General features: G+C 33.7%; 9 protein-coding genes and 1 long non-coding RNA gene across 10 annotated transcripts in view; 4 read left to right on the plus strand and 6 right to left on the minus strand.

Moving 5' to 3' along the window:
- LOC145331102 (uncharacterized) overlaps nt 1-348 on the minus strand; it is a 5,161-nt gene extending 4,813 nt beyond the window's left edge. Inside the window, exon 1 of the mRNA XM_080175733.1 lies at nt 221-348. Coding sequence (XP_080031859.1) covers nt 221-232 — 12 coding nt within the window. The 5' untranslated portion in view covers nt 233-348. The remainder of the gene's footprint in view (nt 1-220) is intronic.
- A 180-nt stretch (nt 349-528) lies between these two features.
- Nucleotides 529-11,859, minus strand: LOC145332474 (von Willebrand factor A domain-containing protein 5A-like). The gene is made up of 12 exons (XM_080177475.1): nt 11,703-11,859; nt 10,704-10,805; nt 9,470-9,586; nt 6,941-7,071; nt 5,563-5,678; nt 5,094-5,157; nt 4,573-4,665; nt 3,913-3,995; nt 3,035-3,069; nt 1,919-2,009; nt 1,342-1,435; nt 529-622 (listed from the first exon to the last, which is right to left on the minus strand). The coding sequence occupies exons 1-12, from the start codon at nt 11,787-11,789 to the stop codon at nt 529-531; spliced, it is 1,107 nt and encodes a 368-aa protein (XP_080033601.1). The 5' UTR covers nt 11,790-11,859.
- A 1,586-nt stretch (nt 11,860-13,445) lies between these two features.
- On the minus strand, nt 13,446-16,556 carry LOC145331426 (uncharacterized). Its single transcript, XR_013883726.1, has 4 exons — nt 16,430-16,556; nt 16,133-16,200; nt 15,588-15,704; nt 13,446-14,802 (listed from the first exon to the last, which is right to left on the minus strand). It is a non-coding gene; the product is annotated as an uncharacterized LOC145331426 (long non-coding RNA).
- Nucleotides 16,557-25,576: 9,020 nt separating this feature from the next.
- On the plus strand, nt 25,577-27,992 carry LOC145332093 (uncharacterized). Its single transcript, XM_080177026.1, has 4 exons — nt 25,577-25,846; nt 26,075-26,391; nt 26,620-26,843; nt 27,051-27,992. The coding sequence occupies exons 1-4, from the start codon at nt 25,757-25,759 to the stop codon at nt 27,191-27,193; spliced, it is 774 nt and encodes a 257-aa protein (XP_080033152.1). The 5' UTR covers nt 25,577-25,756; the 3' UTR covers nt 27,194-27,992.
- Nucleotides 27,993-27,996: 4 nt separating this feature from the next.
- Nucleotides 27,997-30,135, plus strand: LOC145332092 (uncharacterized). Its single transcript, XM_080177025.1, has 2 exons — nt 27,997-29,732; nt 29,986-30,135. The coding sequence occupies exons 1-2, from the start codon at nt 29,087-29,089 to the stop codon at nt 30,129-30,131; spliced, it is 792 nt and encodes a 263-aa protein (XP_080033151.1). The 5' UTR covers nt 27,997-29,086; the 3' UTR covers nt 30,132-30,135.
- A 5,305-nt stretch (nt 30,136-35,440) lies between these two features.
- On the plus strand, nt 35,441-37,947 carry LOC145332141 (uncharacterized). The gene is made up of 3 exons (XM_080177085.1): nt 35,441-35,635; nt 36,139-36,249; nt 36,444-37,947. The coding sequence occupies exons 1-3, from the start codon at nt 35,529-35,531 to the stop codon at nt 36,526-36,528; spliced, it is 303 nt and encodes a 100-aa protein (XP_080033211.1). The 5' UTR covers nt 35,441-35,528; the 3' UTR covers nt 36,529-37,947.
- Nucleotides 37,948-38,038: 91 nt separating this feature from the next.
- Nucleotides 38,039-40,413, plus strand: LOC145331828 (uncharacterized). The gene is made up of 3 exons (XM_080176674.1): nt 38,039-38,957; nt 39,191-39,258; nt 39,617-40,413. Exons 1-3 carry the CDS (start codon nt 38,941-38,943, stop codon nt 39,862-39,864), a joined length of 333 nt encoding a protein of 110 aa, XP_080032800.1. The 5' UTR covers nt 38,039-38,940; the 3' UTR covers nt 39,865-40,413.
- A 3,436-nt stretch (nt 40,414-43,849) lies between these two features.
- Nucleotides 43,850-68,070, minus strand: LOC145332753 (fibrocystin-L-like). Its single transcript, XM_080177803.1, has 7 exons — nt 67,997-68,070; nt 63,335-63,395; nt 62,311-62,353; nt 61,278-61,369; nt 58,403-58,553; nt 44,530-57,377; nt 43,850-44,439 (listed from the first exon to the last, which is right to left on the minus strand). Exons 2-7 carry the CDS (start codon nt 63,372-63,374, stop codon nt 44,099-44,101), a joined length of 13,515 nt encoding a protein of 4,504 aa, XP_080033929.1. The 5' UTR covers nt 63,375-63,395; nt 67,997-68,070; the 3' UTR covers nt 43,850-44,098.
- Nucleotides 68,071-79,953: 11,883 nt separating this feature from the next.
- LOC145331007 (2-iminobutanoate/2-iminopropanoate deaminase-like) lies at nt 79,954-88,446 on the minus strand. The gene is made up of 6 exons (XM_080175599.1): nt 88,150-88,446; nt 86,610-86,676; nt 84,961-85,016; nt 84,310-84,381; nt 83,444-83,503; nt 79,954-81,273 (listed from the first exon to the last, which is right to left on the minus strand). The coding sequence occupies exons 1-6, from the start codon at nt 88,228-88,230 to the stop codon at nt 81,199-81,201; spliced, it is 411 nt and encodes a 136-aa protein (XP_080031725.1). The 5' UTR covers nt 88,231-88,446; the 3' UTR covers nt 79,954-81,198.
- On the minus strand, nt 88,233-92,780 carry LOC145331006 (rutC family protein YoaB-like). The gene is made up of 5 exons (XM_080175598.1): nt 92,655-92,780; nt 92,194-92,284; nt 91,886-91,992; nt 90,327-90,387; nt 88,233-89,258 (listed from the first exon to the last, which is right to left on the minus strand). Exons 1-5 carry the CDS (start codon nt 92,747-92,749, stop codon nt 89,148-89,150), a joined length of 465 nt encoding a protein of 154 aa, XP_080031724.1. The 5' UTR covers nt 92,750-92,780; the 3' UTR covers nt 88,233-89,147.
- Nucleotides 92,781-140,920: the final 48,140 nt, after the last annotated feature.

Below are 140,920 nucleotides of genomic sequence, written 5' to 3' on the forward strand. Positions count from 1 at the left end.
TGTATGTTTGTCTGTATGTTTGTCTGCCTGTATGTTTGTCTGTCTGTATGTATGTCTGTTTGTCTGTCTGATTGTCTGTCTGTTTGTCTGTCTGTTTGTCTGTCTGTTTGTCTGTCTGTTTGTCTGTCTGTTTGTCTGTCTGTTTGTCTGTCTGTTTGTCTGCATATTTCTACTGTTTTTATGTTGATACTAAATATTTTTTTAGAATATTAACACCTGCCTCTAGTAACATTTTCAAAGGTGTCAGAATTTCAGTTCCACCCAGATTTGCCTCAATATTTTGTATAGCCTTTGATATAACGGTTTACAGTGATTACCAATACTCAGCCGTCGCAGCCATTTAAAAATCCGTTAATATATATTCTTAAGAGTCTGCAGCTTCGCCCAGGCGCCTGCCGCCGTATCTATAAATATTATTTATTCTAAAGCTGCAAAAATGACGACTGCTTTTATGAGCGTAACCGCAATTTTCCCCAAAAATTTGTAGCCGAGCTGCCCTAAAAATGAAATAGCTGCTGAGCAATTGTTCTATGAATGTAAGCCTTCCTGTTTTGCATAGGCCAGAGTGCATTCACAATAAGGAACACTTGTTGGAAATAGCTTCTGGTAGGAACATCCAAACCTAAAACATAGAAAAGTTTAGTTTGTCTACATGTCTTGCAGAGTGTAAATAAAAGAATAGTTATTTCTCGTATCGTATTATAAACGGCTTTCCGCGGATATAGAATGTACAATTATAAGATTAAAACTAGTTTTTTTAGCCCTGTGGTGCCGAAGGCACCGGCTAAAAAAACTAGTTTTAATCTTATGATTGTACATTTCTATATTAGTAGAAAACTGGATATAATACGATGCTAGACATAGTTTTTTCGTATGGATGAGAACCGGTTCCTATCCACCGGATTCGAATGAATACGAGATAAAATCTTACTCCCCACCGCCACAATAAAAATATTTTTTTTTTTTTTTGGGGGGGGGATGATTCAGTCCATCTTTGTATCTTCATCTTCAACTTTTAGTCTGTTGGAAATTATGTCTGTTTGTCTGTCTATGCCTCTATATATCTATTAACCTACCTGACTATGTTAAATGTATAAAATGAGGCAGAGAATGTAGAAGTTTGTTTGTCTGTCTGTCTGTCTGTCTGTCTGTCTGTCTGTCTATCTGTCTTTTTGTCTGTCTGTCTGTCTGTCTTTTTATCAACCTGACTATGTTAAAATGTATAGAACAAGGCAGGGAATGTAGAAGGATACTAATCTGTCTGTTTGTCTGTATGTCTGTCATTTTGTCTGCCTGTCTGTTTATCTGTCTGTCTGTCTATTCATCTATCTATCAACCTACCTGACTATATTAAAATGTGTAGAATGAGGCAGTGAATGTAGAAGAATACTTATAGCATCCCTTGCCATCTTTATACTGCTTCCCTGCATTGAACCTAACACCATCAGAATGTTGTCAAAAAATTTGAGAATTGGGGGGGGGGGAGAATTTTAATTTTTGCCATGAAAGCATCTTTCTTATCTTTAAATATTTTAAAAGCTCATTTTTTATATCAAAAATATAAATCAAATTTCCAAAACTGACTAAACACCTAGCTGAAAAAAGTCATTAAAGTTTTTGATAATTTCCAGCTTTCCACCCAGATATAAAATAACAGGGAAGGAGGAAACATTAGATTGCAAATTTCTTTAGTACCCAAAGTTTTATAAACACCTTTTCTCATTGGTTTGCTAAAAAACTTTGGATACTCTATTGAATTTTGATTGATTGGTTCCAAACTAGCTAATTTTGAACAGCTAATTTTAATATAAAAAAGGGACAATCTTGTTTATCATCATTGGGGATGTATATCACATAATAATCCATTGTCTTATCCCTTAATAATTATCCCTGATAAAAACTGACAACGTCCTGATGCCTGAACAGTCAACAAGGAAGACAATATCCAATTTAGGATCGGATTTTAACTCCAATTTTGGGACCAGCGAAACCATTAAAACTGTCGACTCCTGAAAAGTGAAGATAATTTTTGATAGTTTATTCTATTAAAAACAATATAATACAAAGTAGAACGATGTCTGTCTGTCCGTCTGTCTGTCTGTCCCTTAAGATCTCGGTAACCACTGAACCGATCGGATTCTTCTCTTCAGGGTATCTACCTATTGGTCCTGTGGTGGTTTTAAGCTATTTTCTTGGGGGGTGGGAGACCCCCAACCCCTCCAAAAACAAAAAATCCCCCCCCATTTTTTTTTTTTTTTTTTTTTTTTTTTTTTTTTTTTTTTTTTTTGCTGAAGATTTCCTTTGTCCGTTATTTTTTTGTAGAAGATTTCCTTGGTCCTTTTTTTATGAAGGAGATTTCCATGGTCCTTTACGACTTTTGCCTTAATTTTTTTTTATCACCTCTTAGGGCAAAGCCCCTAGAGGCTAGGGGCGAAGCCGCTAGTTCTATTAAAAACAACTAGTTGATACGCCGATAAAGGTTACTAGGAGAGGCTTTGAGAGGGTGGTGGCACACTCCCTTAATAGATCTAAGAGAAGCTACACATTGGCTCAGCGGTTAGCGATATCCTTCGTAACACACAGACAGACAGACTTACACACACACACACACACACACACACACACAGTTAAAGAGTAAGTGCTCAATGAACAATTCAAAAATGCTTTTTGTTATGGAGAATCTTCACAAAAAAAATCTTTAATAGTAGCCAAGAAATTGATGTTTCACCAAGCAAGTTTCTAACAGATGGACTAACATTTTAAATTAGATAGTAGCTTTGCTGAAAGCAAGGATAACTTTGTCCATAATGAAGTGCACTATGGGTTTTGGATAATTATTATATCTATTCCAGTAAAGCATCGTATTACAAACAATTTTCCACGAATATTTAAATAAAGATTGTCAAAATTAGTACCAGATTTCATAGCCAGGGCTTTCGGCCAATTTTCGGGGTTAACAAAATTGGTTTTAATCTTAATTTTTTTAAATTTAATACCCGCGGAAAGCTGTCTATAATACGATAAATAATAATACCTGGTCATCTTCTCTGAGGACAACAGATTTGTTGGCTGATTTTAAAAATAAGAATAAGGAATCTTTATAATAATTCATCAAACACGCATCATACAGGGAAATGTTATTAGATGACAAACAATATTCTTATCTAACGGTACGTTTAATAAAAAGTATGGACTAATTTAACCCACTCTTACCTATCAGAAATTATTTATTATTATCTTATTTTCTTCATTGATGTGGCGAGTTTTGTACCAAAATAAATTCATGGTTTTTAACAAATTATGCCTTAAAAATTGATTTTTCCAAGAGCTGGATCTTTAAATCATTTCAATGGTGCGACAAATCGGAGTGAGCCAACTTTCCACCAATGAGAGCAAAGCATTTTACGAAGTGCCGCGCTGTGATTGGCTGAAATTCGGCGCACCCCGATTTGGCGCACAATTGAAATGATTTAAAGGTCCAGCTAAGGTGATATGTTTTTGTAATATAAACTAATCATGACCAAATTACAAAGTGATTATTTCAAAAGGGATAGTTGCATGAAGTGCATTTAACGATTTTGATTGCACGCATAAGTTACAAGAAAACCTTCTAACATACATAATATTGTATTACAATAAATATCAATCAATTTGGCACCACCAAAATAGTCATCATGTTCTTTTTTTGAAAACAGGACAGCCATATAGGTTGCATATATCCAAAAATGTTATTTTCAAGTCTTGATATTTTTAAAACTAAATGGTAGAAAATGGAAATTCTTTCAAATAAATGTCCTATAGATGTAGTATAAACTATTAAACAGATAAAAATATGCAGTTCACAAAATTCAAGTTTAAGTGCACTTCGTGCAACTACCCCTTTATTAAAATTTAGATTCCTTATCCCCATTCCTGATTCACATTTAACTAGTATTACAATATCTCTGTCCAAGTCAGAAGTGGTGGAGGTCAATTTTGTCTTGCTGGTATATAGCCCTGTAGCACAGTATTCTGCTTAAAGTTTGAAAATTCTAACTGCGGCTACTCCCCTAGAATCAGCATGTGGTTGGGGGCGGCGGAGGCTGTATTCGACCCTCCCCGATTTTTATCAAAGTTTAAAAATTTAGGTTGGGGGTCTTTTTTTAGTGTCAGTTTAAAAAGAAAACTTTTACAAAATTGGGGGTGGGGTTACCCATACCCTCCCCAAAAATAGCAATAAACCTTCCCATGACCTATAAGAATATACACTGTAAAGGATAACTGTATCGGTTCAGCTGTTAGCAAGATTCTTCGCTACAGACAAAAAAAAACCTAGCATAATATACTTAAAAGGGTAGGTAATATTAATATTTCCCCCAAATTTTGATGTATACATTTCTGCCTTAAAAATAATGTGAATAGTTTATTTTGCTAATGGAGGATTTTTCTGACATTCAATAAAACTTTATTTAGAAGTTTAGCAAATATACGCCTGTTTAAAAGTCAAGCCAACCTCACTTTACCTAATACATGTCACGACTATGACATAGTAGAAGCAATAGGCACAAATTATATTTACTTTAAGACAATATTCCTTCATTTGCAGTGTTGTCCATTTCCACGCTTGAAAAACTATGACTTGGGCTTGTTATGCCTAAAATCTTAGTCTTCATTTCAGCTGTTAAACTAAAAAATTATAAAGGATTACAATTGGGTATATATGTTTGAAAAAAGGCCTTAAAGTGTACATATATTTTCCAGTGATATTCGATTCCCCTTCTTTCCTTTTTTAATAAATGGAAAATAAGGGGGTGAAATAGTTTTTTGCATTTGTTAACCCCTGCGGGAAGCTTCTCATCCCTAGGTGGCCTATTCCTGCGGTGACCTAACCATACGGGGCCACCCAGTACCAAATATAACCTAACCTGACCTAAATTAATCAGCAAACAAACAAAAATCTACCCTCATATTAAATTAAGTTGAATATAAGAGGGTTACATATGACCATAAAATCATTTGATCAAATTAAACCGCTTGGTGGCAAAATCCTCTTAAGGACATCAACATCAAGCGTAAACTTTCACATAGAAATTTCAAGTGAATCCTTTGTTTTCCTAAATGTCATGGGGGCAGGGGTGTTGAAATCATATTTGATGGATGCAATCTTTTTTGCCTCAACTAAGTATAACAAAATTTTCTATATATATTCGCCAAATAAAAAATAAGCTATTGCAAAAAAAGGTTTTCTAGCTCTTCATTTGTTGTTTTTATATCGTTTTGTGGTTTTACATTTTAAAATGCTGACTTTGGGGCTAGCATTGAGCCCCTATTTATTCGAAGGGGCAGAGGGGCTGGAAAAAAGCTCAATTCACCCCAAGACTTAGATATGAAGTAAAATGGCATGAAACAATCACAGGGCCTTTGTAAAACTTACATAAAATAAATAATCCAATAAGTTCAGTAATTCTTGAGATCTTAAGCTTCAGACAAAAAACCTTACGTCTTTATGTAATATGATTTGTGATAAAATGAGTGGAAGACAGTCTTACTGCAGATTACAAAATGGCGGATACATAGAAAGACCTGAAAAAGGACCAACGAATGGAGTATACTTTGGGGATATAGTGGTGGGAATTGTGAGTCGTATGCTGTCTCCCTCTAGGCAAGCTTCTGCAATGTAGGTCAACTTGATTGTACATCTGAAACAAGAAAAGAATAAGTGTTTTTTATAATTTTTTACTATGGATATGCTAAGCAAACATAGGTACCATTACTTTTGTTCTGGCAAGCAAAAGACTTAAGCCAACAACAAAAAGAATCTATCCTAGTGTAGATTTTTAGTAGCGAAGCTACTCTATAATTCACTTTGCCCGTCAGTCCGTCAGTCCGTCAGTCAGTCAGTCCGTAACGCTATGGGGGAAATGGGATTTACTCAGCTCCTATAAAAGATAGAACGCTGAAACTTTTTGACAATATTTCTATCAATAAGGAGCACAATTAACTATAAAACATCAATAGCGGTCAGACCGCTTTTTAGGATAGCCTGATATCTAGTTGCCGAATGTGTACGCAGTTTCCTGAGTGTTTCCTCATCCTAGCTCAATATTTACTACTAGCTACAAATCTTCAAACTTCCCTTAAAAAAATCAAAATTTGAATGTGTAAACGATTTATACAATATACATTATAAATTTGAATTTTTTAAATTTTGATTTTTTTTTTTTGAAGTTTGAAGCTTTTTTAGCTAGTAGTAAATATTGAGCTAGGATGAGGAAACACTCAGGAAACTGCGTACACATTCGGCAACTAGATATCAGGCTATCCTTTTTAGCAGGTTTTAGGCTATTTTTATATTTTTCACATTTTTCTCCTTATCTTTGGTGTTTATGGTCCGATTTTCAAATTTTTTCTGTTATAGATATTAAAATTAAATTTCCTGTCGTTTTAAGAAAACAAACATGGCGGTCAGACTGCCTATTAGCAGGTTTTTGGCTATTTTTATATGTTTTACATATTTCCCAGTATCTTTGATGTTTTTTATCCAATTTTTAAACTTTTTGGGATATCAGTATCAAAATAATTTTTCCCATTGTTGTGAGCATCTTTTATGTAATTTACTTTGACCGTCGTAATCTTACAAAATAAAACAAGGTTTCATGTTTATTTTTTTCGATAAATCTATTCTTGATTTTAAAAAATACACTTAAATCTACTTGTACATATTTCCATCTACGATTTTTTGTGCTTTCCTACTTATGGATGTTGTCATCCTTGTTATTTATGCTTTTCAAGACCATGCTTATTGTGAGACCATTAAAGAATTGGACAATACTTATTGTATAGAACCAGTTTGCCTACAGGTGGAAGCAAGGTTGGAAACCACTGAATATAAAAAAGGAGGGGTTAGAAGGATTGCAATGTACCAGATTCCTGTTTTTAATAAGATGAGATATTTTTCTACCTGGCTCCAGGAGAGAGATGTCCAACTTTTATCTGTAGAATATCTGGACGTACTGACTGGGCTATAAAACCGGTTCTCCCCTCAGAAACAGCTGTTTTATAGTCTGCTTCCGCCTGTTTGTTTGGCTTAACCTAAATACAAATACTCGTCGCATGTTTTGTTCTTTTAAACCAACAATGTGGCCGGATTGTTCCTCAGCTGTTTATCTATGGTCTGATTTGGAGAGTAGGTATTCTTCTATATTTAATAGTAAACAGTGCAAACTATGAATTAAAAGTTTTCCTTGACTGCAGACTTACCACATCCAGGGACAAGGGAAGGCTATTCTGGCAAACAATGCTTTAGAGCTGATTTCTTAGATTTCCAGTTTAAACTTGATGATGAGATAAAGCAACTTTAAGCAGAATTTGATAAGAAACTCAAGCATTATTTTAATACTTTTTGCTCTGTTTACTAAAAGCCATGCTAAAAGGATTGTCAGAGTTTGTCTGCACATTCAGTTTAAAGATGTATGAGCAGACTTAAAGCTTTTTTTACAACTTTTAGGTATTTTATCTAAATCATAAACTACTCGTAAATTATATGTTAAATAGTGAATAAATTTATTAAAAATTCTAAAGAGTGGATAGCTGTAATAGTTTTAAAAATATTTAATATTGTTTAAATATTTATCTCATTTACAAATTTAAATTCAAAAAAGGTTTTTACGACACCTAGCAATAAAATTCTGAACTACATAGCTATGTATTTTCACAATCATACATTTTATGATATTTGTTGTAGTTTAATTTTGACTTTCTTGGCAACTTCTTGTATCTAATGGCTAAACGCGTTGGAGGAAAGTGGCGAATTAGGGAAGTAAAATAAAAAAGCTTCCCTGAAATCATGATTTATTAAGTACTGCAATAATTAAACCTAAAAACTACTAATCTTCTCTAAATATTACAACTTACAAACTTTTTTAATCATTTAAAATATGGGTAATTTCCCCCAAAGTGCCTTGTAGAGCACAGAGCCCCACCATTTCCCTACCATTAATGTAAAACAAATTGAAAACGATCAAAGGGGAACTAATCCTTTTGGTATAGCAAAGGTAACCAAAAAAAAATTAAAAAGGGGGGGAACAGTGCTTGATAGGCAACTTTGTGGTAAAGCCCCAATATATGCTTTTTTATGCTTATTTTAGATTAAGTCTTATATCTTTAAATAGAATTTAGTATTTTATATTTTAGGGTTATATTTTTTCAAAGAGAAGCTTTTCTATAATTAGGATTGGTCAGTCCATAGGCATGTTAGAATTGTCCAATCATTTTAAAACTTTGCAGGTGATTCCTGTAGTAGGTATGATTTAGCAAGCGTAGCAACTCCATAATCGTTACCAGAATGTCCGTATGTGCATTTTAAACATGGACAAATTTTTATGTGATTCCTGTGACAACAAAGTACATTATTATAAGCGAAGCAACTCTATAATCATGTCCCAGAAATGTAAGTATGTCCATAAACATTATCCTTTATCAAGCAGTTTTTACTTACAATTTTGCTTCGACTCTTATACATTTATATTCTGATTATTCAGTTCTGACATACTACAAGTGTTAATGTCCATTTGTCCTACTGTTTCAGAGCTTTGTTCTCATAGATGGTGTCATCCTTGTTTAATAAGTAATGAACAATTAATTTAATTTTAAGCTTTATGCATAAATTAGATTATTTTCTAATTATTTTCAATTTTTCTGTAAAGATCCAATTCGTTAGGGTTGAATTTGTCCAATTTCTTTTTTTATAGATTTATATAGTGAGATATTTTTTAGTTATTGAATCATTTTGAAACTTTTGCTTTAACCTGCCTCGAGGGGTTAATCAAGGTGTTAATCAAAGTGCTTTTGATTAAAAATTTGTTGAAATATTTTGTTTTTGTTTGTAAACAGTTACAAATATCATGAATAAGAAAAAAATGTAAAGATTTTAATTTCAGGAAGTATTACAAAATATTTTTTAAATCTCCCTAATTCTAAATTGTTTAGTAAGAAGCCTTTGTTTTGATTCTAAAAACAGACGGCTAATGAGGTGAGGTTTGGTGATATGATTTATACCTTCTGAATTGAACAATACTACAAAATACAAGTATGTTGCACCTTCTCTTTTGCTCTGTACCCTATAAGGTTTTTAGAGTAGGTTTCGTGATTTTCCTAGAATTGTTACCCAGAAAGACTATCCTTTGTCCTTGACCACATCAAGTAATTGATAATAAGACTAAAGGTCAAAATGAATTTTCAAATATTTTTTTTTTTTTTTGGGGGGGGGGGCTTCTTTCAGTTACAGCAGTGCACGGTCTTTGTGGTATAAGTAGATAAGTAAAAAAATTGATAGCCTAAATTTATTCTTTAAATAAACCATTTGAACAAATTGCTAATATTTTATGAATATTCATAAGACAAAAGCCAAGTAAGAATAAGCATTAAACATTGTTAATTTAAAACAGCCATCTAGGTTATAAGATGTTCTTGAAAGAAAAGAGGGCAATACCGTAGATTCTAGAGTTTTCCCCTCCAATTGAGCAGTAAACTGTATGACAGCTGAATCTTCCTCTATGGGAAACATGTATTCACACTCAGTAGGTCTCTCTTCAACATTCTGATACTCCTGAATAATTACAAGCTGTTGAAAATTGCACTGCTAGCAGAAAATAGATTAGTCTTTTAGGTCGGTGATAATTCAGCTTGGATGTCCTCACTTCTTGCAAATAACTATCCCCTAAACTATCTAAGATTTAAGTGACTGCACAATAAAATAGTTTAAGAGTCATTGTTATAAAATCATAATGCAACAATACAAACAATACCTTAATTATCCTTCATGTAACTATCCCCTAAACTAAATGACTGCACTCACAGAGTCTAAAGTCAATACCCCTAAATATGTAACAATCCCTTACCTGTCAAATATGGACCTTAATCCCAAAGCTTAAATTATTAATTATCCTTCATGGAACTATTTCCTACCTAAGTGATTGCACCCACAGGGTTTAAAATAAAACAAGGATGACAACATCCATAAGTAGCGAAGCACAAAAGTTTGTAGATAGGACTGATCTTCATTGGTGTTTTCCTCAAACGACTTGAAATTTAATTTTGAAATCTTTAACAGAAAAAAATTTGGAAATCGGACCAAAAACACTAAAGATATGGGGGAAATGTAAAAATATAAAAATAGCCAAAAACCTGCAAAAAGGCAATCTGACCGTCATTGTTGATTTTTTCAAACGACGGGAAATTTAATTTTACTAAAAAAATTTGAAAATCGGACCAAAAAACCAAAGGTATAGGAGAAAATGTAAAAAAATATAAAAATAGCCAAAAACCTGCAAAAAGACAGTCTGACAGTCATTTTTGTTTTCTTCAAACGACGGGAAATTTAATTTTAATATCTTTAACCGAAAAAATTTTGAAAATCGGATAATAAGTGCCAAAGATATAGGGGAAAATGTGGAAAATAAAAAAATAGCCTAAAACCTGCTAAAAAGCTGTCCGTCCGCCATTGATGTTTTATAGTTAATTGTGCCCCTTAATGATGAAAATGTTGTCAAAAAATTTCAGCATTCTATCTTTTATAGGAGCTGAGTAAATCCCATTTCCCCATAGCGTTACGGACTGACGGACGGACGGACTGACGGACTTACTGACGGACAGACAAAGTGAATTATAGAGTAGCTTCGCTACTAAAAATAATAAAAAACCTTTTATAAGGAACAATCCCTCACCTGTTCAATAGTGACCTCTGTGACAAAGTTGATGAGCCTGCAGCTAATTTTTACCGCCTTCAATGGAACTGGAATAAATTTTTTTCCTACAAAACCAGTCGCCTAAAAATATTAGATTAGATTTGCAATAGCCAAAACCTTGGCAACAAACACAACACAGTGCCTTCGAAGGTGCTTTGACTTTAGTGTCAGAACCTAAATTGGGACATAGTGCATTTCATTACCCTAGGTTAGGTAACTTCATTTCACTTTTCAATAAAATCTAAAATGCAGCGGTTTTTGAGAAAATTAAATTTGAAAAATTCTTATTCAAGTTCAATTTTCACCCACTAGAAGTTACCGCATAATCATGACAAGAAAAGCAAAGATTATTTATTCAAAATTTTAAACAACTTTGCTTCTATAAAGTTCTTCATAAAACCACTCCTAAAGTGAGTTAATTAATGGCCATTTTTATCAATTGCTTTGCTAGGGTCACGGAAATTCAGCCTTAAATAAATCATATATAGAGAGGTTTTATGACTGACTTTATAAAAGCAAAGTTGTTCAAAATTTTAAATAAATAATCTTTGCTTTTCTTGTCATGATTATGCGGTAACTCCTGGTGGGTGAAAATTGAACTTGAAATTTTTAAATCTAATTTTCTCAAAAACCGCTGCATTTTAGATTTTATTGAAAAGTGAAATGAAGTAACCTAACCTAGGGTAATGAAATGCACTAAGTGCCAATTTAGGTTCTGACACTAAAGTCAAAGCACCTTCGAAGGCACTGTTACAAGAAAACAAATCTTATAGCCACGCAAGGACGTCTAATGGGGGGGGGGGTAAAGGGGTGATTACCCCCCCCCCTCAAAAAAAATTTGAAGTTTGAAATTTTATCCAACCCCTCCCAAAAAAAAAAATTTAAAGCTTGGACGTACTTGCCTATATGATATAAAGATTACCCCCTCCTCCCCCGGCCCCGTAACGTAAGTAGAGTAGCAGCGCTTCTAAAAATTACCATTATTATACTTTTGAGTCCACATTCAAACATTTTTATTCTAAACATAAAATTAACTTTAAGAAAAACAAAGATGACAACATCCATGATGTTGAAGCTTAACAAATCAGGCGGTTAAACGAACAATTTCAAATAAAGTAATAACGAAATTTAAACTAAAGACTATTGTTACAGGAATCATCATATAATACAAAGTAGCTTGATGTTTGTCTGTCCGTCTGAAGCTTAAGATCTCAGTAACCGCTGAACCGATTGGGCTCTACTCTTCAGGGAATATACCTACTGGTCCTGTGATGGTTTTAAGCTATTTTCCTGACCCCTCAAAAAATGAAAAATACCCCCCGCAAATTTTTCTTTTCTTTTTAAAACTAAAATTAAAATAGTGGGGTCGACTACCCCCCCCCCCCCCAAACAAAATTTTTTTTTTATTTTTTATTTAAATCTAAAATACGAAAAATTGGTTTGATTAAACCTCATGGGGCAAAGCCTCTAGAGGCTAGGGGCGAAGCCGCTAGTTTTCAAATAAAGTAATAACGAAATTTAAACTAAAGACTATTGTTACAGGAATCATCATGCCATATATGTACAAATCTGACATATTTAACTACTCGTGCTATCCGTTACACACCGACGGACCTTATAAAATTATAGAAAAGCTCACTTTTAATAACATATTTCTAATCACTTAAAATGTCAAATATTTCTATTTGACAAATTATCACTATTTAAACTTTATTTTGTTTACTATTGAAAACATATGATAAGAAGGCCCGTCTCTGCTAGCTATAGTTTTATGTATGTGTGTATGGTTTGTGTGTGTATGTGTGTGTGTTTGTGTGTGTCCCAGGTTCTACGAAATACCATAAAAAAAGAGTCGTTTTACCAGAAAAGTGGTAAAGCTGGTCAACCTGGTATAATATACCAGTTTCGTGGTAAATTTTACCAGCAAAAATTTTAGCCAAAAAATTAGTCAAATTTTACCATTTTTTTTGTAAAATTTGACGAAACAAAAAAACCCGTTTTTTGTGTTTTAAATAAAAAACAGCTCTTCATAATCAGTTGTAGTACTTTAAAATAATGACTTTTATACAATGAAGCCTAAATTTAAATTTTTTTTTTTTTTTTTCAATTTTACCACTTTTGGAAGTTTTACCAAAAATGTGGTCAATTTTACAACTCTATTTTTCAGGTTAAGTCCGAATTTTCGGACTTAGACAAAAAAACACAATTTGGTCAATTTTTACCAAAAAGTTGGTAAAATTTGACAAGGTATTTTTTTAGGCTAAGTCCAGATTTTTGGACTTTGCCAAAAAAAATGAACTTGGTAAAATTTGACCAACTTTTTAGTAAAAATTGACAAGGTAAATTTTTAGGCTAAGTCCAAATTTTTGGACTTTGCCAAAAAAAAAAACTTTGTAAAATTTGACCAACTTTTTGGTAAAAATTGACAAGGTAAATTTTTAGGCTAAGTCCAGATTTTTGGACTTTGCCAAAAAAAAAAACTTGGTAAAATTTGACCAACTTTTTGGTAAAAATTGACAAGGTAAATTTTTAGGCTAAGTCCAAATTTTTGGACTTTGCCAAAAAAAAAAACTTGGTAAAATTTGACCAACTTTTTGGTAAAAATTGACAAGGTAAATTTTTAGGCTAAGTCCAGATTTTTGGACTCTGCCAAAAAAAAAAACTTGGTAAAATTTGACCAACTTTTTGGTAAAAATTGACAAGGTAAATTTTTAGGCTAAGTCCAGATTTTTGGACTCTGCCAAAAAAAAAAACTTGGTAAAATTTGACCAACTTTTTGGTAAAAATTGACAAGGTAAATTTTTAGGCTAAGTCCAGATTTTTCCAAACAAACATCCTTCTACTTAATGATAAAAATCGCAAATAAAATATAATGAGGAAATATTCAGACCTAATACTTTCCAAACAAACATCCTTTTACTCAGCACTATTTGCTTTCGTTATATGGAATATGAAATTAATAAAATATGATGATAATGATTTTATTTAGAATTTATTTCATATTATAACATAACAGGTCATATAGATATTATCCAGGTCAATACTGAAACTACAAAAGATTGGCATCCAAGATAACAACAGTCTAGTACTGATGCCTAAATGTCGATTGATAACAGTGCCACCTGGAGAGGGAAATTGTAATGCTGCTTTTATGGAGATTAATGTACTGAAGAACAATCAGGCAAGTCTCCTACCTGGAGGTACTCTGACTATTTGGCTGGAAGTTATAAAACCTGGACCTGAAAGTGCAGTATCCTGTCTCTCTGGTGACCTGGAGAATTGTTTTGAGGATCCAGAGTTTACTGATTGTTTGATAGAAACTAGTACCTCCAAATTAAAAGTGCACAAGTTTATACTTGCCTCAAGATCTCCAGTATTTAAGGTAGGTTTTTCCATTCTTACTTGTTAATTAAATTCTTGTCAATATTTTTAGGTAAATTTTTAGGCTAAGTCCAGATTTTTCCAAACAAACATCCTTCTACTTAATGATAAAAATCGCAAATAAAATATAATGATGATAATGATTTTATTTAGAATTTATTTCATATTATAACATAACAGGTCATATAGATATTATCCAGGTCAATACTGAAACTACAAAACTTACTAGTATCGTTTCTGTAAATAACATTTTTTAGAATTTTAGCTTGTGGAATGTTTGGAGCTCTCGAGTAGAACTTAATTAATAAACACCGATTGGGCGGATTGTAATCAATACGCTTTATATGTTAAAGTCAATATTTTTTAGAATTTTAGCTTGTGGAATGTTAGGTGTCAACATTGTCGTCATAATAAACACTGATTGTAATCAATACGCTTTATTTAAGTTAATTTTAACTGACTAACAGAATATTCTCTGTTCAACATTGATCGTCATAATAAAACTTATTAGTATCGTTCTGTAAATTATTTGTTAATTTTAACTGACTAACATATTTTCTCGGTTCAACATTGTCGTCATAATAAATAATGAAATTTTTTGTATAATCTGTGACTGTTACATCTTGAGATGGAACTCTAGTTGTTCTCCATGGAACTGCAAAGCTCCACACTTCAAAACTGGTTCAACTCCAAAATCCTGAAAAAGAATATTCATTTTTAAATTAAGCAATTAAAGGATTAACAAATCAAAAAGGCCTTACAAAAAGGAAAGTTAACGGTTTTGGGAAAATTTCATGGAGAAAGTAGATACAGCTTGTGTACGTGCCTGCTTATTAGAGAAAGTTTAATTCAGTTATCAATACATAACCAGACTGAGAGAAACTAAGAATGTCTTATAACGGGAATTTGGAGTTATGGTATGAATTAAATAGTCGTATGTTAGTTTTAAGAGAGAGTCTAGAGATTAGAGCCAGAACTGACAATGTCGAGATCCAGAGGGAGGTTTGTAAGAGGTTATATCAACATGGATGGATTACTACACATCTTAATCGCTGCTGTCCTTCCCCTCTGCTGCCCGCCGCTGCCCAGGCTGCCGAACTGGCAGCTGTTCTTCACGAAGTAAACATGCATGAGGATGAATGTAATGCTGTTTAGATTTTAATAATATCCTGAATGTACTGTTTCAATAATATAAAGTAGTAAAATCTAATTTTAAATAGCTACCTATCTAGTACATTATTTTTATGTATTAACTTTTGTCTAACCAGTTTAATATCTATCTAATAAATTTAATAATAGCTTAATTGTTAATATAATTTAGTATACAGTTTCATAAAGGTAGTTCGATGTGTGTCTGTGTATATTAACTTCATATTTGTTATGCTTGTATACATGGAAACTACCTTTTGGGGCCAAGGTGTTGCCGTAGTTGCGTGTAGGATTATTCCAACTATCTTTTATTACAAATAATTAAACACTTACTTTTAACGGATGAATTTCTGATGGCAACAGCTTCATGTTGGTGCAAGAAATGTTCCACGGTCGAATTGCGGTCAGCTTATAATCGGAGAATAAACCCAGCTGTGTGCGAAGCTAAACCTGAAAAAGAATATTAATTGAAATATAATTTATATATATTTTTAATATTATTTTACATAAAACACATCTTATAATATCTTTCTATTAAGGGTATAAAAATTCGTTACGCTTAAAACAATCATAAACCTTAAAGGGCGAATATAGGTTGGATATAATATGAGCTTATTTCAAAGGTGCTATTATATAGATTATAATAAATAATTTAAAGATAATGACATATCTAATTGTATTAGTCTGTTTACAGCTTATAAAACCTGTCTAACTCAAGATAATATTATGTAATTAGTGTGGTTCCCTAAGAACTCAAACACTCTACCATCACACAAGGCTTCGTAGCAAGGTTGAATTAAAAAGGCTTCGTTAAAGGATAGTCTTAATAACATGGCCTAAAATATCCATGTTCTTATTAAAATTATTTTAACACTTACTTCTATGTAAACCATTCACTAATTGCAGCGCCCATATATTTTCTCACGAATCTGATTCCTGGTTAAGTCTGAAAAACAATATTAATTGAAATATAATTTGTTAATATTTCTATTATTATTTATATATATTAATAGTAGAATACTTTAAATATTAAGAATAGGATAAAAAGTCGTTCTTATATCATATATCAAAAAGGTTTAAAAAATTATAAAACAAACAGTTTATCGAAGCAGCTTAAAACCATGCGTAAGGTCCTAAATTATATTGATTTTTTATTACATTATTTAAACACTTACTTCTATCTCGCCAATCTTTAATTGCAGCGCCCAAATAGTTATTTCTGATGAATCAGTGTTGCTGAACCTGAAAAACAATATTCAATTTAAATATAATTTATTAATATTTCTTTTACATTCATATATATTAAACCCGGATTATCTAATATTAAGAATAGGATAAAAAGTGTTTCTTAGATCAAATCAAAAAGGCTTAAAAAAGGCTTAAAACAATTATCCTATTATATAAATATATTAATATTGTTCTCTTTTACAACGAAGCTTTTTATTTATTTTAATCTATAGCTGAAACTCAAATTAAAAATAGGATGAGGCCTCGACTTTTCTCTTCCTACTTTAAGTGCCCCTAGAGGCTTCTAAGGGGCATAGCCGCTAGTAAAACTTAAACCGTTAATCGAAGGCAGCCTAAAACCGTACGCTCAAGGTCCTATATTATTAATGTTTTTATATTAAAATTATTTAAACACTTACTTTTACGCAAACCACTCTTTGATTGCAGGGTCCATATACTAACAGCCAAGACTGAAGGTGGACACGTACTTTTTTAAACTTCTGACTATCATCTCTTTGATTGCAGGGTCCATATATCAACACTAACAGCCAAGACTGGTAGACAAGTACTTTTTTAAACTTCTGAATATATAGCTCTCTAGGCGTTCTTAACTGACATTCATATAAATCTTGTGACATGGACCATCTCCTGTCAATCATACTTGGATATAACACGTATTTTCTCTAAGAGACTTGAACTATAACACTCATTGTTTACAATAGTTTTCAATCGGTATAGCGGCATTCATGCACATGCTCTGTACAGGTATACAACTTTATATTGAAAAATATTTCTTTTATATCCATTGCAATATATTTTTTTATATTTTATCGATGATATTTCATTTAAGTCATTGCAAAAATATATTACATTCACATTAAAAAAAATTTACATTAATTTAACTTTCGTAACCCTGTTTTCAGATGATAAAATCAACGTGCTGGACAAAGTTGCCAAACTTTAAAAAACACCTTATGTATATAATATCATTTTAATATTTTACCGGTTAATTAATTAAAACTGCATAACTTATATAATTCATGAAATGTTATTATTCGTTGCAATTTTACGATTAAAAATATAACTGTCTTGCAAAGTGTTTTGCCACCTATTCAATCTGTATGTTGGCAACCGTAACTTTCCATCGGCGCAATAATTCAACTGGACTATATGACTACGGTGCATTTTTGTATTTTAGTAATCATTTTTAGTGAAATTACAGTGAATTTTGAAGTTAATATGTATCATTCTGTTTTATAATTCAAATTTTATCATTAATTATTGAAAATTCTTTCTAAAATATTCTTCGTATTCGTTTTTTCTCCCATTTTTGGGACTCTTTTTAGCTTACGTAATATACAGGACTTTTTTTAAATGTAAAATTAATAAATATATGTCTTGCACCGTAGTATAAACGGATTGTCGCAAATATAGGAGTACAATTATAAGAATGAAACTACTTTTTTGGCCCAGAGGTGCCGGAGGCACTGGCTAAAAATAACTGTTTTTAATCTTATGCTTTTAGATTTTTATATTCGTAGAAAACCATGCATATAATACGATATGCTAGTTACCTAGTTTTTTGGCGTATGAATGAGAACACCTGTTCCTATCCACCGGATTCGAATGAATACGAGCTATTTTTATTTTGTAATTTTTTATTTCTTAAATATTCTACCTTTTCAGATAGTTCTGAATAACAGGCTATTCAAGTCAATCACCTGGGTACGCGTACATCATAATAACAGGTATGGGTGTATATTAGCTGTATAAGATTTATTTTTTTTCTCCTGCTACAAAATTTGTTTTAAATAAATAGGGGGGGGGGGGGGAAGTTTTGACACATTTGCGTAAACAGGGAGTATAGGCTTTATCTTTGGACTGAGAGTATAGGTTATTAGGGATAAAATCATTCTTATATGATGAATTTTCCCAAGTTTTAATATTTTTTGGATAGGCCTCCAGGTTCCGGAGCTCCAGGCCTTCCCCCCCCCCCCCTTGTTTAAGGACAAATAAAATACCGGAAAGTTAAAAAACATTAATCACACCCCTCCCAAAAATAAACAAGACAAACAAAATAATCATTCCTCAAATTAGGATGGATCCATACCAATACCACGAGCTGCATGACAGATGGGACGCCCTCATGGTTAGGATGTTGAGACTCTTCTCCAAGCTAAATATTCGAGTTCAAGAAGAATCATGTGGCATTGATGACGCTGCTGAAATAGTAAAACTGTTATACCATCACGGTTGGGTAGAGACACAATTAAAGAAGAATGAACCTATGCCCGAGAATCTCTACGAGAACGAGAGACCCCGCCTGGATGATACCGAGAGATATGTCATTGACCATGAAGCCGACTGTGCACCTTTCCTCACCAACGTCAGCCCTTTTTTCTAAATAAAACCCAGAGTAACAAGGTAAAAACTACGAAATTATTGCAGGGGTGTATATTCTGCTCCGGGGGGGGGGGGGAGGGGAGGGGGAAAAAAGAAATAAGTGGATCAATGATGGAAGTTGCTTCAAATCACCTGCTCTTGTTCATGGCTAGTTGTCTTTTGTAGCAGGGGAAAAAATTGTTTTTAACCAAAAAATGTTTCAGAATTCTTTGAGTTTCTTCATTAAAAAACGCTTTAGTTTTCTCATTTTTAATTCAATGTTCTTTCCTTTCAGGGAAGAGAAAGGAGAAGCTAGGAGAAGCCGAGCTCGCCGCCGGCGATTTCATCCAGCCTCCGGATATCCATGCTGAAAGCGAATTTTAATTGTAATTTGTGGCGTTATCCTCTTAGAAAATTTTGTTTGTATTATTTAACTCCCCATCCCCCCCCCCCAAACTAAATTGCTGGGTTAGGTTAGGCTAGGTTAAGTTATACGGCTAGGTAGAGGCCAGGCGCCGTTTTTCTAGGGGGGGGGGGGGGGTATTTCCTAAGAGGATAACATCAATTTGTTCTTTCAGAACATTTACGTTAACCTCTCTTTGATTGCAGCGCCCATATATTTTAGAATTAAGTACCCATGGTGACAGTGATCGAGCCCCACTGGTCGTGCAGATATATAATTTCCTGCATATAAACATTAATAAACATTATTTACCCCTAAAGCCGACGATTACGTATGCACGTGTACAGTTTTTTAAGCTTCTGGCTATAGCTCTCTAGGAGATCTTAATTGATATGTTTTATTTTTTGTTTTTGTTTTTTGATATTTTTGTTATGTTGTTTTATATTATTTATTATTATTTATTTTATAGCAAATTAACAAATTTTCTGGGTTCAACATTGTTGTTATAATAAAACTCCATGCAACTGCAGAATTCTGCAAAAGTCACGACCAGTGGGGCTCGATTATATATGCGTTCGTCGGCTTTTCAGGGAAGGCAGGAAATTTATATAGGTATTATCCAGGTCAGGACTGGAACAAACAAAATTTTATGTATATATTGTATATAGTTATTTTTTTCAAAGTAAAAAAATGTCAGACCAACGCTGGATGACGTATGTATAATTGGATCACAATTTTGATAGGTAAGTTTAATTAATTTTATAGACAATCAAAGAATAAATAAGGGTATTTTCTTATGTTTGTAACTCTAACTCTTTATTTTGTGAGTTCCTTTGACATTTAATTTTGGTTTCAAAAAGTGTCACTCCCCCCCCCCCCCCCTTTTTTGCTTTCTCCTTCTTTCGTTATATGTAAACAAGTAATAACCTTATTATTATAACCAGGGGTGTATATTCTGCACAAGATTTATTTTTTTTCCCCTGCTACAAAATTTTTTATTTTTTTTCCCCCCTAGATTTTTCTGAAAAAGTAGGGGGGGAAATAGAAAAATATTTAAAGAACTCTATATTTCATTTATTTTATCCCTCCTACCACACATTTTTTTAGTTTTTTTAACCAAGGAGGGGGGCAAAATGGAAAAAATGTTTTCAGTTTTCTTAATTTTTACATTTTTTTTTCCTCCAACCACTTATTTTTTATTCCCCCCCCCCCCCTGAGCAGGGGATCCCATGCAGAATATACATCCCTGATTATAACATATACTTCTTATTTCAGGAGTTACCTATACACCCCTGTTAGACGTTATTGAAATGGGAGACAATTTGATTGGTACACTCTCTAAAGCTCTACTGAAGCGTATAAGAAGTGGAGATAAGAGGAAAAATGTACAGGTGACTTTTTACAACTAATTATTTCTACATATTTAAGATGAGACCTTACTTTTCATTACTGTACTTAAAGTATAATCTATGCTCGACTTTAATTTCTATTTTTCACTTGCAGTCAGCGCACTATAAACATGCTTGCTCTTACACCAGTATAGTCATATGTACTGTAATCAATTGACACGTGTAGCTTGCCCAAATAACGATCCATAACAACTCCCCTATATTATTTTAAATAAGTAATTCACTAATTATGTAATCTTTTTCCAGTTGCAGCATAAACTGAGGTCCATAAGAAAACTCTTCTGTAAGGTAACGAGAACCAGAAAATGGCGCAAGAAACATCAACAAAGTGAAGACAGTCAGCCATTACTAGAAGAAGAACAGCAGGAGGATTTGATGGATGTGGAATATGAGAACGAAACTGCATCGTCAAAAGGTAACCTACAATATCTGTAATATAAAGTAGAACGATGTCGGTCTGTCTGTTTGTTGTTTGTTTGTCCAAATTCCCACAAACATTGTCTCCCAATTTTTGTTTTTTATTTTCCTTTCAATCTAAATTTCAAACAATTGGTTTGATCAAACGTTAGTTAAGTTTGTCTCAAGATATCCTTGTTCCAGGGGTGTATATTCTACATGGGATCCCTTAACCTAACCCACCTTCACCCACTCTCTACATTTATCTACTTTTTCTGGAATTTTTAATTTTTTAACTTTCTAATTTGACTAGTTTTTCTTTACGGCATTATCCTTATACTAAAGTAACAGGATGTCTGTGTGTCTGTTCAAAAGGATCTTGCTAACCGCTGAACCGATTGGGTTCTCCTTTACAGGGTACCTTCACATAGGTCCCGGGAAGGTTTATAACTATAAAACACCATGTTTAACATCGTATTTTTTTAGGTAAAGTTTGTACAGGCTGCAATACCAACTTCACAAAGGAAACCGAAAGTATATGTTATCAATGCTACGCAAACCAAGTTTTGGAGCGATTAAATAACAATCCTGAAGAAACAAACTACATTAATATTGTTGTAGACAATATTAACAACAATAATACCAACGATAATAATGATGCAGACAATGACAGCATTCAAGATGCCGAGGACTGGGACCACGTCGAATTGTTTGATATACCTGAAGATTATTTTGACCCAGATGATGACGATGACCCTGATGACGAACCTGATGGCGAACCTGATGGCGATCATGACGGGGATCGCTTCAAACATCTTACAGAACTTGAGAAAGAAATTGTTAATGATTTCAGAAGCGTTTGTGTTCTAGACAACCCCATCTCTCACAACAAAGTTAGAATCATCCTGGCGATTCTGAAACGCTCGTGTATTTTCAAATTTCCGTCATATAATACATTATTCAAACCCAAATACAAAGTTGAAATCAAAGAAAACAAATATAATCCTACAAATGCTCCTGGTTCACTGATTGAGTGCAGGTATGTTTATATACGATTTAGAAAGCGTAGCATTTCTATAATCATTACCAGAATTTCCGTACGTCCATTTTAAACATGTCGATTTTTCTCCTTTTTTAACAACAAACTTTCAAGTGTTCTAATTATCAGTTTGATCATTCTTTGGTATATTGCTTCCTGCGACAACTTGAGAACAATATTATAAGCGAAGCCACTCTATAATTAATTCCTTAAAATTTAAGTATGTGCATAAACCTTATCCTTCTTGAAGTATTTTTTTTTAACAAATTTACTTACATTCAATTTTGGTTCGACTTTAATATTTTTAAATTCAGTTCAGATACTTCACAATTGTTAATGTCCGTTTGTCGTACCGTTACAGTGCTTTGGTTTTTATGGATGTTGTCATCCTTGTTCCATTACTTTTCATCGTAATATTATTTGGAGCCCGATGGTGCAAAATTTCTTTGAATTGTGCAAGTTTTAGTTAAAAATATATTTCTTTTTCCAGATTCCCTACCTATGAGATCCTCCAAGACGCCATCACAGACTTTAAACGGTTGAATGGACAACAGGCCGTTGATGATCATATAACTTTTGACATCTCGGGCGACGGAGTGAAAGCAGCTCAGGGATCTCATATCTCCTATTATACTGTCTGGATTAGGTAAGTAATTAATACATTGTGGATTTGAAAGGGTTGGGTTGGGATAAAGTTCTTTTCATATACAGCATGACCCTCGAAAAAATATTTTTTAGGATTGGCAGCCTATATTTCAAAGGATATCAAAATATTTGTTTTACATCAATTGACAGCCCAGATTTTTAAAGCCAAAGTTTAGGAAACCATTCAATAAACAAATAAGAAAGAAAACTAAGTTTACAATTGATACTTTTTTCTATTGCATACATATCACGTATGGTCCCTCAGATGTCAAAACTTTATTTTAGTGTTTGGCCAAAATGACTTAGCAATTGTATCTGTAAGTACGTCTAATAACACCCTATGCTATTTTTAAAATCCTAGAAAATTTTTTTTGCAAGAAAATTGCATAAATTCGCAACCTTTTTTAGAACCACTACATAACTCGAGTTTTAAAACTTTTTATATAAAATCCTTTTTACAAAAAATATCAATAATTACTTAAAATTAAACCTGAAAGAAAAAAAATCTCATTACACGTGTTAATTTGCATGTTTTAGGTCTTTTTTTGAGGAAAGTATAACTTCCACATTTTTGACAATAATTATATTTTTTAACATTTCAAAGTAAAATATAATAAAACTTAAACGATTTTTCTTGTATTATCAGTTGAAAATTTCATCAAACATGCAATTTAAGTGATGAAAATTTAATAAAATCATTTTTTGAATGTTTAGAATTACCAATTTTCTACATTTAAAACAAAATGTTAACAAAATTTAAAAACATTCTAATATAAAACTTTAAAAATCAATAACATTTTATAAAATGATGTTTTAAAAAATAAATCATTAAAAGGTATTAAAATGCATTTTAAGTTGCTTAAAATTAAAACGAGAATATCTTTTTACACTTTATTCTTTGTAATAGAGATTAATCGTCATTTGCTGAAAATGAAACATTTAATAAACTAATTGAATCTTTTTGTGACCATATTTAGAATTTTTAATTTTTACACTAAGGTGTTTTTTAATAAAAATCTTTGTTAATTTCTGTTTTACGACAAAAAAAGAAAGGGACTTTTTTACTATTTCTAGGTTATCTTATGCAATTTAAACTATATAATATGAAATAAATTTTAATTGTCTTTCTTTTGAGCCACAAAACACTGTAAAATGTAACATATATGCAAAAATAACAATTTTTTTAATGAATATTATAATATCCTTACATGACATTGCGTCAGAGCTTATTCTTTAGATCATATGTTCATGAAAAGTAGCCATAACTTGGAGGGTTGCGCTATTTATTAGAATATTAAATAAACTTGAATGGTAAAAATATTAGCATATCCTTTGTTAATTCAAATGCTTTAGGTATATTATTCGGAAAGTTAGTTAAAAAAGAGAGCATTTGCTGTGTATACTGTTGAAAGACTTTCAAAAATGTGAATTACAAAGCAATCCTAAAAGATCGGGCCGTAGGCAAGTCTTGGTCGATTGGGGGGTACGGGGGTTTTCTGATAGCAATTTGCGTTATTGGTATACAAGGTAAAAAAAAAACATTTTAAAGAAATTCTTTAAATAAAACCCAACGTGTATTGGCAGTACAAACATCTTCATGCTAGCAGACATATGTTTATCAAAATTAAAGAAAAGTATTTCCACAAGAAAAATTATTCAGGTTTCTACTTTATAATTTTAAATATTTTTTTTCTGATAAAATGTTTGACATATATCATATAATCATTTACCAAAAAAAATATTTTGATAATTTAGATTTCAGAGAATATGAAAACCCTCAAAAACTAAGACGACATTTTGCATCTTCTGCTATGACATTTAAGAAAAAAAATTTAAAAATCAAAATTTAGTATGAAAACTATTTTTATCGATTTTTCTGAAGGTATTATCGTATTCTATGGGTTTTTCATTATCATTTACTTATATCGAAAGTGCCAAACATTGTACCCTAACTTATTCATTTAATAAAAAACCAGCCGTGATATATAAAAATCTGTCTTACTGTATACCAGGACTTAATTAATACCATAAGTAAACCTAGTTTTTACCACTTTTACGGTAAAATTTTACCAGCCTTTACGTTTTATAAATCAGTGACTACAATTTTAAGTCTAAGGTATTAAATGCTATTATTATTAATTCTTCTTTATTATTTCAGGTTATTCTTCAACAAGGATTTCAGTGTTATATTGCCAGTCAGCATATTTGAGAAGACGAGGAGGCGTCCCTACAGTTACAACTTTCTGGATAATGTTACCCGATTCATCAACAAACTAATTCAAGAAGGATTACCTGGACATACCTTTCAATGTAGAACCATCATCCACGATGCCGTTGCCAGAGCCGATGTATTCGGCATTCTTGGCCATGGATCAAAAAATGGATGCCCACACTGTGACCTTCCAGGGATGGCTTTTTCACAGACTTATCTCCGTCAAAAGAACTTGGTATTGTTCGAATCAATGAATGTATTTTACCCCAGTGACAGTCAAAATATGGGTACGCCGAGGTCTGACGAGAAATTCCGCAAGTTAGAGGAAAATAATCAGAACATGAAAACCAGTTTTTCTGACCTTGACCCGAGCTTGGATTTAATACAAGATACCCCCAGTGATCCGATGCACGCGTTGCACCTGGGCTATGTAAAGAAAGTGATGACGTACCTGAAGAAAGGACGTAATAGTTATCCAGAATTGGAATAAGAAGAAGACTTAGTTCAAATGGAGAGAATTACAGGGATGTACTGCATTTGACTAAAGAAATGACGGCACTGCGATAAAATTCTGCATTTTTAGATTTATGTCTATTACACATTATTTGTACGCCTTGTTATGCCGCTTAAAAGAGTGTTAGTTTGAAAAGTTTAAAGAACTTAAATTTTGAAAATTTTCTCCTTATCACCCATATTTTACCATGAACTGCAGTAACTCCAATTATAGATGAAATCAACGATCAATTGAAGCTTGTTGGCGATTTTGATCGCGTTCCCCGTACGTCCATCATGCGCCTGACAGAGAAGAAGCTAGCCCTCAATTTGAAAAGTTCTGAATTCAAAGTACTGGGCTTCTACCATATGATATTTTATGCAGAGGTAGGTTTTTACCATATTATAATCTTTTTAGAATTTAAAGCTTATTTCAGTTTCATTATATTGTATAGCAATAACATTCTTTTTAAATTTGCGCACGTGTGCTATATTATATATATATTTCTATTGAGGAGGGTGGACTTCCAATAAGTATATAGGGCGAAGCCCCTAGAGGCTAGGGGCGAAAGAGCTAGTTTTACCTTAAATTATTACAATGTTTTTTTTTTCCAGTTGGCAAATCTTAAAGATGAACAACGTCTGATATGCAAGTTTTTATTCCACATATTGCGCAGTCTCGAAGAGCATATAACAACTGAACGTGTGGCTGAGCTCAAGACCATGATAATGGTCCTGAACTCAAAATTGGCGGAGATGTACGGCGAATCGTGCTTGAGTTACAATACTCACATGCTTTACCATATGCCGGAACATGTCCGCCGATTTGGACCATCCATGGCGTTCAGTTGTTATGCTTTCGAAAGTGCCAATCATGTGATATCAACTTACATCCGAGGATATAATTTTGGCCTTAAAGAGGTTTCAAACAGGTAATACTATTTTTTTTTAGTTGAGTTCCTTTGACTTTTAGTTTTGGTTTCAAGAAGTGTCACTTCTCCCCCCCCCCCCCCACTCTTTACAAATTTTAATGTAATTTTTAAAAATGTAACATAACTTTCTTTCCGTGTATTGCTGATCAAACACTTAAGCTATAACGATTTCACCAGCAACATACCTTTCCGTTTAACAGCCATTAATGACATAAATGACATATTTAGATTGTTGATATTTCACACAGTGAAACCGTACATAAATGAAAAGCTGGCTGTCAGGGGAAAAAGGAATGCCAACAAACGAAAGTTCGAAAGTAATCAATTCTATACAGACTGCCAAGACCTCTACTTTGTCCCAGACTGCCGTCGTGATAAAACAGTATGGTTGGTCCACAAAGTGAGGACATTTTTTCCGGCATACACCTTTCCTGAAGATTCCAGAATAATAGGTAGGGGTGTATATTTTGCACATGATTAATTGTTGTATAGAAATATTTCATGAACTATACATTTCATCTAATTCCTTTTTAACCTACCACAATTTATTTGTAATTCTCTTATCATGCCAGGAGGAGAGTGTGGTAAAGGGGGGGTCTAGGAAATATGAATTAAGTTTTATGGTTTTAAACACTGAAAATATACACCCCTGGTATTAGGAGTAGGCAAGACTGACGATCCCGAAGACTATAGCCATCCTCCAACACAACTAGCCTCCAACCTACTGAAGTACAGAGTAGCACATATCTCCGTACACCTGTTGCATCAAGATGTCTCCATCGTAATTCCTATCGGAATTTAATTTTGTACATTGAAAGCAGAGAAAGGGGGGGGGGGAAATGACACTTTTTGAAACCAAAACTAAAAGTTCCATATTGTACCCTTATAAAACAACTGCCATGCAAAATGACAGATCTGTAACTGTTTCTTTAGTTCAGTTCCTTTGACTTTTAGTTTTGGTTTCAAAAAGTGTCACTTCCCCCCCCCCCCCCCTTTTGTTATAATATGTATGTAAAATGTTGTAAAATTCAACTGAAGGCCCTTCCCTCTTTATTTGGAATTTATGTGAAATGTACTTTAAAATATTTTTTTCATTAAAATTATTTTTTATAGCTAATTTTAAAAAAGGCATGTCAACTTAATTTAGCAAAACCCTACCTTTTTGGCCATCGATGGGTATGAAGTTAAAGTGTTATAAGTCTAGTCTGTAATTTGAAAGAGTACATGTTTGCAATTTAATTTAATTTTACATAAAATTTTAATTTCTGTCTACACATTTCAGATTTAAAACTATGCAAATTGCCCATGCCAACGACCTGGATACAACAGCGTAATTTCGACTGGCAATTGACCAAGCTAGATCCCAAAATGACGAGGACTGGAAAGAGTGCTAGTTCTGTAAAGGTAAAAATTATATTTAAGGCCTAATTTACTATTGTACAAATTGCTGCTACCCTTCGCTCTTAAAACTTATAAATTCGCATGTTACCGGATCGAAAGGAAAACCTTATCGGTTCATGCTTAACAGACCACAAAAGATTATTGACCAAGTATAATTATTTATTAATTTTCCACAGTGGGTTTAACATTTGATATTAGTAATTAAAATTCTAGGGGCGTAGCCACTGCTATCTAATATCTTATTATGCATTGTAAATACAACAATTATTTCTTGCTTTAGAACAACAAGCCTACTGGAGGTGGCAAACCTAATGGAAGTGCCAGAGGTGGAAGTGCCAAAGCTGCAAGTGCCAAACCTGGAAGCAACAAATCTACTGGAGGTGGCAAAGGTACAACAGCAAAGGTAGGATTTTAAGTTTTATTGTTATCGGTTTTTGGTTTGTTGGTGTTTTGTTGTTAAACTAAACTTACTAACATGATGTCTGTTTGTGGGTTTGTACCAACAAATCTCGTTAACCGTTGAACAAATTGGGTCCCTCTAACCATATAACTTAACCTAGCCTAACCTAACACAGTCATTTTGTCGGGAGAGGGGGGGGGGGAGGGTAAAGTTTTAAAAAATAGAAGAAAAAAATTAGGATAATGCCGGTGTTGTTTAAAACTATAATCCTCGGTAAGTAATGCTTTACAATAATTATCTATATTATTTTTAGAACACAACTAGAACCACAACATCTCCAATAAGGCCAATAAATATTACCCCACCTCCATCTCCACGGGCACGGCACCCCTCCGCGAGTCAACGGACCGCGAGAGTTGTAGTTCCTCCTGCAACATCATCACGACCCCAGTCCCAGTCATCACGACCCCAGGGATCATCTGGCCCTTCTGGTGAGATGGAAGAAAGCGAGGTATTATTTTTATTTCATTTTGTCATCCAGAGGATACAAATTACAATTATTTAGGATATATATCGACTTAGCCTGGAAAAAATAACTTGTAAGATTTGACTAAATTTTTGGTAAACATTGACCAATAAAAATTTACCTTGTAAATTTTTACAAACAAGTTGGTCAAATTTTACCAAGTTGATTTTTTGGTCAAAGTCCAAAAATCTGGACTTAGCCTAAAAATTTACCTTGTCAATTTTTACCAAAAAGTTGGTCAAATTTTACCAAGTTTTTTTGTTTGTCAAAGTCCAAAAATGATGGAAGATGCTTAGGATCACTTGCTCTTGTTTGTGGATAGTCTTCTTTTCTACCACGTAGTTTTTAAAATACCAAGACTTGAAAATATGTGGTTTAATATGTTTAATTTTAAGGATTTGTTCACCGGGGCCGTTATGAACCAAATTCAGAACCAATTTCAGCAGCTACGTACTTTCTTGACCTCACACATGAAAAATCAAATAGAGCCCATTAATGCGTCCATCAGAAACTTGGTAAACAAAACGTCCACAAACCATGAATTAGTGAAGAATGAAATCAAAGACCTGCAAGACAGTGTATCAAGAGATATGGCTGAAAATACTGTAACCCTGACAACAGAAATGAAGAAAACCGGAAAAATAGTGGAAACCTTGGTGACTGATCTAAGAAGACTGACCAATGTGGATGAGCTTGATGAGGAGGAGGCGAATAAAGGGCCTAGTGAGAATCAGGATGTTGTCGTGGACCGTATTTTCTCACCAGAATTTTACAAAGAAAGAATACAGAACCATGACCCCTTGGAAAAAGATGGTTATATGCGAAGAGAAGAAATTGTCTTTTTCATCCAAAATTTCGATGACTCACTGAAAGTGGATAAAGGCTGGCAAACCTTACTGAAAGTATGCCGAGACATCATAACCTTCCTATATGTCGTGTTCGAGCAGTTCACCTTTGACGCCCGCATCACCGCTGCCTTTTGGACTGCTCCGGAACTTATTGATGACGAAACTGGTAAGTAAATATTATTTTGTAAATTTGACATGATGAGAAAACGTTTAAAACAGGGAGAAGGGAGGTGGGGGCAAGAGAAATAAACCGAATAAAAGGGGCATTGCTATTCTTGCTAGCAGGTGACCATGTACAATAATCTTTTTATATATATATTTTATTTGTGAAAATAAATCTTGTGCAGAATATACACCCCTGGTACAATAATAAACATGTACCTATGCATAGTTAATTGAAAATTTCATTATTATTTCAGTGGAACGTTTCTTGGATCATTGTAAGTTAGTGCTTAACGAGACGTACCTACATGAAGCTATCCCACCAAATTTGTGGAGAACAGGAACCTATGTGTCTTCAAGCGACCTTTTTCTAGTGAGGAACCACATACAAGCTTGTAGGTAATTCAATTATTTATCGCATCTATTCCGCGTCTATTAAATGTGAAAGTGGTAGTTTCACAAAATGCATTTCAATGTTCTTTAGTTAAAAAAGTAGTTTCACGAAATGTTAACTGCATATTGTATTCTTGTTAAATTGTTAAACTACATTTCTATGGCATATGTTTCAAAGAATTTCAATTTTGTACCATGTATTTTTTTATGTGGCAAGACTTTTAGTTCATCTTTTCTTGATATATGTTATATGTTATATATTGAGACTGTTTTGATATAAACCCTTTTTTTATCTAGGTTCAAGCGCAATTTCGAACACACTTTTAAAAAGGACGCGACTGGTTTTTGTGAAAATATGAAGAGGGCCGAAGATTATATGATTGCTAATGATGATCCTGTCTGCTGGAGGTTATTTCGAGGGCTGGTAACGCGAAAACAAGAACGCGCATTGTCAACCCCCCTCTACAAGTTCGAACAGGTTTTTGAACTCAAGCCAAGCAAGGAGACAAGCAATAAGAAAGGCAAGAAAGACAAGAAAGACAAGAAAGACAAGAAAGACAAGAAGGAAAAGCCACAGAAACGATCAGCCTTACAGATGTGTGAATTGTATCTGGCCCCTGCAGAGATACAAAGAATTAAGCGGCGTATTAAACCGAAGACAATCACAACTTCAACACCAGGTGTTACAGCCGAAGACAAGAAATTTTACTACATGTTAGGTGCCCACTCAATGGGTTGCTTACCCCACGAAGTTCAAGGAAAGAACCAGATTTACTTGAAAAGAAACAATGACAGGTCGAGTACTACATTTCAGATCAAAAATTATGCAGACATTGGGAATGCAAAGAAATCCAAGCAATTTTTCAAGACAGTCCATAGTGATAAGAAGGTTATAGCAAGAGCTGTAATGTATTATACGTACGCCACAATAAATTTGAAACCAGAAATGAGTGAAGAACAGACAAAGATTCACAATGCCAGTGAGAAAGCAACAAAAATTTCCAGAAATATAAAGATCGGAAGAATGAACACCACTGCTGATGAATCCACTGCTGATGATTCCACTGCTGATGATTCCACTGCTGATGATTCCACTGCTGATGAATCCACTGATGGTGAAGACAATGATGGTGAAGGCAATCATGGTGGAGGCAATGCTGTTGAAGACAATGATGCTGAAGGCAATGCTGTTGAAGAAAATGGTATGGAAAACATTGCTGATGAAGAAAGCAACAATGGTGAGGAGCTTGTAATTGATGACGGAGGCGACGACGTTGAAATGAATTCAAATGATGATCAGATTGGGAATGAGTTACGCATACCACCCGCGGAGAATCCAGCAGTAACTCCAGAACCAGTAAAGCAACCAGTAAAGCCACGTAGGTTATATGAAGATCCAATTGTCAACAGCCAGTCCAATAATAAACCCAAAGTAAATGTATTTGAAAACATCACAAGCTCCAAAAGGAAGAAGCATGGAAAGGGCTCGAAAAAGTCGAAGAAGATAATTATTTGTGAAACAGACGATGAGGGCCAAAATGTGGGAAATCTTGATGATACAGTGCCAATGCAAGATGATGAACCACCACCAAACTTTCCACCACTGCAAAGACAGAAAGAATTTTATGGACGAAATAATTCAATCACAGGTACATATTTGTTGAACATTAATTATTATTTATAAGTTTTATCTTTCCTCGTATTGTGTATATACTGCACAAGATTTTTTTTCCTCTGCTACTAATTTTTTTTAAATTTTTCTTCCCCCCCCCCCTAGTTTTTTTTCACCAAGTAGGGGGAAAATTGAAAAATATTTAAAGAACTCTATGATTTATTTATTCTATCCCTCCTACAACACATTTCCTTTTAAAATTTTTTTTCCACCAAGTAGGGGGGGTGGGGGGGTGGAAAAAATGTTTTCAGTACTTGCTTTTTGTTTGGAAACGTATAAAATTAATGTATAAATTAATTATTTACAGGCAACAGTAACGAGAGACAGGTGACTGGAAAGGCAACAAGTGTCGTGGAGGAAAGCAGCAGTGATGAGAATGATGAGGATGCCGAAGGTATTGTTATTTATAGTTTGAAAAACGTAGGAACTGTATCACCTAAATTTAAGTTTATTAATATTTTAGTTGAGAAGTAGTCTTAGATAAAAACCCTGTGGATTAATTTTGTTTTAAGGGAAACTTCGTACAGGCCCTGACAGGGTTTTAGGCTAAAATTTGTATGGGCGCAGCCGCTATCTATAATACTAAGTAGCTTAATGTCTGTCCGGCCGTCAGAAGCTTAAGATCTCAGTAACCACTGAATCGATCGAGGTTACGGTAAAATTTTACCACCTTTTAAATCGTATAGGCTGGTAAAATTTTACCATAAAAGTGGTAAAAACTAGGTTTTTTATGGTATTAATTGTGTCCTGGAGATCGGATTCTACTCTTCTGTGTATTGGTCCTGCGGTGATTTTAAGCTATTTCCTTGGAGGGGGGGGGGGGGGGGGGTTGGGTAACATTTATACTATTTGAAATAATGACTATAATAATTATTTAGATGATGTGCCGATCATTCCAAAGAAGAACCGGGAGCGAAGGCAAACCGCATTGGAAGCCGAAGCAAAAACCAAGAGAAGTTTACAGCTGGACTCAAATGAACCATCATTCGAGGTGGATAACGAAGATGACGGAAACGAGAGTGACGAAATTTTGGAGGTTGAGGACATTGAGGGCAAGAATGACGGCAATGCAAGTAAGGAAATTCGGATACATCCATGTGGAATAATATTACCCAAACTTGCCATTATAATTGAAAACCACACGGGTCATTATGAGGTTGTTGCAGTAGGCTCAAATGTTTCTATACACAACCAAAGGGAAATTTTAGAACTCATCAACATTGACGGTAAGTTACAGGTCTTAATGTAATAAATGGGGGGGGGGGGGGGTGGGCGAAAGTGACACTTTTTGAAACCAAAACTAAAACCAGCCTAATTTTTTTGGGGCTTTTATTGGCGGTTCTCGGCGGTGGCGACGCCGTTTCTTCACAGTTCCATATTGTACCCCTATAAAGCAACTTCCAATGCAAAATTCCCCCTTTTATCTTTGATTGGCATATAAATATAGGGTAAAAAATATTGCTTGTTTTCATTTGAATCTGATTAATAGTAACTAATGTTCATATAGGTATGGAAATAATATTGAAGCTACAATTATGTACATTTGCTTTAACATTTTTTATTTCTTTGTAGGAGAAAAAGCAAAGTGGAAAAAAGATGAAGAAGAAGGTGAATTAATTTCTGACATCAAAGAAGAAGCACCAGAAAGTGATGATACAGATCAAGGTCATCAATCAGACCCAGACACTGGAACTGGCAGTAGTAGTAGTAGTGAAGAAGAAGAAGATGAACGCAGGCCAAAAGCAAAAGTGGCCCAAAAGCCAAAGCCTACCAAAGAAGTTGCTAAACGTCCCAGAAAACAAACAACATTTCCATCTGGGAATCAAATTGATGCGGTGTTGTACAGAAACCAGAGCAGAGCAAGCACGAGCAGAGCACAAAATGAAAGCCGGGAATATGCTGAAAGTTGCGCAGGCACATCAAATCCTGATGAAGACGTAAACCCAGAACCAGGTTGTAGTTATAGTCAACTCAGTCCAGAGCCAGGTTGTAGTAATAGTCAACTCAGTGAGCAACCTAACCAAATTAGGATGCAGCAAATGTTGAACAGAACAAATACACATTTGCCCGATTTCGGCCAGCGTGGTGAGACTCGGACAAGAAGAGATGCCAACAAACGAGTAAAGGCCAACATGAAGAAGCAAAGATTGTGGGAACAGGGAATCAGGCCTGAAGATGAAGAGTTAGAGAAGAAGAAAAGATCAAGCTCCAGACCACCACAGAGAGCAAGTTCTCAACAATGTTCTCAGAACATAAACAATTACAGTATCTTTGGCAGCTACATTACAGCTGATTCGGGAAAGGGGTGTATATTCTGCACAAGAAATATTGTTTGTCCACGGCTAAAAATTTTTAAAATTTACAAATGTTTTCAGTTTTCTTAATTATTACCTTTTTTTCTTACCTCCATCTATTTATATTTAATGAAATATAATATACATCCCTGTGCAGACTTGGAAAAAATATTACACATCCGAACCATGTAGAATATACATCCCTGGCAGAATGGAGACAAGTATTATTCGTCGGAACTTTCGTCTGAAAACGAAGTACAAGACGAAGAACAAGACGAAGAACAAGACGAAGAACAAGACGAAGACCTGATAGCTCCCAGTCAATCCCAATAATTCCAGGACTTTACGTATATATATATTTATATGTAATTTTTTTTTATTTCATAAGTTTCATCTTCAACTTTTTTTTATAATATCTAGAAAGGAGTAGTTTCCCAAAATGCATTTGAAGTTAATTTAGTGAACCGTATATTTGAACCTGTTTAAATGTGTTTAAACTCTATTTATATGGCATAAATTTGAAGAAAGTTAAATTTTCTACCACGTACTTTTACCATCTTAACAAAGAAAAATATGCAATTCACAAAATTAAGTTCAAATGCATTTTGTGAAACTACCCCTTTCCACCAATTAAGTTTAATGAGCTTAAAGTTAAGAGCTTAAACTGAAAATTTTTTGTTGTATAATCTGTCGCATTTTTTGTAATTCAGTATATAGCAGTTGTAGTTTACCCCCTAAACTAAGGAAAAAAAGTATTCACAACTAGCTTTTGTTAATTTTATATATTTGTTTAATTTTGTATATAAATATTATATATATGACAGTTATCGTAGGGAATGTTTTAATTAATACGGTGGTAGATTTCCATGGTAAAATCCGTAATGTTTATGTGCTGTAATTAAAAAAGAGAACGTTTCAAATTTGTATTAACTTTTTGTAAATGAAATTTGTCTATATACTTGTTTACAATATAAGATATACCAATATGTGATCTTGCTGGACCCTATTATATTAAAATTCCCTACGTCAGTTTTTTGGACATTTATTCATGAAAATTTATAATTACCAGTGATAATTTGTTTCTTTTCAAATTTAATATAGAATGTCCGACATGTCCATGTCAGCCACAGCAGCAGCCGACTTAGAGAGAGACGAACAGCACGAAGAACAGAAGCCAGAAACCACAAGTGGGTGAGTAATATTTTAATATGTATAAAACGAAGTAGAATGATGTCTGTCTGTCTGTCTGTCCGTCCGTCCGTCCCTAGCTATATTTTGGTAACCATTCATCGAATCGGATTCGACAATCCATCACAACATAATTACATAAATACATATTACAGATTTTTTGGTAATTACTTCTTTGGGCAAAGGTCCGATTACCTGGGATATATAATATATATTTATATATTTCAGTGATAGCGAAAAAGAGAAGAACGAAATGAGTGTGTCTGAGCCTGAGCTGCCTGCTAAGCTGGCTGACCTGCCTGATACCCCTCCTAAATCGTCTGATACAGAAGATTTGAACCTAACTTTGGATTGCACTACGTAAGTTTATTTATTTTTGTTACCATTCTATTTCTGTTCGGAAGGTGGTAGTAGCCGGATTGAAAAGAGTAGGATAAACATTATTGTTATGGCGAATAATTATAGTTTCATTCAGGGGTGTACATTACGCACAAGATTTATTTTGTTCCCGTGGTACAAAATTTTGTATTTTTTTCCCACCTATTTTTATCTCACCAAGTAGGGACGGAAATGGAGAAATATTGAAAGAACTAAAATTTTTGGTCCTACCACACATATTTTAGTTATTTTCCCCCCACCACCTGAACAGGGGATCCCATATAGGATATACACCCCTGATATTTCAAATTAGCAGCTACGCTAAACCCTCTAATATGAAGTATATCTCTAAAGTTTCTTTTGCCACTCCCTTCCCTTGCCGGTACCTATGAGAAGAACCCGATCTGTTCAGTGGTTATCGAGATCCTTCGGTACATAAACACGGACATCCTGTTACTTTAGTATTATTTTTTTTTATTTTTCAGGGACGACGATGGATGGGAGACAATGCAGAAAATAAAACAAGACCTTGGGGCAGCAAAGCAAAAAATTGCTTCTTTGGAAGAGGAGATCGCTTGTTTGGAAACACAAACAAAGTAAGAAATTTTTTTCACTTCTTTTTTTGGTATTTAATCCGGGCGACTGTGTTGTAAATGATTTTTCGGTACAGACAAATTCACCTTTATATATTACAAAACTAGCAAGTATGCCTCTAGGGGTAAGGTGGGAGGGGTAAATGTGGACCAAAAAAAAGTTTACTATTTAATTATAATATGATTGCTTAATTCAGGGAGCAATCCAAGAGATGTCCGGCGGCACAAAAGGATGACCAGAAGGTCGGACAAGCCTCTGTTATGGAAGGAGAAGCAAAGTAAGATATCCTATTATATAAAGTAGTAAGCGTTTTTTGTCTGTCCCGAAGGATAACCGCTAAACCGATATTGTTCTCCTTTAAAGTGAAGCTTCTTATAGGTCCTGGAAAGGTTTTAAACTATTTTTGTGCAGGGTGTCTTCACCCCCTCCCCCAAAAATATTTTTACTCTTCTGAAACTGAAATTGAAAATGGGAAGATGTTGATTTTTCCCCTTCCAACCTTAAGTGCCCCTAGAGGTTTCTAGGGGCGTAGCCACTAGTTTCTTTTAATAATCTTTTTTCATACTTTATCCGGGCGACTGTGTTGTAAATGATTTTTCGGTACAGACAAATTCACCTTTATATATTACAAAACTAGCAAGTATGCCTCTAGGGGTAAGGTGGGAGTGGTAAATGTGGACCATAAAAAGTTTACTATTTAATAATAATATGATTGCTTAATTCAGGGAGCAATCCGAGAAATGTCCGGCGGCACAAAAGGATGACCAGAAGGTCGGACAAGCCTCTGTTATGGAAGGAGAAGCAAAGTAAGATATCCTATTATATAAAGTAGTAAGCGTTTTTTGTCTGTCCCGAAGGATAACCGCTAAACCGATATTGTTCTCCTTTAAAGTGAAGCTTCTTATAGGTCCTGGAAAGGTTTTAAACTATTTTTGTGCAGGGTGTCTTCACCCCCTCCCCCAAAAATATTTTTACTCTTCTGAAACTGAAATTGAAAATGGGAAGATGTTGATTTTTCCCCTTCCAACCTTAAGTGCCCCTAGAGGTTTCTAGGGGCGTAGCCACTAGTTTCTTTTAATAATCTTTTTTCATACTTTATCCGGGCGACTGTGTTGTAAATGATTTTTCGGTACAGACAAATTCACCTTTATATATTACAAAACTAGCAAGTATGCCTCTAGGGGTAAGGTGGGAGTGGTAAATGTGGACCATAAAAAGTTTACTATTTAATAATAATATGATTGCTTAATTCAGGGAGCAATCCGAGAAATGTCCGGCGGCACAAAAGGATGACCAGAAGGTCGGACAAGCCTCTGTTATGGAAGGAGAAGCAAAGTAAGATATCCTATTATATAAAGTAGTAAGCGTTTTTTGTCTGTCCCGAAGGATAACCGCTAAACCGATATTGTTCTCCTTTAAAGTGAAGCTTCTTATAGGTCCTGGAAAGGTTTTAAACTATTTTTGTGCAGGGTGTCTTCACCCCCTCCCCCAAAAAATATTTTTACTCTTCTGAAACTGAAATTGAAAATGGGAAGATGTTGATTTTTCCCCTTCCAACCTTAAGTGCCCCTAGAGGTTTCTAGGGGCGTAGCCACTAGTTTCTTTTAATAATCTTTTTTCATACTTTATCCGGGCGACTGTGTTGTAAATGATTTTTCGGTACAGAAAAATTCACCTTTATATATTACAAAACTAGCAAGTATGCCTCTAGGGGTAAGGTGGGAGTGGTAAATGTGGACCATAAAAAGGTAACTATTTAATAATAATATGATTGCTTAATTCAGGGAGCAATCCGAGAAATGTCCGGCGGCACAAAAGGATGACCAGGATGACCAGAAGGTCGGACAAGCCTCTGTTATGGAAGGAGAAGCAAAGTAAGATATCCTATTATATAAAGTAGTAAGCGTTTTTTGTCTGTCCCGAAGGATAACCGCTAAACCGATATTGTTCTCCTTTAAAGTGAAGCTTCTTATAGGTCCTGGAAAGGTTTTAAACTATTTTTGTGCAGGGTGTCTTCACCCCCTCCCCCAAAAAATATTTTTACTCTTCTGAAACTGAAATTGAAAATGGGAAGATGTTGATTTTTCCCCTTCCAACCTTAAGTGCCCCTAGAGGTTTCTAGGGGCGTAGCCACTAGTTTCTTTTAATAATCTTTTTTCATACTTTATCCGGGCGACTGTGTTGTAAATGATTTTTCGGTACAGACAAATTCACCTTTATATATTACAAAACTATAGCAAGTATGCCTCTAGGGGTAAGGTGGGAGTGGTAAATGTGGACCATAAAAAGTTTACTATTTAATAATAATATGATTGCTTAATTCAGGGAGCAATCCGAGAAATGTCCGGCGGCACAAAAGGATGACCAGAAGGTCGGACAAGCCTCTGTTATGGAAGGAGAAGCAAAGTAAGATATTTCTTTTAATATTATTTTTTCATACTTTATCCGGGCGACAGTGTTGTAAATGATTTTTCTGTAAAGACAAATTCAACGTGTTCCTTTATTTATTAAAAGCGAGTACTAGCAAGTACGCCTCTAGCTGGGTAAGGTGGAAGGGGTAAATGTGGAACCAAAAAGTTAACTACTTAATTTAAATAGATTATTATATATATATTGTTTAATTCAGGAACAAAACAGCTGCAGCTGGCTCTCCAGAAAATTCGGATGAGAACGAGGTTAAGGAAGTCACTGTTATGGAAACACCAGCAAAGTAAGATTTTTTAAAAATTGTTTTTACTACTTTATCCTGGCGACTGTGTTGTAAATGATTTTTCTGTACGCTAAACCCTCTAATATGAAGTATATCCTTAAAGTTTCTTTTGCCACTCCCTTCCCTTGCCGGTACCTATGAGAAGAACCCGATCGGTTCAGCGGTTAACAAGATCCTTCGCTACATACAAACAAAAATCGTTTTACTTTGTAGTATAGATTGTTTAATTTCAGGATGGAAGACAAACCGGATTTTGATATAATTTATGAGAACATAAAGAATCCAGGACCAAAAAGCCCAGGTATAGTACAATATTTATACTAGCGACTGTGCCCAAAGCATATAGTGAAACATTTCTGTACTAGGCACTAAGAAAATGCCGTAATACATTGTATTATTACACTAGGTTAGGTTAGGTTAGGTTAGGTTAGGTTAGGTTAGGTTAGGTTAGGTTAGGTTAGGTTAGGTTAGGTTAGGTTAGGTTAGAATAGGCTAGGCTAGGCTAGGCTAGGCTAGGCTAGGCTAGGCTAGGCTAAAACTAGAAATATTACTCTTTCTATTAATACACTAGGTTAGGTTAGGCTAGAAAAAAAAACTATTGTAAAATTGAAGTATTTTTTTGTAAAAAAATATAATTTTAAAAAATATTTTAATTTCAGTGTATCGGGTGTCAGATGATGAGCAGGAGATGTTTGAACCACCCCCTCCTACAATCCCGCCAGCATCAAAACTGAGTAGGCGCAAAAGAACTGCAACACCGGGGAAAATCAAGACCTGCGCCCATGGACGCAATCCCCGAAGCGAGCTGCCAACAAACACAAGACTCATCGAATGCACCTATTTGTGTCCAGACTGCCGCGTCTTCTTTCACAAGAGGCAGAAGGAAAGAAAAGAAGGACAAAAGTAAGCTGATGTATAATAGTCCTTCCAGTCAGATCATATATAAACTATTTGTGATAAAAAAGTGATATATATCAAGATATCTTGAGTCAAAAATATGTTTAACCACCTTTAATTTGTACGTACATTAATCTATATGACAGTTTTGACAGTTTTGTTCTGACAATGAGAATATTCATATAATATTATATTTGAAACCGCTATTCCTATATAGCAAATTTTTGAAAATTTAATAATGGAAAGTAACTTCGTAATATATTTTTCTTGTGTATAAAAATGTTCTAGTATAAAGTACAATTAGAATCCAGATCTCAGCAATTAAAACCTATGTATATTTGTGTTAATTTCTCAGCTTAAACCGATTAAACATGCAGTTATATTATCTGTAAAACTATGTAATATTTGGTCATTTAAACCACGTCTAGAATTATAGACTAATTAAGAAAATTTCTGTGAATATATACCTATATAGTATCGCGCTATCGTACCTATGTAAATCATTATGTAAAAAAATATGTTTAAGTGTTTCAATCAATAAAGATAATAATGAAAACAATTTTTTTTTTATTTTTGCGATTTGTGTACAAGCGAGGTTTTTCTATAATTAAGGTCGTTTTTTACCACTTTCTCGTGATTTTTACCACCCGTTTTTACCACAATTATTGGTAAATTTTTACCATATTTACCCTATTTCTGGTAAAATTTTACCAGTTTAGGGCAAAAATATTACCAGGTGTTGAACAGTTTTACCACTTTTTCGGTAAAATCTTACAGAAATTTGCGGTAAATTTTACCAAAAAAGTGGTAAAAATTGGTCAAAATCTGGTATAAATTTGCGTCCTAAAATGGTAATATTTTACCGGAAATCTGGTAAAATTTTACCGATAATTGTGGTAAAAATCGCTGGTAAAAAGCGTCACAGAGTACCACCAAAAGTGTTTTTACCACGATTACGGTAAAATTTTACCAGCTTTTAAATCGTATAGGCTGGTAAAATTTTACCATAAAAGTGGTAAAAACTAGGTTTTTTTATGGTATTAATTCCGTCCTGGGGTGTGTGTGTGTGTGGGTACGTGTGTGTGTGTGGGTGTGTGTAGTATGTGTATGAGTCATAGCAGGTAGGTATAACAGTTGTAATGACAGCGCCCCTATAAAAAATGTTTAAGGTAAATTCTAAATTTTAAAGAAGGAGGATTGGGTATTGGGCCTTTTGTTAACTAATACTAAAATAGCATTAAACCTTACTACAGCTCCCTGAAATTATAAGAATGATTGTTTAATTTATGTGTGTGTGTATATGTATATTGTATATGTGTGTGTGTTGTCTATTCGAATAGGCCTGTCACTGACGCTTAAAATTTCAGGGTGTGGGGAAACGCAGGAAAAAAACAACCATAGAATAGTCTCATGTTGATTTTCTACTTTTTTAGCAACAAATTTATATGTGATCTTATTATCCGATTGATCTGATGTTTGGTTTACTGATTCCTAGGACAACAAAGTACAATATTATAAGCAAAGCAACTCTATAATTAAGTCCTAAAAATGTATGTATGTCCATAAACATAATTCTGTATGAAGCAGTTTTTCAACAAATTTTCTTACAATTTTGCTTCGACTCTTACACATTTATATTCTGATTATTCAGTTCTGACACTACAGGTGTTAATGTCTGTTAGTCTTACCGTTTCAGTGCTTCGCTGTTATGGATGTTGTCATCCTTGTTATGTTAAAGGCTACACAAGACATTTTTTTAGAAGTAGTGTAAACGTATATTAATTTATTTTCAATTGATTTATTCCTGCCTTTTTCATATTAAAAACATTAGAGTAGAGTGGGGAAGCTTTAAACGTCCAATAAAACTAATGTTCAATGTATTAAATTAAGTCTAAAACAAACTGAAAAGATAAGTCTACTCACGGAAACTTATACTCTAAGAGGCGGAAAAACCCCATGGTAAAATATGTTTTTGTGTCAGTACAGCTACTCTATAACTTAGATATGTTTGACAAACCAACGAACTATCAAGACAATAAATTTCATTTCTACAGATTTTAATGAAATGCGGCATCTCTGTAATCAATTGCCAAAAGGAAAGTATGTCCTTAAATAGTATCCTGTATTTAAGCAGTTTTGCAACAAACTTACTTAAAATGCGGCCTATACAGGTCTGACACTCTGCAAGTGTTAAAGATCTTATGTACCACCGTTTCAGAGTTTTGCTTTTCTGGGTGGTGTCATCCTTGTTTTTCCCTTTAACATCCTTGCGTAAAAAAACCATGGTGAAACAATACATTTTACTTCTGCGTATAAACGTTTTCCTTTTTGACAAGGACAAAGTAATACAAGGATAGGACAGAAGAAGAAAAAGTATACAAAGAGAGGGGAAATTTTGTTTTAGTAATTCAAATTTTTTTTACTCCATACCTTCCTCCCTGCAATAAAAAGGCAAAAAAAACTATCCAATGCAATGGTGAAATATTTTCAGCTCTTTTTCCTTGACAAGGACGAGAATAATGTTTCAAAGTAGCGCAGAATATAGGACAAACTCAATAGCATAAACTGTGTAATGATGAAGGATAATTATAAGCATAAGAAGCGTATCATTGAAAATAAAAAGAAGGTAATAGAGTGAAAAAGAGAGAGAAAGCGAGAAAAGGAGACAAAAAATTGAAAAAAAAAAACCGAGAGGAATCAGCTTATTAAATAACGAAATTAATTCGAAAAAAATCACGAAACCTTTACGCATTTTCAGCTGTCGTTGGTGGAGGGGGGGGGGGGAACAACAGGAAAATAGACGACCTCTCCATTGGCCCCCCAAATACTATTTAAGATTTATTTCGCTTGTTGGTTATACCTTTTACCTGGGAAGGAACTAAGAGACAGGAATAAATATGAAGAGACAACAGATACAGACAGTCATTTTAAGTTAAAACATGCGTAATGATTATGGGAATCTACACAAAAAAAAGTTAAAGCAGTTATAATACGAATTTAGAAATAACTAGTATTTAAAGCAAAATTTACTTAAAAATGAACCAATCAAGATGCAATAAAAAATCTTTAGCCTACTAATGAAAAAGCATGTTTATAAAAAAAACTTGTGTATTAGTATATTTTACAGTCCAATTTTACCTACCTCCCAGGTTTGAATTAGATTTTTAGTAGCAAAGCTACCCTATTAATCACTTTGTCTGTCCGTCCGTCAGTCGGTCCGTAACGCTATGGGGGAAAGATTCCTATGACATATGCCCATCTAATCTCTAAATTGTTTTGTCCTCCTGTCTGTTATTGGGGGTGCTAGATCGATTCCTAGATTTTAAAGTTTTTGTGGTTATCTCCATTCCTTATAAAGATAGAGAGCTGAAATTTTCAGGGATTAATAATTTTACATTCTACATATTTTCACCAAGTTTTAATAAGATTTGTTTATTGATTGGGGTGCTAGATCGATTCCTAGATTTTTAAGTTTTCGTGATTTTCTCTGTTCATATTCAGGATTGACGGCTGAAATTATCAGAGATTGATTATGCTTGAATTCTACATATTTCCATCTAGCTTCATAAGATATTAATTGAGGTGCTAGATCAATTCCTAGATTTTTAAGTTTTCGTGATTTTAAAGGTTTAGTCATTTCCCTATTTTATCAAGTTTAATGATTATTGTATGACACAGCTCTATAGTAATTTTTTTCCGATATCCATTAAAAATTTTGAGCTATGCTTCTTATGAATGTTGTCATCCTTGTTTTTAGTATTTGCTAGCTAAAAATAATTTCTTACAAATCGCTTTTGTAACCAATTGATATAAATATACTGATAAAAGAAATTTTGAAAGAATGTAAGGTAAGAAATAAACATTCAAGCAAATTATGTATGAGAATAAGTAAATATGGTCATTTTGTATCCAGCCTGCTTAGGTGTAGACAAATACAGCCAGAGCCTTATTGTCAATAAAGAGTAGCTACACTTATATTATCAAGGAAGAAATTATTACTTGCAACATATATTTAAATAAAATACTCAGCATCACAGATAAGTTTGAGACCAATTACATTACAGTAAACAAATACTAATCAATTACATTATTATCCCTTAACCTAAGATGATTAAATATATTAACAAACACACACAAACACAATTATATGTTTAACTCAACAGCATTGAAAATTTTTATATATTATGTTTCAATTTGTGAGAAAAACTAGATTACACAGTTGAATAAATATATTTTTTATTTTCTTAGAATTCAGGCCACATAGCCATATCATCAGCAGTTATGAAAACCTTCTCTGTTTCAGTAGCTAGTTCAACATCAGTTTCAATGCTTATACCAGCCTTCTTTTTACCAGACTTTAGAAGATTTTCAAATGCTTCAAGAACAGTAGTAACATACTCTGCACTTCCTTTGTATGTAAATCCTGTATCTGTTTCTTGAAGCAATCCAGTTTTTGGGAAGGCATGAATACTAAATTCATCAGACATGGCAGCCTTTGCAAAGCTTCCATCATTTTCACAGTAAGCACGGACTTTGGCACCTTCTACAGCTTCAGTAAGTTTCAGATTATATGAAGCAACACCACCTTAATTCAAGTGGTAATTGTTTAATTTTGTTTATAATATATAAATTTGAAATAAAAATTGGAATAATGTATCAATAAAACATGTCTTACCTCTAATGCTTACAAGTGTAGATCCTTCCAATGTGTCTGTTTCAGCATTAAACAGAAATAATTCACAGTTAATTGTTCCAGAGGGAAGTTGGTCAGCAGCAGCAGGTTCATCAAGTGCCTCATCCCAAGCAGTAACTTCACATGTGAATTCAGTGTCAACTGGATGAAGAGTTGGTAAAGCAGTAAACTTTATTCCAATAGGTCTAGCTCCAACAGCAAATTGATCACTTTCCACAGCAGGAAGTGAAACTGTGGTTGGATAAGTGATTTCAAAGCTGATAGAATAACCACTGCCCATCTTGTCAATGGCCAGATTGTCAAATTCACAATATCCATCAATGAAAATACAAGTAACATTATTGACCAAATTTGCTGTTGTATTAATGGGCAACAAAGTTGCAGTCACAATCCATGGATCAGCTGGTGAGCCTACTTTTTCAATAAGATTACCATCTGCATCTACAGTGTACAGTTTAGGTTGATTTCCAAATGATTTAAGTTCAAAAGCTTGCCCTGGTTGATTCATTATTTTAAGCAATGTTGGTACTTTTAGATTTGATGATTTCAAGCTCTCTTCCAATCTTTGAGCAGCAATTTGTTGAGAAAGTTGTGAGTAGGGAATACCTGATAAAGCATTGTCTTCTGGACCCAAATAACATTCACCATTTGGATCTTCATCTTGTGGTATACAACTAGAAACTTTAGTTGGTACATATATAGGTTCAGTAAGTTCTATGTTAGAAATTCCCAAATTCAGATCTGCTAAAGCTGATCCCATACTACCATCTTGGAATGAGTTTGTTACTTTTGCAGATACCTTCTTGAGACCTTCATAATCTATAGTAGTAGTGGCATTTGCAGGAGGAGGAGACTCAATAACAACTTCAGCATCAACAGTTCTGGTTCCATTAGATTCTCGTTTCATACGGACACTTCCTTCTCTGACAATTTCTGTGACCCTAATAAGAGAAGGATCAATTCCTAGAAGAGCAGCAAGCTTAAAAGCAACATCATCTCCATTAAAGATATCATCAATATCAATGACTGTCCCAATCTTTGTGACAACTGATGGTTGAATTTTGTAATCAACCACGTTTTCTCCAGTGAGAAGAAGATATAAGTATCCAGTGTTAGGATCAAAGTAATTTTCACCATCTCTTGTTGAACTTAGTAATGGTATGTAAGAGTCATCTGGTTTTTTCAGATTGGCTGTTGCAAAGTCATAATTGTTTGGAGCCATAAACTGTTCTCCAACAAAGATGTCAATTCTCTGAGGTTTTGGGAAGTATATTTTTAGTAGAATTGGATCTCCACCCTTATTATGCTTTAATCTGTATCTCATGTGAATAGGTGGTGTGGATGTTAATTGAATTTCATACAGCATGTTAGTTCCGACTATAGCATAAAAGTTAGAGATACGCTTCTGACAGGCATAGCCAAAACAGCATGAAAAGTCTTGTGGCCCATTAATAAGATCTATATAGCCATTAGTTCCTGGATTGGCAAGAATTGCAACAGGAGAAAGTCTTCTGTCAAGAGTGTCAATATCCATTGATTCCAAAATCAATAATCTATGGTTGATATCATGACATTTGAAAGCCTTCCACTTGTCCATCCAGACACACTGATCATTTCTAACAATACCTTTGTTTGGCATTTTGTCTGAATATGTAATCTTGTTACCTTCAACAGTTGTAACCATTGCCTTAGGTACTCTGTAATAACCAAGTCCAGCAGTTGGATTTCCATCCCACTCATAAGCAGAGTCAGCAATAATGGTTCCAGCAATGTCATCCCCTATGATCTTTCCATCTGTATCAACCAGGAGAGCTTTTTTCAAGCCATCACAATGCATATCAACACAGTGTTCATTGGAAACAAGGCCATCTAAAGGTCTATCCATCCAGATCTTGCTATCTTCATCAACATCAACAAACTTTGTCCCCTTAGCAAAAATAGGGAACATCATGTCATCACCTCTTGGGTTTGTTCTGATAGCAGAGTCAAATTGTCCACAACTGTCTTGTTGGAAATTAGCAAATGTAACATCATTGATATACACCTGACCAGTTAGAAGAGGGAAAGATTTAGGTTTACCATTAACCCATGGTTTACCCAATGGAACACCTATTCCACTGAAAATAGGCCATAGCAAACCAGCATGGCCTGTGTTGTGTCCCATCCAGTTTCTTCCTGGCCACATGGTAAAACCTTTGTTTCTTGTTCTGTCAAATTCAATATAATGTGGCTCAACATCTTTATCACAGCTAAATGCCTCAGATCTGCCAACAAAAACAGTGTTGTTTATTTCTAAATATTTTTCTTCAACTAAATGGGTCTCTGCTTTGGGTCTAATCAAGAATGGATGCACACCAACCCCACAATCAACAAATATATTGTTTTCCATATGAACTGTCTCATGTGTAAGCAGGTAAGCTCCATAGTCATAGATCTTGTAAATAAGGAAATTGTCAAATGAAACACAACCTTTATCTCCAATAATTTCTATTGGAGGATTATAAGTGTTGACATGGATACCTTCCTGGGAGGAGTGGATGACATTTCCTTCCCATTTATATTTAGATGAACAAATGTGCCCTGTAGCTACCAAGCCTCCTCTTTCACAACCAGACATTGAGTTGAATCTAAAATCTGTTTCCCATGCTTCATTCAATATCATACACCCACGTTTGTATAGATTTTGTCTTTGATCCTTGTGTGTGCCAACATATATGGTATAAGTGATAAAGTTATGAACCCATCTGTTACCAACACCTTCATCTCTCATTCCATATTCAAGAGTTCTGTATACTACATTGTCCTTTATCAAAACATTGTTGGTATTAAAAAGTCCTATGGCAGCATTATAGTTGAAATTGAATGCACACTTCTTAACATAAGATTCTCTATTGTCTGCATCATTGTTGTATGAATCCTCATGATCAATAAAAGCCAAAGAATATCTAGCATCAAATCTATCAGTCCAACCTTCTTGGCCTGCTCTAAAGAATTCCACATTTGATATCTTAGCATATCCTCTATAATCAACATCATCTTGTGTAAATTTTCCAACCAAAACTCTTGCACCAAATTCCTCTTCTACATTTTCAGGGTAGTCTTCACCAACAATTCTTATATTTCTTGATAGAAGACCAACTTCAGCAGCAATTCTCCAACTAGCAGATCCATCTGACAAGGAATAGCTGCTTCCAGCATGATAAAAATCCAGAGCTTTGTTAAGTGTTATTGTTCTACCAGAAATGCTATTGATTGTTCTAATCTCAACTTCTCTTGATTCATACCCAGTTGGTGCAATCACAATTTCTGCATTTGTTGTCCAATATGTTGTGTCAACATCTTCATTTAGAGTTATAGTATTACTTCCAGCTACAGCATCAGCTGCAAGTGTTGTCCAAGTCAATCCTACATCAAGACCATGTAGAAGTAGTTTACCAAACACTCCTAAAGCTTTCGCTCCAAGGTTGGGGCCATTGGGCAGGGGCTGGTCAGGGGTTTCATGATTACCTCTCAGTAGAATGTCAAATTTATGGGTGAAAGGATCATCAGGAAATCCTGCAACAAGCTGTGCACTGTCTCCTTGAATCATGATAATTTCTGCACTTAAAACATTATCCATTTCATCACCAATTTCTAGAACACCATAGATGTATAATCTAGTAAGAAGGGGTGGTACTTCATCCAAAACTAACCACACACCAGGAGGTATTGAAATCCACTCTTTAACAATACCATTATCATCAGCAACAGGTTTTGTTAGACCCATTTTGACCCAATCTTCTTCACTAGACCATTTCAGATATTCAGTGGGTCTTCCAGCTGGTATTGTTGGTGGGGGTGGAGGCAGACATCCTTCATACAGACATCTGTACACTCTAAATGTTATTTCTCTGTATTTTTCATTTGGCCAACCACCTTTAGTTTTTGCATTGTTTGAAAGCAAATAGGTGAGTTCATTTGTTTCGTTAGTAAAGTACCAGTTAGTGTTTCCATTCACTCCACAAACTGGTTGGGATGGTAGAGAAAGAGAACTGTTAGCAGCTTCACCATTAAATGTAAAGACATCAGGGGTTTGCGTGAAATTATGTCCAAGTAACAAGCAATCATCTTCATCTGCCATTTGAAAAGCTCCTAATTTATAAGTTATATTTGTAATGTGATCCAATGTATGCCAGAAAAAAAAGTTAGTTGTAGCCTCAGGCAAAACACCTGCCCAACCATCTTTATATGGTGGCTTTTTTCTCCAGGGTGCTCTTGCACTTCCAAATTCATTATGCCACACCAAATCATTAAATTGGAAAGATGAAGGTGCATAGCTGTCTAAACCAACAACATGGAATTTCTGTGTATCATCACATACAAGACCATCCAGTTTTAGAGTATCATTTTCTAATAACCCAAGCATAAGCCAGTCACCTCCGCCACTGCCTATAATGTGAGAAAATTCATCATCAGTATCATCTACACAATGAGCTGGATCATAGATATCTCTCTTTTGAACAACTTTACACCCTGGAGTTCCACACAAGGTTCCATCTAAATCATTGTAAAAACCAGCCATTGTCCAGGGCCATGATACCTTGTTTGGGCTGTTTATAAAATTTAAACCTCTTGTTTGCGTTTCACCAGCAGCCCACTTAGGTTTGCATCTAGCACAAGTTGATAAAGCTGCACATTTTTCTCTGTCAAAGTTATAAAATTCAACATTTTCAACATCATTACCCCACCAACCACTCCACACTCCAGTGTGAGTACAGAATGCATCTCCATTTGGCCAATTAGCAGTAATTTCAGAATGGCCAATGACTACAGAATCTTTAAATGTAGGGGCACCATACTCTTCTCCATTTTGTCTCTTAACACCAACAGGGTGTATGAGTTCAACACCACTCTTTTCATTATCCAGAAGTGTCATATTTTCAAATCTGATGGCTCCACTTTCTACTACTTCAACTCCAATTTCATTGTTCCAGGCAATGAAACTTCCAAAGGTAGCAGTAGTTTTTTCACCATTGCACCAACCATGTTCCAAATCTCCTGTTTGAGGTGTCCAGCCCTTTTCTGTAGCAGTAAATAGCCAAATTCCATACAATCCATTGCTATGAGCACTGTTATTTCTAAATTCTCCCATTGGTGCTTTAGCAGGACAGTAATCAGTTGTCCTAGATGGACCATCAGGATATTGTAGAATTCTGTACCAAAATCCAAAGTGGGTACTACCTGCCACAGCATTGTGTCTAATATAATTGTTACCATTCACAATCCAGAAGGATCCTGGCTGAATATCAGGATTCAGAAGGCTGTTGGATTGTCTTGTGTAAACTGCAAGATTATATTGAACTATATTATCAACTTCAACACCATCTTCAATAAAGAAGGATAGACCTTTGATATTGAAGGCAACATTGTGCTCTACAACTAAGTTACTGACAGCATGGATAGTGCAAGCTCGGTTGTAGCTACGATGAATAGCATTACCCCTGACATAATTACCAGTGACATTGCCATTAATATGGAAGTGAATTGGGTATCTACCAACTCTAAATGCCTGGCCAACTTCTGTAAATTCAGTATAGCTGATTCTTGCTGCAGCAAGATTTTGATCTATTTCTTTGGCATGAATTAAAATAATTCCACCAAATTCATCTGTACCTATTTCCTCACCAAATTTTCCATGGAAGCAAGATTGTGGAGCCTCTTCATTAGCAACAAAAGGTTTCTCACAGGCAGGAATTGTAGTTACAAATTGTTGATTGACAGCTCCATGAACCTTTAGATTTCTAGTCAACAAGCCAACTTCTCCTCTTGTTTCAATATAATGGGAACCAAAGGTTTGTGCAATAGACAAATGTTCAAATTTTAAAGGTTCTGTGAGAGTTATTACTGTTCCATCATCTGAAACTGAAGCAATTACCATCTTTTCACTCTCTCCCATAGAAGCTCTGCCACCAGTAGTAGCTACTACAATTTCACTTCCAGGTTTCCAGTTAACTCCATTCTCTAACACAATTTCAGTAGAATTGGCTAAGGCTGTCTGTGCTAATCTTGTCCATGTCATAGGAACAAACTCTCCATGCAAATCAAGTGTACCCTCTCTTACTCCAATTGTTTTACAACCATAGATAGGAAGTTCTGTGCATCTTACATTTCCATGCAATGTAATTTCAGCTTTATTCAGGTAAGGTTCATCTTCAGTGCCAATTTCAAGTGCACCATTTTTCAGAATCAAGATGAATTCTGATTGAAGGTTCAATCCATCAGCCTCTCTGTCAAATATAAGCTTACCACCATCAATTAGCAAAAATTTCAGAACAGGTGTTGATGTGTCCAGCAATATTGTTTGACCTTCAGTAATTACAATAAATTCACCTTCTTGTGGAGTTCCCAAGCCACCCCATGTCCAGATAGAGGACCATCTATCAATATAGTAGAAAGTAGTTTGATCTGGATTTGGATGAATTGCATAACCCTCAGATGGTATCTCAACAGTAACAAGTGCTTGAATAGCTCCAGCATGTGAATTGGTCAAACAAGTAATTTCAGTAGAATTTTCTGTAACTATATCACAAATACTTCCATCAATTGTAACCTTGTTGCCACTAGTTGCAAATCCTACACCAGTAATAGTTATAGAAGTTCCGCCTCCTGTACCACCTCGAACTGGAGATAATTGTGTTACTGAAGGGGTAATAGAAATATCATAGGTAAATGCATGTACAAGATCAACAACTGAACTTCCTTGTGATACAGCAATAGTACAAACCTTGGAGTTAGAGCTAGTATCAGCTTCAGCAGGTGTTCTACATTGAATTTCAGTGTTTGATATTGAATATATTAGACAAACATTATCACACACAGTAACTGTAGGTTCATCAACAGTATCAAAGCCAACTCCAGATAAAACTAAAAGAGTACCTCCACCAAAGCTACCACTTGAAGGTGTTGAAGTTGACAGGTTGAAATCAGATCCATATTCAATATCTTTGTTTGAAATTCCAAGAAAAGAGGATTTTACTTGAACAGCAAAGGTACCTCCAGGAATAGTAGGTAAAGTGCATGTTACCAAAGTTGATGTTGTTGAAATGGTTGTACATTCATATTTTCCTATGTTTACTAAGGTCACATTATCTAAATTAGTTCCATAAACAGATAGAGTAAAAGATCCACTTCCAGTAGTTGGACTTATAGATGTAATTATGGGAGTAGAGTCAAGAGAGTATTCATAAGTGGTTGTTGGGAATGCTACACCATTGCTGCTTATTGTGACAGTTTCATTTCCAACAGAATTAGCAGGTGTTACGCATTTTATGATATCAACACTTACTGATAATACTATGCATGAGCTTGATCCAATTGTTACAGTTGTATCATCAATAGATCCACTAAAACCATTTCCAGACAATATTATTTCTTGACCACCATAGATACTTCCAGCTGAAGGACTTATACTTGTAATTGAAGGTGAACTTGTAATTGTTAAATTTACACCATCTGCAAATCCTTTGCTTGAAATGTAAACAACGACATCATATTCTCCTGCTGCTGCTTTTGGAACAGTGAATGTAATTTCATTATCTGTAACACTTGTTACTACAGCTGCAATTAAACCATCATCAGCCATTTCAAGAAGTTGTTCTTCTGGTGATCTCTTTTGCCTTAGGAAGCTCTTAGATCTGTCAAGTGTCCTAGCAATATAGGTAGGATCTGACTCCATAATACTGTGATATAATTCTAGATCTAAATCATAAGGTTCAATTGATCTTTTTACAGTAGATGAATGTAAATGAGGGACTAGAGGATGATAGAGGTCCTCAAAGTCTAAATTAAATTCATGTGATTCAACATAGGGTAAATAATCAGTGCTTCTTTTTGATCTTGATGAACCAGCAGATAACCATGAAACACTATTTACCTTTGACTCTCTCTTCATTCTTTTCCAGAAATTGTGAACTGGTCTTGGAGCATCCCCGAATTCTGTGAGTTTCTTTTCCAATACCTCATCATGAAAAGATTCAATACTTCTCCTAACTCTGAACATTGATATTGCAACAGGTTTCAAGAACACATCAACAAGCGAAATATCAGATCCAAATCCAGATCCATTGATTGAAACAGCAATAGATCCTTCATAGGAAGCTGGGAATACAGCTGAGGAGGTTGGTGTTAAAGCTTCTTCAAATGTATAGTTCAAGAGTTCATCTGTATCTGGTTGAAGCATGTTTCCACTCAAATATATTTCAAGGGGTACTGTTTTATTAGGGGTAGCTTTAGAATCTCTATAATCAGGAACTTGGCAAGTAATTTGTGTGGATGTTGAACTTATAACTTTGCATCCTTTTGAATAAGGAGCTTCACCAAAGTTAACAGTTATGTATTCATTGGCAGGCTTCAAACCATGCCCATTTATTGTAAGTATAGTACCACCAGCCCATGATCCAGACATAGGAGAAACAGAAGATACTTTTGGATAAACATATAAGGAACCAGCTGTTTCTGAGACAAGTTGTTTTGAGGCCAAACCAGCATTGAAAATATTGAGTGACACTGGGAGCATAGCAAGGGATGTAATAGTATTAGTATCTAAACTGCATTCAATCTCTATTTCAGTACAGTTAGTAACAGTACAAGAAGAAAAATCTCCAATCATCACCTCATTTTGGCATACAGATGCACCAAATCCAGAACCTGATATCTTCAGTAGAGCATTTCCATAAGAAACAAAATCACCATAGGGACTATTAGTAATTCCACCTTCAATTGCTTCAATCTTAGTAATTTCAGCTGTAAGGCAATTAGCAAATGTATATTCAATTCTATTTGTTTCATTTGATGCTATAACACAAGTGGTTAAAACTCCAGTGCATGAGCTTGAAGGTGGTGATGAATCAGCATTACTTAATACAGTAGCATCAATTCCATTGATAGTTGCTACAATATCAACTTTCTCATCTTCAGTTGGACTTGCAACAATAACCTTGCCTGGCATGAAAACCTGATCCCCTTCAATCACATCATCTGTATTATAGTGAAATGTTCCTTGAGTGGAAAAGGTGTGCTTCAAGAATCCCTTACTTGTCTTAGGGCCTGACTTAAAGCCTTTACCATCCCAAACATTGGTATAAGAATCTGCAACTGCATGAACACTAATTCCAGTTCCATCTTGACTAACTGGAAGATTCCATTGCCATTGCACCACATCTCCAGGCCTTATAGTCAAATCTTGTGGCTCCCACATGTAACCTGGTCCATACTTGAAATGTCTGCCAGAGTTCCATACTACATGTTTAGTAGGATTTTTGGTGACAATACATTCAACAGAAGTATCTGTACATGAAGAATTATCAACTGGTATACAAGTATGCTCTTTACCTACACTGAAAACAACTTCTGAACAATTTCCAAATCCTGAACCTTCTATAGTAATTTTGGTTCCTCCATTAAATGACCCAATTCTTGGAAATGCACCAGTAAGACTAAATGAAACTGCTATCCCTGAAACTGCAGAGTTATCAGCATATCCATTTTTCTGTGTCTCAACTGTAACCTTATGTGTTCCATGAGAAAGAGGTGGAAGAGCACATACTATTTCAGTGTTTGTCCATGATACAAGATTACATTCCTTTTCTTCAATTGTAACTTTTGTAGTTACTCCTTTGTAACCAAATGATGTTCCAGTTATAGTGATTTCTTGTCCGCCAGCTGGTCTTGCAGTATAGAGTGACAAGGATATAATAGTAGGTGTACTTGAGGAATCATAGAAAAAATTAATACCACTGCTGGATTTTCCATTTAGTGAAATCACAATGTCAGAAGTAGCCCTCTTTTTTCTCTTTGAGCCACCTTCTGGAGGTGTAATGCATGTAAATTCTGTGTAAGAAGTTGTTAATATCTTACATGCATTGCCTCCAATATCAACAGTTCCAGATTTCCAATCATTTAAAGTATTTGGGAATCCAGTTCCTGTGATGGTTATTTTAGTACCTCCACCAGTACTGCCAGAGGAAGGATCAACACTTACCAGAGTTAATTCTAGATTGTAAGTCAAAGTATTAGACGCTTTGCCCCTGGATTTAACATAAAAATTGACATCCAACTCTCCTGCAGATCCATTTTCTAATATGCAGTCTACTGAAGATGAAGAAGCAGTAGAAACAACACACTTTCTACCACCAACTGTAATTTCATAATCATTAACTTCATCAGTGAAGCCTGTTCCAGTAATTGTAAGAATTATATTTCCATCAACAAGAGAATCTGTGACACTTGATAAAGTGGGAGTTAGTGAAGTGTCATATGTAAATTCACAGCCATTTTCATCACTGCAAGAACACAAGAATCCATTTACCCACACAGTAACTTGTGGATTAGCAGATGTAGCTGGTAATCTAAAGAAATCAGCTCCTACTTCAAGAATAGTCACCTTACCATCTTTATACTCTCTGAATCCTGTATCAATACTTTCACCATAAAACTCAATATTTGCAGTATCTACCTCCAATGGTGGTTGATCACCTCCAATATTTTCAAATTCATAGGAATAAACATTATCATAACATTCATCCCAATGATTATTGTATACCTCAACTCCAAAGAGACCAAATTCATTTTCAAGCAATTCTTGAAAGCTATTTCTGGAAATTGAAATTGGTATATTATTCACAGTCTTGCCTTCTCTAGAAAGACTAAATGATCCAGTGAGTTTTGGAGATTCCTTTGAAATTCTCTCAACAATTACTTTACCAGCTCCTAGAATAAAGGTTACATTATCACTTGTCATCAAAAATTCCATTTGCTCTTCAAAAGTTGCATTAGCAGACAGTTCTTCAATAATACCTCCTGCAATTCCTAGTAATCCAAAAGTTTCATTTGGTCCTTGGCAAGAATATGGATTAAAATCAATTTCTACAGTTCCATTGACCTCAGTAACAGTGATAGTTTCCATTCTAATGTTGCTGTTATGGTGGGCTGGTGCAGTTCTGACAATGTCCACAGCTTTTCTACCCAGGGAAACCTCATCCACATATCCAGTTTTTTTGTTATTAAATCTATCATAATTAAAACCAATTTCTCTTATTTTTAGTTTTCCAGGAATTGCTTGACCAGTTGCCCAAGTGGGACCATCAGTATAGAATTGTTCTTCAAGATCTACACATGTATAACCCCATTGGCTTCCATCATTTTTCAATTCAACTTTAATAGTTGCCCATGCATTAAACCATCTGTAATTCTTATTAGATTGAATTCTATATAAAACACGTATATCATCATAGAACTTAGTTCCTTTGTAAGCAAAGCAAAAGAATTTTCCATCACTAATGTCAATTGCATTTCTGTCATCAAACCAAAACACCCTCCATGGCATGTACCAAGAACTTTGACCACAAAAGGGCTCAGAGTCTTCTCCAAATCTTCTATAATCTGTTCCACCTTGACCAGGCATCTGCTTATCATCTTCTGCACCTTGATAAAGCTCAACTAAAGTTGTAGACCTCTCACATCTCCATTGAAACATTGTTTTTAGTGTTTCTGACCAGTCTGATGTATCATCAGAATAAACAGGTGTGAGAGAACCACCTCCATGGTGTGTGAATGTCAATTCAGCTCCAGATAGTCCCTCAATTGTAATTCTTTGTTTCTCAAGGTTACGCTTGTCTTTGATGTAAAAGTATTGAACTTCATTTTGTGCAAGTGCAACATCACTGTTGGTAAGATAGGTATTGTATTGTTCCATGGAAATTTGCAAGAAATTGGTATCATTTCCAGCCTCAGACTGTCTTTGGAGATGTAGTGCTTCAAAGTAGTATACCTCCCCTTTCTCAAGGTAAACTGGATCAGAAAATCCATTTGATGATGGTCTGTTCCTACTACATTTTCCAGTCTTATCAGCAATCTTGATTTTGTCAGCCAAGTGTGTATTATTAGATAAATAGAGCTCTGCATAGTCATTTGAGCAAATAGCAAAAGTAAATTTACCAGTGACAGGTGCCATGAACAGACCACTAAGTCTTCCAGTATAATCTGTATCTTCCTCAGCCTGCTGCTTGTTTATTAATCCACCATCAACAACCAACTCAGCTGATGAAGAACCAAGAGAGTTTATAGAACTGTCAAGATCTGTTTCATCAGCCAAGGAATACCACAACTCATACTTCAAACCTCTGGGACCAAGTGTAGCTGATCCAACTGTAGAATCATTAGGACTTTTGCAAACAATTTCATATGAATCAATGCTTACAACATCACAAGGTTCATTATTTATAAGAACTTTGGTGTTATCTTGAAAGCCATCAAAACCAGTACCTTTTATGTTGATGTATGTACCAACAGAGCCAGTAGATGGTGATACAGATGTTATATCAGGCAATACATGATAGAAGAATGCCTGTCCTTTGCTGTTGACAGAAAAAGCCTCTCTATTTATGATCGATTGTCCTCTTTCAGCTACAAGTAGAGTACCATTCAGTGGTCCAACAAATGTTCCAGAGGTCTTGCAAGTTACATTACCATAATCAGAAAAGGCTCCATTGCTCTTAACATCAAGGTGTGCCCCATATGGTGTTCCAAGCTCATCCATAAAGTCACAGTTGTTGGTTCCAAAAAATAGGTTCTGAAGAGTCTTGGTATCTATGTCATCAAAGTTGTCTAAATCTTGGGCTCCAGGTCCAATATTTTTAGTAAATATTTTTCCCTTTACAGTGACTAGATCTCCAACTCTGCCATATCTGTGATCAATGCTGTCAAGAATTGGAGTCAGATGTGATGCAAACTGCACCATATGGTTATGGGCATTTTCAACCTCCTTCCCATTGACCGTTATCTTCAAATTGTACCTAGAATTATACAAAATTAGCTTTGACAAGGATGATTATGTGCAAAAGTAGCAAAGTTTTTTGAACAGATTAGCTTTACATAAAGGAGAATATCAAAAGATTAAGAATAAGAGAAAGCCAGTTATAGAGAACAATGAAGACATATCAAAGAGAGCTATATCAAAAGCCAACTATCAACAAATTAGGATTGCTTTTGACAACCTTTTGAGGCCACCAATATTTCTTTCTTAGCAGTAATTTGACTAAGATATCAATTATCAAGTACTAAATTACTTTGAGATTTATTTAACAGACATTTATTTATAGTATTCTTGGCTAGAATTGCAGCCAAAATAGAATTACTGAAGTAGGCAAAAATGAAGAAAAAAAATATTTAATTCCCACAATAAAACAATCTTGTTCAATTGTGAAAGACAGGCATGATAACTTATAAAGGGACTTTACAAAAATAGAAAATATTTTTCATAAGAATTATAATCCTAAATCTAAACCATCTATAAAAATAATTACAGTTGATATTTAAATAATCCATAGTAGTAAGATTAGGAAAAATTGCTGGGTGATGGGTTTGTCAAACACTTGGGAGAAAAAAACAGAATATTTAGATGTATTCTACCCAAACCTCCCCCCCCCCCTTTCCCCTAAAAATGGAATTAAGCTGTCAAGAATTACAACATCAATAAGTAGAAAATCATCGAATGAACAAATGGACAAAGTGAGTTATAGAGCAGATCTTCAGTTATCATAACAAAGAAAAAAAAGAGAGATAACATGCAAAAACCCAAAGAAAGTCTTAAAACATTTATTTAATAAAGTCTATGTGTTTTGGAGTGTGGCCAACAGATAGACGGACAAAGTAATGTATGGAGTAAAAGTAGAAGAGAGTAAAAAATTTTAGGAATTTCTGCTGTCTATCTTCCAAAGCAGCCAAGAAAATCACATTTTCCCCTTAGCATTACAGACTGCCTAACGGACAGAAATAGTGAATCATAGAGTAGCTTTGATAGCAAACATTAAAAACTCACCAGTCACTACCCATCTGGCTTTGCCTAGCAGGTACACTGCAGACAAGCTTGGTTGTAGAGGCAGCTTGCGGATTTTGAAGGAGCCAATTTTTTTCAACAGGATGAGTACACACCAGGGTCTCGTAGTCATTGTGCAGCCAAATCTTGTTTCCTAAACAGCATTAAAAATTAGGAATATAGTGTAGCCAACAAGCAAAATAAATCTAAAATAATATTTGGGGGAAAATGATATAATGTGTTGCCCCCAAAATCTTGAAAAACTTTGGTGAAATTGCCAAATGATTGAGTTATTGCATGGTTACAGCTGATTAGAAAAAATACACAACACTTTAATTACTTTAGATATAAAGCTTGAGTTAAGATTTAAGCAATTACCTAAATCAGTAAAAAAAAATTGTAGCTTATTGCACTACAGCATTCGAAATTTTTTAATACATTCATTTGCATTGAAATGAAATGAAATATTTATTTTATGACACATAGTAAAATAGGCATACATATATACATGACATAAATAATCATAAACAAGCAGTAAAATTGATCATGATTAATTAATTACAGTATAATAACAAGTTTAATAATATCCACATAAGACAAAAAAGTTAATATACGTGTCCAAGGACTAAATAATCTCTCTCAAGGTGATATTAGATAGCCTTTGCAAATATTATAGAACAAGGATGACAACATCCATAAAAGCGAAGCTCTGAAACGGTAGGACAAACGGACATTGACACTTGTATAATGTCAGAACTGAATAATCAGAATGCGAATGTATAAGAGTCAAAGCAAAATTGTAAGTAAATTTGTTGAAAAACTGCTTGATACAGGATAATGATTATGGACATACTTACATATTTACGACTTGATTATAGAGCTGCTTCGCTTATAATATTATACTTTGTTGTCCCAGGAATCAGTATACCAAAAATCAGACCAATCGGATAATTAGGTCACATACAAATTTGTTGTTAAAAATGTAAAAAAAAAATCAACATGTTTAAAATGGACGTACGGACATTCTGGTAATGATTATAGAGTTGCTACGCTTTCTAACTCGTACCTAACTACTACAGTAATCACCATGCAAAATTTGAAATCGCCAGGACAATTCTAACATGCCTAAATTAACGAAAAAAGCTATTTAAAAAAGTAAAAAAATCAACATGTTTAAAATGGACGTACGGACATTTTGGTAATGATTATAGAGTTGCTACGCTTTCTAAATCGTACCTATCTACTAAAGGAATCACCATTTAAAATTTGAAATCAATAGGACAATTCTAACATGTCTAAATTAACGAAAAAAGCTATCCGTGACGGACGGACGGACGGACGGACGGACGGACGGACGTACGGTCGGACCGACCCTAATTATAGAAAAGCTTCGCTTTTAATAATTATAGAAAAGCTTCGCTTTTAAAAATAAACTAAAAGGTAGTGTGAATCTTTTTATTAAAACGAGAAAGTCAACATTTTATAAGGGTATATTACAGGGATATGAATAGGGAAAGGATTTGCAGACGGAAATGGTAGGATGATTGTGTGGGTGTGTGTGAGTTCATATTAATGATTGAAATACTTATAATTAAGTAATGAATGGAGAATTGATTAATCTAAGGTTTGTAAAACAGACAACATAGAGGTTTTACATTCTTAGGTGAGAAGAACAACAAAGTAGTCTATTACATGTTATATCTATTCTTGAGAGAATGCATTTTTTTAAGCTGCTTCTTAAATTGATTTAGGTTTAAGGCATTTTTTATATTGTCACGATCATTAAAACTATTCCATGTATTAGGTAGAGAACAAAGAGGAAGCCTCTCTACTAAGTTGATTCTGGAAAAAGGAACAGTGAGATTATTAATGTTCCTCAAACTATAGTTATCATTTAATTCCCCCCTTCTTGGCCACATTTTATTAAAAGACCTGGGCAACAAGTTATTTATGTACTCATAAATAAATTTTAATTTAGAATAAAGTGATAAAGATTCAAAGGGTAAAATATTAAGATCTTTAAATAAAGGTCGAGAGAATGACTATAATAAAATGCTTGCTTAATACATCTTACAGCCATTTTTTGTTTTGTTATGATACCAGTAGGATTAGTACCATATAACAATCTGGTTGTTTTTATTCCACATAAGGGAACAAGGATGACAACATCTTTAAAAGCGAATCTCTAAGATCAGAAGGAATTATAATTTAAGCGCACAATAACTCTTACAAAGTGTCATAAATTGTTAAGCAATATATTAATTTTTTAATCAAAATCAAATTGTACATAATGTTTAAAAATTTGTGTTAATACAAGATACTTTAAAAGGACGTTCCTTAATTATAGAGATGCTTCACTTACAATATTGTATCTTATTGTCCTAGGAATCTTTATTCCAAAAATCAAATGAATAGGATGAGTATATCATACAAAAAAATACCATAATTAAATGTACTTTTACAGACTTTTTGGTAACGATTATGGAGTTGTTACGTATCCTAAATCGTACCTAATTGTTTTAGAAATCATCAGGCAAAGTTTGAAATTGATTGGACAATTCTGACATGTCTAAATTAATGGAAAGAGCTCACCGTTACGTATGGACCATTCCTAATTATAGAAAAGCTTCGCTTTTGATAATTGTCAGTATTAGCATGTAGCTGTCTATAGTGCTCTAGGAAAATTGAGATAGATGTCACTGCTTTTGGCCTACCTATTCTATTGACGTCAGAAAGTCCCCTATACCCCATCTTTTTTCCAGGGGGTTTCTTTCCCTCTACTATGACGTCAATAAAATATGTAGACCAAAAGTTGTTGCATCTATCCCCATCTATCCTAGGGCACTAAACACAGATACATTGTCAGTATTAGCATTACCTGTATCAGGATCATTGCCAAAAGCATTAAAGTTGTCATCGCTAAATCCATCTCCATAGATGAACAAAACACCTCCACCTTGCGAGATTTGACTTAAATAAAAAATAAAATTTATTTTATTGCTTTAATCAGAATCGAAATTGGATCATGTACATTAAAATAGCTTTATTAAAATATGTATTTAATAATATGTCATAAATAGCTTGATAAATTTCAAAATTTGTATTATTTGTAAATTAAAGATTTTAATCCTTCTTTTTAAAGGAAAATTTTAACATTAATGAGATATCTTAATTTCTTTTACTTGTACTACTTATGATGTACAGTGCATCTATTGCATTATAACCGAAAACCCTTTGATTGCAAACCTTAATCTTACCACTAATGTTAGTAAGTTTTAAAACAAGGATGACATCCATAAAAGCGAAGCACTGAAACTGTAGGACAAACGAACATTAACACTTGTATGAATAAATGAATAATCAGAAAATAAATGAATAAGAGTCGAAGCAAAATTATAAGTGAATTTGTTGAAAAACTGCTTGATACATGATAATGTTTATGGACTTGATTATAAAGATGCTTCGTTTATAATATTGTACTTTGTTATCCCATAAATCAGAATACCAAAAATCAGATCAATCGGATAATTAGATCTCATAAAAAGTTTGTTAAAAAATTAAAAAACAACATGTTTAAAATGGACGTACGGACATTCTGGTAATGTTATAGAGAGGCTACGCTTTCTAAGTCGTACCTAAATACTACAGAAATCACCAAGTTTGAAATCGATAGGACAAATCTAACATGACTAAATTAACAAAAAAAGCTATCCGTTCCAGACGGACGTATGGACGGACGGACTGGCTCTAATTATAGAAAAGCTTCGCTTTTAACAAGACATTTTGCCAACTGTTACAATTGATGTTGTGCATCTGACAGAGCAGCGACAGGTATTTGTGTCTTTACTTATGAACCAATAAATACTAGCAACCAGCGGGTGCGCTACTCAGGGGTTATAAACCCAACTTACTTGGGAGTAACAGAAGAAACATAAGCTCCGTCAGCCAACCTCCCTATAAAAAAATGCATTATTAAACAGCTGATAAAAACGACAAAAAAGCATTCAGCACCTGAAAAAAGTCGATGTTCATCAAACTTTATAGCCAGTCAAAAACGTAGCATGAAACTCTACAGTGTCCGAAAAAAATTAGCCATGTGACGTCAATGACACTTTGTAGAGCTTAAACTGGTGCTATCCTGACATATATGTATATATTTATCCTCTTGTAAAAGTTACAGGATGTCTTTATGAGTGTGTGAAACAATTTGAGAGAAATTGTCCATATAAAAAATTCACCCACTGTATATTTTTCCTTTTTCTTTTTAAAACAATAATTTTAAGCTGAGTGTCTTCTTTTAAAGCAAACTTAACATATTTTTGGTTTTGGCTAATAATAAAATAGGCATATTATTAATTATGATAAACAATAATTTAATAAACCCAAATCAAAATCCTGGACATTACTGTAGGTAAGTCCATATTCGTTTTGCCTAAGACGACACACAGAAAACTGTTCCGAATTTGTATTAATTTTGAGGAACAAGACTCCAGTGACGTCATATTTTTCTTTCCCGAAAAAGGGAAGGGGGGAAGAAAATCTCTTCAAAAGAGATGGGGAAAACCCCCTTTTCTCCCATCTCTTTTTTCTTCCCCCCTTCCCTTTTTTCTTTCCCCCTTCCCTTTTTCGGGAAAGAAAAATATGACGTAACTGGAGTCTTGTTCCTCAAAATTAATACAAATTCGGAACAGTTTTCTGTGTGTCGTCTTAGGCAAAACGAATATGGACTTACCTACAGTAATGTCTGAGTTTTACTGAAGCGAACACAGTAATAGTGTCTGACTGATTATGACGTAACAAAAAAAAATAGCCAATGAGAGGCCGTTATTGACCAATGGTGAAATTTATAGTGGCCTCTCATGGGCTGATTTTTTTGTTACGTCATAATCAGTCAGACACTATTACGGTGTTTACTGTAGCTGCACCACAAATTACCTGTAACAAGGAGAAAGGTGACAAACAGCCCTACTGCCATTGTGGCTAGTTCACGCTGCCCCTAAAATAAAATATGTTTTTTATAAAGGCCATACAATTGTGACAATTTTATAATCATGGCTTATGACAAGGTTGACAACATCCATAAAAGCAAAGTTCTGAATCAATAGGACAAACGAACAATAACATTTGTAGTGTGCCAGAACTGAATAAGAAGAATATTAATGCATAAGTTTAAAAAAAATTTAAATAGAGGAGACTGTTAAAGGACATACTTACATTTTAAGGACTAGTTTATAGAAATGCTTCGCTTACGACATTGTACCTTGTTGTTGTAATAGGAATCCAAAAATCAGATGAATCGGATAATTTTAACATTCAAAAATTCGTTGTCAAAAAAGTAAAAAACCCGCATGTTTTAAATGGACTACGGACTTTCTGGTCACGATTATAGAGTTGCTACACTTTTTAAATTGTACCTAAATGTTATAGAAATCTTCATGCAAAGTTTAAAATCGATAGGACGATTCTTACCTGGTTAAATTAACGAAAAGAGCTAACCGTTGCTGAAGGACGTACGAACGGACGGGCGGACCTACACTAATTATAGGAAAGTTTCGCTTTTAAAGATGGTTTTTACCAGACAGCCCCTAGCATTGAAACCAGGGGTATGCAAAATAGGGTTCAATAAAATTAAGGGAAGTAGATACACCTTATACACCCGTCTTGATAGGGGCCTACACCCCCCCCCCCCCCTCTGATACACACATCTAATGATCCAGGGAGGTATCAAGTAAAAAAGCCACACTACTCTTAAAATTACAACTACATTTTTTTAAAAGTACAATAAAATTTAAACTTTTTGTTTTGTACTTTTTTTTGACAAAAAACTATTTATTTACGTATCAGATATTGTTAATGTATTTAAAAGATAAAAATGATAATTGTTTTAAAACATTTGTTTTATATTTTAATAATTAGGATTAGAAGCGCATCTATTTAAGAATTCCGGTATGCTAACAATGATAAAAAAAGTATCCCTTTTTTTATTAAAAAAATATTAGTTAAAAAGTTTGGACATTACTATTAAATCAACCAATATAATAGAAATCCAGAAAGTTTTATGCCAACGAATGAGAAAACGTGTTAATCAGGGAGGGAGGGGACATTGGGCTGATTATTGCACTGGGCCCTAAATATTTTCTTTGTTGGATTAACAACTTTGAAAACTTTTATTGAATTTTGATTGGTTGGTTCATTTAGTTGAGTGTTCAAAAGTTTCAACCACAAATTGTTATCTAGAGAAGGGGTAATTTTGTCTTTGTGTATCATCATTAAGGATGTACATCAATTTATCGGCCATGTTCCAAAAGCTTGATTCCAGTTAAAACATTTAATTTACAAATACATTGCATAATTGTTAATTTGTTCTATTTTATAATAATGTTTTTTTCATGTCACTTCTTATAACCTCATCATCCTTGTTATATAATTATCAACTTAATTTACTCAGGGATCTATAGGGATAAAACAACGGCCGATAAATTTATATACAACCCCAATGATAATAATCAAAATTACCCATTCTACAGATTACAATTAGTGGTTGAAATATTTGGACACTCAATCTAATCAAAATTCAATAAAAGCCCCCAAAGTTGTGAACCCAACGAATAAGGAAACATTGTTACAAAACTTTGGGGACTCGTTAAAACGCAGTCTTTTGTCCCCTCCCCCTCTGTATTTTATTTGAATCTATCTACTAGCGGCTGTGCTAATAGCCTCCAGGATCCTAGTTTTCGTGCATGTTATTTTTTTATAGATTATAACAACCCTAAGGCTTAATTAAAAATGTTCTAAAAAGAACCCAATATTTTCAGAGATTTTTTGCTTTAAACAAACAAACAAAAATCTTAATACTTTATATTTTACTAAATACTTCGCCTCTAGCCTGTTAAAACGCAGTCTTTTGTCCCCTCCCCCCCTGTATTTTATTTGAATCTATCTACTAGCGGCTGTGCTAATAGCCTCCAGGATCCTAGTTTTTGTGCTTGTTATTATTTAAAAGATTATTTTCAGAGATTCTTTGCTTTAAAGAAACAAACAAAAACTTAATGCTTTATATTTTACTAAATACTTCGCTTCTAGCCTCTAGATGAGGGCGAAGGATCCAGAAAAATGGCCTTAAACCATCAAGACATATATCAAGCTTCAAGATCAACCCAATTTTTTTCGTATTTTAGATTTAAAAGAAAAAGTAAATCAAATGATTTTTATTTTTTTCGGGGTGGGGGGGGGGGAATTATTTTTAGGGGAGAGAGTAGTCGACCAACCTTTTTAAATTTTAGTTTGAAAAAGAAAAAAAATATTTTTTGGTGGGAGGGGGAGGGAAGGGAGTGTCCATTCCCCTAAAAAAATAGCTTAAAACCCTCACATGACCAGTATAAGGTATATTCCCTGAAGAGTAGATCCCATTCGGCTCAGCTGTTACCGGGATTTTTAGCTTCAGACGGACAGACAGACATCGGTCTACTTTGAATTATAGATAGGATTGACTATAGCCCTAATATTCGAAGGAATATGATAGTTTTTTTTTTTTAATGGCCTTAAATCAGACCAAGATTTAAATCTAAAAATAAAATAGCTAAAAACAAGCCCATGTAAAGCTCTCTAAAACTCAAATGATTAAGTAATTGTAGGAAATTTCAATTACGTTTTTACAAAAATAAATCAGATAAAGATAATCTATTTCTTTAAACTTTTCCGGTTTCTTAATTTAGAAATCTACTTTTTGGCAAAAAAAAGACTAGGTATAAAAACAACCTGATAAATTTTAAAAATAAAATAATACTTTTCTTAAATTTCATAATATTAAAAATCCTAACAAAAGCTTCATAAATTATTCGATATTTTATTTATTATATAAAGTAGTAAGCTTTTTTGTAGCGAAGGGTCTCACTAACAGCTGAACCGATATGATCCTCTTTTACAGTGAAGCTTCTTATAGGTCCCAGGATGGTTTTAGGCGTTTTTGTGCCCTTGCATATTCTTTCGACTATAGAGCCCCTAAATGCTAAGGGCGCAGCCGCTAGTTCTATTAAATACAGTATTAAGTTTTTTTCGTCTGAAGCTTAAGATTTCAAAAATTACTGAACCGATTGAGTTCTCATTTTTAAGGAGTAAGCAAGAAAAAGAATAAGAAAGAAGGACCTAAGAATTAAAGATGAGATAGGAATGATAAAAATCACGAAACATTCGAAAAATAAATTATAAGTTTTTTGGTGCATGACTGATTTCAGTAATAGGTATTCTCAAAAAATTAGCAAACTCTCTTAAATACCAATAGAGAAAATCAATGATTTGCTTTAAAAAAAGGCTACTTGTCCTTTCATCTATGAACGCAAAAATCACTTAGAATGACTTGAAAATCTTATTTAATAGACTTTCAAGCTTTCAAACAGCCATGGGTGTGATATACTTAAATATGCTCCTTAATAATGAAAAAGTTGACAAGAAGAATCAGAGATCTAGCTTTATAGCGCTAGAGACTGACGGACGGACAGACTAAAACACTTTAAAAGTTTTGTGAAAACGTACAAAAAACATTATTCTAGGGGCGATTTCTCTTGGGTCAAAAAAGTTATAAACATTTTCTCGTATTCATTCGAATCCGGTGGATAGGAACCGGTTCTCATCCATACGAAAAAACTATGTCTAGCATCGTATTATATCCAGTTTTCTACGAATATAGAAATGTACAATCATAAGATTAAAACCAGTTTTTTTAGCCGGTGCCTCCGGCACCTCGGGGCTAAAAAAACTAGTTTTAATCTTATAATTGTATATTCTATATCCGCGGTAAGCCGTTTATAATACGATACGAGAAATAACTATTAACCTTCCCAAATCTATGAGAAGCCACAAAGTAAATTCAGCGGGTAGCGAGTACCTTCGGTACAAACAGACAGATAGATATCCTGCTACTTTTATATAAAGATTTTTGGTTGAAATATGCAACCACTGCTATAAACTTCAAACAACCTTTTTGAGGGCCTTGCTGTATATTCATTAATAGATAGAAGGTCGAATAGATAGATAATCATACAATCAATTCATTTATTTATCTGTATATTTATCTATGTAAATAAGAATTAGAATATTTGTAACTATACTGGCTACATTGATTCTATCTATATGTAAATCTTTGGATAAATTAATGGACATTCCCAATCATGATACAGAAAATTACCCCGCTGGATTAGAACCTGCTCTTAGCCATACTGAAAAATCATGTATTACAGACAATTTTTCGAAAATATATAAAAATTTATAAGTTAATAACATTTTGATAATGTATCGTATTGTATTACATACAATTTTCCACGAATACTAAAATACAACTCATAAAGTTAGTAACAGTTGTATTAGCCCAGGCCTTTGTCCCCTTGGGTCTAACAAAACTGGTTTAGAACTGGATATCCGTAAAAGCTGTCTATAATACGATGCAATAGATGATGCATTAGATAACTATTTTTATCGAACTCTTATCTATCAATGTATATAGGTATCTAACTATCTAACTTACATTAAATCTAACTTTTTAAAACTCAAAAATATCTTTAATTTGAATATCTATTCATTGATATGTATGACTTGACTAACCTTATGTGCTAGTAGTAGGAGGAGTGTATAACTAAATGTATGTATGTGTATGACTGTACCCTAACAGGTACTGCGAACTTTTATCTGGAAATATCATCTTTTATACAAAACTCAGTGACATAGAATGATATTCATAATAGTTATTTATCGCAACGTATTAAAGACAGCTTACTGTGGATATAATATGGAAGAATATAACGTGTAAACCAGATTTGTTAGCCAGAGGAGCCTAAGGCTTAGGCTAACAAAACTGGTATTAAATTTATGATTTTTATTTTGATATTCGTTGAAAGTTTATGTATTACAATTAGTTTTCAGTATGGTTGAGAACTGGTCATAATCCAGCGGATATTAATCGGTTTCGAAGCCAAACTGAGAAGTTTTTTAACATCTTAACTTATGTAGGGGTAGTGTAAAACTTAATTTACTTACTAAAACCAAATTTAAACAAGGATGACAACATCCATAAAAGCGAAGCACTGAAAAGGTAGGACAAACAGACATTAACACTTGATAGTGTCAGAACTGAATAATCAGAATATAAATGTATAAGATTCGAAGCAAAATTCTAAGTAAATTTGTTGAAAAACTGCGTGATACGGGATAAAGTTTATGGACCAGGGGCGTCCAAGCTTTTTATTTTGGGGGGGGTAACATTTTTTTAAGGGGGGGGTAATTTGGTTTTGGGGGGGGTAAAATGGCGCGCGAAGCGCGCCGCAAATTTTTTTTACCCCCCCCAAAATTTTTACCCCGGGGGTAAAATTTGCTTGGGGGGGGTAATTACCCCCCCTGAAATCTGTTGGCAGGGGTAAAATTTGTTTACCCCCCCCAAAATTTACCCCAGGGGTAAAATTTTTGGGGGGGGTAATTTAAATTTTATAAAAAATTTAGTATTAAAAATGCGCGCGAAGCGCGCAAAAATTTTTTTGTTAAAGATTTTCTATTTTGGGGGGAGTATTTACCCCCCCAAAATGGTTTGGGGGGGGGTAAATACCCCCCCCAAAATCGTTGGGGGTGCCTACGGCACCCCCAAGGTAGGGGTAATTTTTTTTTGGGGGGGGTATTGTTCACAAAATTTTGGGGGTGCCTACGGCACCCCCAAAATCGTTTGGGGGTGCCAAATGGCCCATTACCCCCCCCCTTGGACGCCTATGTTATGGACATACTTACATTTTTAGGATTTGATTATAGAGTTGCTTTGCTTTAAATATTGCACTTTGTTGTCCCAAGAATCATTATATCAAAAATCAGATCAAACGGATAATTAGATCACATAAAGATTTGTTGTTAAAAAAGTAAAAAATCAACATATTTAAAATGGACGTACGGACATTCTGGTAATGATTATAGAGTTGCAACGCTTTCTAAATCGTACCTAACTACTACAGGAATCATCATGCAAAGTTTGAAATCGATAGGATAATTCTAACATTCCTAAATTAACGAATAAAAGCTATCTATCTCGGATGGACGTACGGACCTACCCTAATTATAGAAAAGCTTCGCTTTTAAAAAGATAAGTTAGGTTTGATAGGGGTGTTAAAGCTGCAACTATATAAATTATTATATGATTTGAATTGTATATTATCTTTCCTTCATCCTTAATAATAAAAAACACTTGTGTTTTAGGGTGGCGTTTTAAATTTTAAAACTTTTTAAAATTTAGAAATCTATCAAGGGAAATTATTCGGTTCGAAAATTGCCTGATAAAATTGTGCTATTGATTTGAAACTTTTAAACAAAGAAAATATGTTGGTACAGGGTAAAAAGTTAAAATTGTCGCCAACTTTATAACTGAGAAAAAATGCCATTTTGAATTAAAAATAAGTATAAAAGTATCATTTTTAAGCAGCCTTTAGACTACATAACTATTTCAGAATCGGTTTACTTATCTTTATACAAAAAAAAACTTGCGCGAATATGTTTTCTTGTATTCATTCGAATCCGGTGGATAGGAACCGGTTCTCATCCATACGAAAAAACTATGTCTAGCATCGTATTATATCCAGATTTCTACGAATATAAAAATGTACAATCATAAGATTAAAATCAGTTTTTTTAGCCGGTGCCTTCGGCACCATAGGGCTAAAAATAGGGGTATTTCGAAATATAGAGTAGCTCTGAAACTAAACAAATAGTAGATTCTGAATACAAATAGGTTATAAATCCAATAAAAAATAATAGATCGCGGATTTTCAAAAAATTACTTGGAATATTTTTAAAAGAGATGTTATAATTCAAACTTTAATGACACCAAGGGTTGTAGATTAATATCGCCACCGGCCTTCACCATCTAAGAGATTTTAATGAACACATAGAAACACATCGTAAGAAGTAATATTTTTTCTCGTATTCATTCGAATCCGGTGGATAGGAACCGGTTCTCATCCATACGAAAAAACTATGTCTAGCATCGTATTATATCCAGATTTCTACGAATATAAAAATGTACAATCATAAGATTAAAATCAGTTTTTTTAGCCGGTGCCTTCGGCACCATAGGGCTAAAAATAGGGGTATTTCGAAATATAGAGTAGCTCTGAAACTAAACAAATAGTAGATTCTGAATACAAATAGGTTATAAATCCAATAAAAAATAATAGATCGCGGATTTTCAAAAAATTACTTGGAATATTTTTAAAAGAGATGTTATAATTCAAACTTTAATGACACCAAGGGTTGTAGATTAATATCGCCACCGGCCTTCACCATCTAAGAGATTTTAATGAACACATAGAAACACATCGTAAGAAGTAATATTTTTTCTCGTATTCATTCGAATCCGGTGGATAGGAACCGGTTCTCATCCATACGAAAAAACTATGTCTAGCATCATATTATATCCATCTTTCTACGAATATAAAAATGTACAATCATAAGATTAAAACCAGTTTTTTTAGCCGGTGCCTCCGGCACCTCGGGGCTAAAAAAACTAGTTTTAATCTCATAATCGTACATTCTATATCCGCGGAAAGCCGTTTATAATACGATGCGAGAAATAACTATTATAATTTTTACGCCTTCCTAAACAAGTGTGATAAGTTATTAAGTTATTTAGATAAAAATTTTCCACTATTTTTAGTAGAGCAGTTACTATACGAATAAGTTATGAATGATTATGAACTTTGATTTTTTACATTACTTTCGGCAAAAAAAATTTAAAGAGAGTCTGCTGTGTTTCCAGCTTCTAGAGGAGAGAGTTAGGGAGAAGAAAAAAGCCTACTACTCCCCCACTTTTCACAAGTGCCCGTAGAGGCCTCTAGGAGCATAGGCGCTTGTCAAAGCTATAGTAAAACCTAAACACATATAATGCTTAACGCTTTAGTTTTCACACAACCATTAAAAAATCAAAGTCTACCAGCGGCAACGCCTCTAGAATCTAGGGACTCTGTATTAAAAGAAGCAATGTGAATGAGGTAATAGTTATTTCTCGCATCGTATTAAAAACGGCTTTCCACGGCACCTAGGGGCTAAAAAACTGGTTTTAATCTTATGATTGTACATTTTTATATTCGTAGAAAGTTGGATATAATACGATGCTAGACATAGTTTTTTCGTATGGATGAGAACCAGTTCCTATCCACCGGATTCGAATGAATACGAGAAAAAACCTTATAATTACCACTTGAGGCTATTTAAATCTGAAAATTAAATAGCCTCAAACCACCACAGAACCTATGTGAAGCTTACCTGAAATAGAAAACCCAATGGTTTAAAAGTTATTGAGAACTTAAGCTGCAGAAAAAAACCTTACTACTTTATATATTGATCTCGTAGTCCTTTAGAGATAAGATGATGACCGATAAATTGATATACATTCTTAATCATAACACACAAAATTATCCTTTATGTAGATTACAATTAGTGGATGAAACGTTTAGACACTTCAGTGAAAGTCCCTAAAATTGTTAAGCCAACGAATAACGAAATATTATTATAAAACTTTAGGGCCTAGTGTAATAAACAGCCCAATGTTCCCTCCCTGGGTAAATTTTCATTTTCAATATATTTGTACTTTTAAGATGGTATTTATTGAAAAAGGTTTTAGATCAATTGACCTTAGGTATCTTAAATTAACCATTCTGGAAATTAAAATTATTGGTTGAAAAGTTGGGACCCCACTGTTTTGAACCAACATATTGAGATTTGATACAAGTACCTAAAGTTTGTATGCCAACGAATAAGATAACATGTATATAACATTTTCAGTCCAATATCCCCTGCCTCCCTGATAAAACCATAAAAAGAGGGGCCAATTTAACTTTAATATGTTTCATAATATAAAATACGCCACAGTGCGTTCGAAGGTGCTTTGACTTTTGTGTCAGTTATCGCATTTTCATGACAAGAAAAGCAAAGATTATTTATTTAAAATTTTGAACAAGTTTGCTTTTATGAAGTCTCTCAGAAAACCTCTCTAAATATGATTTATTAAGGCTGATTTCCGTGACCTTAGCAAAGCAACTGACAAAAATGGCTATGAATCAACTCCCTTCAGGAGTGGTTTTATGAAGAACTTTATAAAAGCAAACTTGTTCAAAATTTTAAATAAATAATCTTTGCTTTTCTTGTCATGATTATGCGGTTACTCCTAGGGGATGAAAATTGAACTTGAAATTTTCAAATCTAATTTTCTCAAAAACGGCTGCAGTTTAGATTTTATTGAAAAGTGAAATTAAGTTACCTAACCTAGGGAAATGAAATGCAGTATGTCCCAATTTAGGTTCTGACACAAAAGTCAAAGCACCTTCGAACGCACTGTGGCGTATTTTATACCATGAAACATACCAAAGCTATGTTCCAATTTAGGTTCTGACACAAAAGTCAAAGCACCTTCTTACGCACTGTGACGCATTTGTTTATGCCAAATTTCCTTATAATGAACCTGACGTCAATTCTACGCCGTTTAGAAATTTTATAGGACAGAAACAAATATTCTGGAGAATGAAAAAGATTATTTAATTCCAGGGATTTTAACGAATAAGGCAATAGACAGTTGAAATTATTGGTCGAAACGTTAGGACACACAACTTAATGAACCAATTAATTAAAATTAAGTAAAAGTTTTTAGACCAACGAATAAGAGTAAACCAGAAACAGACAACCAATCCTTTGGTGGCAAAAACTTTCAATGTCTTTGTAACGATTAAAGCAGGTTGGGTAATATTTTTAGGTTGGGGGTTTCGATTAAATTGTCTAGTCGAGCATTGGAAACCCAATTATTTTGAAGTTTTAAAGTCATGTTAGGTTAGGTTATAATGGGTACAGGATAGCCCCGAAGGATAAGGGCCCCCTGCAGTGCAGTGGATGGAAATTACATTAAAATCTTTGGTATATTTGAGGTGTATTCTTTAAAAGAATCCACCTCTGAAAGTTTCTAAATTTTCTTAATTCTTAGTTTAATAAATGCTTCTTATTGCTGCTCTAATAATGCAAAATAATTATCAAATTTAAATTTGTAAAGACCTCTTACTTTCCCTGCTATTTGTATTTCGTATTTTTATTTATGAAAGGACAGGAAATTCTCCTATCATTAAATTCTTTTATCTTAATAATGATACTAATAATAGTAGGGAAGTTGGGTGTATTGTAGTAGAATAAAGGGAATTATATCATTTTTACATAAAGCATAAATTACAATGCTTTTTTTTGTCAATTTTGATGGTTTTTTTGTCAAAATGCAACCATTTTTGCAAGAAAATTACACCTGTATGCTTTTATGTCAAAATACTGTCATTTCAAAACAGCAGCAACAAAACTGGTTCTTTTCTTGTTATGCCATAATTTTTACTGAACCAGCATAAATACATTGGGAAGATTTCTTGTCAAAGAATATTAAACTCTATTAAAATTACAGTCATATTTATAGTAACTACCAAAAATACATCCAATAGAGTTCCTTCTCATTAATTTTTTGTTTGCTTTGCCTTCTTTCAATTTAAAAAAAGTAATAGTATATTTAATGAAATAGTTTTTGGGTCATCATCATCGCCGTTTATCTCCTCTTTTCAGAGCATAGGCCCCGCACAATGGTTCTTCATTTTTCTTTGAATTGGGCCTCAGTAGAGGCATTACTGAAAGAAGATAGATTCTTTTCTTTCAGTTCATCCACGAATTCCCTTCTCCAGGTTGTTTTTGGTCTACCTGGTTTCCTCTTTCCCGTGAAGGGGTTCCAAGTCAAGGCTTGATTGGTTCAATCATCATGGCCTTTCCTTAGAGTGTGCCCCAACCATCTCCATTTTCTCTGTTTTATTGTCAGTTTGATGTCTGACATATCACTGCACTCTAGAAGCTCAGCACTTGTAATCTTGTTTGGCCAAAGATCTTGTGGATTCTCCTAAGACATTTGTTGACATATGTCTATAGCTTGGAGACCAGTGCAGTGTTGAGGAACCAAGTTTGGGCCCATACGGCAAAACAGAAGGAACACTTGACTTGAAAGTTTTTGGGTAGTCACATTATTTTAAAGAAGAAGCGCTGGAAAGTGTCATGTGTGACGTCAAAAAAATACGTCTCAAAAGGAGGGATGAGGGGAGAAGTAGGAAAGGAAACCCCTAAAAAAGAGATGGATAGGAGACGTATTTTTATGACGTCACACATGAAACTTTCCAGTGCTTGTGTAAAAATGTTAACAGCTTTAATATATAATAATCAATTAAATATCCCCACTGGTAATAATATTCAATTTCTATCATATTATTAAAACACCTGTAATGATTTTAAATACTTTAATAGGTTAATTTTTCCGCTCTCATTCTTTTTTTTTAAATTGGACGGGAATATTTCTTCTGAAATAAATTATCTATTTTTCCAGTATAGCTTTGAAAACCTATATTAACGGTGGATTAGAACCAGTCCTTAGCCATACTGAAAAATCATGTATAGCATCGAATTACAGACAATTTTCCATGAATATGAAGATAAAAATCTAGAAGCAAACTGGTTTTGATCTTATAATTTTTATTTTAATATTCGCAGAAAGCTGTCTAAAATCCTATTAATAACTATTATGTGATTAATACGGCTAAGCCATAGAAATTTTTATCTAATGTTATATTGTCGACAGTAAAATCTATAATTTTAAAAAAATGAATATTTGTCTAAATCCAAATCTAAATACACACACGAGAATAGCTTTTGTACATGTAATTTCGACCTTTCATAAGCAAATATACTTATCATATCCTTTGAGTTCAACCTTGAATAGGGGTTCCTCCAACGATATGGTATAAGAGAGAAAGCGTGGTTAGTTAATATTTCTTCAAGATACTCGTCAGAGTGATAGAGTTGCTTTTGAAGCTTTTTATAGTGCCTATGAAAAATGACGTTATGCAATACAAATGACCAAAGATATGCCAATACACATACTATATAACCAAATGCAGGCCAGTATGACGTAATTTTTTAGGACTTATAAACGGCTTCTTGCTTTCAAAAGTATACCTTATCCGCTCAATAATAATTATGCAAAGTTTTAAATGGATAGGATGCTTTCAACAAGTCTAAATTTATGATTCTAGCTACGGATTAACATACAAACAATAAATGAAGATAAGGTCCTACGACAAACGCAGGAGTGGACAAACGTCGGAGTGAACACTAAACCCAACCTAACCTATTTTAGATCATCTTATAGGTTTTTTAAATGCCTAACCCCTGCAGGGGGCTTATTTGTTCATTCATATCTTAACCTAACCGAATCTGTATAGAAATACTTAATAAAATTAATATTTTAACACTCCTGCGTTTGTCCTGGAACCGAAGATAAGATTCAAATTTAAATGAATAATGTTCTTATTTATAAATCTATACTGTTATAGAATTTATTTTTTTAAGCGAAGCTACTCTATAATTCGAAATGTCCATCCGCCCGTTACAAACTAAAGGAGGAAAAAGTAATGGAATTCAAGATAGATAATTCTTAACTGTCTATCTATAAAGAAAAGACATAGTTATTTAACCATTTACATTCGGGCCCCTTGCCGCACCTAAATCAGTCGGGGGGGGGGGGGGCGTTCAACCCCCCCCCCCCCCTTATTATCTCAGTCCCCATTAGAGCTAGATGGCTAAAAAAAATTGTGCATGTCCCTTGTTTGGTAATGAATTTCCGACCTTAAGTGAGTCAAAGTCAATTTTCGCTTCCTTCCCCCTTTTATTTAACAACCTTTGTTTTTAGGTCCTTTTTTCTTAAAAATTTCAAGCGGCTGTAATTTTTTTATTTTTGAATCTAGAAGAAATTTTTTAGCTGAAAATGTTTATCTTTATGTAAATTTTATGTAAGAAATATCAAAACATAAATTTCAGCGGCCACAGCTGTACTTGGCAGCTGCCAGCCGCCGCAGTCGGTTGGCGGATCTTTATGAAATTTTAAAACGTTATGTAGACATGTAAGAAAAGCTTAAGTTTAACATTTGAAGTCTCTAAGTAAAAAATTGCGGCCACAGGAGCCTTTTCAAGATTTCTGGAGATTTCAGGATCAGGACCTGCAGGATCATACCTGGAACCTGAAATTGACTTTAACACCAGTATTTCATATGAGGATGTTCTACTAGAGGATATTTTAGTATTTTGGTAGGATAAAATGCTTTGTTTAAGTCCAAAAAATATTTTTGCTCTTTACCTGGATGACCCTGCCAGGTTTGCTGGCATCCTGTGCCCGCCAGGATGGGGATATTTAAAAAATTCCAACTCTCAGTTATGTGTCATACCCATACCTAAAAAGTAAATGGGATAGAAAAACCCGAGAGGGAGGGCCCGAGAGGGTGGGTTAAGTTCTAAGATTATTCGCCAGTTCACTAGGAACAATTTTCTAGGATTAGTGTACTTCAATCCAAAATAATCGAAGTAAGATAAAGTTTTGATTGGTTTCATAGTTTAATGGTTTATTGAAATTTTCGATGATTTGTAATTTTAATGGTTTATGTTTTTGTTTTTGCTCTATTTACGTTTATTTCTTCATTTTTTATGGATTAAAATTGTAGTGACTCCACACAAAGTATCTAATAAAATCTAACCCCACCTGACATAATATAATAAACAAACCAACGAAAAACTACCCAACTTCCTATTATTATCAATTTATCTCAAAATAGGGGGGGGGGGGGTAAGTTCTCACCAATAAATTTTGTGCCAAAGTGCCAAAATTGTTATGAATTGTTAAGCTCTTTTAATACCACTTTTAAAGATTAGATTCTAGGTTGCATTTACATAAATGTACAGTTTTTAATTCTTAAGAATTGCCACGGTTTAAGATTAAATCATTTAACAAAGTGGAGCTAAAAATATTTTTCATTCTACAATGATAAGGTTCAGGTACACATAGATAAGGTTCAGATACACAAAGGTTTAGGTATGCATAGATATTATTCAAGTACAAATATATTAGGTTCAGGTACACATAGATAAGGTTCAGATACACAAAGGTTTTGGTATGCATAGATATTATTCAAGTACAAATAGATTAGGTTCAGGTATGCATAGATTAGGTTCATATACATGCACATGGATATGGTTAAGGAACACATAAAAAAGATTTAGATACACATACATTTAGGTATGCATAGATATGGTTCAGATACACAAAGATTCAGGTTCACACAAATAAGGTTCAGGCAGGTATGCATAGGTAAGATTCAGGTACACAATACACATATATAAGGTTCAGATACATATAAGTTCAGTTAACATATATAAGGTTCAGTTACGCATATAAAAGGTTCAGATACACATGGGTTCAGTTTTATATATATGTATTTATAAGGTTCAGGTACACATAACAAGGTTCAGTTACACATATAAATAAAGTTCAGATAAAATAAGGTTTCATTATACATTTATAAGAATCAATTATGCATAAAAAAGGTTCAGGTACACATAAAAAAGTTTTAGGTACACATAGATAAGTCTCACGTAAACATATATAATGTTCAGATACACAAAGGTAAAGGTACACATAGATAGGTTCAGGTATGCATAGACAAGTTACAAGTACATGTAGATGAGGTTCAAGGACACATTAAGTTATGTGCGCATTAAAATGGTTTAGGTACACAAATATAAAGTTCAGATACATAAAGGTTCAGTTAACCATAGTTATGGTTCAGGTTCACAAGGTTCATATTCATATAGGATAAGTATAAGATAGACATAGATTCAAGAATTCATAAATAGGATTAGGCATACATTTAAAGAACGAGGTACACAAAGGTTCAGGTTCATATAAGATAAGGTTCAGGTACACATAAATTAGATAAGGTTCAGGTACTCAGAGATTAGATAATGTTCAAGTACTCATAGGTAAGTTTTAGCCAGACATAAATATAGACTGACAAACAGACATAGTTATAGACAGGAAAATAAATTTTCGTGATAAGGAACGTTTTGTTTATTAACTTTGAAAATACAACAAAAGCATTTACGTAAATTAACTAGCTCAGCACTAATAAGAGAACCTAATTTTATATAGCTTAGATTTGAAAAATTAATAAATTTGAAAACAAATTATTGCCCAATCTGTGAAACCAGGTAGTGAATTATTTTTAGCTTCTTGGCCATTGAACGGACATACAGAATTATAGAGTATCCATGCTAGTAGCTATGACAACAAGTGTGAACAGAATTATAGAGTATCCATGCTAGTAGCTATGACAACAAGTGTGAACAGAATTATAGAGTATCCATGCTAGTAGCTATGACAACAAGTGTGAACAGAATTATAGAGTATCCATGCTAGTAGCTATGACAACAAGTGTGAACAGAATTATAGAGTATCCATGCTAGTAGCTATGACAACAAGTGTGAACCTTTCCAATACTTTACATGTCATGAAATGCAGAGCTCGGCAGCCGCGCGTCTGCTGCGATTATTTTATATAAGAGGGATTAAGGTTTAGACTTCCACCTAATTTTAAAACGATTGATTTCCCTGTGGCTTACTGGCAGCTGACGCGCGGCTGCAGAGCCCTACCTTGTAATTGATGTGAGTTAATATAAAAAGAAAGCAAAAAAATTAACACAAATTTTTGTCAATAAAAAGATGAGTTACAAACCTTCCCAGGACCTATGAGAAGCTACACTGTAAAGAAGAGTGGTTCAGCTGTACAGACAGACATCCAGTTACTATTATATTTTGGGGGAGGATATCTCCACTATCCTTTCGAAATTGCACCTTGAAAAACATTCTTCAAAAATATTTTGTTCTTATATATTTTACAACAAAGAATTAAACATTACCAAGAGCATAGCTTTTACTTTAATGATTTTATAAAATACAATGAAAGACAAATTGTTATTTTAGATATTAATTAGTAAATTGCATTTTAACTAAGTAATTAAAAACAGTAGCAATGTTTTTATTTCATGTTAAAACAAATAAAATAGTTCATTTCATCATAATTATTAATGTTATATAAATTTAATTTTGATTTAAGAACACCGAACAATCATGTTATCTTGTCTGTTTTCCATTCATGACTTTTTTTGTGCTGAGCTACTTATGGATGTTGTCATTCTTGTTTCATACTGCGTTGGTCCTTGTTAGAACTTAATCAAGAACGTCAAATCTTTTTGTATGGGAAGGTTATGGGGGGTTATCTGATTTCCCAGATTTACCAAATTCCCCCCCTCCCGCCCCCCCCTTGAAATTCTTTTTGAACTCAGGGATCTAAAAATATCAATGGCCGATAAAATGATATCATTATATACAAAATTGCCATTCAAAATTTATTTAAAGTCCCCAAAGCCAACGAATAAAAAAACTTTGAGGACTAGTGTTAAAAACAGCCCAATGTCCCTTCCCTCCCTATAATCAAATATATAAAATTTAAATAATTATTAATTTAGCATTTATTTAACTTCTTTATTTTAAATTTACATAATTAACAAAAATTACAATTTTCTATGACGACTAAGTCAAATTAAGTACTATATTTGATTAAAGAAAAAAAAAACATTATGTAATAGTTTTATATGATTTATTTTTAAAAGCATCACAAGATCATAATATTAAAAGATCTTTCTAATAGTTATATATCGCATTGTATTATAGACAGCTTTCCGCGGATAGTAAAATTATAAATTATACGATTGATTTTAATTATGTCAGCCCCAAGTGGCCGAAGGCCCGAACTAATAAAACTGGTATTAATATTATCATTCTCATTTTATCATTCGTGGAAAATCGTCTGTAATATGATGCGATACATGATTTTTCAGTATGACTTAGAACCAGTTCTGATTCAGCGGATGTTAATCGGTTTGCAAGCCATACATAATGGAATAATACTTTATTTAACTTATTAAGAAATAAACATTATGTAAACATTTTATTTTACTTATCTTTTTAATAACTATAAAATGCTAATTAAAAAAAACATTACAAATTTAATCAAAACATTGAGAGATTTTTCTAAATTGAGTTCTTCAAAATCTTTTAGTTACATATTTTCAAAATAGGCGACAACTTTGAATTATTACTTGTAGCGGCAAATTGTGAAATAAAAAAAACGTCAAAATCGATATGGCGGTTTCACTTAGAGTGCTTAGACTATCACAGAACACCCCCTCCCAATTTATCCCCTTAGTTTGAAATAGATTAGGTTAGGTTAAATTGAGTACTGGTTATCCCCGAAGGAAATTCCCCGGATCTACTGCAGTTCACGGTAAAATATTGCTGGTAACGAATATTGCTAAAAATCTATGAATTTTAAAGGCTGCTACCTGCCAAACGGCTGAACGTACAGATCATACCCGCACATCATTTTAAGCGGTATAAGAAGGCCTACAAATAATCTGGAATAGCCAAGATCAAATTATGCACAGGGAAAGCTTCACTGAAGAAAAAACGCGTAAACTATGCCTTTTTCGCGCATTTCTCTGCACTGCGAGATAATTAAACATTATTGATTTATGGCTATTTCAGATTATTTGTAGGCCTTCTTATGCCGCTAGTGCACGGGCATGATCTTTACGTTCAGCCGTTTGGCAGCAAGCAGCCTTTTAAATTCATAGATTTTTAGCAATATTCGTTACCAGCAATATTTTTCCGTGAACTGCAGTAGATCCAATTCCCCTCAGGAACACCCCATTATTTCAAAGATACGGAAAGGGGGAAGTTTTCAGTGCTCGATATGCACTTTGAGGGAAAGCACCATTACCACATTCAGATGTTTAAAAACGAGATATGATAATACTTTTGTTGGTTGATTATTTGTCGGATATTTCTCCCACTACGGCTACAGCTTCAATTTCGACCAGTGCTCCTCGAGGCAGGGCTGCAGCCTGTCAAATATAGAGGTTAGGATTAGGTAGCCACCTGCAGGGTTAGGTCAGATGCTGACATTTTAAATAAGCATCTGTCTGTCTGTAGCTCTTTCTGTCTGTAGAATTGTCTATCAGTAAAAATATATATCTGTAGAACTGTCTGTCTGCTTGTAAATCTATCTATCTTTAGATCTATCTGTCTGTAGATCTATATGTCTGTAGATCTATCTGTATGTAGCACTGTCTGTCTGTAGATCTATCTTTATGTAGATATATCTGTATGTAGATCTATCTGTCTGTATCACTGTCTGTATGGAGATCTATCTGTGTGTAGCACTGTCTGTCTGTAGACCTATCTGTATGTAGATATATCTGTCTGTAGATCTATCTGTCTTTAGATCTATCTGTCTGTAGATCTATCTGTCTGTAGCACTGTCTGTCTGTAGATCTATCTGTCTGTATCACTGTCTGTATGGAGATCTATCTGTCTGTAGCACTGTCTGTCTGTAGATATATCTGTATGTAGCACTGTCTGTCTGTAGATCTATCTGAATGTAGATCTATCTCTATGTATCACTGTCTGTATGGAGATCTATTTGTCTGTAGATCTATCTGTATGTAGATCTATCTGTTTGTAGCACTGTCTGTCTGTAGATATATCTGTATGTAGATCTATCCGTCTGTATCACTGCCTGTATGAAGATCTATCTGTCTGTAGCACTGTCCGTCTGTATCACTGTCAGTCTGTAGATCAATCTGTATATAGATCTATCTGTCTGTAGATCTATCTGTCTGTAGATCTATCTGTCTGTAGATCTATCTATCTTTAGATCTATATGTCTGTAGATCTATCTGTCTGTAGATCTATCTGTCTGTAGATCTATCTGTCTGTAGATCTATCTGTCTGTAGAACTATCTGTAAGTAGATCTACCTGTCTGTAGATCTAACTTTCTGTAGATTTATCTGTCTGTAGATCTATCTGTCTGTAGATCTATCTGTCTGTAGATCTATCTGTCCGTAGATCTATCTATCTTTAGATCTATCTGTCTGTAGATCTATCTGTCTATAGATCTATCTGTCTGTAGATCTATCTGTCTGTAGATCTATCTGTCTGTAGCACTGTCTGTCTGTAGATCTATCTGTATGTAGCACTGTCTGTCTGTCTGTATGGAGATATATTTGTCTGTAGTTCTGTCTGTATGTAGATCTATCTGTCATTAGACCTATCTGTCTGTAGATCTATCTGTCTGTAGCACTGTCTGTCTGTAAATCTATCTGTATGTAGATCTATCTGTCTGTCTGTATGGAGATATATTTGTCTGTTGTTCTTTCTGTATGTAGATCTATCTGTCTTTAGATCTATCTGTCTGTAGATCTATCTGTCTGTAGATCTATCTGTCTGTAGCACTGTCTGTCTGTAGATCTATCTGTATGTAGATCTATCTGTCTGTATCACTGTCTGTATTGAGATTTATCTGTCTGTAGCACTGTCTGTCTGTAGATCTATCTGTATATAGATATATCTGTCTGTAGATCTATCTGTCTGAAGCACTGTCAGTCTGTAGATCTATCTGTCTGTATCACTGTCTGTATGGAGATCTATCTGTCTGTATATCTATCTGTATGTAGATCTATCTGTCTGTAGCACTGTCTGTCTGTAGATCTATCTATCTGTAGCACTGTCTGTCTGTAGATCTATCTGTATGTAGATCTATCCGTCTGTATCACTGTCTGTATGGAGATCTATCTGTCTGTAGCACTGTCTGTCTGTAGCACTGTCTGTCTGTAGATCAATCTGTATATAGATCTATCTGTCTGTAGATCTATCTGTCTGTAGATCTATCTGTCTGTAGATCTATCTGTCTGTAGATCTATCTGTATGTAGATCTATCTGTCTGTAGATCTATCTGTATGTAGATCTATCTGTCTGTAGATCTATCTGTATGTAGATCTACCTGTCTGTAGATCTATCTTTCTGTATATCTATCTGTCTGTAGATCTATCTGTCTGTAGATATATCTGTCTGTAGATCTATCTGTCTGTAGATCAATCTGTCTGTAGATCTATCTGTCTGTAGATCTATCTCTATGTAGATCTATCTGTTTGTAGATCTGTCTATCTGTCTGTAAACTCTTTTTAGATTTGTATGTCTGTCTGTCTGCCTGTCTGTAATGCTCACACAAATACCTGGTATGCTGCTCTTGCAGGGTAGTTGGTCTTGAAGAACTCTTTGTACACCTCATTTACCTAAAACAATCAAATATGTACACTGGCCTGCCATTGATATTTTAGTCTATGCATTGGTCATTTAGTTTGTGTATTGGCTTATCTTTGGTCATTAGTATTATATGACGTAATTTTTAATATTCGATACTCATGTAATTTATGATTTCGATCCTGTTTCCAGGAAGACTTTTTGTTTTGTTAGCTAATAAAACTAGAATTTTTCAATACAAAATACACTTTTTTTATAACTTAAAAGTTCTGAAACATGGAACCTTCAGACTTTTCAGATTTGTCCGAAATATTTAATACAATCATAAATAAACATTGTTCTAGTTCAGAAATCTAAGAAATAAGACAATGGCCGATAAATTGATGTACATTATAAATGCACAAAATTATCCCTTCTGTAGATTACAAATATTGGTTGAAACGTTTTGACACTCAACTGATTGAACCAACGAATCAAAATTCAATAAAAGCCCCAAAGTTGTTAAGCTAAGAAATAAGAAAACGTTATAAAACTTTGGGGGCTAGTGAAATAATGTTCCTTTCCTCCTTGCTTCTAGTAAGAAGTTAAATTTTAGCTGGCTTTCTGACACATTCGTTCTTGTTAATGTTTATAGATTGACAGGGGAACATTTTTCGCCAACTGCTAATATTAACCTCATTTATGGCCAGTTTGTTCATCCAGTAGAAGGGGAGGGGAATGAGGTAAAGTGGATGAAAGGGGGTATCATAATTTTAGCAATCTGCAAGCATTACTTTATCAGAGTACATAAAATCTGGTACAACATCCAAGTGTTAATATATCGATTTTAATATTTTACCTTAGCAAAATCATTAATATCATTGAGCAAAACAGTTGTTTTCACCACGTTGTTGAACGTACAGTTGGCAGCCTAAATATCAAGGAATAATTATTGAGTTGCTTCGCCTTTTTTACACCATGCAGTGGCCTGCACAGGTTTTGGAAAAAATTGACACCCCTTTGGCCCCACTTAAACCAAAACCGAGGGGGGTGTGAAGGGGTGTAATTCAGACAACAAGAGGGGTGTGATTTTATTGTCATGGGGTGTTAACACCCCACTAGGTGTACATCACATACATAATCAACATACTTTAATTTTTTTTAACCCCCTTAACTTAAAGGGTGAGACATTTTTGCCTTAATTTTGACGTTTGTATGAGGTAATAAGTGTCTGTGCCTCTAAAGGCCTCTAGGGGTACTTAAGGAAGTCGACACCCAACCCACCACCACACATTTAAATTTCAGTTTTAAAAAGAAAAAGTAAAATCAATCATTTTTTCAAGGGGTGAATGAACCTTCCCAGGAACTATGAAAAGCTACATTGTAAAGATGAACCATATCCGGATAAGTGGTTATCGACATCCTACTTTAAAGACAGGCACACAAACACACATATAGATTATTAGACATCTAGTTACATTTATATAAGTTAATTGTTAAAGTATTGTACCTGCAAGATATGGCCCATATTTTCCAGGGCTTGCTTCGCTTCAGCCTCTACACCACCTGATTTTAACATTATTTATTTATTACATCGTATTATAGACAGCTTTCCGCGGATATTGAATTGAGTGGTATTTGTAGTTTCACCATGTTAAAATTGTCCTATTGATTGGAAACCTTTTAAGATTTCTGTAACAATTAGGTCACAGTGCGTATGAAGGTGCTTTGACTTTAGTGTCAGAACCTAAATTGGGACATAGTGCATTTCATTACCCTAGGTTAGGTAACTTCATTTCACTTTTCAATAAAATCTAAAATGCAGCCGTTTTTGAGAAAATTAGATTTGAAAATTTTAAATTCAATTTTCATCCACTAGGAGTTACCGCATAATTATGACAAGAAAAGCAAAGATTATTTATTTAAAATTTTGAACAACTTTGCTTTTATGAAGTCTGCCATGAAACCTCTCTGTATATGATTTATTTAAAGCTGAATTTCCGTGACCTTAGCAAAGCAACTGATAAAAATGGCCATGAATCAACTCACTTCAGGAGTGGTTTTATGAAGAACTTTATAAAAGCAAACTTGTTCAAAATTCAAAATAAATAATCAGTGCTTTTCTTGTCATTGTTATGCAATAACTCCTAGTGGGTGAAACTTAAACTTGAAATTTTCAAATCTAATTTTCTCAAAAACGGCTGCATGTTAGATTTTATTAAAAGTGAAAGGAAGTTACCTAACCTAGGGTAATGAAATGCACTATGTCCCAATTTAGGTTCTGACACTAAAGTCAAAGCACCTTCAAACACAGTGTGAGGTATATTGTCCAGGTCGTGTCTACTATCATCCTGCATTAACAAAAGGTCAATAGCCAAAATCCTATTAATTTTTTTAGGTTAGCCCAGGGTTTCCCTAGGCTTACATTAATACATATATATAGTACTTAAACCGCGACCGTGGCTCAACACGTAGCGCATCCGCTCGTCGTCGGGAAGGTGATAGGTTCGAATCTCGGTCAAACACCGCGTCATAACTAAAGATGTTAAAAATGGTTCCTACTGCTACTATGTCAGATGCGCGACATAAATAGTTAGAGTGGGGGGAATGCCTTGGCCCAAATCAGGCGCAACTCGTTACCATGCACAGTTGGGACTTCTCAGACAAAGGTCGTGCATCACAGAGAGTTGGTTGTCTGTTAGATGTTACTTAACCTAATATCCTTGGGTGTTTGGACAGAGAAGGGTGCGTAACAGTCATCCTTAGTTCTCCTGGATTGCTGGACCAGGACCTGGACAGTACATCAAGTCGATAAGGTCCTTGACTGCAATCCCGCCCGTACGAGGTAATATAGTACTTTAGAAATCAAGGGATCTAAAGGGATAAGACAATGGCCTATAATTTGATGTACATCTCCAATAGTAACAAACGGTTTCTTATTCGTTGGCTGAACATATTTAGGGAATTGTTAATTGATTGATTCAATAAGTTGAGTGTCAAAATGTTTCAACCACTCATTGTTTATCATCATTGAGGATGTATATAAGTCTATCGGCCATTATCTTATCCTGGATATCCGTTAGTTCAAAGACATTCAGGGGTTTTTAACCCCCCACTAAACAAATTTTGGGATGAATATTTTTGATTTGAATCATTTACCTTGAACAATTTGCATAGTTTCTGGGATAAATCCTATCTGCCCAGATACATATAATGTGTTGTCCACCTATACAAATATAATATAAATAATTTGCATAGTTTCTGGGATAAATCCTATCTGTCCAGATACATATAATGTGTTGTCCACCTATATAAATGTAACCTACCTAACTGTCCCTCCTGCCCTCATGTCCGTGAAGCCAAAGTTGTCTACAGCTCAGCAAATAATTTTAAGGTACCTATTTCTACACCAGTCAGCTGCTCTACAAAAAATCTCGTTTATGTTATAACATGTGATAGGAGAGAATGCAAATACACACAGTATGTAGGAGAAACGGGGAAACAGCTTAAAGAAAGATTCAAACAACATTTAGATTGTGTAAGATCTCAAAATGAAAACTTGAATAAAACTGCAGTTGGGGAACATTTTAATCTTCCTGGACACAGTGTTGCCAACATGAAAGTATCTGTTATAGAAAATTGCAGGCAGGAGTCAGCCATGTACAGAAAATGTCGAGAATCCTTCTTCATCAATAAATTTGAAACAAAGCACCTGGGGCTGAACAGAAAAATTTAAAATTATTGTTATTGTTATATATTTTTGTTAATGAAAGTAAATTTTGCTAATACACGTTGTTTTTTCTTGTAACATAATTTATACCTATTTGACTTGCAAATTGCAATATTTTTTTAAAAAATGCTAATCCAACCAAAATTTTGAATATTTTCTTCCTTGTTGTTGTATAAATTCTTACCACTGTTGAAAAGTTTGACCGCCAATTTTCATCTGCTAACCCTCCCCCCCCCCCTTCCATTACAATAAATAATTCAGTTGTACATAAACTTTCAAACAATTAGGTACACCATATTTCAAAGTAAAAAGATTTGGATTTTATTTTGTATTTAAAAATTCTTTTTTTCAAAGTACTTAATATTTTTAACTTGTTTTTTTGTTAAACTTATATTAATTTTAACTAGTATGAAGCTTGTTATTTTCTTAAGAATTTTTGCAAATATGGTTATTATTTTATAGAATTGAGAAGGCTTGAATAAAGCGAAATATATTTTCTACAAAGAAGTGTGTTCTTCCATGTGTAGTTAGCTCTAGCCGCGCGTTTTTTGAGATATATAAATAAAATAATAGTTATTTATCGCATTGTATTACAGACAGCTTTCCGCCGATATTTAAAAGAAATATTATAAGATTTAAACCAGTTTAAACTGTGTAACACTAGAGACGTTAAAAATAGTACCTATTTCTGCTATGTACAGCACGTGACATTAATAGTGGGATTAGGGGAAATGCCTTGACCCAAAAACAGGTGCAAGCTTATCATCAAACACTTTCAGGACTTCCAGGCAAAGGCAGTGTAATCAAAGCGTAGAAATCGATGGAAAACCCTGTCCCAACGGGGGAATACCTGCATGATCTGGTTGTAAGGACCAATAACAATGGTCCCCAGTCTCTCAAAACCTGCTAAATCCTTCACAAACACTCTAATTGCCATTGCCCCATCCCTGATACTTATACAATGATTACCTGAACTGCCTGGTTGTAAGGTCCAATGGCTGCCGGAGCCTTCTTCGTGGAAATAATCACTCTTCCTAACCTCTTAGACATCGTTTTTCTGAAAATGGGATGAAAATTGTTATTTCTTTGAATGAAGCTTTTCTACAATTGTATGGTTTATAAATCACTTAGTCGGTATCTTTGCAGCAGTAGCACATCATAGGCCCTTTGCAATCTTTAATACTAAAAGAATTGTCTGTTTGTTATAAAACTTGTTTGGACTTAACAAAGCCCCTTCTTAAATCACTTATTTTTTTTTTTATTTTTCTTTTCTGTTCTCGAAGCCAAAATGTCATTACAGCTAACTGCATTGGTTGGTTTAGATGCTGTGAGTATTGGTGCAAAAAATATGACGTAACAAAAAAAATTAGCCAGTGAGAGTCCACTACCATTGCCGCCATTGGTCAATAACGGCCTCTCATTGGCTAATTTTTTTTTGTTACGTCATATTTTTGCACCAATACTCACAGCATCGTTGGTTTATTTTTCAGATTTTCACTTTTATGGATATTTTAATCCTTGTTTTATGAACATTTATGAACATGAAAAGTTAACAAGGTTAAACTTATATTTGGCAAACTATGTTCTGGGCGCCAGGTTAGGCAAGGTTATATAGGTACTTGGCAGCCCTGCTAGCATATCCCCTTAAAGGGTTAGGGTCCCCTGCAGGGGTTAGGCATAGGAAACTTTTTATAGTGCCTACAAAAAATGAGAAATGAGGTCATACTGGCCTACCATTGGTCATTTAAAGTGTAATCTGGCCTGCAATGGTAATCTAGTCTGTGTATCGACCTATCATTGGTCATTTCTATCTTATGACTATTTTATATAAACAGCTTCTAGGTAAGGTTGGAAAAAATAAAACACCCCCCCCCCCCCGCCTTATTTCAATTCATTTTAAACATAATGTGAGGGGGTTGTCGGTGCTCAACCGGCTTCTTTGTGTGATTGCACCTGGTGTACAAATATTAAATGGCCGCCGTACACTGAATCTCGACAAGAATCTCAGGGTACGCCATGTCAGCCTGGACACAGCGGCGCACACTCTTGTTGGCGGGGTCCACCCAGGCATTCCATACCTGCACAAATAACACGAATTGATATTTTGAGGAATTTTTGCTTACAAGGACGTCCAAGCTTTTTTATTTTGGGAGGTAAAAATTTAAAAATTAACAATTTTTGGGGGGTAATCACCCTTTTACCATCCCCCTTAAACGTCCCTGCTTGTCAAATTCATATGGGGGGAGGGACTTTATATCATATAGTCAATGACGTCCATGCTTTTTTATTTGAGGGTGGTGGTAATCACCCCTTTACCCCTACCCTTAGACGTCCCTTCTTGCATACCCGGGTAAAATGTTTCTCCCTGCTGGCTAATATAATGATACCCCACATCTCCCTAATTATGACTTTAACCCATCCCCTATCCTGACAATAGAGGAACGTAGAAGCAATCTGAGGACTATATTAGCAACCTAAATTAACGTCAAATATGTCCCTTAGCGCAATTTCCACGTATTCTATATCCATTATAAAAAGCATGTAGTGAATTTTTATATTTTAGTACAATTTAACTTAAGTATTTGATCATTTATTTAGTAGCGCATTTAAAAGTGCCAATATCTTAAGAATCTAAATGTAAAAAATAATTTCTGCATCTTTATCCGTTAAGTCGATCTATTGCGCATCCATAAAAAATACAGTCTCTTCAGATTCTGTCTTTACCTTATTCATTGCCTGGAAATCCTGGGATCAAAATGGATAAGACAATGACCAATAAATTGCTGTACATCCCCAAAATAACAGTACACAAAATTACCTCTTATGTAGATAAAAATAAGTGGCTAATACGTTTGGACGCTCAACTTAATCAAGAGTCAAAAAGTCCCGAAAGTTCACTGAATAAGAACACATTATTAAAAATGTTTGGGGACTAGTGCAGGAATAAGGTATAACCAACAAGCGATATAAATCTAAAATAATATTTGGGGGGCAAATGGAGAGGTCGTCAATTTTACGATGTGTTGCCCCCCAACGACAGCTGAAAAACACGTATAGGTTTTGTGATTTTTTTTCCGAATAAATTTCGTTATTGGTAGAAACTGGGACTAGTGTAGTAAACAGTCCAATGTCCCCTCCCCCCTTACCTTATTCATTGCATGGAAATCCCTATTGATATCCTTGATCCAAATCCTTCCCTCCAACAGCCTGAAACAAAAAAAGTTACACTAAAAAAAATCATGTATCGTATCTTATCATAGAATAATCTTATCTTAAAATTAAAATCGGCCACTTAATGCCAAAAAAACAGAATTCTTTAATTTTTCACTATATTATCCTTATTCACTTAATTATTATTAGTGTCTCGTCATAGGTATACATACACAGAGATGAGGTTTTAAAAAATGCCGATTTTTTTCGACATTTTTTAGACATTGATTGATTGAACGAAGACGATGAGATTTCAACACAGAGTATACAGCTTAAGAATTCAAAATTTTTATTTTAGCCATTTGTATAATGTCTAATACAACTTAAATCCATTTTCGCTGCATATTTATTAATGCATCGTTTTATATCTGTTTTAGACATTATACAAATGGCTAAAATAATAATTTAAAATTTTGAATTCTTAAGTTGTATACACTGTTAAAAACCTTATTTGATCTTGAAGATCAATGCCCTGTACGATTTTAACAGAGTATACAACTTAAGAATTCAAAATTTTAAATTATTATTTTTGCCATTTGTATAATGTCTAACACAGCTCTAAAAAGATGCATAAATTAATATGCAGCAAAAATGAATTGAAGATAATTTGTTTTTCTTCTATGAAATCCGTACCAACAACAGCAAAATAATTAAATAAATAGTTGTATACTTTGTCTAGTCAATCAATCAATCAAAAAACTTGACATTCATCTTTCAAAAACCCATCTCAGGCACTCAAAAATATAGTTTAAACTTTAAATCATGTAAATTTTTACATATTCCACCCAAAGAGTGGGCTTTTAACCACCTAACTTTTTTTGGTAAAAATACTTTTTAAAAAATTGGATTTAATTATCTATGTCTAAATATATCTTAATAGATGTATATCGCATCGTACAAGAGGCCGCAGGTCAGGGCTGACAAAACTAATATTCATTTTATGATTATTTTATTATTCGTAGAAAATTGTCTGTAATCCATACATGATTTTCCAATATAGCTGAAAACCGGTTCTAATTATCGGATATTAATTCTGGAATAGTTATTTCTCGCATCGTATTATAAACGGCTTTCCGCGGATATAAAATGTACAAAAACGGTGCTAAAAAAAACTAGTTTTAATCTTATGATTGTACATTTTTATATTCGTAGAAAGCTGGATATAATACGATGCTAACCATAGTGTTTCGTATGGATAAGAACCGGTTCCTATCCACCGGATTCGAATGAATACGAAAATAGTTATTTCTCGCATCGTATTATAAACGGCTTTCCGCGGATATAGAATGTACAATTATAAGATTAAAACTAGTTTTTTTAGCCCCGTGGTGCCGAAGGCACCGGCTAAAAAAACTGGTTTTAATCTTATGATTGTACATTGTTATATTCGTAGAAAGCTGGATATAATACGATGCTAGACATAGTTTTTTCGTATGGATGAGAACCGGTTCCTATCCGTCGGATTCGAATGAATACGAGAAATATATTTACACACTTGGATTTGTTGGTTCCAGCTTCTGCCAGGAGTTCATCTATTTTAGCCAGGGTTTGCTCTGTTTGTTCTACTATATCACACTCGCTCCACCGGGTTTTTTCTCCAACCTATAAAAGAATAATTATTGAAACTGATATATGTTCTATATATAAAAACTAGCAGCCGCTGCCCTGGAGGCCTCTAGGGTTTACCTTTTAAATGTTATGGAGGTCATGATCTCTGTGACTGTGCATACTTGTCCTGTAAGATACACAATCCCATCATGAATAACAATATGAGACTATGGAGGTCCTGATCTGTGTGCATACCTGTCCTGTAAGATACACAATCCCATCATGAATAACAATATGAGACCAACGGGGATCCTGATCAGTGCGCAATCGTTTAATCCCAGATTTTCTAAATAAATTAAAAACTTACAACGAAGGACGTCAAAGCTTTTTATTTTAATTTCTCAATAGGTGGAATAATTCAAATTAAGGTGGGAGGGAGCAAAAAATCGCGCAAAGCATGGCTAAAATAATTTTATACTTCCAAAAATTGTATACAATCTAATGATAATAAACATACCTTATTGTAGATTAACATTATTTAATGAAAAGTTTTGACACTGCTAAATTGTAATAGTTATTTCAAATGAATACGAGAAAATCAATTAAAGCACCTTAAATTTTTAATCTACCGATTGAAAGACTTTCAGTGCCATTAAATTCTAAATTCACTGTGTTATGTCCCCTCCTTCCGTACTAAAACTTCAAACAACTCTTACCTAAATAGCCGTCCATAGATTCCATAAAGCCCTAGGGTGGTTACCCCACCCAATATTCCAAGCAGGTAGCTTGTCAGTCCGTCTTTAAGAGACATTTTATTCTAGAATTAAATTATTCGTTAAGATAAAAGCTGTAAGCCAAAGAAATCAGGTATCTAAAGGGATAAGAAAATGGCCGATGAATTGATGTACATCCTGAATGATGATACACAAAATTCGCCCTTCTATGTTTAAAACATTTAGAAACTTAACTAAATGAAACAATCAATCAAAAATCAATCAAAGTCCTCAAAGTGTTAAGGCCAACGAATACGAAACGCTATCATTATACTTTAGGGACTGGTATAATAAACAGCCCACTGCCCCCTCCCTCTCAAAGAATTCATTAGTAAATTGCAATTTTCATTTAAATTTTTTAACTTTTAGAGCATATCAATATTGGGAGGAAGACAGGTGTGTAGATTAATTTACAAGTCATTAGTATTCTCCTAATTAACCTTTAAATTAAAATTCGTTTAGGTTAGATTAAGTAAGATTGATGGAGCCCCAAAAAGCAAGATCTCATACCATCTTTTCTGTTAATACCGGTCTAACAAGTTAGAAGGTAGTTCTCTTAAGTTAGAAATGCTTAATTCTTTAAATTACAATTCCCAACTTTTGAATGATTTTTGAGTTTGTCTTCGAAACAGATTAATATCCGCTGGATTAAAACCGGTTATCAGCAATAATGAAAAATTATGTATAGCATCATATTTTCCAATATTCCACGAATAATTAGATAAAAATCATAGAATTAATACCAGTTTTTTTTAATATCCTCGGAGAACTGTCTATAATAACAATGCCATAAATAACAAAAAGATTTGTTAAACGAACATATATACGTAGTTATCCTAACTTTTTCAAGTTTCATACGAAAAGTTGTAATATTTATAATTGTACAGTTAAAAGTTTTAAAATTCATTAGAGTATACTTCCTTTATTATATCAAAATATATTGTTAATATAAATATTAAATTTAACTAGGATGTCACTGTCCAAAAATATAAAAATTTATCTGTATACTTTCATTGTTGGAATATGTTTATTAAATAATACATTAACCCTAACAGTCGGGCCCCTTGCCGCACCTTTATCTCAGTTCCTATTAGAGCTATCGGGCTAAATTTTTTTTGTGCAGGTCTCCTGTTTGATAATGAATTTCCGGCCTTTAGTAACTCCAAGTAAATTTTCGCTTCCTTCACCCTTTTATTTAACAACCTTTGTTACTTAAGAATTTCAAACAGCTGTAATTTTCTTATTTTTGAAGCTAGAAGAAAATTCTTTTGCAGAAAATGTTTATATTTATGTAAATTTTATATTGGAAATATCAAAATATAAATTTCAGCTGCCGCAGCTGTACTTTGCAGCTGCCAGCCGCCGCTGTCGGCGGTCGGCGGGAAAACGGCGGCGGATGTAAGATAAAATGCTTTGTTCAAGTCAAAAAAAAATTGCATTTTACCTGGATGACCCTGCCAGGTTTGCTGGCATCCTGTGCCCGCCAGGATAGAGATATTAAAAAAAATCCAACTCTCAGTTATGTGTCATACCCAAAGTCACGCAGTTTGGGCTATTTATCTTTCACACACAGAAAATGAGATAGAAAAAAACTGTTAAGGGTTATAATACATAAAAACGGTTGTGCCCCTAGCATAAGTGAGAGAGGACAGTAAAACAGACCTGAGTTAAATCATATCATATAAAGTAGTAGGTTTTTTTTAGTATGAATCTTAAGATTTCAATAACTACTCAACTGATTAAGTTCTCCTTTTTAGGGAAGCTTTACATATGTCCCGAGCTGGTTTTAAGCTATTTTATTATTATATTTAAGTCTTAAAATGCCTTTAGGCTGTTTTTCTACCCTCCTATTACCCCTATGAATATAGATCCCCTAGATGCTAGGGGCGCAGAAATAATTTTAAAAAACCATCCCGAGACCTATGTAAAACTTCCCTAAAAAAGAGAAACCAATTAGTTAAATTGTTGGCGAGATCTAAACGAACAAACAAATAACCCTATCCTATTATATCAAGTAGGTATAGTTTTTTTTTTGTCTGAAGCTTATGATTCCAAATCTATAAAGTTCTTCATTTTATGGAAGCTTTACATAGGACTTAAGATGGATTAAGGCCATTTTTCTGCTTTCCTTGCCTTTAGAATACAAAGGTCCATGGAGAAAAGTCACTAGCTATATGATCGTACAATGATAATAACTCATGCGGAAGTAGGGGACACTAGTCCCCAAAGTTTTATAATAACTTGTTCTTAATTGTTGGCTTATCAACATTGGGGACTTTTATTCAACTTTGATTGGTTAGTTCATTAAGAATTGAATGTCTAAACGTCGAAGCCACTAATTTTACTCTACAGAAGGGGAAGTTTTGTAAATCATCATTAGAGATGTACATCAATTTATCCGAAATCCCTTAATGCACTACGACCAGATATTCTTTCCAAAACTGCCTTATTGTCCTCCTTGGCAAAATTATATTATGACATACAGACATACTCACTTTAATTATAGAAAAGTCCATAATTAAAGAGTATTCATAAATAAATTTGTACTGTTTACGTTTAGAATTATTAGAACACACTTCCTCTGCACTGTCAAAACAGGGATGACAGCAATCGATATATTATTACTTGGATGTTGCACCACATATTCATGTATTCTGATAAATTGTTTGTCGCAAGTGGTTAAAAAACGATCCTCCCCATCCACCCTCTTTACTCCATACCCTCCTCTTCTATATACTGCATGAACGAACTGGCGAATAAATGATGTCAATGTTAGCAACAATTTTCCCCTATCATAATATCCATGTCGTGTACATTAACTATTCTTATAAGCAGAGTACATACATTCTACAACTTTTAAAATAGAATAAACTAGAGATACGCCTCTAGGGTACTTGAGGTGGTGGGGATAAATTCAAGCCCTAATTTTTTTATTATAGTTTTAAAAAGAAAAGATAAAAATATTTTTTTTGGGGGGGGGGTGATTTCTCTTGGGAGGGTGGCGGTTAGTGTTACTTCCCCCAAAATAGTTTTAAACCTTCCCAGGACCTACAAGACGCTTAATTGTAAAGGAGAACCATATTGGTTCAGCGGTGAACGATATCCTTCGGTACAGACAGACAGACAGAAAAGCAGACCCTGTTACTTTATTATGAGAATATTTTTTCAACAATCAAATTACAAACACAATTTTTGTGCACTCGCCTCGTGTATTAACAAATATCTTAACTCAACTTGGCTTAGAAACACACTAGTTTAAACTAAACATTTACTTGGAAAACAAGTATATTATCAAAATGGATATAGGATATACTTGGATATGTTGACTGGGGAAAGTTTGTCGTCAATTTAGCTAGTTAATATTGACATTATTTATTGGTCCGTTCGTTCATCCAGTAGAAGGGGAGGGCATGGGGTAAAAGTGATTGATTGTGATTCAAGCAAAGTGCCAGCATCACTTTATCAGAGTACATGAAAATCTGGTGCAACATCCAAGTAATAATATATCTATTAGTATATTTTCAAAATAAGTGTGTAGATAAGAAGCTGGTAGGTAAGGCCAATCATGTAATTTAGGATTTCTTGCGAGCTTCTCTGTAAATTGTAGCTTCGCCCGTAGCTTCTTGGGGCTCTGTAATTCAAGAAAATATACAAATACAACCCCAAGACTTTAATTCAGTAAAAAATAGCCTAAAACTATTCTGGTAGCTAAGTGAGATACCACTACATGTATGGTGTTAGGTTTTCAGTTTCAGCCTTATTTTTTTAAGATTGCGATAGATAGAACTAAAGTAAATAATTTTTTTAAATATATTCCAACAAACAGATATTTGATAATTTTTTTAATTGTGTATTTTCCTATCATCAAACAAATGTTGATTAGAATGTGTTATCTCTTAAAGTTAATTTTAACCCTTCATTTATTTCACATTTTTGAATTTATTTATTCAAAGAAGCGAAATGTTTAATAAAACAAAGATGACAACATCCATAAGTAGCGAAGCACAAAAAATCATGGATAAGCATACGGACAAGGAGATTTAAAGAGCATTTGTTAAAATTATCTTGGAGGAGGGGGGGGGGGTAGGCTATTTTCATGACCTACCTTACCCTCCCCTAGAGGCTAGAGGCAAAGTAACTTTTTTAGTAATTAAATTAAAGTAGAACCAAGATAAAAAAAATCTGAAGCGACTTACTTCCAAGGAACAAGAGAAACGAGTTCTTAATTTTAACATCAAGATATCCTATCAATTTACTTCTTATATTTTCACAATATAACCAATGTACATTTTGGTATCTTTTATGAAGTTTAATTGTTACTCTTAAAACTTTGAAGGGTTCCAGAGGTTTTTTAAGGAGTGGTTAAATTCTAATTTATCTCCACAAAATGATATAGGTTTGGGGGTAAGCAACCTTTACTCCCCCCCCACTGGACGTCCTTATGTCATGTCCCAGGGTGTCCCATAGTGCAGTGGTTAGCGCACTACGCTGTGGTTGGGAGAAACTGACTTCAAGTCCCCACATTTGCACTTGGTTGACAAATGCTGTCGCAATTTGTCAGATTATGATCACGCAACCTTCCCTAAGATGCCCTAGGGTTGTAAGGGGGGAGATTTGTAGGAAGTTAGGATTCTACAAATCAAGCAGCATTAACCATGCTTTCCCTCATCCATGCTCCTCGTATGAGAGTGCCATTAATTAGGGTGGCTTAATATGGAACACCTGCCAAACTCTAGGCCAGGGTGATGTAATAATTGAGTAGCTTCTACGAGAACTGCGGGTCAGCTTGTAATGTAACATAGAATACAATCAGCTGTGCGCGAAGCTTACCAATCTAAGATTGGCCAAAGGATTCTCACTTCCAGTCTCTGTGTGCATCTGAGTCCTAACTTCAGAGAATCATGGCTACAACAACAACAATGTCATGTCCCTTATCCAGATTCACCCCCCCCCCCCCCCCCCTAAGCTGCAAACGAATCTGCCCACAAAATCTATAGCTGTGCCAGTTTTTAAACAATCGGAGCTGCAATAAGCCGTTCTTCTTAACAAACAAAAGCAATATAGACGTCCAAGGGGGGGGGGTAATGGGGCGATTACCGCCCCCCCCCCCAAACGATTTTTTTCATTTTATCCACCCCCCCCCCCCTCCCCAAAAAAAAAGCTTGGACGTCTATGAAAAGCAATATCATTGGTTATGGTCATTTTTGACCGACGTGTACTTACACCTTTCTACATAGTAAGTAGAAAATAAAGCCACTCATGTACTACTACATTCCTCATTGCACAGTAAGATATATAAGTTTTCCGGAATTTTAATGTTAGGGGGAGATTTGAAATCTGCATCAAATTTTAAGGATTTTTTTATAAAATTCGTTTTTTGTATAATTCTTTATCTAAAAGCGGAAATGCATTTTAAGTTAATTAATTTTGACCAATAGGATAGGTGGATTCTAAACTACCTGCGCTCTAATTGGTTGAATGATTTACGACATCCAATCAGAGCGCAGATTTTTTAAATCCACCAATCACAGATGCCAAAATTAATTAACTTAAATTGCATTTCCGCTTTTAGATAAAGAATTATACAAAAAACGAATTTTATAAAAAAAAAATCCTTAAAATTTGATGCAGATTTCAAATTTCCCCCTAACATTAAAATTCCGGAAAACTTATATATCTTATTGCACAGTAAGATCTCTTAAACTAGAAACCAAAGAATCAAATAAAGAGTGCATGCGGTTATAACACTTTTCTTCTCTGATTTGGAAGCGAGATACTTTGAGACAGACAGACATAGATCCTTATTTTTTTATATAAGGATGTCAAAAGGATGTCCGAAATTTAATTTCATTTATTTTTTTTAAATTAGTTTTAACAAGGTACAATATTTTAAGCGAAGCATTTATACAATCAAGTCCTTAAATAAAAGGTATGTTTTTACTATGTTTCCTGAGCTGGATCTTTAAATCATTTTAGTGGTGAGCCAGATCGAGGTGAGCCAACTTTCCACCAATGAGAGCACAGCATTTTATAAAATGCCGCGCTGTGATTAACTGAAATTCGGCGCACCCCGATATGGCTCACCACTAAAATGATTTAAAGATCCAGCTCTGTAATTGTCTAATTTTGCAACAAAATCATTTACAATTTTGTTTATGCGCTATCAAATTGATATTCCGCTTATAAATACTGACATTTACAAGTAACTAAAATATTTGTTCTACCCGTTGATTTAAGAGCTTAGATTTTATGGATGTTGTCATCCCTGTTTAATCACGTTTTTATGCATATAAAGTTTCAAGCACATATTAATGTTTATTTTTTCATTAATTAGCCTTTTTATCTGGAATTAAGAATATGACTAAAAAAAAGTTATTTTTAAGCCACTCACTTTATATCTTTCTCTCTCTCTCTCTCTCTCTCTCTCTCTCTCTCTCTCTCTCTCTCTTCTCTCTCTCTCTCTCTCTCTCTCTCTCTCTCTCTCTCTCTCTATCTCTCTCTCTCTCTCTCTCTCTCTCTATCTATCTATCTCTATCTTTCTATCTCTCTATCTCTCTCTCTCTCTCTCTCTATCTCCCTCTCTCCCTCTCTCTCTCTCTCTCTGTCTATCTATCTATCTCTCTTTCTCTCTCTCTCTCTCTCTCTCTCTCTCTCTCTCTCTCTCTCTCTCTCTCTCACTCTTTCATTTTGATATTCATGGAAAATTGTCCGTAATACCAGTTCTAACCAACCGGATATTAATCGGTTTTGAAGCCATACTGGAAATGATATTATGAGGTTTAGTGTTTTTTTTATGAAAAAAAAATGGATCCCCAATAATGATAAATAAATATGTAAATTAGCACCAACCAAACAAGATTTAATAAATCGCCAGTTAAATTAAATATGAATACTGCTTTGGACCCAATCGTTCTTGTAATCAAAGACGTCCATGGGTGGGAGTAAAGGGGATTTGACACCCCTTATACCCCTCATTTTACCCCCGCAAAATTTTAAAAAATACATTAGATTACCCTCTAAAACCTTTGAAACCCCTCATTTTACCCCCTTCCTCAAAATGAAAAGCTTGAACGTCCCACAGCGTGTAATGCAATATACGTAATGATTGCAATGCCTATTTACGTATAATCTTACGTTCATTTGTATAGCTTATATTAGGTTTCAAACCAGGGCGAAGGGAGGGATAACTTTGAATTCAAAATAATCAATTGTTATTTATCGCAATGCATATCGGATTAAAAGAAATATTAAAAGGACTCTCCACAGAAAAATCAACTTTGGATTTTTGAAAATCTAACCTGAAATTATTATTCTCTGTTCAATTTTAAGCATTTTTTGTTTTTGTGGCATCGCGATCGAAGCCCTTTGAAATTTTTTACCTCCTTTAACCCTTACAGATCGGGCCCCTATTCCCACCTTAATAGATCGGGGGGGGGGTCATATTGACCCCCCCCCCATATCTCGGCTTCTGTTACAGATAAAGACGTAAAATTTTTTTCTGGTGGTTCATGTGTATTTTTAGAGAAAATTACTTTTTCTAGTCATAGCGGTCAGGCCGCTCCTTAGCCGCTTTTTAGCGGCCAGCCGCTAAATTTTAAAACAGCTGTAGAGCGGCCAATTTTGCAGCTAAGATGACCAAATTTTAGGACGAACTTTTATTTTTCATAACAAATAAATTACTTTTTCTGATCATCGCCGAAAAACGGCAAATAACGGAAACCGCCATTTTCGGCGGTTACGGCGGTGAAACGGCGGTTGGCGGCGCCAATTAATATTTTTATCTGTTTATTGTTGCTCAAGGATTTACCAAAAAAAATTTTAGGTCTCTAGCTGTAATAGAAGCCACGATATTCATGATATATGTCTGTAGTAAAAGCCGGACAAAAATCGGTCATAAAGTCGGTCAGGGTGCGGTCAAACGGTCATAACACCACATTTCTCATAAGGTCATTGACATTTCAGTATTCACTAAAAAAAATTTAGGTTTCTACCTTATACACAAAGTCATAATGTAGAAATTAAGATTTATTTAGAATATTTTTTTAATTTTGGTGCTACCCAACCGACTTTGACCGGACACCACGACCGACACAGGCCAGATATCCTAATAAAATCAACTCTTGCCGACGTATAATTACTAAACTTAAAAAGTCATGAAGTCACAGCTCTCCATCTTACCTACAAAAAAAATGACATTGAAAAAACTAGAGGGGGGGGTCAATATGACCCCCCCCCCGATCTGTAAGGGTTAAGTGAATCCTCCTGCCATTCAATTTGTGCTGCTTTAGTGATTTTTAGCTTCTATGTTGCCGCATTCATCGCCCTTCTCCGCTGCTACTCCGCTATTCATTGCTGTACGTCACGTTTCAATACATGCTCCCCTCTCCCTTGTTCAGAAATTAAATGGAGGCTGGGGGTGTTGTGTATAGTGACGTACGCAATGTATAGCGGAGTAGCGGCGGAGAAGGGCGATGAATGCGGCAACTGCGGCAAAAGATGGTTATATTTGGCGGAGGCGAACACAAAATGGAGGCGGCAGGATTGTCCAGTCAAGGAAGAGGATAAATCGTAGAGCGGCCGGTTGCAATGGAGCAAATGTTCTTTAGCGGCAAACATATATTGAGTGGAGGAAAGTGTAGTATATATTGTTATAGCGGCAGTACAAATAGTCGGCGGACAAAATTTTCAAAGGGCTTCGATCGCGATGCCACAAAAACAAAAAATGCCTAAAATTGAACAGAGAATAATAGTTTCAGGTTAGATTTTCAAAAATCCAAAATTGATTTTTCTGTGGAGAGTCCTTTTAAAAGATTGATCCTAGTTTTGTTACCTCGAGAGGCCGAAGGCCTAAGCTAACAAAAATGGAATTAATACCATGATTTTTATTTTTTTATTGTGGAATATTGTAGAGATGCTTCGCTTATAGGATTGTAATTTTTTATCCTAGGAATCAGATAATGGGATGATTACATCTTATAAAAAAAGGACAAACTTACATTTTAAGGACTTGATTATAGAGATACTTTGTTATAACAGTGTACCTTGTTCTCCTGGGATTCATTATTTCAAAAATAAGATAAATGGAATAATTATATTACATAAAAAGATTGTTGTTAAAAAAGTTTTTTTAAATAACATGTGAAATATGGACCTATTAATTTTCTGCGCTTTGTATCTATACCTAACTGTTAATTGAATCATCAAGCCAAGTTTGAAATCAATAAGACAATTCTAACACGCCCAAATTAAGAGAGGATCTAATCGTTATGGACATAATAATTTGTGGAAACTGTATATCTTAATGTTATTGCTGGATATTGTATCCCTTGTCCCTGTGTTTAAACTATTATAATAATGGATATACAATACATGGATTTATCTACAGAGCAAAATTTGTCTTTAATTTAGGTTGCTAATATGGACCTCATTTATGGTCAGTTAGTTCATCCAGTAGGATAGAGGGAATGGGATAAAGGCGGTGAGTATCACTTTCTTTGAGTACATGAAAATCTGGTGCAATATCCAGGTAATAATATATCGATTACTATTATAATTGGTTACTTAATTGCAACAAGGATAACAACTTCCATAAATAGAAAAACATTGTTAATTCTTTTAAAATATCTATCAACGATGTAGTTGTATTATAAGGAGCTATTTTAAAACTACAGTTTGTATGATAATAGAATAGCCTAAAACCATCCCAGGAGCTTAATTCAACTTTAACCAACAAACAAAAATCTTAAAGCATTATTTTCAGGACACGGGTGTCCCAACCACTTAATAAATAATTTAAAACCACTACAGGACTAGTAGGTATATTACAGAGTTACAACCTAATAGTTTCAAAAGTTACCGAGATCTTAAGCTTCAAACAGACGAAAATATTGTTTTCATTATAATATTTTAACAATCTAAAAATCACCAAACCTTCCAGCCTTTACAATTCTTATTATATTATTATGTTGCTTTCAAAATTCAAACATCTAATCGTATAAATCCATATATAAAAATAACACGATGTCCGTCTGTTTGCAGCGAAGGACCTCAGTAACCGATGAAACAAAATGATTCTCCTTACAGTAAAGCTTCATAAAAGGTTTTCCACCTCACCCCTCCCAATATGAATTAACGCCTCAAAAAAATAAAAACCCCTCCCCCCCCCCCAAAAAAAAAAAAAACATGTATTTTAAACTATTAATTGAAAGTTGAGACTCTGCTAGCTGTATAAATAATGTATTAAAACTGAGTAATTATTTTTTAAAAATTTCTCGTATTCATTCGAATCCGGTGGATAGGAACCGGTTCTCATCCATACGAAAAACTATGTCTAGCATCGTATTATATCCAGCTTTCTACGAATATAAAAATGTACAATCATTAGACTAAAACCAGTTTTTTTAGCCAGTGCCTTCGGCACCTGGGGGCTAAAAAAAACTAGTTTTAATTTTATAATTGTACATTCTGTATCCGCGGAAAGCCGTTTATAATACGATGCGAGAAATAACTAATCTTACACATTACTAGCAGTTACGCCTTCAGCATCTAGGAGCTCTGTATTCGAAGGTGCAGCGATGGGCTAGACAAATATCATAAAACCACCCTAAGACTTATATCAGAAAATAAAATAGTCTAAAACCATCACAGGGCCTTAGTGAAGCTTATCCAAATAGAGAACCCAAAACGTTCATTAGTTATTGAGATCCTAAGCTAAATACAAAAAAAACTTACAGGATTGAATTTTGGTGCACTAACTCTGTTTCAATATTATTATGACAATGCCATTGCTTTGTAACTCTTTACTTATTGATGTTGTCATCCTTGTTTTATCTATATTTTTTTATTTATTTTGTTATACTTGTTTTAATTTTCATTACTTAGTTACTTAATGCTGTGTGTCTTACGTTCATACAATTTCAAGTTATTGCGATTCCTAAAACAGTTAGGTACAGATTAAAAAGCGTAGCAACTCGATAATTATTACCAGATAGTTTGTAAGACTATTTGAACCAATTTTTAAAAACAATCTTGACAATCTTTATATGATATAATCAATATACTATATTCATATATGTACAAGGATGACAAAATCCAGAAAAGCGAAAAACGGTAGGACAAACGGACATTAGCACTTGTAAAGTGTAAGAACTGAATAATCAGAATATAAATGAATAAGAGTCGAAGCAAATTTGTAAGTAAATTTGTTGAAAAACTGCTTTATACAGGATAATGTTTATGGACATACTTACATATTTAGGACTTGATTATAGAGTTGCTTCGCTTATATTATTATACTTGGTTGTCCCAGGAATCAATATACCAAAAATCAGATCAATCGGATGATTAGATCACATAAAAATTTGTTGTTAAAAAAGTAAAATAATAAACATGTTTAAAATGGACGTACGGAAATTTTGGTAATTATTATAGAGTTGCCACGCTTTCTAAATCGTACCTAACTACTACAGGAATCACCATGCAAAATTTGAAATCGATAGGACAATTCTAACATGCCTAAATTAACGAAAAAAGCTATCCGTTACGGACGGACGGGCAGACGGACAGACCCTAATTATAGAAAAGCTTCGCTTTTAATAATTTTTGTACAATGATTTCTCGGAAGATTAGGCAATATGTTATTAGCAAAGCATCTTTAAAAGCAAGTCTGAAAATGAAAGTACGTCCATATAACTTTATATTTGTCTGTCTATTGTCTTTCTGGTTCGTAGAGCCTCACTTGAATGGATGATGTTAGCGAAGCTTTTCTATAATTAGGGTCGGTCCGTACGTCCGTCCGTCCGTCCGAGTTAGTTAGCTTTTATTGGTTAATTTAGGCATGTTAAAATTGTCCTATCGATTTCAAACTTTGCATGGTGATTCCTGTAGTACCTAGGTACTACTTAGAAAGCGTAGCAACTCTATAATCGTTACCAGAATGTCCGTACGTCCATTTTAAACATGTTGATTTTTGTACTTTTTTAATAACAATTTTTCATGTGATAAAATCATCCGATCGATCTGATTTTTTGATTACTGATTCCTATTACAATAAGGTACAATATTATGAGCGAAGCATCTCTATAATCAAGTTTTAAAAATGTCAGTATGTCCTTAAACAGAATTCTGTATTTAACAAGTTTTGCAACAAATTTACGTATAATTTTGTCAAACCTTTTATTTTCATATTTTGTATATTCAGTTCTGACACTCAACAAGAGATAATGTTCTTCTGTCATATCGTTTCAGTGCTTCGCTTTTATGGATGTTGTCATCCTTGTTTTAATCTGTATTTTTATGAATGAGCTAATCTTGTGTTATTGAATTTTTTCAATCTTCTATTTACAGAGTAACCTTTCTAGCTACATTGTTTAGAACGATGCTTTTCTACATTTAGCGTCAGTCCGTCCGAATGTCCATAGACGTCCAAGGGGTGGGGGGGTAATGGGGCGATTACTCCCCCCCCATTTAAAATTTACCCCTACCCTGGGGGTGCCGTAGGCACTCCCAACTATTTAGGAGGGGGTATTTACCCCCCTCCAAACAATTTTGGGGGGGGTAAATACCCCCCCATAATAAAAAATCTCTAATAAAAAAAATTTTTGAGCGCTTCGCGCGCATTTTTAATGCTAGATATTTAATAAAATTTAAATTCCCCCCCCCCCAAATATTTTACCCCGGGGGTAAATTTTGGGGGGGGGAAACTAAAATTACCCCTGCCAACAGATTTCAGGGGTGGTAATTACCCCCGGGGTAAAAATTTGCGCGCTATTTTACCCCCCCCCCCCAAAAAAAAAAAAAAAACCAAATTACCCCCCCAATAAAAAAATCCCCCCCCCCCAAAAAAAAAACCTTGGACGTCTATGCGAATGTCCGTAATAGATAGTAGATACCATCATCAATTTGTCCTATAGACTCAATCTTATATTCTGCATAACTTTCGGCAATGGATATAGATTATGAGTGGATATTATGACAGGGAAAAATTTCATTAATTTAGCTTGCTGAGTTGCTAACATGGACATCACATATTGATCAGTTCCTTCATCCAGAAGGAGGAGAGGGGATGTGGTAAAGGGTGTAGATGGGGGGATAATTATTTTAACCGGCTACAAGTTTTACTTTATTAGAGTACATGATTATCTACTGTATGATCCAAGTAAAAATACATCCATTTGTACATATTAACATATGACTTGTATAAAACAATTACACAATTAAAGGTAGCTTAAAATGATATTAGAAAGAATTCTACTCCCATTAAAAGTAACCATTAGATTATATAAGAAATGGGAGCCATTTCAAATTACCATTTTGATTCATTATTAGATTTTTCTTTAACCCTTACAGATCGGGGGGGGGGGGGTCATATTGACCCCCCCCTCTAGTTTTTTCAATGTCATTTTTTTTGTAGGTAAGATAGAGATTTGTGACTTCATGACTTTTTAAGTTTAGTAATTATACGTCGGCAAGAGTTGATCTTATAAGAATATCTGGTCTGTGTCGGTCGTGGCGTCCGGTCAAAGTCGGTTAGGTGGCACCAAATTTAGAAAAAATTCTAAATAAATCTTAATTTCTACATTATGACTTTTGTGTATAAGGTAGAAACCTAATTTTTTTTTAGATATCAATGACCTTCTGAGAAAAGTGGTGTTATGACCGTTTGACCGCTCCCTGACTGACTTTATGACCGATTTTTGTCCGGCTTTTACTGCAGACATATATCATGAATATCGTGGCTTCTATTACAGCTAGAGACCTAAATTTTTTTTGCTAAATCCTTGAGCAACAATAAACAGATAAAAATATTAATTGACGCCGCAAACCGCCGTTTTACCGCCGTAACCGCCGAAAATGGCGGTTTCCGTTATTTGCCGTTTTTCGGCGATGATCAGAAAAAGTAATATTTTTGTTATGAAAAATAAAAGTTCGTCCTAAAATTTTGTCATCCTAGCTGCAAAATTGGCCGCTCTACAGCTGCTGAACCACCAGAAAAAAATTTTATGTCTCTAACTGTAACAGGAGCCGAGATAGAGGGGGGGGGTCAATATGACCCCCCCCCCCCCCGATCTATTAAGGTGGGAATAGGGGCCCGATCTGTAAGGGTTAAAACCACCAAAATCTGTTATCAAAAGTGAAGCTTTTCTATTTTAAGGTCGGTTTGTTTAATGTCTGCAACGTATACCTCTTTTTATTAATTTAGGCATGTTAGAATTGTCCTATTGTTTTCAAGCTTCGCATTATGATTCTTCAACAGGAATTTACAATTACATAAAGCGTAGAAACTCTATAATCATTATTAGAATGTCAATATGTCCATTTAAAACTTTTTTTAAATGATGGTAATGGATATAGGATAAACGTGGATATGTTGAAACTGTAAAATTTGTCATTTTAGCTTGCTTATGTGGAACTCATTTATTGGTCAGTTCATTCATCCAGTAGAAGAATAGGAGATTACATGAAAATGTGGTGCAATATCCAAGTGATAATACATCAATAACGCTGATATAAATTGTCTGTTGGTTAGGGCTCCTACAAAAGGACAACACCTTATACTCAAGAAAAGCTTAAATGGTCCGTTCATTGCATGAATGGACGCTTCAGAAAGACAGACTTCTGATTGGTTGAAGGAGCTGGGAGTAAAGGGGAAGGAAGGGGTGGATATTATCGTATCGGAATGTCTAAAGGGGAAGGCGGGAAGTGCATAAAAAAGAGAGGATTTATAGCCTTACTATCAGGCACAGTTTTCTAAAGATTTAACAATTTTTGGAATCTAAATCTATATTTACTTTGTTCTGTTTTATTATGGTTTTTCTTTTCTTTTAGCTTAAGATTTTGATATTGACTGAAACAATTAAGTTCTTTATTTTATGACTCCTCCAACTGGAAGAACAAACTGAGACCCATGACAGCAACCTAAATTGACTACAGATTTTCCTGTATCAATATATCCACGTACATTTTATATCCATTATGAGAACACTAGTCAATAAAAAACTTGAACTTAAACTAGAACTTGATTGTAGAGATACTATGCTTAAAATATTGTACCTTTTTGTCTTAAGAATCATTGTTCCAAGAATCAGATAAATAGGATAACTATATCATACAGTGTTGTTGTTAAAGCCTTTAAAACCTGTTTTTTTTTCCACATGTGTTCAAAAATCAGATGAAAATATCATACAAAAACAACGCTGTAGTTAAAGCCTTTAAAAATGTGTGTATAGCATGTACATAAGGACATACCTACATTTTTAGAACTTGATTATAGAGATGCTATGCTCAAATATTGTTCCATTTTGTCTTAAGAATCATTGTTCCAAAAATCAGATAAATAGGATAACTATATCATACAAAAACAGTGATGTAGTTAAAGCCTTTAAAACCTGTTTTTTTCCACATGTGTCCAAAATCAGGTGAATATATCATACAAAAAAAGCGTTGTAACTTGTATTAAAAGCCTTTAAAAATGTGTGTGTTTCCACATGTGTGTATAGCATGTACATTTGGACATACCTACATTTTTTTAACTTGATTATAGAGATACTATGCCTAAAATATTGTACCTTTTTGTCTTAAGAATCATTGTTCCAAAAATCAGATAAATAGGATAACTATATCAAACAAAAATAGTGTTGTAGTTAAAGCCTTTAAAACCTGTTTTTTCCACTTGTGTCCAAAAATCAGATGAAAATATCATACAAAAACAGCGCAGTAGTTAAAGCCTTTAGAAATGTGTGTGTTTCCACATGTGTGTATAGCATGTACATACAGGATTCTATTTAAGGACATACCTACATTTTTAGAACTTGATTATAGAGATGCAATGCTCAAAATATTGTACCTTTTTGTCTTAAAACTATTGTTCAAAAAATCAGATGAATAGGTTAACTATATCATACAAAAACAGTGATGTAGTTAAAGCCTTTAAAACCTGTTTTTTTCCACATGTGTCCAAAAATCAGATGAAAATATCACACAAAAACAGCGTTGTAGTTAAAGCCTTTAAAAATGTGTGTGTTTCCACATATGTGTGTAGGATATACATACTTGTGTAACTTTGTACCAAATTAGTATATAATAGTAATAGCCAAGATAGACCTCAAGCGCACAGTGGTGTGGATAGGTTTTACCATAAATAAATTGTAGAAATGGATGTAGAATAAACGTGGATATTATGCCAATTAAGGGAAAAATTGTCGTCAATTAAGGTTGTTGTTCCCTCTTTCATTATTAGTCGAATTGTCATCTTGTATGAGGGGAGGGGATAGGGTAAAAGATGGTTGAAGGGGATCGTTATTTTAGCCCGCTGCAAGTTTTACTTTATTAGAGAACATGATAACTCTAATAATAAATCCATTATTGTAGAACAAAACAAGGATGATAACATCTGTAAAAGCGAAGCTCTAAAATCAAATAGTAGAATACCCGAACATGAACACTTAAAGAGTGTAAAAACTTCATAAACTGAATATTAATTTAAAAGTGTAAACAAAATTGTATATTAAATTGTTGCTTAATGTATTAAATACAGGATTCTGTTTAAAAAATGAAATACCTTCATTTTAGAGATGCATCAACTTAAAATATTGTACCTTGTTGTCCTAGAAATCATTGTTTTGAATATCAGATGAATAAGATAATTATACCATACAAAAAAATCAGCATATTTTAAATGGACAAACTTTCTGGTAGCGATAATAGTGTTACTAAACATTTTAAATCATATCTTATTGTTAGAGGAATCATTATTCAAATTTAAAATATATAGGACAATTCTATTCTTCCTAAAACATGTAACTGTCCTTGCTTACGCAATGCGTAAGACGCCGGGACCAAAAGAATTCGCCCTGAGGCTGCGTCAGTGGTTACGAGGTGTACAACAAAGGAGAAGGGGGGGGGGTGAACATACTTCGACGACGGGGTCAAATTTATTTCGAGTAAGGGGGGGGGGGGATTTTAGGTGATTAGTAGTAGTAGTAATATGGGGTATAGAGGAAACAAAGGGGAGGGGGGGGGGTGGTTAAGGGCATGCGTAACTCAAAAAGGAATCTCTGTATATGTATGTATGAATTCGCCTAAAGGGTGGGGAATTTTGACACACATACACACACACACACACATACAGAAATGGTTGTTGGTCGGTGGTACTTCGGTGTTTTGTAAGCAATTGATACGCCACAGTTAAACTAAAACCACTTGAAGTGGCGTACGCAGTATCAAAATTTTTCAGTGATTTTTAAATTATTTTACAGTATTTTATTTCATTTTTTTGCAATACGCAAAGCTTTTTTGTATTAACGCTCTGTAAGTTTTTAAAGGCATGAAAGAATCATCTGTTTTGCATGAAACCATTTGAATTATACATCCTTCCAGGTATGAAAGAATTATCTGATTGATTTCAAACCCTCCAAGTTTTGTGTCAGTTTGTAACATTATTTTGCCCTGCAGAAAATTGTATTCAGTTGCCATTTCTCTTGAATCCCTATCATGGCGGGTGAGGACATTTGACTGTAAATTATACTGGTACCCAAAGTTTCATAATCACATTTTCTTACTCGTTGACAAAAAATCTTTTTTGTAAATATTGATTGGTTGGTTCAAACTTTTTAACAAATTATTTGGATCTACTGCAGTTAACGGATAAATATTGCTGGTAAGCAATATTTCCAAAAATCTATAAATTTTAAAAGCTGCTAGTAGCCAAACGGCTGAACGTACAGATCATGCCCGCACACTGTTTTAAGCGGCATAACAAGGCCTGCAAATAATCTCGAATAGCCATAAATAAATAGCGAAAAAGACCTATTTTACGCGTTTTTTCTTCAGTAAAGCATTCCCTGTGCATAATTGGATCTTGGCTATTCCAGATTATTTGTAGGCCTTCTTACGCCGCTTAAAATGGTGTGCGGGCATGATCTGTACGTTCAGCCGTTTGGCAGCTAGCAGCCTTTAAAATTCATAGATTTTTGGCAATATTTCACCGTGAACTGCAGTAGATCCAAACTTTTTTAAAAATTATTTTAATCTACAGAATTTTGAAATAATTGAGGATGTACATATATTTATCATCCATTGTCTTATCCCTTAAGATCTCTAACTATCATATATATGTAATTATTAATGTGAAAATCTACCGAAAAATTAATTACTTTTATGACTCTTAGTGTGCTATTTTATTACTTTTTAACTGACCAATGTTGTAAATTTATCTAATTAAATTTTCAAACACGCAAATATTTTGTTTATAAGCTTAGTTTGGTTCACTCTTTACATGGACGGAGGGAACATTGGGCTGATTAGTACACTAGTCCCCAAAGTTTTATAATAATGTTTTCTTGTTCGTTGGCTTAACAACTATTGGGACTTTGATTGGTAAGTTTATTAAGTTGAGTGGACAAACGGTTTAACTAATTTTAATCTACAGATGGGGTATTTTGTGCATCATCATTGGGGATGTACACCAATTGTCTTATCCCTTTAGATCCCTTAGAAAACAAGGATGACAACATCCATAAAAGCGAAGCACTGAAACTGTAGGACAAACGGACATTAACACTTATATAGTGTCAGAACTGAATAATCAGAATATAAATGTATAAGAGTTGAAGCAAAATTGTAAGTGTAAATTTGTTGAAAAACTGCTTGATATAGGATAATGTTTATGGACATACTTACAATAATGTTTATCGACATACTTACATTTTTAGGGCTTGATTATAGAGTTACTTTGCTTATAACATTGTACTTTGTTGTCCCAAAAATCAGATCAATCGGATGATTAGATAACAAAAAATTTAATGTTAAAAAAGTAAAAAAATCAACATGTTTAAAATGGACGTACGGACATTCTTATAATGATTATAGAGTTGCTACGCTTTCAAAATCGTACCTAACTACTAAAGGAATCACCATGCAATGTTTGAAATCGATAGGACAATTCTAACATGCCTAAATTAACTAAAAAAGCTATCCGTTTGTGACGGACTTACGGACGGAAGGACGGACGTACGGACCGACCCTAATTATAGAAAAGCTTCGCTTTAAAAAAAACCAAAGATGTATGAATCAATTTAATATGCAGCGGTCTTAAGGGATAAGACAATGAACATTAAATTGTTGTACATTCCTATGAGGATAATCATTATTACCCCTTCTGTAGATTAAATATCAATCAAATATTCAAATATTTTAGTAAAAATCATATTGTTGTGTGTTGATTTGCCAAATAATTAAACAATTTTTGACAATTAAAAAGTTAAAAGTGGGGGAGGGGATTTGTCCCACACTTATGCAAGGACAAGGCAGTCCATAACTATCCCAGTTTTAGTAAAAATGATGTAAAAAAGATGTAAAAAAACAATATACTGTAATAAGGAAGGTGTTTTTGGTCTATCTTAAAAATCTGCTACAAAATTGTCTATGAATCAATTCTTTAAATATCATACAAAAGGCAGAAAGCTGTTGGTGTTTTTAAAATCCTCATAGATTATCCATTAAGCAAGGAAGGAAGTCCAAATAAAATGTTTAGTTGTGACATACGGACAGACCCAAAGTATAGAGGGGCTACGTTGCAAAATGAATTTGCCAAAATAGATGATTAATATTCAGTTTGCATTATTATATTGTAAATGCCAAATATTTTAAGCAAAGCCTTTCTATAATTAGGGTCCGGATGTTCTTCCGTAAGTAACAGTTAGCTCTTATCGTTAAAATGTTCTATCGATTTCAAACTTTTGTTGATGATTCCTGTGACAGTCTGAAACGATCTAGACAGCGTGAGATCTCTATAATCGCGACCAGAAAGCCTGTATGTCCAATTTTAAACATGCTGATTTAACTTTTGTGTCAAGTTTTTATATGATATAATTATCCTTTTTATGATTTTTGGAGCAATGATTCCTAGGACAACAAGGAACAATATTTTAAGTTCCTGCGTCACTAGGTCAGAAAAATAAAATGTCTAAATGTGACTTGTTTATTAACAGATTATAAAAAAAACGAACATATATTGCTTATAGTTTTTTTATCGCATCGTATTGTAGAAAGCTTTCCGTGGAATCTAAATAAAAAAAATCCAAGATTATTTCTTGTTTGTTTTACCTCATGAGCAAACCGTTTAGGAGATATTATACAACAAATTGCCTACTAATTTTATATTTAAATATCAATAAAATTGCTCCCAGGGCAGTGTAGTAGGACTTCCTATTACTTTTTAAAATAAATTTGAAATAATGTAAAATTCTTTAGAAACTTTCTCTAAACTTTTTCATATAATTTCATTTTTATATCTTTTTGAGAAAAGGGATTGGAAAACTATTTTGCCACAAACTTTTCATAAAAATTGATCATAATTGAGACAAAATGTACGATAATAAAACCTGCTGTTTTGAAATGTTTGAAGGAAAATAATCGTTTCAGCATGGCCTTGTAATCGATTAATATATGCTGGAATTAGAACCGGTTATCAGCCATTCTGAAAAATCGTGTATACTATCGTATTACAGACTATTTTCTACGAAAATTAAAATTAAAAATATTATATTTTTATTTTAATATCAGCGAAAGACTGTCAATAATACGGTGCGAAGAATATTTATCAACAACCCTTACTTTACTAGCTACCCAATTTGAAATTTTTTAACGAGAATTTAATGAAGGAATAAAAATTTATCGGAATATAGACATCTTTTCACGGATATTAAAATGAAAATTATACGCTTAAAATTAGGTTTATTTGTCATGAGGGGCCCTAAGGACCGTGCTAACAAAACTGGTATTATTTTGATATTCGTGGAAAATTTCTGTAATATGATTCTATACATAATTTTTCCGTATGGACGATAACCAGTTCTCATCCAGCGGATATGTTGATTGTCCAATTCCTTTTCCCTGAACAAAGAAAGATATTCTTAAAGTACAGAGCTGGATCTTCAAATTATTTTAGTGGTGAGCCAGATCGGGGTGCGCCGAATTTCAGCCAATCACAGCGCGCAATTTCATAAAATGCTGTGCTCTCATTGGTGGAAAGTTGGCTCACCCCGATCTGGCTCATCACTAAAATGATTTAAAGATCCAGCTCAGAATTACCTAAACGTTCAACAAACAACGTTGGTCAGGCCAGAGCAGGGATCTTAAGGGATAAGACAATGGATGAAGATAAATACAACCCCGATGATGATCAACAAAATAACTCCTTGAAAAGTTTTTATGAGCCAATAAATGAGTGAACATGTTTATAAAATTTTGGGGTAAATAAAAGGGGTAATCATGTTTAAATTGGGGGGTGGGGAGGGTTTATTTTTTCACCTATTATACTATCCTTACTCCTAGAGTAAGGTATTATATATATACCTATTATGTGTCTACTCGATATACAGTAAGTTAGCTGCTTATAGATAAAAAGATTGATAGCTAGATAAAATAAAGATAGATAGATAGATAAAAATTGATATTTCTTTTTGCAAAATAATTTGCACCGTTCGGAAATTAGTTAGTTACAATGTTCTTCTAACCACGCAAATTTAAATTTGCAAATAAAAACAAATATATGTATTTTATCATTTGTGGGTTCTGTATTCAAAGGGCTAGAAAAATCGCCTAAAACCATCAAGGGACTTATATAAAGCGTGCCTAAAACAGAGAACACATACAGTACAATAGTTATTGAGATCCTAAGCTTCAGACAAAAAACTTACTACTTCATATAATAGGATACATAGCATCAAACACATACTACTAATTCGAATTTTTTTATTGGTATAAAAATATTTTTATTTTTTGGGGGGGAAGGGGGGGGGGCGTTGGGAGGAGGCATGTTTTGATGCGTATCTCATTGGTAAATATACGCTAAATATTAGGTTTTTTAGAAGATGGAGGGTGTCTCTCAAAAATTTGTGTTTTTTACTTGCCTCCTTTGAATTTAAAATCAATGTTGAAAGTTGTTTATTGCATTGTATTATAGACAGATTTCCACAGATATTAATATGAAAAATGCTCTGATGTTACCAAAAAAATAAGCATGTTTTAAATGGACGTACAGACATTCTGGCAACGATTACTGAGTTGCTACGCTTTCTAAATCGTACCTAGCTAATACAGGATTCCAAGTTTGAAATCAATAAGTCAATTTAAAATGTCTAAACATTTATGGACGAACGTAAAAAGACCTTATTATAGAACAGCTTCGCTTTTAAAAACAAGCAAAAAGATGCAATGAAATTGTATTGAGCGCGAAAGGAAATGAAAAAATAAATGCTGAACAAAAAAAACTGTTAAAGCTTTGACACGAAAAATTGTTTTGGTAAAGAAATAGTTTAGACATTTTTGTTTTATTTATTGACAACAATCTTAGCATGCTATAGTCCAATAAAAGAAGAAGTACATGACATTTTCGATTATTTGGTGTTTAATCTTTATTATTTTAAATAATTATAATCTCTCAAAGAAATACACACAAGATTGTTGGGACATAAATTTATCATACATTGTCCTAACCCTGATTCTTTTGTTAAATGATAACTGTTAATTTAGCAATTTAAGCATCATTTGTTAAACATTTTGGGGGGTTTTATTTACAGTTCATTTTTAGTGTCTTATTGATCCAGTAAAACTTTTTGGTTGGTAGAATATATACAACATAAGAGTAAAAACAGACATTCTGGTAACGAATATAGAGTTGCTACGTTTTAAAATTGTACCTAATTGTTATAGAAATCATCAGACAAAATTTGAAATCGATAGAACAATTCTAACAAAAATAGCTATCCGTTATGGACAGACGGATGTACGGACGGACGTGCAGACCCTGATTATAGAAAAGCTTCGATTTTTGAAATGAAACTAGGAAATATATAATTCCCAAATTTGACTAGTTCTTACTATCTTAAAATCTCCTCTATTCTTATCTAAACCAGTCCCTCCCAAACCCCTATCGGGTAGGTCCTTATCCCCCCCCCCTGACCTATCATGACCTAAACCTGACCTGTGTGAGGGGACACATGGCGTGGTCAAGTGGTTGATGAGATATCTTGACAAATTGGCAACGACTGAATGAACTTGTATCCTTATTAGGAGAGTTATTTAAACACTTATCTTAACTATCTTTCCAATCAATTCCTATTTTATATTATTATTGGTTCAATTCGGAGAGGGAGGGGCCAATGGACTGTAAATCAAAACACGTTCCTTCATACATTGGTTTTCAACACACTTCAACCCTCAGAACTGGGTATGTTTGTTTATTGTATTTGGGAGTATACATTAATCTATCTTTTAATCATCTCACTCTCTATCTATATGTATGTGTGTGTGTGTGTGTATGTTCAGTGTCTAAACATTTTATTTCGAAAAAATCGTTTTACAAAATTGTCTAGAGATTTTTATTAAAAATTATGAAATTCTATTCAAAGTTTGTATAGAAAATTTGTCTCTTCAAAAATTGTTTTCAGCTGTATAATTAAAGACAATGGACAATCAATTGAAATAAATCCCAAATAATGATACAAAATTTACCACTTTGGTAGATTTAAATTATTGGTTGAAAAGTTAAGGCACTAATAGTTTTGAACTAGCTAATTTTAAATGCAACAAAAGTTCCCATTAAGATGGTGTCATAATAGCTCTTGTCAATGGATGTAGTATACATGGATATTATGACACAGTTGAAGAATTATCGTCAGTTTAGGTTGCTATTTCGCCTGGCATTTATTGGTCAGCTTTTTCATTCATTAAGAGGGAAGGGAATGGGGTAAAGAGGGTAGATAGAGAGTTTCACTATTCTAGCCAGCTGCGTGCATCACTTTATCAGAGTACCTGAAAGTCTGGTGCAACATCCATGTAATAATTTATCGATTGTTGGACGTAATCGTCTCTGTTGATTTTTTTTTTACACACTTTGAGAATGATTTAATTTAAGATTTCTTCATAAACCAGGGTTACGAGAATGGAGAATAAGAAAATACCCCCCCCCCCCCCCCCGCCAAAAAAAATGTAATTTAGAAGACTTTGGTTGTTTACAAATATTTAAAATTTTTAACGGTGAAAAATCCACCACCCCCCTGAAAAAAGTTCAATATGTGAATTTATGAAATTTGCCAGATTCCGGGAATTCTCTTTTCATGCTGAAACCCGAAAATTAATTCAAAAGAAGTTCAGATATTTGGAACCTGCAGACAAACTATTTGGCCTCCTACTTTTCCACCAGTTATTTAAATTTTGATGGTTTGCAGACCTTTTCAATACGCGGACAATTGTTTTTTAAATCCTTAAAATAAATGTAATATAATGTCTGCCAGTGTGTACCTAAGGATCTAGCTAATCAACTGGACCAATATGATTCTCCTTAACATTGAAGCTTCTTATAGTTCCAGGGAAGGTTTATAACTATTTTGGGGGTGGGAGGGAACCTTCCATCCCTCAAGGAAAATTACCCATGAACCCTCACCTCTACCCTACAAAAAAAATCCCAGTAACTTATGCGCTGCTGTCGAGACTTCCTAAAAAAAATAAGTAAAAAAGATGATAAAATCGGCATTTTAATGTTACAAGAGACATATTGCTTTTTACTAAAATCTGTTTATCTTTCTTTCATTTTATTGCGCCCCTATTATCTAGGGGCTATTGTCTTTATTCGAAGGTGAGGGAAAAGGCAGAAAAATAGCTTAAATTTATTTCAAGACCTTAATATAAGAAAGAATAGCCTAAAACCACTACGGTACTTTTGTGAAGTTTCCCTGAACTGGAGAACCCAAATTAAGCTACAAGCAAAATATAAAAGGATTTCTTTACAATAAGTTTTTCATAAAAACCTATTCCCACCATTAGAAATAACAATTATTTTTATCAGTAAAGATAGAAATCCTGAGAATCACCACGTTTTTCAACTGCAAAGCTACTCTATAATTTAAAACATACGTCCGTCTGTCCGTTAAAGAGTTAACGTTATCATCTCAACTGGAAATGGATTTTTTGTGAAGATTCTCTGGACGAATTGGAATCTGGTATACTACTTTGTCCCCCTTTTTTTCATGAAAATTTTTTTTATAAATATATTTAATTTTTGATCTGTTTCATCCTTGTTTTGCCAATAACTTCCTTATGATAAAAATTGCTAATGGACTTTTTGGTAGCAAAGCTACTCTACAGTTTTCAAGTACTTTTCCATAAACCTAAAAAATATGCTGCAAAGCCCTATCCTAACAGGGTACTAACTGCGGAGCTCGTCTTACCTTTACTTAACCTAACCAAACCAAAAATAAGCAATTTCAAGAAACGTTTCCAAGTTCGTTTGTGGTCCTTATGGTATTTGAGGGATGCCGCCTTATTCATATTTCACTTTTTTTACTTTTAATTTTTAATTTTAATTTTAAATTATTTCAATTCCATTTGAGTCTTTTTAAATCTAGCCTTAAAAACAATATAAATTAACAACCTTAAAATATATTTTCTTTTCCTTTTTTGCCTTATTTTTTATGAACCTTCAAATATGCAAATGACAAACCAAACCAACTTCAAATACGATTTATAGAGTAGTTTTTCTGCTAAAAAAAAAACATACATAACGGACAGACTAACATCCGCGAACCAATTATTCAAGATTTTAAGATTTTTTTTTCAATGGTTCTTTTAAAAATGACCATTTTTTGACCATTTTGGGAAAAATATGGGTTTTAAAATAAATCAGAGATTTTAAGCAGCAAATACGGAACACATCCTATTACTAAGTGTAATAGTGGAATGGCCCCTGGCCTCTAGGGGAAAGGCCAAAAGATGTAAAAAAGTAATATTGGGGTCTTACATTTATTTATTGGACATTATCTTATACCTTAATATTTCTGGTAAAAAGCACGAATATTAGGCAAATATTAATTGTGTAATAAGATAAATTGCACCTCTTTCTTTATTCCAATATTTTATTAGCAAAGTCTACTTAAATACACTGATACTTGCAGCTGGCTAGAGAATAACGATACCCCCCTCCACCTCCTTTACCCCATCCCCTTTCCACCTGCTGTATGAACGAACTGGCCAATGAATGAGGTCAATATTAGCAACTAAATATTCCCCTGTCAATAAATCCAAATATTCCATATCCATTTCCTTACCTAATCCTTATTTATTGAACTTTAACCTGTTTCCATTGCCCTTATTTAAAATTAATTTAAAACAGATCTGGACAGGGAGTTAAGGGGATAGGGCAATAAACGATAAATTAAATTCCAACAATTTATAAAATTTCCTTTCCAGTATGACTTTGAACCCGATAAATATCCTCTGGATTAGAACCAGTTCTCAACCATACTGTATAGCAGACAATTTTCCACATATATTAAAATAATAATCATAAGATTAAGACTAATTTGGTAAGCCCGAGAGGCCGAATCTTTTAATCTTATATTTAATGCTGTCTATAATACAATGCGACAAATAATTACTAGTTATTAAAGGGAGAATTTGAAACATAATTATTTGCGAGAAGTTTAATTTATCGTGTATTGTCATATCCCTTTATTCGTGGTAAAGGATACCCCGTTATGAAATGACGATATCAAGATACAACAGCTTAACCCCCCCCCCTCCCCTATTAAAGGAATGCAAACCCCCCGTAATTTTATAAATATGTAAAATGCTTCCCGTAAAAGTACTTCCATACGGACACACACACAAATTTATTCATTAAGGTTGCCTCATTAATTTCGCGCGTTTCTCAATTAAACTTAAAAGTCATTGTCTAAAGGATTTACCTATCCCCCCCCCCTCACTCTCTTAAGACAAAACCCCTAGAGGCTAGGGGAAAACAACTATTATGTACTAAAAGAAATGTGTATATGTATTTGTACATTAAGTTCTTAAGAACGGGTAAATAGAGTGTTAAATGATTTCCTTAAGATGCTATCACAAAAAAAAGTGCCGGTTGAGGGGGTCTGTAACACAGTAAAGGCTACAACAAAGGTGTATTAACCCTGCGGGGCTACTCAGTACCAATTATAACCCATTCTAACCTAATAATCAAACAAATGAAACCAACCCACTTTTTTTCACTTCAATTCATTTCAAAATAATGGGTGGGGGGGATTTTCAGTGATTACCTTGATACTTTCCCATTCTAGACTGTTTTAGCATATTTTTAACTATCCTACCTGTTTATATAGTCTTGATACTACAACCAAGTTATTTCCACGAATATAATATCCTAGCCAGTAGCACTTTCCCCTAGGCAAAAATTCACAAAAATCTATCTATCTATCCATCATATATCTGTCCATCAATTATCTATCTATCAAAATTCAAGTAGCCGTCAATGACCGCATACCGTTTGCGTATAACAAGAACAAATAAGAACATGGATAGCGCGTTCAAGAACAATAGTTTTAATTAAAACATAAAAGTCTAGCTTTTTATGCTTTTAAATGTATAGATTATTAGCTGATTCACTCCTACTCGATGTTTAAGGGAGGGGGGTCTTAGGTTGTCCCTTCACTTGCAGTTATTTTTTGTGGGGGTTTTTCTACAGAATATCTCTTGTGGGAGGTAAAAGATATTCTCCCCCAAAAAGTTATAAACTTATCATGACCTATACCAAGATTCACTGTGAAGAAGAACCATATCGGTAGAGTTATAATCAATATATTAAGCTATAGACACAAATACACACACACACATAAACACTTAAACACAAACAATGAAATTATTTGGTAATTTAAATTATTCTTGAAACCAATTTGTTGTGTATATTTCATACATAAATTCAATCATACAGTAGTATTAATTATCGGCTACTACCCTTAGAGGCCTCTAAAGGCACTTGAGGTGTGGGGATTTCTCTTGGCAGGGTGGTGAAACCCTCTCCCAAAATATCTATAAACCTGCCCAGGACCTAAGTGAAGATACATTGTAAAATATAAGGATCGGTTAGCGAGATCCTTCGGTACAGACAAGCAGACAGACATCCTGTTACTTTTATATAAGGATTACGTATAAAATTATATGTTTAAATGTTTATATCATATGAATTACTCACTATCAATCATGTAAAATTCTAAATATTTCAAATGTAAAAATACAGACTTTAATTCTATAGTATTTTAGTACAAAAAATACCTTTCTTCAAACCTTATTCTGTGCTTTAATTGATTCAGTGAAGTTTTTACAGCCCCATTAAATCAACATGTGTAAGCTTTAAAGAGGTGTATTATAGACAACAAGAGGGGTGTTTTTTATTGTCAGGCGGTCGGATACACCCCCTTAAATAATCAACATGCTCAAGTCAGATTAGCGTCTCATAATTGGCAATTATTTATTAAAATTTATTATTAAAATAAAATGGCACTCCTTCTGTAATTTTTTACAAACAAAACGGTAAATTAAAGAGTAGCTTCGACTTCGACAATGTATATGATTTATGAACAATGGATATGAATATACATGGACATTATGACAGGGGAAAAATTGTCGTCAATTTAGGTTGATAACATGGACCTCATTTATTGGTCAGTTCTTTCACCTATTAGGTTAGGAATGATGGGGTAAAATGGATAGGGGGGGGAGTATTCTTATTTTATCAGAGTACACGAAAATCTGTTGCACCATCCAAGTAATAATATATCTATTCATGTAAGAGTCCCATTTCCTTCTTAATTACATTTTAATGTGGTCTATGTGAAAATAAATTTCATGTGACTTTAACATGGAATACGCACAATTAAGAAAAACTTGAGTCGCGACGAATCCTAAACACGAATTGTAGGAAGGGACGAGAGTGAGACATTTGACACTGGTAATCAAAGGTTTATAGCCACGTTTTGTATTTGTTAGCTTTAAAAATTTGGTTACTTTCATTGAATTTTGATTGGTCAGTTTCGCGAAGACAAAGAAAGTCCCTCAATAACGTCATAAAAATGAGGTATGAGGAGAGAAGGAGTGGGAAAGAAAACTCCTAAAAAAGAGATAGATAATTCCTCGTTTTTATGACGTAAAAGGCTGATTTTTCGAGGGACTTTCTTCGTCTTCCATTTTCCTCTCATAGTTTCTAAACTTTTAAACCAATAATTTTGATTAATCGAAGGGGTAATCATGTTTATTATCATTTTATATGTGTATCAATTAATCGTCCTATGCCTTATCCCCTGAGACACCTGAATATAAACTATTTTGACATTTTAGCATGTAGGTTGACTTAAAATTGGTAAATGTGACGAATAATTTTTCTCGTATTCATTTGAATCCGGTGGATAGGAACCGGTTCTCATGAATACGAAAAAACTATGTCTAGCATTGTATTATATCCAGTTTTCTACGAATATAGAAATGTACAATCATAAGATTAAAACTAGTTTTTTTAGCCGGTGCCTTCGGCACCACGGGGCTAAAAAAACTAGTTTTAATCTTATAATTGTACATTCTTTATCCGCGGAAAGCCGTTTATAATACGATACGAGAAATAACCATTCTTTCATTGCCCTATTCCTGTTTACAATTTAATTACACAAACTATATAATATTATATTATTTTTTCAGATTTTTAAAATGGTAAAATATGTTGGGTTTTTTCCATGTTAGTTCTTACCAGGTTATTCACAGTTATTATCGCTTCGTATAATAGACAGCGTTCCGCGGATATATAAATGAAAAGTATTGTAAAGGGCCGGGTTAACAAAATTAGTATTAATTTTATGATATCAATTTTATTATTCGTGGAAAATTTTCGATAATTCGATGCTATACATACATGAATTTTCAGTATGGCTAAGAACTGGATCTAATCCAGTGAATATTAATCGGTTTCTCAGCCATACAGAAAATAGTTTTATTAGAATAATATTACCAAAAAATCATTATTTTAATTGTATATGTTAAACAGTTTTACAGGATGTATTTTTTCGCTCATCAAAAAGGTAGAAACAAAACAGGTGGCTGTTATTGAAACAACATTTTTTCGTATTAGATAGTACTATGTAGTATTTACTAAGTATATTTGCGATAACTTTTATTTAATGAAATCTTCCAATTTTTAACATGTACAAAACGGCCTGCTTAATTGCTTCAAGATCCATGTCAGATCTATATAGGAAATAAATGTCTATAAACGAGCTCAAGTTTTCCAAGAAATATATGTTTAAAACTCATAGTGCTCCAATTATCCATAATAAAATCTCATTGGCCAGAATGATAAGACCCATTATTTTACTTTATTAAAAATAAATTCATTTTTTTCATTTCATGTTGCTATTTACATTATATTGATGTATTTAATTTCTAATCATAAAAAAGAAAATTTAAATTTATAATAAAATAAATTTAAGAAAACTCTGTTTTAAAAGAATTCGATTGTGGCGACATTTTGTGTGTTCAAATATTAAACTAAAATTGTAATCATCATCATTAACCCTTTGGTGATGGTAATGTAAAGAAAAAAATATAATTTAAAAAATCTTTTTAAAATCATTTAAATTATTAAATATTTACTTTCTTTTAGATAGTAATGCTGGGTGAGAAATATATATGCATATAGAAAACTAGCCAATAGGGAGATAATTATATCGAGCCAACTCTAGTAGTTAAATATAGTTAATATCAACCTACTCAAAATCTGTTACATGTGTGTGTTAGTGTGTGTGTGTGTGTTTATGTGGTGTTCTTGATATTAGTAAAACAGCAAAATTGTATCACAATAGCAATTTTTCCCACTTTTTTTTCAACTGCAAAAGGCAGATTTTTTAATGGAGGCATTGGAAAAATGGAATAATTAACTTTCTTAGGGTTCTGGCTTTCGAAAGTTTGCCATTGGTGTCTTATAATTATGGAGTGGGAGAGAAAGGGATGTATACTTACTCAACTGTCATAGTTCTCTTCCTCCCTGGGAGATAATAAATGACGTAATTTTTGTAATGTAGGTTATAAAATTTTTGGGACACACTGTAGGAACATGCAACTGTGTAGTATACCAAATTTTTGGGGACACACTGTAGAAACATGCAACTGTGTAGTATACCAAATTTTTGGGGACACACTGTAGGAACATGCAACTGTGTAGTATACCAAATTTTTGGGACACACTGTAGGAACATGCAACTGTGTAGTATACCAAATTTTTGGGACACACTGTAGGAACATGCAACTGTGTAGTATACCAAATTTTGGGACACACTGTAGGAACATGCAACTGTGTAGTATACCAAATTGGGATACCCCACTCCATCCCCTGCCTGACCCTACCAAAAACTAATTTGAGCCACCCATTGAGCTGTTGAGAAGTATCCTTAAAACCTTTTTTTTCCTCCATTTTCTTTTCGCGGATAAAATTGAAACTTGGTGGAAATATGTAAAAATGTGAACTTATTTAATTCCTTAACATTTCAGCCGATAATCTCAAAAATCTAGAAATCGATCTATTTAGCACCCCAATTAACAGAAAAATCTTAATAAAACTTGGTGAAAACATGTAGAACGTGAACTTATTTAATCCCTGAAAAATTTTAGCCTTCTATCTTGAAAAGGATCCGAGAAAATCACGTGTCACCCAAAACTTTTGGACAGAACGACATTTTAAATTATAGAATAGCTTCGCTATTAATAAGTCTCTGTCCTGTTCTAGAAAAAAATAATAATACTTGATGTCTCTATCCTGGAAAGTACCTACCAAACTATCTATCTTTTTAACTATCTATCTATCCATTTTTAAACTTTTGATTAGGAAGGAACAAGAAGATAAAAATTGGGTGGCTTTGGAGGGGGGCTACTTCCCCCCCCCCCCCTTTGTATATGTGTGGGGAGGGGGGGGGGCAGGGGGGTAGATGGAATGGTCGACGACCCGTTATTGAAGATATCCTGAGGGGTGGGGGGGGAGGGAGGAAGGAAAGGGTAGGGGTGGAGGGATAGTTAGGACATGGTATAAGAAATAGGAAATAAGGTTCTGACCTTGAATAGCTTGTGACGGGTTCCTTAACACTCATAATAATCTAAATCACAGTAAAATTACAGTGTTATTTAAGCTTAAACAACTCTGTAACATTTAATAAGATTAAAGGATCTCGGAAACGGCCCTATTGGTTGATATACTCTCTGCACTGACCTTATTAGATAGCTATAGGCTCACTTTTGGACAACATACTAACAGACACACACACACACACACACACACACACATTATAAGATATTAGAATTAATTTAACAATAAGAATTTGTATTCAAAGTGTACAATATCAATTCTAACTGTTTCTAAACTATTAGTTGCTTCGACCCTAGCCCTGCGGGGAGGGTGAAGGGAATTATAGCTTAAAACCCCTCAAGACATTTGTAAAGATTCCTTAAAAAGTACAACCAAATGACGTCATATTAGAATAGTCCATTATTCGCAGTTTTTCGGCCAAAAGTTTTTTCTAAATTTATAAAAAATAAATTTATAGGCACTAAATTAAAAACTTTAGGCCGAAAAATCCTGAATTTCGTCATATTAGAATAATGAACTATTCTAATATGACGTCCTTTTTTTAGAACCTGTAAAGACCTACATGACCGACGACAGTAAATTATTTACTGAATGCTTATTGGTTTAGGGAATCTTCACGCAAAAAATCCAACAACCTATCTTCAAAAGCAGCCAAAAAATTCACGTTTTCCCCTATCTTATTCTAACAGACAGACATTTATAATTATTGAGCAGCTTTGCTGCTAAAAAGATTTTTATTGAATATTAAGATCCCGATTATTAACATTTTAACCCTCCCACGTGGAAAAAAGAGTTTTTAGTCGAAAAGTTTAATTTTAGAATCAATTTTCATCTTAATATTATTATGATTCTATTTATTTTGTTTATTATCATTGGGGTTATAATCATTTATCTTTCAATAGCGGCTACGCCCCTAGAGGCTATTAGTGGCACTTTAAATGCTTTTTAAAATTCAAATATCTAATTAGAGAAATAATTGGTTTATGTTTCGTTGAAGTCTCTTTTTTGGGAAGGATAATTTTTTTCTAGAGGCGATTTCTCCTGGGAGGGTGGTGGAACCCTCCCCCAAAATAGTTATAAACCTTCCCGGGACCTATTAGAAGCTACCCTGTCAAGAAGAACCAGATCGGTTCAACGGTTAGCGAGATCCTTCGGTACAAACACACAGACAAACACAAAGACAAACAGACATCCTGTTACTTTAGTATAAGGATTACCTCATCCCTTTTTCCATCCGAAAAAAAACTTGTATATACCTAATATGTTTAGTATTATTTCTTTCCAGTATGCCTCGGAAACCAATTAATATCCGCTGGATAAGAACCTGTTCTCAGCCATACTAAAAAATTATGTATAACATCGTATTTCAGACAATTTTCCACACGAGGAATAAAATAGAAATCATAGAATTAATATCAGTTTTGTTAATCCTAACCTTTAAAACTACTTTTAATCATATAATTTTTTATTTCAATATCCGCAGAAAGCTGTTCAAAATACAATGCGATAAATAACAATGTACCTAACCCTGCTTCCCTAAAAAAGAAATGCACTTATTGACCACACTTGAACTAGCCGGGGATAAGGATATGGATTTTAGAGAAAAAACTATTTTGCTACATACTTTTCTGCCAATCAAAATCTATACTTTACCATTACCAGCATGTATTATTTGCTTTCAATAATAGTTATTTATCGCATCGTATTATAGACAGCTTTCTGCGGATATCAGAATAAAAATTATAAGATAAAAAACCGTTTTGTTAGTCCGGAGGGGTCGAAAGCCCGTGCTGACACAACTATTATTTATCTTGGTTTTTTATTTTGATATTTGTGGAAAATTGTCTGTAATCCGACGCTATATATGATTTTTCAGTATGACTAAAAACCGGTTCCAAAAAGATATGATACTAAACATAGTAGATATGACAATTTTTTCTTCTGATATTAGATCCCCACCCGTGAATATTACATTTTTAAAAACCTTTTGATCTAAAACTCCCTTTTATTACGCGTTCTGGGTTTCAGTTCAAAAATTGATTTTTTTAGGAGCAAAGCTAACTTACAAGTCTTACCTATTCTTACGTCCACATTACAAAGTTAAATTTATACTGTGATTATATTATCATAGGACTATGATAACGCAATTATTAGAATAGCATTGCGGTATATATATATAAACTATAAAAAAAAAACTACACTGTTAAAGAGAACCATATCGGTTCATTGGTTCCTTCGCTATATGCACTGATAGACATCCTGTTACTTTTTTATAATGGTTCAAGTCATTAAAATCTGGATAAAAAGGGTTAAAATTTCTTCCATTGTCCTATCTTTATATCCCTCTGAGATCTTGATATATCGTGTGCCTATATATTGGGGGGAGAATACGGAGGGGGGGGGGGGTTGAGAGGTGATTCAATTTTTGTGGGGTCCAAAATTTTTTACATTCCTAACAGTTTACAACCAGAAAAGGATATTTATGCTGTTAAAAAATTATTCATTCATTATTAAAATGTAGGATTATTAGTTTTTTATATAATTTATTTCGAGTTAAACATGAAACAAACTATGAATTTATGTATTTTTTAATGTTTATAATAGATAAATTACGAATTAAGGAATATAAATCATGTACATTTGAAGTATGAGATATTATTTTTTTGTTTTAATAGAAACTCAAGAAAAGGATTATTAGTAGTTTACTTGGGGCTATGAAGACTAAAGTAATCTTCTTACAGTTTATTTTACCCCCAGTATTTTCTTGCGTATAATATGATTTTATAGGTCCTGTTCTCTTAATGGTAGCGCAGCTACTCTAGAACTAGAGCATGTCCTTCACTATGTATACTGATATGGTTGTAATTCTATCAAATTCTATTGTATTTTCAAATTTTTATTTTAGAATAATAGACTATTCTAATATGCCGTCATTCGAGATACTTCGGCCAAAAATTTTTAATTTATCCCCCTTTTTATATGCACTATAAAGAGCTTCTACTCTTTTCATCCAAGATATTTTGTTGATTTGCAATGCTGCGAAACCTATGAACATAATTGTTCTTGATTTTTTAAAAGACCTGTCCCTAGCCCTCTCTCTTTAGATATACGCCATTTGAATTCAAGCACGTACCTTCAATTAGGACACATTTTTAGATAATTTTTAAAAGGCAGGGCTCTTTTAGAATTAATGTCTATCCGTACGCTCATCATTGACGGATAGCAATTATGTTAAAAGCGTAGCATCTTTATATTCGTTACCAGAAAGTCCCTGGGTTCATCTAAAACTTTTTGAATATGTATGATAAATTTGTTCACGAAACCTTCAGTACTTTAACGTTGTGACTGAGTGACATGCCATACGGACGGACGTATGTACGGACATACTCTAACTATAGAGTAGCTGAGATACTGACAAGGACAATTTGAACTATGTCTGCAAAATAGGGAAAAAATAAGACAAATTAAAAAAAAAACAGTAAATTATCAAACAGTATTTACATAGAAAACTAAGTAAGTATTGCACTTTTTATGTGTATGTTTACAGATAAATTGTCTAGATTCTGTAAAGGCTGACATAAACCAGACATACATACGAATAGCATATTATATTGCAGCTACGATGTTGAAATAGCTTGTTATAGTTATGTAGATTAGTTTAGATGGTAAAAAATTCACAAATATTAGGCATACGGCGTTGGAGAATTTTCTGCCTTTTAATAAATGAAGGATGTATATTCAGGGGGTGAGGGCACATTCATTACAATAGTCCCCTATGTTTTCTAATAACGATTTCTTATTTGTTGCGCAGTCTATATAAAAGTACTCCTAAAATATATTTTTTCTACATACAATATCCCTTCAGTGTTATTATTATGTATTTAGATGAATAAAAAGATATCTTCTTTTAAAGGTTAAATCTATTAACAATTGTATAGGGTTAATATTCAACATATGTAGCCATGTTCAACTTTTTGCTGCTGTTTTATGTGATCAAATCATCGGATTGATCTGATTTTTGGTATATTGATTCCTGGGACAACAAAGTATAATGTAATAAGCGAAGCAACTCTATAATCAAGTCCTAAAAATGTAAGTATGTCCATAAAAATTATCCTGTATCAAGCAGTTTTGCAACAAATTTACTTACAATTTTGCTTTGACTCTTATAAATTTATATTATTATAATTAAGTTCTAACACTATACAAGTGTTAATGTCCGTTTGTCCTACCGTTTCAGTGCTTCGCTTTTATGGATGTTGTCATCCTTGTTAAAATAGGAAAGATATAGAAGACATTTTTGGAGAGCCCCCCCCCCCCCTTTCCCCGGGTGTGGTTAATAATCTTTCATTAACCTATCTCCTTGTCTCTAATACGTCATATTTTGTTCTTTCTATAAGATCAAAAAGACCACACACTCATAAATTGTAAAAACCTCTCGGATCAGGTGCAGTTCACGGTAAAATGTTCCGGGGATCGATTATGAACACAGTAAAAGTGTCTGACTGATTATGACGTAAAAAAAATTAGCCAATGAGAGGCCACTATAAATTTTACCATTGGTCAATAATGGCCTCTCATTGGCTAATTTTTTTTCTTACGTCATAATCAGTCCGACACTTTTACTGTGTTCTCGATTATTTCAAAAATTCCAAGAACTTTAAAGGCTTTACCCCCCTCAAAAGCTTTTGTAAGTCTCTTAATTTAAGCCAAAATTGCCAATATTGCTTGAAATTTTAGAGAAAAAACATTAATTAATTTTCAATTGTTTCATCCACATATCCATGAGATAATTATACCATGTACTAAACATCAAAATTTACATCCTCTTAATAAGACATCCAAATAATTATTTAACTTTACATTTTAATTAATTAAAACAAATTTTGAATAAATAATTACGTGTACTATGATAATTAAGATTAGTAATTGAATATATATATGTGTGTCTGTCTGTAGGTTCTATAAGATCTCGTAAAGCGCTAAACAGCATGCTCAAAACCCTTTATTTTCTAAGTCGATTACTTATAAGAATAATATACATTACATGTCAATGGACACATGTTTAATGATTTTTGAAAATATTAAATAATGATAAGCATTCAACAAAACTAAACATTCCTAAAATAAGAACACAGTAATAGTGTCTGACTGATTATGACGTAACAAAAAAAATAGCCAATGAGAGGCCGTTATTGACCAATGGTAAAATTAATAGTGGCCTGTCATTGGCTATTTTTTTTTGTTACGTCATAATCAGTCAGACACTATTACTGTGTTCCTAAAATAATATGTAGAAGACGTGTAGGTTGTGGGTGTCAACACCCTCCCGAACAAACATATGAGGGTCTTGAATTAAGGGGGATGTCCAAATTGTTTTTTTTATGACGCTGTTTATTGGCTAAGCCATTCCTTCTATCCTTCCCAAAGTTTTTAATAACGTCTTCTTATTAGTTAGCATAAAAACTTTGGAGGCTTTTATTGAATTTGATTGGTTGTTTCATTAAGTTAATTGTCCAAACGTTTCAACCACTAATTGTAATCTACAGAATGGGTAATTTTATGTATCATCATATGGAATGTACATCAATTTATCGGCCATTGTCTAATCCCTTTAGATCCCTGGTGGTAAGGAACCAAATTTAAATATGTATCGAAATAAGTTTCATGAATTTTGGAAGATATATTTCTAGATTTTATATTTAACTATCCAATTCCATAACTTTATCATCGATATATAATTACTTGTTGCACCAGATTTTCATGTACTCTAATAAAGTGATACACCCAGCTGGCTAAAATAACAATAGCCTCTACCCCCTCCTCTTTACCCCATTCTCTACCCTTCTGCTTGGTGAACTAACTGACCAATAAAGATTAACATTTTAGCAACCTAAATTGACGACAAATATTCCCCTGTCAATATATCCATGTATTCTATATCCATTATTGTATACAATAACTAACAATGAATTAAGATACTTATTGATAACAAGAATGATAATATGCATAAGTAAGTAATGAGTGATAGAAAAGATAAAAATGCATAGAATAGTTATTCATCGCATCGTATTACTGACAGCTTTCCGCGAAAAGTAAAATGAAAAATAAAAGATTAATTTCTCTCCATTATTGTTGGCCCCGAGGGGCCGAAGGACCGGGCCAACAAAAATGGTACCAATCTTATATTATTTTATTACTCATAGAAAATTTTCTTCAATAAGATTCATGATATTTCAGAATGGCCCATAACCGGTTATAATCCATCGGATATTACTCGGTTTAAGCCGTACTAAAAAAATAAACTCCTTAAATCAGCATCAAGTTTTTACTTTTGATTATTTTAAAATGGTGAAGATTCGATTCTTTGACGGACTGAATTGTTGACGGACATACCAACATAACATATTTAAAAGGTAGCTTCGCTACTAAAGATTAATAATAGGACACTTATTGAAAACAATACTTTATAATGTATTACATAAATTATAAAGCTATAGCCAGGGGGTTATATGTCTACACCACTACCCCCCCCCCCCCTCCAGGGGGGTTATAAGTCTACACCAATCCCCCCCCCCTATTGCACGCCCCGGGGCTAATGTGTCACATTATTAGAAATAATACTAATAATAATTTTACTGTTAGTTTTTGCCTATTCTTATGGTTTATATGATTTCGCCATAAGGCAGAAATAGATATATTATTACTTAAATGTTGTACTAGATTTTCATGAACTCTAATAAAGTAACACTCCATGCTGACTAAAATAACGATACCCGCCATGATACTCCTTTACCCCATCCCCTCTTCTCCTAATGGATGATCGGACTGACCAATAAATGAGTTCCATGTTAGCAACCGAAATTTAAGACAATTGTTCCCCTGTTATAATATCCATGTATATTTTATATCCACTAAGGCAGTGATAGGACAAGAGATGATAAATTAATTTCCCCGAATTCTTCTGTGTTTAATTATCCAGTAGTTACTGTTATATATTAAGGGAAATAAAGGGTTGTAGATTAATTTGAAGTTTTGCAGGGAGGAAGGGGACATTAGATTGTAAATTATAATTGGTACCCAAAGTTTTATAACCTGGGTATTTAGATTAGTTGGTTCCAGACTAGTCCAAGTCTTTTAACCAATAATTATAATCTACAGTAAGGGTATTTTTGTTTCTTAAGATTGGTAATGTATATTGATTTATCTCTATTATTTATCTTATCCCTTAAGATTACCGAATTTAGGAACCTGAATATTAATTTAGTCATCAACTTTTCCTCCAAGAATATGATGTTTTTTTTGACATTATTGTCCTTTTTTATACACATACAATCAGAACAAAATATAATAATTGATAAATTAAACTCCCCCCCCCCTCTCCCCACCAATATTGTAGTTCAGGGAGGGAGGGGACATTGAGCTGTTTATTACACTAGTCCCCAAATTTTTATAATAACTTTTTTCTTATTCGTTGGCTTAACAATGGTGACTATGATTGGTTGGTTCATTAAGTTGAGTTTAAAAACATTTCAACCAATAATACAGGAGGTTTTTTTTGTGTACAATCAATATGGATGTACAATAATCTATCGTTCATTGTTTTATCCCTTTAGATCCCTGCACGTAGTTCCTTTTCACTGAATTGTGGTTTTTTGAGCAGATAATGATAATGTATGGGAGGGCGGGGTACTCCCCTCCTCCTCCTCTCTCTCTCCTAATATCCAATGTCAATACCACTTTTTTAATCCCCCCCCCCAAGCAGGAGGCGAGTGTTGTTTTTGAATTGGGAAATAACGGGATCAGTTCAATTCCTGAGGCGTCTTAAAATCTAACCAAACTATTTCTTAAAAACTTTGAATGAATGATCAAAATCAGATACCTTTTTGTTGCTTGAAGCTTAATCCTTTTGCCCCCAACTTATCTGTCAGTAAACCATAGGAAAAATTTAGGAGAAAAAATGTACAATTATGATGAAAATACAAATGATCTTTTGATCGGCGGAAAACGTTTAGTTTATGCGATACTAGCAGCTACTCCCTAGCATCTAGGGGATCTGTAATCGAAGAATAGAAGAGCAGAAAAATAGCTTAAAACCACCTCCAAGACCTACATTTTAAAATTAATCTTAGTCAGTCTAGTAGTTATCGAAATCTTAAGCTAAACCTTACTTCTTCATATAAAAGGATAAGTATAAAACCTCTAAAAACGAGTTATTCTAAAATATTTCTTTTCATTTTTTGTATTTTTGGCTATTCAAATTTTCAAAATCTTGCAGTTTTAAGTTTTATCGTATTATTTGGTCCGGAAGGTGGTGTTATGTTTTGTGTTCTATCAATTTTTAAAAGCGTAGCTTTTCTATGATATAAGTGTCGGTCTTTTTGTACGTTCGTCCGTCACTAACAAATAGCTCTTTTCGTTAATTTAGGTATGTTAGAGTTGTCATATCGATATCAAACTTTGCATGATGATTCCTATAACAATTAGGTACGTTATAGGAAGCGTAGCAACATTATAACTGTTTCAAGAATGTCGGTACGTCCATTTAAAACATTAATTTTTAACATTTCTTAAACAACTTTTTGTATGACATAATTATCCTATCTGAATAATGATTCTTTGGACAACAAGTTACATTAATAAAAACGAAGCATCTCTATTATCAAATCCTAAATAAGCTAGGCTTCAAAAAGTTCCAAGAAATAAATACAGTAAAGACATACAAACTTGCTCTATACATATAGAGAAGTTTCGCTCCTAGAAAAAGATAACTGCAATTCATATAACTTGTTAAAACATATTAGCTTAAAATGTTATTATTATCTCATATGGTAAAAGGAAATGGGTTTAGAATTATAACGGAAAACAAAATGGTTCTGACTAAAAGACTTAAGAAGGTGCTTCAAATTTGCAACGACTATTAAATCATAAAAAGTCATTAGGATTTTTTGTATGTTGCTTAAGACTTTGAAAACTGCTCAACTGATATGGTTCTCCACGTTAGGGAAGGTTCAAATAGGTTCTGGGATGGTTTAGGTTATTTTATTTTTAGATTTTAATATTTCAATGGTTTTAAGCTATTTTTCTCTTCCCTTTGATGCTAGGTGCGCAACCGTTGGTTTATTACAAATTATTTATATCTAACTAAGACTAACAATCATTTAATTTTAAATTTTGTATAATATTTGATTTCAAATGTTTTAATTTTCTGTTCTTTTTCAGATTTTCAAAATGATTTAGAATGTAATTTTGAAAAGTTTGCTAAAATTTCGGATTAAAAGAAGGTAAAATAGTACAAGTTGGCTTAGAAAAACATTTCATCGATTGGATTAGAACTGGTTCTCAGCCATACTGAAAAATCATGTATCGTATCGTATAATAGACAATTTTCCACGAATAATTAATAAAAAAAACTTAAAATTAGTACCACTTTAATTAGCCCGAGCCAAAACTGAAATTAATTTTTCCTTATACTATCCGCGGAAAGCTGTCTATAATACGATGCGATAAATAATTATTCTATTATTAGTTATACGAGTATTATTAGCCTGATTGAAATATATCTCTTTTGACACCTCGGGCCCAACAAAACTGAAATTAATCATATGATATCTTTCATCTGCCGAAAAGTTGATTTTCCTAATTTTTTTCTTGAGTTATCAATATTATTATTTTTTCCCCGTAATTTTGTACCCCTCCCCTAATAAAGGAAATATAGTCAATAAAAGACGCTCATTAATAGACCAAGATAATAAAGGTATAAGACGTCTTAAGTAAAACTTACATTAAAATATTTCTGCTTTGGAGGCTCAAACACTGAAAATACATTACCCAATGGGGTTCTACTGTATTCTATCTAACCTAACCTAGTCTAAAAAATGCATTAAAATTACACTTTTAGATTTTTTGGCATAACATTTCAATGTTTAAATTTCTTGTATACGGTCAAAAATTTGGAAACCAAGGGTTGTAAATTAATTCTAATACCATTGAACTCTCCCCCCCTGCAAAAAAAGAGATCTAATTACAGGAAAATTAAGACTTTGGACGATAAATTGATGTACGCAACCAATAACGATAAACAAAAATATCCTAGCTGTGTAGATAACAATATTTTGGGCAAAGGTCCCCAAAGTTTCAGAACCAACCAATAGGAGTTCTGTTTAATAAACTATGCACATAGCGATTCTAGAGCAAGAAACTTTAACTTTCAGCAATCAACAAACGAAAACTTCAGTCCTATGTAATTTTGGGTCCAGAATCATAATCTGTTAAAACTAAAATCCTATGTCTTCCTATTTGCAATAAAATCGCATTAAAATTGCAACAAATATTTGCGATACCTTATTTTCATCTTATAAGAAACAATAATCCATTTTGCTAAAACAAAAATTAAGGTTAACCATTTATTAAATACTTTCATATCTTTAAATTTGCAAAAAAAAATATTTTTTTGCAGAATAATGCCATTTTTGTCAGCGATATAAAAAGTCTCCTAAAAAATAGATTGTTAGAAAAAAAAGTAAATGTAAGGATTATAATATGTTTTTCTGAAGTCATTTAATAAATTTATACAGTAAAAACCAGAATTGTGCAACTTATTTGAATGAAAAGCCAAAAAACGTAATTTGCAAAAAAATTGCAACCCCTAAATCACATAGAAAAATAAACTTTTAACCAATCTAAAGTAATATGTTTTAAAAAACATTAAAAAATATCAATCTTTTATTAAATGAAGTTTTTGTGAAAAGTTCTAATTAAATAGAACAGGGCAAAATTTTTTTTTCCAAATGTAAACATACACTTAACTATGAATATTTCTATAGTTTTTTTAAAACTTAAAAATCAAATTGTACTCAAAATCAATATTTTGTTTGTTAAATCTTCTTGTGGCGAGATTTTTAAATGTTACTTTTTCATACGTATTGAATAATCATAAAAAAAAGATAAAAAATTGCATTAAGCCGATTCAAATATATTAAATATTTCCTTATTAAGGCAGCAAAATAAAAAAAGGTGTAAAATAAAAATAATTTATTTTTATTTTTTAAGCTGTCTAACTTTTAAAAAAAATTTATAACACGATTTTTGCAAAAATAGATAATTTTTCATTAAAAGGAAGTTTTGTTTACTAAATCAGCTGTTATCAAAGAATATACAGTTTTCTTATGTTGGGCTAAGAATAGTAATTTCAAGGGATCGACAGCCGCACACAAGCCTCAAATTCCGCAGGTGTGCAAAATAAAGATTTTAATAAGGAGAATGGCTGTTAAGAAACAATTTTAGATATCCAGCTTAATTCTAAAGTTATAATATGACGATTTCACCACTGGTCGCCGGAAGGGAAAAGCAGTTTTTTGAAACAGGCTCTCTGAGATTATTACAGATTCTGATATATACATATATAGACTAATGAAAAATGCAAAAAACAAAATCAAAAGCGTTCCTTCTTGAGAGAAAATCCGGGAAAAAGATTTTAGCTGTTTTTAACCTAAAATTCACATTGGCAAGCCTGCAAAAAAATATACAGACATTTTAAACATGTCATTGCTCAGCACCTAGAAGTGGTAGAAAAATGCTACGCATACCATTGGAAAGCTCATAACCTCTAGTTTTCATATTGGTATATAACATTTTTGTACCATTATTATTTTTTGAGCTATCCTCTGAAGTATACACAAGTTTTAAAAATGCAGTTTTTTCATGAATTTTAAGTTTGATACTTGTTACACAAACCATTTTATAATTGTATTGCTTAGCCCCTAGGAGTTATATATATTTATTTTATATAGGTATATTTATATATTTTGGGTGCATTCAATTTTAGCCTAATTAAAAATAGTCTTTGAAATGTGTATAGTTTGTAGTAAGAACCAAGGAGGGTTGGGGGGGGGGAGTTTATACACTTTTTGGCAATGAAATTCAGTACAAAATTTTGCTCTGGATGTTTTTGGGCTTGTTGTTTTAGATATTAACATGATTCTTTTTGTAAGATATCTTATATGATTAAATCTACTAGAATAAATATTGAAAATTGAATTTTGGCACTATCCTTCTATGGGCTAGTGGGGTAAAACAGCTACAAAACTATAACATCTAAGGTCTGAACTTATATTTAGAGATATCAAACTTATTTTTATAAACTTTGTTTTGCATAATTAAGCTAAGTAGTCACTAAAGATTTCATTTTTCCACTTCCTTTTTTGGTACTAGTGGGTTTAAACACCCCCCAAAACGCAAATATTATTAGTTATGAGCCTATCAAGATGATTTTTTAAATTTAAAATTTATTCTCATAATTGAGATACATAGCCACTAAAGATTTTGCCCTGACTGTCTGGACTTGTTGTTATAGTTATCAAATGATTCTTTTTTTTTAAATTTTCTTATATGATTGGATCTACCTGTAAAACTTTAAAAATTATATTTTTGGCACTTTCCTTCTAGGGGCTTGTGGGGGTAAAAAAGCCAATAAAACACTAAAATTATAAGCTATGAGATTATTTTAAAAGATATCAAGCTAATATTTCTAATGTAAACATTTTTCACATAATTGAACTAAGTAGCTATTACAGATTTCAATTTGGCACTTTTCCTCTAGAGTCTAGTGGGGTAAAACATCCCCCAAATACAAATATTATCAGTTCCGAGCTTATTTTCAAAGATATCATGTTGAATTTTAATGAATGATTATTTAGTTCAGTTATTTAACAAAATCAGCCCAATATTTTTTAAGAAAGCCCAGAACTTAAAGTTTTAGTAGTTTGGGGGCAGTTTTACCCCACTAGCCCCTAGAAGGCAAGTGCCAAACTTGGGGTTTACTGGTAGATTTAATCATATAATAGATTTTACAAAATTAATAAGGTTGATAACGTAACAACAAGCCCAAACATCCAGAGCAAAATTTTATACTAAATTTCATTGCCTATAAGTGTATGAACCCCCCCCGCCCCCCCCCCACGCCCCCCCCTTGGATCTTATAATTTTACAATTGAAGGTGTTTCACCACACTAGCCCCTAGAAAGATTAGTGGCTATGTATCTCAATTATGTGAATAAATTATAAATTAAAAAATCATCTTGATACTTTAAAGATAGGCTCATAACTTATAATTTTAGTGTTTTGGGGGCTGTTATAAACTGCTAGCCCCAAGAAGAAAAGTGCCAAAATGAAATCTTTAGTGGCTACTTAGTCCAAGTATGCAAAAAAAAAATTACGTTAAAAAAATTAGCTTGATATTTCTAAAAATAAGTTCAGACCTTAGATGTTAGTGTCTTGGAGCTCTCAAAGAATAGTGCCAAAATCCAATTTCAAATATTTTTACTGGTAGATTTAATCATATAAGAGATCTTACAAAGAGAATCAGGTAAATAACTATAACAACAAACCCAGAGCAAAATTTTATACTTAATTTCATTGCCAAAAAGTGTATAAACTCCCCCCCCCCCCCAACCCTCCTTGGTTCTTACTACAAACTATACACATTTCAAAGACTATTTTTAATTAAGCTAAAATTGAATGCACCCAAAATATATAAATATACCTATATAAAATAATAATATAACTCCTAGGTGCTAAGCAATGTACAATTTTTAAAAGGTTTGTGTAACAAGTGTCAAGAAAAAACTGCATTTTTAAAACTTGTTTATACTTCAGAGGATAGCTCAAAAAATAATAATAGTACAAAAACGTTATATACCAATATGAAAACTAGAGGCCATAAGCTTTCCAATGGTATGCGTAGCATTTTTCTACCACTTCTAGGTGCTGAGCAATGACATGTTTAAAATGTCTGTATATTTGTTTGCAGGCTTGCCAATGTGAATTTTAGGTTAAAAATAGCTAAAATCTTTTTCCCGGATTTTCTCCCAAGAAGGAACGCTTTTGATTTCGTTTTTTGCATTTTTCATTAGTCTATATATGTATATATCAGAATCTGTAATAATCTCAGAGAGCCTGTTTCAAAAAACTGCTTTTTCCTTCCGGCGACTAGTGTCACTGATGCTTACCCGCAGCTTCTAAACCCTGTTAATTTCAATTAAAAACTATATTTATATTAATAAGATTAAGTTTGAAAATTGTATTAACATACTAGGATCATAAATTTAGATCGCACTCTCATTTCAATTGTGTGAAAAATGAAGTTATGCCCCCTGTTCCCTCCAAACAGTAATTATTTGGACGCACCAAAAATAGACATTAAAAAACAAGAATGACAACATCCATAAAAGAGAAGCTCTGAAACAGTTGAAAAACGAAGTTTAACACCTGTAGATTGTCAGAACTCATTAATCAATATATAAAAGACGAAAAAATTGTAAGTAAATTTGTTAAAAACTGCTGAAATACAGGATAATAATTAAGGACAGACATAATTTTTAGAAGATGATTATAGAGATGCTTCACTTATGGAATTGTACTTTGTTGTCCTAGGAATCAGTATTCCAAAAATCAGATCAATCGGATAATAACATCACATACAAATTTGTTGTTGAAAAAGTAAAAAAACGACATGTTTAAAATGGACATACAGACATTCTGGTATTGAATTTAGTGTTGCTACACTTTCTAAATTGTACCTTACTATGAAAGGAATCAACATATGAAGTTTCAAATTGATAGGACAACTCTAACATGCCATAATTAACGAAATGAGCTATCCGTTCCGGACGAACAGACTGACCAACCCTAATTATAGAAAAACTCGCTTTTAATAATGATAAAAAAGCTTCGCTCTTTGATATATACAAGCGGCTGCGCCCCTAGCATCTAGAAGCTCTATTCTAAAGGATAAATAAGGGCAGAAAATAGCCTTACACCATACCCAAACTTTACCTATAAAATAGAATAGTCTAAAACCACCTCAGGACCTATAGGAAGCTTCAGTGTAAAGAAGAACCATATCGGGTCAGCGATTAGCAAGATCCTTCGCTACAGACAAAAAAAAACTTACTACTTTAAATAATACTAGCGGCTACGCCCCTAAAAGCCTCTAGGAGCACTTAATTTAGGAGGGGGAAAAGTCGACCTCATCCCATATTAAATTTGAGTTTCAAAAGAATAAAATAATATTTTTGAGGGGGAGTGGGGTGAAGACACCCTCTCAAAAAATAGTTTAAAACCTTCCCAGAACCTATAAGAAGCTTCACTGTAAAGGAGAACAATATCGGTTCAGCGGTTCGCAAGATCCTTCGGGACAGACAAAAAACGCTTACTACTTTTTTTAATAGGAAGATAATCACATTTTAATTCAATAAATTATGGCCTTTCAATTAGTGTTAAGAGGGGGGGGGGGAAGTTCTGACACTTTTGCGTAAACAGTGATTATAAGCTTTGTCTTTAGAGTGAGAGGAGAGATTATTTCACAAAAAAAAATCCTTATGGGATGTAGTTTTCCTATTTAAAAAAAAAAATTTATTTGGCCTCCAGGTTTAGATAATGCTAGCCTCCAGGTGGATTTTAGACAGGTAAAAAAAATTCTAGTTAGAAAAAACTTACTTTATGGATAGTATGAACTGATTTGAAAAAAAAATTAAAACCAGTTTCAGGTACTGCAGGGCTCCAGGTGGATCCTGGACAGGTAAAAACTGAATATTTTTACTTTTGAAGTCAGAAAAAAACTTATTTAACAAAAGTTGTTACTTTATGTATGGTATGAACAAATTTTGAGAAAATTTTGAAATTAGACTCAATGTACAGGTACCGCAGGCCTCCATGTGGATTCTGGACAGTTAAAAACAAAAATTTCTACTATTTTATTTACTGGCGGCTTTGCCCCTAGCCTCTAGGGGCTTTGCCCCAGAAGTAATTAAAAAAAATGTAGTACATGGGGTGGATCTTCATCTTCATCATTTGCATCATCAAAAAAAAAATTGAGGCACTGGCTCTACATCTTCAAAAAAAAAATGAGGGGGAATTTTTTTTATTTTTTGGGGGGTTGGAGGTGTCCCACGCCCAAAGAAAATAACCTAAAACCACCACAAGACCTATACAGGTATATACCCTGAAGAGAAGAATCAGATCGGTTCAGTGGTTACCAAGATCTTAAGCTTATTAGGTAAACTAGCTAAAAAGTAGCAGGTTTTAAAATAAGGTTTGTTCTAACTTAAATAGTAAAAATTTTCAGTTTTTTACTGTCCAGGATCCACCTGGAGGCCTGCAGTAACTGAACATGGAGCCTGATTTCAAGATTTTCTTCAAGTTAGTTCATACCATCCATACAGTAACAACTTTTGTTAAAAAAGTTTTTTTCTAGCTTAAA

Source organism: Acartia tonsa, chromosome 11 (genome assembly GCF_053477335.1).
Source record: "Acartia tonsa isolate MP-2025a chromosome 11, ASM5347733v1, whole genome shotgun sequence".
NCBI classification, from domain to species: Eukaryota; Metazoa; Arthropoda; class Copepoda; order Calanoida; family Acartiidae; genus Acartia; species Acartia tonsa.

What these genes read in the sequence shown, in the direction of transcription:
- LOC145332474 (XM_080177475.1), bottom strand. Translation starts at nt 11,789, where the DNA reads ATGGATGTTGTCATCTTTGTTTTTCTTAAAGTTAATTTTATGTTTAGA. An exon ending in GGAAAACTCTAGAATCTACG is followed by an intron (nt 7,072 to 9,469) that starts GTATTGCCCTCT and finishes ATTTGTATTTAG; the next exon opens with GTTAAGCCAAACAAACAGGC. An exon ending in CTTCCTTGTTGACTGTTCAG is followed by an intron (nt 1,436 to 1,918) that starts GCATCAGGACGT and finishes TGATGGTGTTAG; the next exon opens with GTTCAATGCAGGGAAGCAGT.
- LOC145332093 (XM_080177026.1), top strand. Translation starts at nt 25,757, where the DNA reads ATGCGCCTGACAGAGAAGAAGCTAGCCCTCAATTTGAAAAGTTCTGAA. An exon ending in ATATGATATTTTATGCAGAG is followed by an intron (nt 25,847 to 26,074) that starts GTAGGTTTTTAC and finishes TTTTTTTTCCAG; the next exon opens with TTGGCAAATCTTAAAGATGA. An exon ending in TGAAGATTCCAGAATAATAG is followed by an intron (nt 26,844 to 27,050) that starts GTAGGGGTGTAT and finishes CCCTGGTATTAG; the next exon opens with GAGTAGGCAAGACTGACGAT.
- LOC145332092 (XM_080177025.1), top strand. Translation starts at nt 29,087, where the DNA reads ATGTGGTTTAATATGTTTAATTTTAAGGATTTGTTCACCGGGGCCGTT. An exon ending in ACTTATTGATGACGAAACTG is followed by an intron (nt 29,733 to 29,985) that starts GTAAGTAAATAT and finishes TTATTATTTCAG; the next exon opens with TGGAACGTTTCTTGGATCAT.
- LOC145332141 (XM_080177085.1), top strand. Translation starts at nt 35,529, where the DNA reads ATGAGTGTGTCTGAGCCTGAGCTGCCTGCTAAGCTGGCTGACCTGCCT. An exon ending in CTAACTTTGGATTGCACTAC is followed by an intron (nt 35,636 to 36,138) that starts GTAAGTTTATTT and finishes TTTATTTTTCAG; the next exon opens with GGACGACGATGGATGGGAGA. An exon ending in TGTTTGGAAACACAAACAAA is followed by an intron (nt 36,250 to 36,443) that starts GTAAGAAATTTT and finishes TGCTTAATTCAG; the next exon opens with GGAGCAATCCAAGAGATGTC.
- LOC145331828 (XM_080176674.1), top strand. An exon ending in TCCAGGACCAAAAAGCCCAG is followed by an intron (nt 39,259 to 39,616) that starts GTATAGTACAAT and finishes TTTTAATTTCAG; the next exon opens with TGTATCGGGTGTCAGATGAT.
- LOC145332753 (XM_080177803.1), bottom strand. Translation starts at nt 63,374, where the DNA reads ATGGCAGTAGGGCTGTTTGTCACCTTTCTCCTTGTTACAG. An exon ending in TGGCAATGATCCTGATACAG is followed by an intron (nt 58,554 to 61,277) that starts GTAATGCTAATA and finishes AATGCTGTTTAG; the next exon opens with GAAACAAGATTTGGCTGCAC. An exon ending in AGCCAGATGGGTAGTGACTG is followed by an intron (nt 57,378 to 58,402) that starts GTGAGTTTTTAA and finishes GTATAATTCTAG; the next exon opens with GTACAATTTGAAGATAACGG.
- LOC145331007 (XM_080175599.1), bottom strand. Translation starts at nt 88,230, where the DNA reads ATGTCTAAGAGGTTAGGAAGAGTGATTATTTCCACGAAGAAGGCTCCG. An exon ending in ATATGGGCCATATCTTGCAG is followed by an intron (nt 84,382 to 84,960) that starts GTACAATACTTT and finishes CTTGATATTTAG; the next exon opens with GCTGCCAACTGTACGTTCAA. An exon ending in ATATTAATGATTTTGCTAAG is followed by an intron (nt 83,504 to 84,309) that starts GTAAAATATTAA and finishes TGATTGTTTTAG; the next exon opens with GTAAATGAGGTGTACAAAGA.
- LOC145331006 (XM_080175598.1), bottom strand. Translation starts at nt 92,749, where the DNA reads ATGTCTCTTAAAGACGGACTGACAAGCTACCTGCTTGGAATATTGGGT. An exon ending in ATCTATGGACGGCTATTTAG is followed by an intron (nt 92,285 to 92,654) that starts GTAAGAGTTGTT and finishes TAATTTATTTAG; the next exon opens with AAAATCTGGGATTAAACGAT. An exon ending in TTGTGTATCTTACAGGACAG is followed by an intron (nt 91,993 to 92,193) that starts GTATGCACACAG and finishes ATTCTTTTATAG; the next exon opens with GTTGGAGAAAAAACCCGGTG.